At 39.0% G+C, this 144,179-nt stretch overlaps 1 protein-coding gene across 3 annotated transcripts; it reads right to left on the bottom strand.

Annotated features, from left to right (window-relative positions):
• Nucleotides 1-36,016: 36,016 nt before the first annotated feature.
• LOC135474816 (sal-like protein 1) lies at nucleotides 36,017-100,388 on the bottom strand. 3 transcript variants are annotated; one of them, XM_064754414.1, is made up of 5 exons: nucleotides 100,100-100,388; nucleotides 67,846-68,913; nucleotides 49,096-49,251; nucleotides 47,195-47,254; nucleotides 36,017-39,601 (listed from the first exon to the last, which is right to left on the bottom strand). In XM_064754414.1, the coding sequence occupies exons 1-5, from the start codon at nucleotides 100,143-100,145 to the stop codon at nucleotides 36,450-36,452; spliced, it is 4,482 nt and encodes a 1,493-aa protein (XP_064610484.1). In that variant the 5' UTR covers nucleotides 100,146-100,388; the 3' UTR covers nucleotides 36,017-36,449. The 3 variants fall into 3 exon arrangements, with proteins under 3 accessions (XP_064610484.1, XP_064610483.1, XP_064610485.1); XM_064754413.1 differs by lacking the exon at nucleotides 100,100-100,388 and adding an exon at nucleotides 90,609-91,238; XM_064754415.1 differs by lacking the exons at nucleotides 47,195-47,254; nucleotides 100,100-100,388 and adding an exon at nucleotides 90,609-91,238.
• Nucleotides 100,389-144,179: the final 43,791 nt, after the last annotated feature.

Raw genomic sequence — 144,179 nt, 5'->3', positions numbered from 1 at the left:
CTTATCTTCCTCGTTACTGATACGCTATCTCCGCTACTTTGTCTATCCGGCGCTACGCAAAGCTTTCGCCACTGCAGACATAATAAAAATATCAATAGTACACATTTAGACAAAGGGACTTACACAAATCACGTACAGCCCGAGATCTCGAGTAAACAAACAATGGCAGTGGCAAAAGGGTTGTTAGTAAGGTGGATAACAGCTGGGTATACAGTCCAATTTCGGCGTTCAGCTGTTAGATAACAATTACCTGATTTACCCCATTTTACTAGCTAATAACTGATCTAAAGCACAAGTCTCCAGGAGGACTGTGTATATCAGGTTATGCATGCTCACACATAATCCATAGCCTCGGATACAAACATAACGTTGCAAACTTCAAAGCGGACAAATAGTAATGGCGACTCGAATTCAAGCTAAAGTATCCGTTGTTCTCTTCCAGTGCTTGAATAATGCGTCACCAGCTCTGCCCGCAAAACGCCATCGCGAAGACGGGAATGAATACTAGACAGATTAATTTGGTCCGCATTGCTTAAAGCAGAAGGCTTACTTTGGACTTCCTTTAGACTGCTACAAGTATACCTGCACCATAATAGGTATGCTTTCTAGTGTTTCCAACAATAAAGCATACTATCCATTATTTGCAATTTACAACTGGACAACAAGTGGGTATCCCCCCCCCCCCCATCCCCACCCACCCCAAACTTTCTCCTCCATGTTCAAAATTAGTATAAAGTCGTCAATACTTCTTTGTTTACTTCTGGCATTGAAGATTTCATAAGGCGTCGTTATGGTGGTAGGGTTTGAAGAAACACCGTAGGACCTCAAGTCACCATATATCTTACCAATATCCTCAAACAAAACTCAATCAGCCAGATGAACCGCATTTACACGCTGCAATTGTCGAGTCAACACGTCGAATTCGCTTAGTCAGAACAAAATAGGATATGTGCTATTTCATACGATTTTTGCATTCGACAAATCACAACGTATTGAGCGTGACCTATGACACAGACATGTCCTAGTTTCATTCCACCTGTTTATCTCGATACGAAAAGTCGCGTCGTATGCTTGCAGTTAGAGATCATTATTCGCGACATAGGCATCTTCTAGCCCTTCTGACTACATGTCACTGAAGGCTTTCTTCGTGAATACAAATGAGAACCCTTGTAAATAGGTCTACGCATGGCGGAATCAAATCGCGCATGTATCAGAAAAATAAACTACTTCTTTGATTCATTGAGAGAAATAGATTAAAACTGACTTTGCATGATTTACCATTTTGTTTTTAAATACGCGGAACGGGTTCAACCCCCATTTTTCGGCAGGCGTTTGTGACTTCCCCAACTCTAAAGCCCCGTCCAGACTATCCAACATCACTCAACTTTTGTTGACTCAACTTAAAGTTGAGTGAACAAGTTGAGACGTGTTGAGTAGTCTAGACGGCTTCCTCAACTTCGTTCAACAACACTCAACACTGTCCAACACGGTTGAATCGGAAATGTGCATGTGTATTCTTTGTCAACAAGTTGAGTGAAGTTGAGTGAAACTAGCCAATCAGCGGTAGAAATTAGGTGACCGTCTTAATACATGTGACCTGGGCAAAATACCAGCGGCACCAAAGGCGAAAGAAAGAAACTGATCTCACAATGAGACAATTTCGTTGATACAGCAGTATGCAAAAATATACTTGCCCGTACAAAACTCTCTTTAAAGATTACAAAGACGGGGACAAAACAAAATCATTGTGTCCCATGCACTGAAGAGAAAGATGGAAATTTCCGTCAAATTTATCGAAAGTTTGGTGAAAAAAACACAGCTCTACACACGACAACAGTGTTGGACAATGTTGACCTATATGATTTTTAGTGTGGACACTCAACTTACCTAAACAGCATTCACCTTGCTGTTTGGTCAACAAATGTTGAATAATGTTGGATAGTCTGGATGGGGCTTAACTGTTCGTGGGGCCTTGTGGACATTAAGAAATCGACTGCGCTGGAGTGGCCGTTTGAGAAGCCTAGTCGTCACTTACCCTCCGTAGTCCAGATTCCTCCATGGTGTAAATTCCTCAGTAGGGCATTAAACCAAAATAAAATTAAAAAAATTAAATATATTTGTTTTAATAGAGCCCTAAATATATATATTGAAATTAAATGAAAGTTCGTCAGTACTTTACCAAAGGTCAATGGTTTATCCCCGCTTTAGTGAATAATTCTGGAATATAGCTTCAAATACATAAGTGATAAATTTGTTTTTAAAAGCGCAAAGCATATATGATATGGAATTGTAGCCAAGCGGTCTCCTTCATCCAGCGGGGCTGTAGAAACTCTATGTAAGTAAGGAAAGTTCGCTCAATCATTGTCACATGCACCAGCAGTGTAATGCAACCTCGGTTATAAAATGTGAGAGGAAACACTAAATAAAAACAGTTTTAAAGCTACAGTAAATTATGAAAATGAATAACATGTGGGCTATATAATTTGGTGTTCACACAAAAAAAAACAGAAAACTTTTAGGAAACTATACATATAACTTTACTAAACTTTTGCCATAAAAATAAAATGAAAAAAATCCACTGATTTAATATACTCCTAAATGGGCATAGGTTATGGCAGGGATGTATTATCATTTAATATGTCGTATATAACAGCTATTTGCTCGATGTGAATGATAAATTTTATGAAATAAGAGGAAATAGCCGACGTGTTTTTTGACAGCTTACTTTTTGAAAAACGTCGCCTTAGCCTAGAACAGGTCACGTTTTAAACCGGATGTTTTTTATCAAGGGAACCAATTTCTCGAGCCGCGGGACTTATTAACGGCCAGCTGTGAGGCGCCCCTGACCTTTGCCGCGGAGGAATAGGACAGCTCCTAAATTAATGAGAGCCTGGTAAACGGCAATCACAAAATGATCTTTATCTCTTATGATTAGAACGGAGGTGATAATTTAAATTTATGGGCCAGAAACTGTGTACATGACATGATCAGAGCGTCAAAGTCATGGGCAAGCACGTGCACTTGCTGGGGAAAGTTTGTACCGGTGAAGGAGTTCGCGTAGTACCAATTCCTTCAACAGGTTCAGTTTCCAAAAAAATCGCCTGAGGTGTCGGGAAGTGGGTTTAAGTCTCGCCTAGTCTCGATTTTTGGCGTTAAGAGGGCGGGGCCTTTTCACACGTGACCTGTGACTGACATGCCACTTTGGACACCGCATCTTCGGTGAAAATGTAGCGCTTTGATTGGAGTTATATTGTCGCTTATGTCATCAATAATCGATGAATTGGCGGTCCTCAAATATTAACCCACTGTGAAATTAATGAAATCGCTGATAATGGACTGGAATTGTAAGAGCAGCTAAAACCCGTCACTGCTCAGAAAGTTTTGAAAACACAAACATTTTGAAAAGTTCTATTCAACGTTCACTTTTTTTGTGCATTACGTATTTTGTAAGGCGGTTATAGAGAGGTTGTACTGTATATCAGGTTTACCATATAGGTGGTAATCCGCGGGCATTATCAGCGTAATATGCATGTGTGTCACACAAGTGTGTGATTTATTCACACAGCGCACCCTGGAGGGATGAACTGTGATCTCTGCCATGATTCCTTCCATGAGTTATTTTCCTTTGGTCAGCTCAGAAACCCAGACAACTCGGTTTTATTGCCGAATTACGAACAATGTATGGACAGTGGTCAAGAACCGTTCAGTCGGGTTTAATGATTTTGTCCGAATATTCCACAGGACGAGCAATCTAATTACTGAAGGGCAGACGATACTGTCTGACATGACCTCGGAGATCCACCCGTACAAATGAGAACTTGATATTCATCCACTTCAGAATGGAGGCGAGATAAGTAGTGCGTAAACCAGCATTGGTACACCTGTATATATATATATATATATATATATATATATATATATATACGCTTTTCATCTGAAAGAATCTTGTAATATGTGTAAATGTCGTAACTGTTGTTGGTCATGAACAAACAGAGAAAGTCTTTTGTCTGATTTAGGTGGGTCTATGTACAAACAGCGCTGACACTGAATCTGCTTATATGACATAGTCATTGTAAAGGCTGTGTGATAAGTTTGTCAGATTTAGGCGGTTTCATGTGAAAACTGCGATGAAATTATGTCTACTTACATGACACGATCATTGTAAAGACTGTCATATAACAGATGTAACGGCTGTTTGCATGGATGCTTCCGTTTGCTTGTGTTATTCCATTGAAAAGGCTGAGCTTTTTTCTGTTTGTCGTTGCTCCACCATGTAAAGATTCCTTGGGTTTTTTGCCTGATTAAGCTGGTGTAGGTGTGACTCAGTCACCATTTCCCTCTCATTTTCCTTTTCACAAACAATCTCTGATGTTAAAATTATTTCACTCAATAAACTATCTTAAAGCTCAGCCAATAACAAAGTGGTATTTTAGTGATTCAGTTTGTCACCAGATCTATTCACAGACTTCACTTATGATCAAATTACAGCCTCCAATGGACTGTCTTTTGTCATTTAAATTATCAAGAAAAAATTCGCGTTTTATTACATTTGTAAATCACCTGATTTAAAACCCAGGTAAGTGTAAAATACACGATAAATTTTGCAAGTCATGCATCATGTACAAGAGAGACACCTGAATAGCTGTCGGATGACAAAAATACAAGGAAATATATATTTTCACCTGTTCTCCATAGCGTGTGTGTGAATTATGATTTATACAAGCGCATACTCTGCGTTAATGTCACACATGCATTAGTCTTCAAGGGCGTGCTATTAAAAGTTGGCCACGTGTCTGGTTTATTTAGGCGTCGCTCTTTGCTCAGCTCATGCTGTTATATCACTGTATTAAGTCTGAGAAAGGTTGAAAGCGCTTCTCGTCTGGGTGAAGTTAGTAATTAATATGAGTAGTTCTCAATTAAGCATTACACTGTTATCGGATAATAGGCAGTCAAGCGAAACAACCACTAAAAAATGTAGATACATATTTGTTCAGACAAACTGCATCCTTTGAAACTGGCGATCACTGGCATGTAAGGCCACGCTTTCGTCCCGCGTATTTATTCACACAAACAATGGAGCAAAATGTGTATACATTTAACTTTTTACATTAACTTGTCTCCACGCTCGTCGTTGAGCAAGAAATGATTTCAATAAAGGGACATCTGTTAATCGCACAGTATGAACGTCTAGGCTCGTATGTGCACAGCCTTTTGTAACGTAAGGAATGTGGAAAGACGCAGTCGCAAAAATGTCAACAGACGACCGAGATGATTTTGTTAAATATAGAAAATTGACGCTATAATAAAAGACGTGTGTGTGCGAGCTTAAGATGTCAGTCATCAGGCAGGTTTTACTGGCCGTGCTAAAATATGTAGAACGGAGAAAGGCGTTCAAATATCTCACCACATAAAGCCAGAAGGATTATTTCGTCTCGTTGTCTTGCAGCCGGAGCACAAACGCTAGCAGAATTTTATTTCATCTCGGAACGTGACAATCGTCCCGCAGGGGGCTCACTGTGACGAAAATCCGGACTACTTTTATATGATATAGGCAAATGTTCATATCCGTTTTCTATTGATTCAAACCGAGCTTGACCCAGGCAACAACAGACGCGCGTGCCTACTTTCAAACTTTAATATTTGATAAAATGTTGCCTTAAACAGAGTCGAGAGAAAAGCGCAATATTGATCGCTTATTGTCAAATTTGCATTTCCACGTGTGAGAGTTAATTTGGTTAACCCCGTTCCTATAGTTTACCAGTGGTCAAGCATGATGACGATTGTCTGCATAACAGTGCCAGATTTGGGCGTCCTGTAAGGTTACAGCAAATATACAAAAGTGATAAGACACCGAGTCCTACAATCAGAAATGTAAGATAAGACAGATCAAATACTGGACGGGATCCTATACAACTTTAGGCTTTGAAAGACAGAGTATAGAGAACAGTTGTGATGGTTCCGGAGTTTTCATTCTCACTATAGGCCTGAAGAAAAACCTTAAAACAGGGATTTCATGTTAGCTATATATCTTTTATCACCATAACAAAGAAGTCATGTGTTTGAGATGCCGCTCCCGTTTATTTATTGCGACATGCATTATGTCCAACATGCATGGTGCGTCATGTAGAGGTAGTGATGACATCAAACATGAAATACAACAATAAGGTACAGGAGACTATCTCACAAATCAGTCAACCAACCAGTTAAACAACGAGTCAATCAACCAGTCAACCAGTCAGCTAATCAATCAACCGACCAGTTAAGCACCCAGTCTATTAATCAATCAGTGAACTAGCCACTCAGTGAATCAACAAACCATTAACCAATCAACCAACAAGTCAACTAACCAAGCACTCAATGAACCAACGAGTCAACCAACCAGTAAATCATTCAATCTTTGTCCTTCAACCATACTTGTCCACGCATGTTCCAAGATTATATCCAAGGAAATTAAAACCATGTGCACGTCAGTCTGCACTTCACAGTGAAAACGCACTTTTACGCAATCAACATGCACTTTAACGGACTCGCTAATACACGTGTAATTACACCTCCATATAAATGAACCACATTGAACTATAATCGATCCAAATCATCTGAGCTAAGACGCGTTTTGTACTGTTTCTCCGTTCAGCCACAAAATCTTAATACGAGGTGTTAACCGTTTGTATTGTGATAAATGCATGTATGTATTTTTAAATATATTTTTTTCTTGACTGAAAACCCGGCCAAATCGTTCTGTCACGTTCTAGAACGTATGACAAGTTGACGTGTTCTACAGCCGACATTTTGGCAGGTAGGCATGTATTGTGCCTGTACTGACGTGAAGAGCTCTCAACCACCCAACCAAAAATGACAACAACGGCGTTTTCTGTTTATCCTCTAATTGTGAACATACCGCCGAGTGAAAAAAAAAGCACCTTGTATAATAGATTCTTTATTTTCGTAGCTATTTTTTTTGTTAACGGTAAAGATGTCATTGTATTTATGGTTATGAATGTTCCATGAGACACGCTGTTATAGCTTACACAAATATATTAGACCATGTTGTACAGGTTTGTTCACGGTTGATTCCATAGGTATTAAGAACGTAACAAAAGATATTTTTCAATTGTTGTATAGTTTTTTCTATAGCGACTGTTTGCTGTCATCACTAGTGCATGTAAGGAATGGTCGAATGATGAATGAGTGGGCTTTTACGCCACTTAGGCAGTATTTCATACTAAGTTTACGTATACACAGGCTTGCATTTACTTAATAAAAGCGTTTGTACATTAACTACGTTCAAAATTCTCGCTTATAGAAACTATATACATAATTTTAAAAACACAAGCTTTCAACTATTTGGGTGGAGAGTGGAATAACCGTACCTGAACATGTACATGTTTACTAACTGTTACTATCGCAATGGAAAAAATTACTATTTCGAGTAAAAATATCTTAGTTCATCTGTTAAATGTGGAATGTTTACTGTAAAAGTGAACATTTACGCAATATGTTTAAAACATATAAAATAACTGCTGAACGTTTACTTGGAATTCTAACAGTGTATTAGGGTCGTCCAAACCCAAAATAGGCTATTAGGATTACACCGGCCTAATCTATTAGGGTCGCACAGACCGAATCTATTAGGATTGACCCGACCCAAACTTTTAGGGTCGCAGAGACCAAATCCATTCAGTGTCGCTCCAAAAATTAGTGTTGGGCAAAACCAGATATATGGAGTATATGGCATATGGCTACACATACACTAAAAAGTTTAGCACAGGGCTACATTGCTGGAACAGTATAATTTTGGGCTACGCTGAAAGGTATCGGGTAGGGCTATGCTGAAGGAATAGTAGCGTAGGACAGTAAAATATCTTATAGGCTACACAGGAGTAGTATATTACTATAAGAAATAAAGCCCTCGATTAAACTGATTTACTTCGAGCAAAAATATACAGCCGATTGTTTAAGAAAACTTTGTACCCCAACGAGTTTTAAATAGTTAAAAGTAATGACGAACTCGTTGTGTGAAAGGCTCAGTACCCAGATGGCATATGTCTACGAAAAAAATGGTAACAAAATGTTTTATAATTTTTTTCTTTTGGAAATGTACGAAATTTAATAGAAGCTTCTGTTTATTAGCTTTACAGTCTGTTGAACACCTTGCTGAACCGCGAGTCATTGCCCACAAAGCGCTAACTGTGCATTTTTAACGTTTATTTCTCCTATAATGTGAAGAAGATATGTAACAATTTATGTAGCGTCAGAAGTCGAAGAACGAATTAGTTTGAATAAGTATTATTCTACAGTATGCATCTGAAAGGTTTGGAGCGATTTTTCGACTTACCTTGGTAATGTTTCACATAACGACTTGTTTTGACTTACTTTTTGATGATCTAATCTGCAGAAGAAGCGGGTCCTTTACATATAGCAATCGCTTAAGAACATGTGTCGTACGAAGTCATGTATATACTAACAGATACTTTGTTAAATACATAACACAATAATCATCAAGCACAGCACGGGCAACACAAACAATCTTTTGGCGTTTGGCGTTCAAGCCCAGCTCATGCTGGCTTCCTCTCCGGCCATAGGTGCATTGGAAGGTCTGACAGCAACATGCGGATTGTCATGGGTTTCCCGTCGGGATCTGTCCGGTTTCCCACCACAATGCAGGCGGCCGTTGTACAAGTGAAATATTATTAAGTACAGCTTAAAAAACGAATCAAATAAATAAATAAATATTGGTTTGGGAAAATGTCTTAAAAGCCTGCATACAGATTTTGCGACAAATTGAAGACAAACATTTTTGTTTCTACTCTTCCTGTGTGTCAATAAGGGTATGACATATGATACAATACTCCTATATATAACTCCACCTGTCCTTTAACTTCGTTGTAACACAACAGAAACATCAGACAATATTTTAATTGTTTTATAAATAATTAAAAAGTAATTACATCGTTGAATGTTATTAACTTTCTTTATTTCCGTGGAAATGTATAATGCCAATCTATGTAAGGAACGCTGGCGCATAGGGTACAATACCTTGTACATGAGACTTAGATAGATAATACTAAAATGTTTAGCTTTGTGTGTTCTCTACGCGCACAATTGCGGGGCACTAAGTAACAGTTTGTTTATGATCATCTCTGTGTCATTCCTTTATACGTTTATATAACATTACAGACTGTGTAACTTTGAATATCACGCTATAGTAAACCATTTGTGAAAAACACCTCTTTCATCCAATGTTGAGAATATTTTTGCTTTTTCATCGCTGCTAGATACGGTGATTGTAATGATAGGGTTCTTGTTTCGGCCGTTAGATTTCATTTTTAATCCATCAGCGTATACATTCAAGAGCATATACGAGTTGATCTAAACCCTGAGAAGCCCCAATCCTTCTCAAGTAACTGACAAACTTCGTGATGTAAAACTGCGGCAAAAATCAGCAAGAGTGGGATTTGAACATATGACCACAGCAGTAAAGAACTTTGGGTCACCTACGCATCACCTGTGACCTTCTTTCCAGACGATAAGAGGTGAGCTTAAACTTGGATGTTCAAGGTAATTCTGACAATCTTTTTCTTATAACAAATCAGCGTCAAATCTACATAATGTTCCAACACAGGTATTGTTTCAAATTTTACGTCCTCAGTGAATTAATTTTGTCTCGTTAATTACAGGCATCTGTGCTACTATAATTAATAAACAGAGAGAATTAGTCAAAGTAATTAAGGATGATAGTGATCTAATTTAGTTGGAACAGTATAGTTACTCATTAACGGTGAACATATGCTTGACATGGCGTCAGTTTGGCGGTTTTATTTTGATTCATTGCAAACGTTGTCATGTAATCTCACCAAGAGTTATACCCAGTACCCACTCCCCATATCGACTTGGTTTTAACTATACCTAAAGAAACAGTTTTAACCACCTTGTCCGCAGGCTTTTCTTTAGTTAGAAAGGTTACAGTATAGTGACAATCAGAAATGTCGTTCCAGTACACCAAAAAAATGACAGAACCGAGTGACTTAATATCCAATCTTCCCGGCATCATTGAAAACTGATGACCGCTTCTCTCTTGTGTGTTACCGGCTTTATTTCCTATTTGTATAATTTCTTACATACATTTGTCTTTGGGAGCTGGTGTTAAACGTTGTTTTGGAAATGGATCTTGCGATTATCGACTTAGAACGCCCTTTACGGACTATGAATAGTATACGAATGTCGGACATGACGCTTATATTTCCAAAGTACGGAAGCCTGAATTCTAAAAACACTATATAGTCTACCATTGCTATTCACTAGACCATAACTTTGGTCCTCCCGATCTCAGAAACCACACCCGTAACTTGTAATCTACATCTGAGTGTGTTTTTACACGAAACACAACCACGGTAACATGCTTTTCTAAAGCCTCTGACACAATAAGTTTTCTCAACACTGTATTCGTGGTGATCCCAAGACAAATATAAACGTTAGCCGCCTAGACGATACCTGAGACGTTTTCCTGGCCGCATCAAAGATTTCTACTAAAACCATAATTTCCCCGTGGTTTCTCTAAGACCATACATGTTTATTTCTTTATCACCCACTCCTCGCGTACTTAGAAATTTCCCCTATAGTAGCGTGGCCTCAAACACTTTCCGAAGTCATATCCGCGATAGAAGCCCATGTATATATCCTTCTCTCCTCTCAGACAAACACCTGGTAATTTCTACCAAACCAGACTGACAAATGTCTCTACCGATGGATTCTCCAAAAATCATATTCTAACGTTTTCTTTTACCATACCCACATTTTCTTCAAGGCCATTGTCTTTGCTTTCATGCTGACCTTCCCCCTTGCATATCCCAAATCATATTCTATCGTTTTGCTATTACCATGCCCATAGTTTCTTCAAAACCATGCAGTGCTTTTCTCTAAGACTTTTCTCGTGGTTTCGCCAAGGTCATGTGCTTTTATCCAAACCTTTCCCATTCCTTCAAAAATTCCCTCATATATTCCATATCCTTGATTTCTCCTTATCTACCCTCAAAAAATATCTGTTCAGTTTAATAGAAAGTCTGTTGTCTGTGTGATGCTAGAATGTATTCTGTTATCACAGCAGATTATTCTGTTAAATATAACACAAACATTCTACTAATGCAACGTAAAAATTCTGTCAGGCTAACAGAATATATTCTACTGAATATAACACAGTATTATGTTATAATAACAGAATACATTCTAGCATAACTCACCCAACAGACTTTCTGTTAAAATTAACTGATTAATTTTTGGAGAGTGAAAACCACATACCCTTTTCGCCAGTTTGGGTTCATGCCCTTGGGTGCGTTTGTCACATAACATGTGCTTGACAAAATGCCGTGAGAATAATGCACATGTATATTTCGATGTACTCAAAATATTAATAAAATCGCCCATCGCAGAAAATTAACACTTTGCCGATTGCTGCTATAATATTCATAATTCACGGTCAATTTTAGGGCTGGAGCCTTTACTATAGCTCCCATTTCGCTCACTCCATGCACAGTGCATCAAACAAAACCCATTACGTCAAGTGACAAACACAGTTTTGAAGCATGACCGGCATGACTACAAGTGTTGAAGTCAAGTGCCTATTCTGACAAGTCATAACAGATCATGCCCACACTGGGGGCGTTAAAACTGCCGTACAGCATGACCCAGAGGCTGGAACAAAGTGTACCATAAAACTGCAACAGTTCCATCTTATCTATACAAACAGCATTCTGTCAGATGAATTTTGTTTACACTCTTTTCAGAGTTCAAACAAAAACGTCCTGTGCCATGCAGAGGTGCACTTCTTTTTGACGAATTATATAAAATCAGATGTTTATATGTACAAAATATATATCCAATAAGGTTAAGCTGTAAACTTTAAGATAAACCTTTGCCGTCAAATTAGTGAATCATGAGGCATGAATATTGTGTATACCGAATATCCAGTGTTATAGAAGTCAGATATAACCGTTAATGCTTTTCTTTTATCTTTCTCGATAACAACATTTACGGTAATTAAACAAAACTATATATCATTTATATCAACAGTGATCGTATACGTGGGAAGGTCTCCCAGGAACCTGCCGATAGTCGTGAGTTCTCCCCTAACAAGTCATAGTTTCCTTCCACCATAAAGCTGGCCGCCATTCAATGAAATATTCTCAAGCTTATACAACATCAAATAAAGAAATATGTAAATAATAAATAAATCAATAAAAACATAAATGTGTGAGTGGACGGCAAATTTTTAGAAGGGTATAAAAAATCGTGGAAACAAAAGTACCTTCAATATTTCGCCACGAGTAATTTCAATCGTCATTCCTCATGTTTACCCGGGGTCAGGGTCGCTGGCTCTAAATCCCGCCCATTAGACAATGTAAAGTCGTGAGGGAGATTAGTCAAACAAGCCTCAACAAACAGATTTACAGTCACGTCCCACTTTTTTTCTCTCTCTAACTCGGCACCGGAAGAAGAACTCGTCGCGAAGGACAAACTAAAATGTCTGTGATCTGACTGGTCAATAAAAATGCATTTTCTATTCATGCTTTTTAAGGATTGACAATTAACGGAAATGTATGCAGGTGTGTTTGTTTCTAACTACACAATCACGTCAAAGACCCCAGGTGCACTCTAGTCTTTTTTCTGTCTTCATGCTGATTTTTTTTCCTGAAAACTTTTGCATTGCTGTGTTTTCCTAAAAATGTCATGAGGAGGTTTTCTTCTGTCCGTTTACTCTTTTCATCCACCTGACGCTCACGTTCATTAGAGCTCGGGCTTGTCACGCGGCCACGAAGAACACTCGTCATTTCCAGTAGATTAAAATTCCGCAGCGGAAAACAAACGAAACAAACCGAGGTTCCAGGCTCTAGGCGCGCTGTAGTGTTTACCGAGATGAGATGAGACAGACTAATGAAGTCGCGGACACTAACAGCTACATAACCACAGATTAAGACACTCTTGCAATTTCCATTGTGAATTTTTATTTCGCATTAATTCAAAATTCACAACTCGCATTTGCATATACCCTCGGTACACAGTGGGCTAAGACACGGCCAGTCGCCTGTCAAAACACGGCTTAGGTGTCGTCACGGTGACTCACCAATTTCCCCTCCCTCGTGGACAATAGGGCAAGGCGCCGGCTGGTTGTTTTAATATGCCACTAATACTTCTAGTTCTTTCCAGAAGAATTCTATAACAGAGTCTTACAATAGAACACAGAGTCTGTTATAGCCTTTAATGCGGACGGATTACCAGGTACAATTGGCGTCCGTCTTTTGGGCAGCAAATTTATAAAAGAGAATATACGTGTATATCGTAATTGACAAAAAGTGAACAAATACATATATAATTTGTCACGAGAGATCCGTGTGTTTCATTTTTTTCATTATTTGTCACGGAAGTGCACCTGGTAGTCCTCTCCTAACCACATCACCGTGTACAAACAGCACGGTCGCTACCAGACTTGCACCAGACGACCTCTTCAAATCGACCCACGAAATCCCCAGTATATAACATGCATTCGAACACTGAGTATATATTGTAAACCCACAAATAAAGGCGAGCCTAGAATAAACAACGGTTATTGTGGTCTGCTTGGAGCAATTAAAATAGGATATATGTGGGCATGCAAGAACCAGCACGTTAATGGACAGACGTCAGGACTTATTTAAAAAAGACAAATGCAAAGACACCGTTATTCATACCTGTATATTCATTTTATATTTTTGAGCTGAAGATAGATATGTGACGTTCGAACATCGATTTCAGAAAAAAAAATCCTAGTACCCAGGTGTTACATCACACTGCTTTCACTAAAATACAGGATACTAAGAACACGATAGATAACAAAATAATAGTGGTATTAGTGATAGGTTATAATATTAAAAATCGATGAATTAAAAACGCTTACAACACAAGCGTGCGTATTCTCAAAATATTTTTTTCCACGTGTACAAAAAAAAAATACTAAGGGATCCTATATCTTGCTGCAAAAGTGTGCATAACAAAATACTTCAGTATAGATTCATCCCTTATTTCACCTCTGTATAACAACAGAGTATACTGAGGGATCGTATATCTTGTTTCATCACTTTGCAAACAGGATAGTTATGGATGCTATATCATATTTCACAACTACACAACATAATACTTATGGGTCCTATGTCACATTTCACAGCAGTACACAAAAGAATACTTATGGATCCTATATCATATTTCCCAGCTGTACACAACAGAATACTTATGGGTTCTGTATCATATATCACAGCTGAACACAACAGAATAATTATGGGTCCAATATCATATTTCCCAGCTGTACACAACAGAATACTTATGGGTTCTGTATCATATTTCACAGCTGTACACAACAGAATAATTAGGGGTCCAATATCATATTTCCCAGCTGTACACAACAGAATAGTTATGGGTCCAATATCATATTTGACAACTGTACACAACATAATACTTATGTATCCTATATCACATTTCACAACTGTACACAACAGAATACTTACAGGTCCGATGACTTACAGCACCATTGTAACAGCACCACTGTAACAGCACCGTTGTAACAGCACCATTGTAACACTACCCAGGGTTGCTTTAATGTACTCCATGTATCTTTTCACACACGTATATACAATAAAGAAATCCTTATAACTACGTTCTCATCTTTACACAACAGAATCCTTTTCACTCCTACGACAATTTCTTGAAGCAAAATATCTTATTTTCAAACGAAAGTGTTTTTCATATTTGTCAAATTTAGTTCAAACCATGATGCTACATAATGTGTTCGTTGCTAAAATTCAAACACAGTCTCCAGAAAACTTATATATATATTCGGTGAAAGATTATGTCGGGCTGTCTGAAGACAGTTTTTATAAAATTGCTATGGCTAAGTTAGTTAAACTACTTTGCCTGATGATTTGTTTGTGGTGATAGAGGCTGTCTCTGTTTTCGTAGCCAGTACACTGCAGATGACTCAATGTCTCTGTATGCACATATCGTCACAAGTAAGATTTCTGTACAGATGATAACATAGATCAAATCTCACAATCTATATCCGCAATATCCATACAATACAAAATAACTCATATAATAAAATACCCCACACAGACACGGCTGTCCGTCTTGCTTAATTTTACTTCGGGCAAAACGTTTACAGAGGTAAAGGATGTTAAGCCCGCCCTTCAGCGCAAATACAGACTGAATGACAACGTGGCTGATGATAATGATGCGTATTTAAATGTACAGTAACATGCAGACATAATGTTGATCAGTGAATGGCTTATGATAATCATTAATACCTTAGAAAAATTATAAAATTGAAATGTAAAGATACAAGCATAAATTGGTTACAGAAATATAAGTTTAATCTTGGTTATAAAAGAAAACATACAGCCCAGTCTGTAGATTTTTGTGTTGTTTGTAAGCTCTAAAAACTCTGAGATGTCTATTTTATAATCGTGTTGCTGATGGCGATTAAACAAACTCGGATTACCCTTGGCGGAAGTCACATGACCGTGAATTTGTTGAGAAACTGGCAAAAAATGTCGTTGACTGGACATGAATTTTATGCATTTCTTCACCAGTTTCCGAAGTTCACCTGCGTCGAGTTTACGAGAGCGCCAATTATGCCGTGTTTGATGTTAAGGTATAGCAAAGGCGTTGTCAGCTTTTTCGCGCGGAATTTTAATTAAAAATCTGCGAAGACAGACGCTGAGAGACTTCTAGCTTACTGGTAAAAATGTCAGATTTTGCTTCTCGGCGTGTCGCCTTCACGCGCATGCGCACGGCGCTGAGGTTGGTCGTACCAGGCATGCGTGATAAAACGTGTGTAAACGAAAATGTGGAACGGTCGTTTCGGGCGTGCGACCAGGCACTTACTGGCATTTTATTCTATTATGACATATTCGGACTTTCAATTCACGGTCAAATAAGAGAAATTGCCCCCTCGGCAGGTGGCATGATAATGTCGGTTGAGGATTTAAAGTGGCATGTCTGCCCTTACCACCCACTGTGAATCTCATCGGGCTGTTTGCACAAATTATATGACAAATTTCACGGCCACTCGTGAGCCGGCAGATTTGACAGTCTTCGTCACTAATTCTAAAGACGCTGAACAAATGTCCAGATTAGGATTCCGCCGAAATCATCAATGCCTAATAAGGCGACAATGTCTGTGTGTGTGACTTACAAGTTAGACAGGCTGTATTGGCGAATTTCGAGTTTCTTCCAATATACCAAATTGTTCGGGTTTACTTGTTCTAATACAGTTGGCATAAAAGGTTGAAGGAAGTATATCGAAGTATACATTGTCATTAAAATAAAATAAAATAAAAAAATAAATAAATAAATAAATAAATAAATAAATAAATAAATAAATAACCGCCACAAGAAAGAAGCAACTGGTTAGTCTCAGTGTTGAACCCATTCCTGCAATGGCTGTGGCTTAAAGTGAGTAGCCAGACGTACATATAATGTTATGACTCTTTGTAATATTTGTTGAATTAACATATTTAAATAATATTTTAAAGAAATTATTAAGTGAAATAATTAAGTTTTCACTACATTTATGATATAAATATTGTTAACGACAAATTTTAATAGAACGAAATAATATTTGGACCATATAGTTTCTTTAATAAATAAAAAAAAAATGCTAACCGACTTGTTGCATGGCTCCTTCGACATTTACTGGCAAATTTTTGGTAATGCCATAATTCAGTTGTATGCATACGATGAAAGTTTGAAAAACCAATTTTTTTTTCTGAAATACAAAGAACTGTAATTTCGGCAATGATTTGTGTGTTTATTAACAAGCTATTTCAATAAAAATGTTTTCGCTCTGCTGAAAACATATATTATCATAGTGAGTCGTTTTTGTAACAGGTATTATTTCGCTGAGTAATTTATGATTTTGTTAAAATAGTTTTAAAATCTCAAAAGTGCTAAATCACGCCAAGCGGAATTTTCTAATATATCAATTTATTTAATTGATTGGTGTTTTACGCCGTACTCAAGAATATTTCACTTTAACCACAACATTATGGCCGGCGGAAACCGGACACAGCCCGGGGAAAACCCACGATCATCCGCAGGTTGCTGGAAGGCCTTCCATCGCATCTAATATGAGATAAATTAATAAAAATCATAGGCATTTTATGATGTGTGTGGCTGCATGTGGGCTCTTCCTTAAATTGTACATACAAATGAACTTTTATTATATTTGTAGTTTATTGTATAAATTAACAGTTATGATTCTTCCGGCCAGATTACAGATATTAGATAACAACATATCAGTGGGACCTATCACGTGGTTTTACTGCGATGATGATTCACCAGGAATTGTAGAAGTACAAATGTAAGAACAGTGTTTTCAGAAGACACACCAAAGTTCTGCTTTGGACGTTTTTAATCATACATTTTATATTTCTTAATGAGAGTAAAGCAATTAAAATTACTAATGAATTCACAAAATTGTGTAAGCATTGCCATATTTTGACACTAAACTGCTGTTAGAAATTACTATTTACTGGGTTAATAATAATAAATAATTTTTCACTTATACGACGGCGTTTGTGTTATGAGTTGAGGAAACTAAAGTGCCACGAAAAAAAACACCACTCTTTGACAAATAACCTTTTAAAGGAACTAATCCACATGCATCTATACATTTACTGCAAACAACGATCAGTAAACGAGGCCATTTATATATCTCCTGTTACGATGATATACAACTCCTATACATTGTTAAATTCATATATAATGTATTTTTCTTAAACAATGAACTGTTTTAAATTTTATTTTTAAACATTTTACTACGGTTAAAGAGCCCAGTAAAATATCGATCATTGTAATTCATCTATACTGTAACAATAACAGAATAGGATAATATATAAGCAAGATATAACTGTGTTTATACACGGATTAATCAGCTATGCATCAAAAACAAATACACAGTTGCCTGGCCATCTAAACGCACAGCACGCTCTCTCTATATGTATTTATCTTAGCCAACTGAAAATCATGTGTACATGCAGTTTTATTCTTTAACCACATCTTACTGCTCGACTATACGTTCTTCACATCAATGTAGTGAGCCAGTAATATCCATTAAAATTTATTGCTGTGTTATTGAATGCCTGGAGTTTTATTTGGCGTCATTTGCAACACTTTATATTAAAAAAAAACAACATTCTCCCATTGCCTCTCTCTTCATTGAAATAGTTATCTACAGTTTGCATAGCACAAGGCAAATGTGGTATCAATAACGCATATTACACGTGTGTATAATGTTTGGAGAGAAGCTGCATGTATCTATTGCATGCAAGACGGATTTTCCCAAGCGACTTTTAACCTTTTCAAGCACTGTATGACTAGCCCTGTCGTTTTTTTTTTTTAATATCAAGAGACTCGCATCGTTTAATTAGACGACAGCATTGTTTGTTTGTCTATGGAAGTTACCGCTTACACTGCTCCCCACCGACGGAGGAACATTTCCTAGTTTTGTCACGAAATGACAAATTTAGGTAGCTTGCTAAATAAACGGAAAAACGGCGAATCTCGGCCGTTCACATTGACTTACATATACACGCGAAAGGCGAGCATTCATCTGAGAGATAACGACACCATAATGTAGGTATCTACGTGTATTCCTAAGCATGCTCGCTTTAAATTCCCGTGAAACAGCGATCACGTACTGTCACTCCGTGACCGGATTTCAAAACTGCTACAATTTTAAGACGAGCCAATATTTTCGCCGCTTTGAGACAAAAAAAGAGGTTTTCCAGACAACCAATAGGGTTAAATGATGAGCAGGTCAGTAGATAGGGACGAGCCAATCAGCTGTCTCTAATCCGCTTGTTTGTTAAAGGGGAAGTCGGAATTCAGCTGTTTAGGCCGTGTTCAGTGAAACAGAGAATAAATCATGTGAAAAACATGCAAACTCGAAAACCTATGTAGAGAGACGCACTCACTGTTACATGATTTGGACAGCTGCGTGGGAAAAGCGAAATGAAACGAAGTCGGCCAAAAAAGGGAAAACAAAAGACATGAATTTTTTTGTCTCTAAATATATGCACATGGCTAAAATCTTACACCAGAATTAACGTATTTTCTATATGGAAAGAGGAAAGGTCTTTTTTTTCATTCTGTCAAAATGTGCATGGTTGATTACGATACTTGATGTGGTTTGAAGCGCATATTTTATCACATTTATTTTCGTATTTCCATCTTGTATGGTCTTTTCTATATATAATAAATATCTTAAAAGCCTCGAATTTTAATGAGGTATACCATACGGTAAAAAGACGTGTAAATTGCATGAACAATGTACTCTACAGTCAGCATTGAAATGCCATTCAGAAAACTTTTATACACAGTCATGAAAACCTATAGTTTATATCACACTAGCAAGGTTTTCTAATATGAGTTCATTGCTGTGCGATGCTTTTCATGTCAGAAATTAATTCATTTGGTTAGAACATGTTTGTATGTTTCACTATATACATAAATGACATTTTCTAAATTACTGACTAATACACGTTGCAAAAGCGGAAATTAGAGACAAGCATATAATACCATGCTTACATATGCAAATACAGCGTGACACCATAAAATGTATACATACATATTGAAGTTAATGATGTCAGAACTGTAAATATATACTCAAAGTAAAGGATTTCAGAGTAAACATTGAATGTCGTTTAAAACATGGCATTAATACATATAGTATATATGTTATATATAGTTGCCCTAAAGAATTATTCAACTTGTTATTAAACACAAACGGTTTATTTGATACGCATTTAACATATACACGCGGACATAACAAAAAGAAATGACATTTCTTCCCGGAACTGCAGGAATTATATGCAAAGTTAAATATACATATATTATATACACATTGATGAAGATATTATATATATAGATATTTAATACATTGAGGAGTGTTGTTCAAGTATAATAGAGGAAACAGTATAAATATTGCTGTAACTTTTTACTTTGATACGTGGATATATTTTTACACAACTCTGAACAATATGTTCTAAACAACTGAAGATATTTGAATTAAGTCTATGTCATAAGAAACAATGTTAATATAAATCAGTCTATATTGAAGAAATGTTTGTGTTTTATCAGGCTCATATTTTTCTGTGACATGGAGAAACAACTGGGATATTCCATCCATTTTACACACGCTTATACACGCGGCGAAAATAAACTTTTATATATACATATTATAATTAATCATATATTAACTGCAGAACAAATATCAGTTGTTTAACGCATCAATTTACCTTATGTCATTTAAAATATATCGTCTTGTGATATACCTAATTTCATATGGAAAATTATAAAGGATTTTGAGCGGTGATTAGATAAATATTTTACCTTATGCGGAATCACCAACTTAAGAAACAAAACAAAAGAAAGAAATACTAGCAATATCATTGTAATTCAGCAAGTGTAAGAAGAGGTTGAGCAATGAATGGGGAGCAATACAGGGTTATGACCAAAATAACAGTAATCGGTACAATTTTTAGGTATATAGGGGAATATAGCGTTAACATTATCCAAAACATCGAAATATTTTATAGTTCATCATGCGCAGATGAAGACTTAGGTTAATAATATCCTCGGCTATAGAATGCATCGATAATTGAGCAAAAAAACATGTCTTTAAAGTAAACCAACCTATATATATGCGTTTGTTTTTAAATTGCACATATGCCTATAAAATCACAGCTTCAAAAATATTCACGTGTAATTATAAATGTGCTAAACTGGTATGTGAAAAAGTCTTCCAGCAGCCCGCGAGTGGCCGTGGGTTTCGACCAGGCTCTGCCCGGATTCTTCCCATGCACCATAATTATTATAGATGAAATATTCTTGAGTGCAGCGTAAAACACGAATCAAGACAAATAAGTGTGCCTATACTTAAATATATAATCCAAATTTCAATCCTATATCTTTATAATAACACGAGGAAGCTGACTGATTCTACGAAGAGCAATTCTCGTTATAATTCGTGCCACACCCTGCATGCTATTTAATATACGCAATGCACCCAACTGCCATGAACGCGTTTAAAGATTAACTTAAACATTTCATCGGCGCCCAGCTAATATTTTGCAATTTCGTCTATTTTAGAAATGTATAAGTCCCTACTCGAGACGCCCTCAAAGATTAACACATTGTTGACTCAACTACATGCTAAGACTGTTGGGCAGAGCTGAGGCAGCCATGTTGGGCTTTCAGCCGGCTTTACGCGCGTGCGCAAGTTTATACACTGACGCCGTCAGTTTTTGGAAGCATTTTTCAAAGTATGCTCTCCAATGTCTGGTAAATAGATTTAACTTGTCGGTTTGTGGACAATTGCAACCCTTCATCCTTTCTTCCAACAGATAAGAGAAATTATGTGGTCGACGAGTTCAAAATATTTCCGCGCGGCTCTAAAGAAGTCGACGACATGAGGATTCCGCGAGAGACATCAGCTTTGCATAAGAGACTCATTTCACCATTGTAAAAGGATTTCCAAGTATGCCTCGGACTGCAAGACAATATTTATGTAATTTTTCCAGTCTCTTGTAATTTAAGTTTTTGTGTGAGGGAAAGGACTTGATTTTGCCGAGACCATGTAGAATGTATGGACAGTACAAATAGTTCCGCGGCGGAGTTATTTGGCGGGACTTGGCACTACCTCGAGATCGGGCATGTAAAACAAACAAGGAGGATCAGCCTCGTCTTCAAATTAAACACAACCAAAGGTGACGGGGCATTTATAAGTAAATTATTAATTCGTCCTGTGTTTGGGGAATTAAAAATTGTTGACATTTCGCATTTCCCAGCATCACGGTCCCTGGCAAGTCGGCTTTGAGAAGATCAACACGTCGCGGGACCGAAAGGATGCGACAGAGAGCGTACTGGCAGAACTGTAATGCGCAAGGCATATCATAAAATCCTGTTATACAGATATCCACGCCATTTCCAACAGACGCGTGCCAAGAGCGGCAACACGTTCATATATTTCCGAGTCACATTTTTGAATTAAACTTTTATTTTGACGTAAATTTCTGTCATGAAAGCTTATGACGTTAAATCTTAAATCTTACTGAAATCTCGCTGTATAAGCGAGATGAGAGCGTGCCTAGAAAATTCCTAAGCCTCTCAGGAAGACATTCCAGCCGCGCGCCATTGCTGCTAGCGCCACCTTGTGGAGCGATATGGCGGCTTATCACCTTCTATATGGTAAATATTATTTGAAATCTCTCCTCCTTAAGCCCACCCTACACGCGCTGCTAAATATTTGCTCAGCGGCCAGATCGGGGAAATCATTTTTGAACTGACCACAACTCGCGCGAATCATCCTGTGTTCGCAACTGTTCGCTAGACTTCACTCTTCCGTTAAAATGACCAGATTCCGACGGCCGGCGTGCAAAGACAAAATGTCACGTGAAACAAAAGCTAAATTCCAGCCTAATCAAATTTCACATGAACGCTCGAAACACCGGGATAATCCGTGACCAACGAAAGCCGGGTTAAAGGTCAAGAAGGGCAGGGCCGATGTGTAAAAGATGAGTATGGCGTTAACTGGATATAGAAACGCTGAGCCCGGTTCCACAAAGTGAGTTCAGATTTAAGTAAGTCTTAAAACTTCCTTGCAATGTTTTTCATTTTCTTTTTCGGGGGAGGTGGCCTGGGGGGGGGGGGGGGTGCTGATACGCGAGATAACTTTGATAACATAACGTTTAACAGGTTTCACAATTTCAATTTGTAAGTGAAAACTCTTTTCAATGGAACCTATCAAAGGTCTTTTCCACTTAACCCAAAACACCACTATAGAGGACTAAACTCCCCCAAACACCATCTACTAGTACACTGGACATCTAATTAAATATGACCGTCTAGGCCTACTTACAGATTAAACAACCACGTATTTACGTATTGACCAGTAACAACAGCCCCTCATATTAGCCGATTGAACACTCCATATACGGCCATCTATTTGCACATGCATGGTGCCCCTTTACAACTTTCATTTATCACCTAATAGGAGACTTAACACCTCCATAATATCACCTACTAGCACAGGAGAAATCACTTATTAGCCGATTGAGCATCCCCATAACACCACCTATGCTAACAGACTGCATATCCCCATAACCTCACCTACTACCAGACTGGATACCCACAACACCACCTACTAACTCACTGAACACGTCATGACACCACCTGCTAGCTGATTAAACAATCTGTAACAACAGCTACTACCAGACTGGATACCCACAACACCACCTGTTAAGACAGTGAACACCTCATAACACCACCTGCTAGCTGATTAAACAATCTGTAACAACAGCTACTACCAGACTGGATAACCACAACACCACCTGTTAAGACAGTGAACCCCTCATAACACCACCTGCTAGCTGATTAAACAATCTGTGACACCGCCTTCTACCAGGCTGGATACCCACAACACCACCTACTAACTCACTGAACACCTCATAACACCACCTGCTGGCTGATTAAACAATCTGTAACAACAGCTACTACCAGACTGGATACCCACAACACCACCTGTTAAGACAGTGAACACCTCATAACACCACCTGCTAGCTGATTAAACAATCTGTGACACCACCTTCTACCAGGCCGGATACCCACAACAACACCTGTTAAGACAGTGAACACCTCATAACACCACCTGCTAGCTGATTAAACAATCTGCAACAACAGCTACTACCAGACTGGATACCCACAACACCACCTGTTAAGACAGTGAACACCTCATAACACCAACTGCTAGCTGATTAAACAATCTGTGACACCACCTTCTACCAGGCCGGATACCCACAACACTACCTACTAACTCACTGAACACGTCATAACACCACCTGCTGGCAGATTAAACTATCTGTAATACCACCTACTGCCAGGCTGGATACCAACAACACCACCTGCTAACAGAATGATCACCCGTAACACTACTTAGTAACACCTGATAAAACCACCTAACACACTGAACACCTTATAACACAACCTTCGAGTAAATTGAACATCCCGCAACGCCTCTTACTAGTGTTATAAACATCCCACAACCCAAGCTATACCTCCATAACACGACCTACTAGCAGATTAAACACCTCATAACACGACCTACTAGCAGATTAAACACCCCATAACACCACCTACTAGCAGATTAAACACCCATAACACCACCTACTAGAAGAGTAAACACTCCATAACACCACCTAATAGCAGATTAAACACCCCATAACACCACTTACTAGCAGATTAAACACCCCATAACACCACCTACTAGCAGATTAAACACCCCATAACACCACCTACTAGCAGATTAAACACCCCATAACACCACCTACTAGCAGATTAAACACTCCATAACACCACCTAATAGCAGATTAAACACCCCATAAAACAGCATCTACTAGTAGAGAACGCCTTCAAAACAGGCCACCTGCTAAAAGAATGATTCCCCATAACACCTACTAACACCCACAGCACTACTTTCTAACAGACATAACACTCCATAACATAATCTACAAAATGATTGAACGCTCCATAACACAACCTTTTAGGAGCTGGAAAAACACCTGCTAGCAGATTTAACACCCATAGCACCCATTTACTAGCGGATTTAATACCCCATAACACCACCTTCAAGCAGGTTTAACTCTCCATAACACTGCCTTCTACTGTATCTCCCCATAACACCACCTACTAGCAGATTTAACTCCCCATAACACCACCTTCTGGCATATTTAACTCTCCATAACGCCATCTTCTAGCAGATTTAACTCCCCCATAACACCGCCAGATTTAGAATCTAGCAGATTTATTTATTTATTTATTTATTTATTTGATTAGTGTTTTACGCCGTACTCAAGAATATTTCACTTATACGACGCCGGCCAGCATTATGGTGGGAGGAAACCGGGCGGAGCCGGGGAGAAAACCACGACCATCCACAGGTTGCTGACAGGCCTTTCTACGTACGGCCTGAGAGGAAGCCAGCATGAACTGGACTTGAACTCACAGCGACCGCATTGGTGAGAGACTCCTGGGTCATTACGCTGCGCTAGCGCTCTAACCGACTGAGCCACGGAGGCCCCTCTTGCAGATTTAACGACCCATAACACCACATTCTAGTGGATTTAACACCCCATAACACCACCTTCTAGCAGATTTGACTCCCATGACACCACAGATTGAACACCCTATAACAGCACCTTCTAGTGGATTTAACACTCCATAACACCACCTTCTATCAGATTTAACACCTATAACACCACCTTCTAGCTGATTTAACACCCCATAACACTATCTTCTAGCAGATTTAACACCCCATATCACCACATCCTATAGGACGCGACGAAAAAGGAAAAACGTCCTCTTGTGTAGATGAGACAGAGGGTATCTCTGACTTACCAAAACGTTTCACCGCTCTTAAAGTCACACGCAAGAAAAGGATTCAAGTTTTGTTGTCATTTTTGTTGTTGACGTGATATATTTTGTCATTACGTACATTTATCTAGATCATGCTTGTATTACACTTATTACGTATCCATGCATGTAAACAAACAAACTATACTGTAATTTTTCCAAACGAAAAGTAAATTAACTTGAAAAATAAAGTCATTGTTATCATTATTACCGAATTTAATACCACATGCTTCGATTAAATGAATGCACAGTACCAGGGCGACTGTAACAGGCTGTAATCAGGTAAACTGTAACAGGCTGTAATATCAGGGAAACTGTAACAGGCTGTAATCATGTAAACTGAAACAGTCTGTGATCCTGTAAAATGTAACAGACTGTAATCATGCAAACTGAAAGAGGCTGTAATCATGTAAAGTGAAACAGACTGGAATCAAGTTAACTGAGACAAAGAATGGCTTGAAACAGATTACACTAAAATACATTTAAAAAAGATCCTTTAAGAGGTTACAAATTTCTCTAGCTTAGGGCATGTAAAGGATTCTGTGTTTAAGTAGGACCAATAGGTTTATTGAAGGCAAGAATGATCTCCAGATTAAGGAATTAGAGAGAAAAGAAAACCAATTTTTTTTTAATAGAATGATATGCTTTATAGGAATAATTCTGTCCGTATCTCTAAACTTCTGTTTACATTCTGACTTCGTAGTGCATGAATTCAACATTTTCAAACAAAGGTTTTATTATGAGCACATAGCATGCCTATATCTGTCTTTAACATTTTACAAAAAAGCATTTTGTCTCTTCTTTTGTGGTTATTTTTCTGTAGTGTTAATACAATGCATTGACACTGAGTTTTCCCTCTGCTCCTTATACAGTGCAATGACTTTGATTGATTGATTTATTTATTTATTTGATTGGTGTTTTACGCCGAATATTTCACTTATACGACGGCGTCCAGCATTATGGTGGGAGGAAACTGGGGCATTGACATTGAGTTTTCCCTCTGCTCCTTAAATCACTTACCATCCATACGATCATGCATTTTCTGAAAGAAGTGAACTGATATTTTGTTGACTCATACATGAGGTGGGGTGGGGGAAGTGGAGAGGGTACTTTTCTTGCATTCATTGGAGTCTTTTTGCCCTCCTTTGACAAAACTTTTATCGAGTTGAGAAAATCTGATACCTATGTCAGATGAGATCATCATCTTTCCGGTGTGACTTCTTTGTCAACTTTAGTCGATGTCAGCTTTGACACACATATGTCTCTGTCAGAATGATGTAAACTTATCCCGAAACTATTCACTGTATACCAGTTTGGCACTCTCTATCTACCACTTACATCAGAAGTAATTTGTTCACTTATTTGGAGATGCATACCCATGCTCGGTAAAAATTCTCTCGTAAAAAAACTGCCTTACCCCATAATTCGCTGTCCGCGGAAAGATAACTCTTAAATAAACATAATTATACAATTTAAGCCTTGGCTCCTATATTTTGTCGACGAGATCCTATTATTTTGCGTAAGCTGAACTGTACGGCGTTATTACCTGGCGGAAACACTTGCTCGCTGTGTGTGTCCGCGTGCTCGTCCAGGTGTGTCCAGCCACAGTCAACATTTGTCGATAATTCTATGCCATTCTATACGCACATCAACATCACGTACTTATTTTTCATCGAAAAGTTTATATTTCGAGCATTAATCACCGCCACGACTCTCCTCCCTGCATACCGGCGCTAATTGAGGTGCTATTCACTATCCGGTTATGTAGCAAAGAAAAAGTACAGCCATTATAACCCCAGCCAAATATAAATCAAACGTCACGCGTGATTTCGTGCGAGTCAATGTAAATGTTCGAGATCTAATTGGCCCCTTCGTTATATTTCATTTTTCTACTCCGGTAATTTATTGGGCGATAGGGCACAAGAAAATTAGAGGCCGGATCCTTCAGCGAAATAAGCCTTAGGATTAACGACTATAACTACATCGTTGTAACAAACCTTTAAAGAAAAATGAGAAAATAAGCCATATTTCGTAACAATGTGATCGTCTCTCATAACAGCTTATTACGTATTACCTTACAACTAAAAGCAATTCGATCTGGTTCGTACGAGCCATGGAATGGAGGAATAAGGGTTGCAGGTCCCGTGCCCCATGGCTGTGGTACAGACCTGGAGGGTAGGGAGTTTTAGTACATGGGTGCACCTAACAGGTGAAACACGTGGCACAAATCGACACTTAGAGTTTAAACGGAATAACTGCACAGCACACTTCAAAACTTCCATGGGAATAATTTTAACAAGTTGGTGGCAAATAAAAGATCAAATCTTTTCCAGTGCGTTTAAAGTGGAAATATACTGCTAAAAATTTAAAATTAGTATGCACATAATTAATGTTTGGAGAACGTAAGTAGAAAGGTTTTTTCAGTCAACAAAAGTTGACTGAATTAAGTTGATAAACCCCCAAAAGCATTAATCATTAACTGCAAATGGAAATTTAAAACTTATTTTTTGTAATGCACACCATCCAGTATTGTGAAGAATTCGTCAGGTTTTTATTGGTTTAATGTACATGGCCTGGGTCCTATGAGCCTTCAGCAATACCCGTTGATATTAGTTGGGATGGATTTGTTCAAGTCTCAATGACAGCATTATTGATACCGGGGACTTATCACTGTTATTAATTTTCGGAGAAAGTGGCTGAATTTGCCCCATCTTGTCTAATTCACTGGGCAGATTCCCGTCGAAATAAGACCTTAGGGAACTTACACTGGCTGCCATAAAAATGAGGCATGGCCAAGACATGGCCGGAGCGAAGCCTTCTCAGATGGCAACAAATCTTCAAGGATATAAACACTTTTTATTGCCGGACCCAACTTCCACATTAAAGTCAATATTTCAATCTTGCCAATATTTCAACTTATTTTTATAATATGAAATCGTCATTGCCGCCATAGACCATTCCCAAGACAAATCCAGCTATAATCACAATTTTCATTTTATCGCCGTTGGAACTCTGGTGCAATGTTTCCCCTGTGATAGCCAAATCAAATAAACCTTTCCAACGACGCGACAAAATGATGAATTAGTTTTACTAACATCGCCAAGATGGCGCACTTGCATTTTGCCCAGAGTTTTAATCATTGGCAAATGGTCTTCTCTAGTTGCTCCTGTATTATGTATGCGCAATGGTTAGAAAGCTTAGAGTTTAATTATGCATCTAAGACTAGAAAATGCTTAAATATTTATCAACATGCAGCATTTGCTACCTTTATCATAAATATGACTTTGAAGTCCAGGCAATGCAGGGATATATCCATGTGTAACGCAAAATAAAGCTCAGTTCTGTAAATTTCCAAATCAGAAGTACAAAACTTGGTGGAATCACCCATAAAAGTTATACGGCTATGAAAGTGATGGTTGCTTTGTAATAACTGGCCAAAAATACACTCACGATCAAAAACGCCAATATTTCGTTCAAACGAGGGACTGCGTCTTTAATTTACAGTATGAAGGTCCACCATAAACAGAAAATATCTTTACTGAAAGTTTCACTGGTGCATTTCTACGTGCTGTCTAAGTTTCATTTTGGTTAACGTTTTTCTTCATATGTATAAAATAAACTTTATAATGTGATCATTTTTGTCATATTTTGGCAAGTTTAAAGTATTTGTGCCATAATCTGTCAGGCTTCCTTCGTAGTACAGTGAACTAACCAAGTAACTATGGATGACACGTTTCACCTCGTGAGAGCGTTCGAAACTCGGCGGGTTTTTACCTTTAGCAACATACTTTTTGTGTGAATAAAGATATACACTGTCTTGAATTAAATAAGTGATATCATGAATCAAAGTGGATAATTATTAAGCCTTAGTATTACGTAGCGTGTGGCAACTATAGCGAAACCATACAGGAATCCGGGTTGAGAGCATACGTGGTTCTCGAGATATCATTAACATGTTATGTGTAGAAGTACAAGGCTGAACGTTTATATATATATTTAATTGATGTATTAATATTTAACTGCGTGTTCAAAAATTCTGCAGTAAGTTACGTATGTGGTGCAGTGATTTTTTCCACTCTACAGTGTCTAATGCGGAAACCAAAAAAGATATTTCAGTCTGACCGGAGCAGGCTACCATTTTTCGACTTTATAACCTATATATTGCTTGAATGCATGCTTACCATATTCAAGGACTGGAAAAGTAAAACAGAACTGTAAAGAGAAATAGCCGTACGAGTGTGTCAGAAGTTATAGTCAGTTTCGTTTCTTGAGGTGAACAGTCACTTGAACTAGGGCAGATTTCCCGCCTTACCATACCAGGTTCTTTCATGATCAAAGCATTTCTAAGGATGAGTTGATTCGTTAACTTTGCCTGCTTATTAAGGATAATGTATTTGGTAAGAAATTCTTAACAAGTAGGTAGGTTTTTGCTTTACTTGTCATTAAAAATTGTCTGACCTAGTGTCGTCTTGTAAGGATCTGATTTCGTGATGTCTTGTAGGGATCTGACCTAGTTGTGTCCTGTAAGGATCTGATCTCATGTTGTCTTGCATACATCTGATCTTGTGTTTCTTGTAAGGGTCTTACCCCGTGTTGTCTTGTAAGGATCTGATCTAGTACTGTCTTGTAAGCATTTTACCTCGTGTTGTCTGGTAAAGATCTTTCCTCGTGCTGCCACCCAAGGATCTGACCTAGTGTTGTCATCTGAGGATCTGTCCTCATGTTGTCTTGCAAGATCGTCCCTCGTGTCGTCTTGCAAGATCTGACTTGGAGTTATGTTGTAAACGGGATATGACCTCGTGTTGTATTATAGGTATCTGATATCGTATTGTCTTGTTAAGATCTGATCAGTAAGAACAGTATTGTGTAGATTTATTACCATGTATATCTGCTGCATGTAATGTAGACATGAACTATACCCTGTTGACATATATTGTTACAGTACATACAGAGGTCAAAGGTCAACTTGTGATATGCTTCTTCCAGAGCTGAAGACGGGGGCCTATTGCGTAGACACCCTACATAGAGTTTCAGTTCAAAAGTGCACATTCGTTAAAACTCTACCTCCGTTTATGACGGTATAGGCTTAGTCGTCTTCTGAAAGACCAGTGGTCGGGTGACGACATGCTGTCATCTGTCGATGCGTGGTCTTACTAGTTGTTGATTACAAATGAATGGTTGTACCTTGTAAGTGACTCCAACTGAAATCAAGGAAGCATGATTTGTATTGTGAGAGTCGGCTGTGCTATAAATGCAGTGGTTTAGTTACAGTTAAGTCTTACGGTCTGTTATATTGCAAGCGTAAATTGCTGTAAACTACCTTTAAAGAACTAGGCCTCTAAAAATCGAAGTAGGCATCACTAAATAGGGCCATTTAAAACTATACATAAAAATATTTTAATTTATTATTTTTTTTGTAGGTTTTGGCGAAAAGAGCTAGGGGCGCTCAAATATTTGAATTCTAAGGTGGGCTGTATGGACCATGCTATCAGAGGTTGGGAACGCTGAAGCCACAGGAAGTTTTTTCAACTCTGTCACGACACTGAATGTTGGAATAAATGTTTTTGCCCATGTATGAAACATTAATGAAATAATGTTCCCAACAAGTCCTTCCTTCTGGTGAACATCAGGAAGAAAAGGTGATGTGACGTCAGCGTTCCTGGATTATGAGAGTATGGCTCATAAAGTTTTGAAATATTTGAATGCCTTTCCACGCTCTTAAAAAAATCTAAAAAATAAATTTAAGTATTTTTACACATAGTAGTTAGTTTTCTTTATGATGAATCTTACTTCATACTTAAGCTTTCTTTTACTTTAAGTACTAGAGCGGTCGATTCCACAAAACCGTTTCTGATTCAAATCAAGATTAGAAGTACTATTTCATAGCTTTTTTATTGTGGGCGGGGGTGGGGGTTAAAATTTTGACCACCTCATCAAAGTTATCTTCACACCAAATCTTCACAAAATATCATTAATAAAATATGAAAATTCTAGTCCCAAGAATTAAGCCTTGCGACGAGTTTTTAAGTCTCAGTTTAAGTCAAAAATGTAGGATAGCTACAATTTGACTGGTTGACAACGGTTTTCTAGCAACGAGTGTAAGGATGAATTGCCTTCTAAGGGTTAGTTGTGTTGTAAGGGGTCAGTGGTCTCATTGGTTGGAATCTGGTGTATAACGATCCGAGGCATCTTGACGTACGTCGTCGCGTGCATATTAAATATTCATCAGAGGCACGTTAGTAGAAATTGATCACAAGGTTGTCTGACCTGAGGTAAAATATCAGGCGTACTTTTCACCTTAATGTGCGTGTGGCTGGACTAAAATTCCACATTGTAGGCGCTTTGGTAAAAGTCACTGTGATTTGGCATTAAATAATGTAGGGGGATGACATTATCTTTTCCATACAGGGCTGCCAGTGGCGGGTAACCATAGTCATCCAGACACCGTTCCAGTGTGATTGTGTGTATTGGTCATGTATCAGAAAGCAGTGACATCTCAGGCCGCACATCACAACGGTGTATCAGGAATGGACCTCAAAGTCTTATTTCACCGACTCGAAGAATATATATTTCGTAACAAAGGAAACTTCTTTTCATACGATTGTTGTAAGTACAAAACAGATAGTATTTAGAGTATTTGATTTCTGAAGTTTCATTTTTTATTTTTTTTATTTTTCTTTTAAGAATTTTGAGTACAACGGTCACTGCTGTTTACAATTTTCACATACACGCTGACAAAAAGACACCGTTTAGCGATAGGTAACCCTTGAGTGACGTTCTGTTGTCTGATCTATGCTGTCCCACAACCTTACCTGAGATGCATGCAAGGCTATAACATGAGAGTGCTGACCTTGACAAGGCTATGACATGAGTACTGACCTTGACCAGGCTATAACATGAGTGCTGACCTTGACAAGGCTATGACATGAGAGTGCTGACCTTGACCAGGCTATGACATGACAGTGCTGACCTTGACTTAGAGGTTAATATATAAGGCTCTCAAGAAGAACAAATGACATTTATTATAAACATTTATTATTATTTTACATTTATTAGAAACATGTGTAGGCTGTTTCAGTTGTGGCTATCGTGACGAGTAGGGTCAACCTATTGTATCTCCTAAAGTAGAGGATAAACTTTCAAACGTAACGGTGTATCCAAAACAATAGCTGCATTCAAACAACTACCCTCGATGGTCAACCTGGTAGTTTATCAAGGCGTGCACATTGCAAGGAATTGCGTGCACATTGCACTGCCTCCTCGATTCTTGACCATAGTGACCTTCACACATAACAATGTAGGATTTATCATATTTGTTATACGATATACATTGATGCTTTAAGCCGTGTGCAAGAATGCTTAACTTTTGACCGAATTGGAGGCTTATGGGTGGAGAAAAGCTGGCAAAGTCCGGAGAAGACCTGGCAAAGCCCAGAGAAAACCTGAGGAAAACCTGACAAAGCCCGGAAAACCGGAAGGAAACCTGACAAAGCCCCGAGAAGACCTAACAAAGCCCGGAAAAAAACTGACAAAACCCGGGGGAAACCTGGCAAAAACACAGAGGAAACCTGACAAAGCCCGGAGAAAACGTGATTTAAAGCCGCATCAGTACATACAGTCGTATTAATCAAGGGCTAATCGTCCTCAAGAAACCTCATTTAATGGCTTAGCCAGAGTCTGTATGTGGCAAGACAACCAGAAACTTGCCATCCCAGGTTACTGATGGCAGAATCAAAAAGAGAGTACAAAAGCAATTTTTTTTTATGTTTTTGGAACAGTGTTTATTCCACAGCTTTAGTCAAAATATACCACTAAGTGTGTCACCCCATAATGTGACCAGAAAGGGTAGACAAGAGTGGCCGGGATATTTCCCCACTTTTCACCAAAACCAGACTGTTTGACGTACAGAGCTGTGCTAGTCGCCATTTTGTCCACAATGTCCAACATGTCGAATATAAAAAATAGCCACATCTTCCAAAACACAATTTCCTATTTTGTTTTGGTACAGTTCCTACAACTAAACCTTGGAGAAACAATCAGTTTCATTTAAAGCTACGAACTTCATAAGTGTTCGTAAACAATAGATAATCTACCTGAAACTATTTACAACAAAAAGAAACAAGTACAGATGTAAAACGATGTGAGAAGAAATCACAAAAACTACTCCCAACTGATTAAAGCTCTTTTTCATTAATAAAGACATAACTTCATAAAAAAATGTTAAACCAAAGGTAAACATGATATGACTTGAGACATGAAGCAAATTTCAAATCAGATACGTGAACAACAAAACGCTTTCATACCCTACAATTATATGTAAACAAGCTTAAGTAAGAACACTGTTTTGGATAGAGTTGCTTCGAGCTCACGGACCAACTATTTATTTATTTATTTCATTGGTGTTTTACGCCGTACTCAAGAATATTTCACTTATACGACGGCGGCCAGCATTAAGGTGGGTGGAAACCGGGCAGAGCTCGTTGGGAAACCCACGACCATCCGCAGGTTGCTGGCAGACCCGGCCTAACTACATGTCATCATCAGGCAAACGTTCGCTGTGTCCTTAACTAGAACTGACGGTTTTATATATCAATTTCTTTGATCAATTTCTTTATTGAAGGCAGATAAGAGGTGAGGGTATAGGGGGTCGTGATATCATCAGACCCAAAACATCTGCCAGATAAAAACGATGGCGGTACAATGCCACAGAACTGAAATATTAACTGATTTATTTCAAATGAAAACATGAGAGAAAAAAAAAACAAATTTAAAATGTGACCGTAGTTAAATGTAATATCGCTTTGACAAGATAAACAAAAATCCGTAATAAAATGCAATAAAAAAGATTTTCTTAATATCAAAAAATGCGCTGTGTGTAATCTTTTCCTAGGATGTTTCCCGTTCGTCCTATTGCGTATAGCTAATGTGACTTGCGTTTCATATTGCAGTAAACACTAAACTCACGACAAACGAGACATACAAAAATGAGTACGAGTGTACACGAGACAACCAGTCAACACAAAGTTGAATGCGAGACGTTGTCAGTCTGGTATAAACGAGACAACTATTAAGTATGGCATCCTTCAAGACCGATAGCCCACGTCCCGTGACAACAGGCCACGCCCCGTGACAACAGGCCACGCCCCCTGCCACGAGACGTGGTAATGGAAGACTAATGCACACTATATCCACCTAATATTTAACGGTGACTACAAGTCTGAAGGAAGGGTGGGAACGTCAGCACCAATTCGACTTTAAATAAATGGGTGGAAAGCATATACATCTAACTGGCAAAAATTATGGCAAGATTTTCATAGCTTAATGACCCTTCCAATAGTTTACCCGAACAGGAAGGTAATTTCAACTCCTCTTGACTTAGATGAGAAACATAACAAAAAATATGGCAAGATATGGTATGACGATACCATTAAATGAACGGTCAAGTTTATCTTTGGCAAACCTATATTGCATAGACCTTTCGAAGAGGTGGGTACAGTGTTCAAATGGTTCACGCTACGCAAAGGGCAATCCTCAAAATCTTTGAAATACAATGTAGATGACATTCGGTAGTACTATAAGGGAAATCGAGATGACAGCTTTACTGGGACAAAGTGTTTCTACCACTGATTTCATTTAATAACCTTGAAGGAAAACAGTTCGACAATAGTCAAACTGGCACCAGAAGCATACTAGTGAACAAAAATCCTAACAATTGAACAAAATAATCCCATAACAGAAAAACATAAGAAAATAAGGATAATAAGAACAACAATTTTTGAATTGATGCTTGGTGTGGCCGTATTGTGTTAGTAGATGTGTTCTGACAAACATACCACTTTTTAAGGGAGGAGTAAGTGTCATATTTTCACGATGTAGAAGTATATTACTGAAAGACAAATTTCGCACAGGGACTACTCATATCATAAGGAGCATTATGTACAGTATTGGGGAAAATCATAAAGTGAGTTCAGTTAACAGTAAATTCTAGCTATATTTCCTCTAGCCTAAATGCTGCAGGTTAGTGTATAGACTTGATATGCATTATACAATGGTTGATTGCTGTCGACGAGGACAGAGACAGTGAATTTCACAGAGGTCCAGTCATTCACACCGAACTCGGATGTAAACTAACAATGTGATATAGATATATGTATATTTAAATGTATATACAAACACTCCACGAGACTATATTTAAGTATCAAAGACCAGAGCAGTCCATATATGAGGTGTAAAACTTGTCACTAACCATCAACTATATCAATACTTTTTTTTCATATTTCATCGGTTTTGATTTATCAGTATTCGACTCACTTCAACCGCCAGTATGTGCCGGCCAACATCTTTTGATTTGCAAGGTACATTAACAGTTCAGCAACAAGTTATTGTAAATCCAGTACATTGAACAAGACATGCATGATATATACGTGTATACATATATATATATATATATGTGTGTGTGTATATATATATATATATATATATATATATATATATATATATATATATACACAGATACAGTTCGTAACAAATCCACAAATTACAGGGTTGTCTACAACCTCGGGACTATTTTAGTTCGTATTCCACGTCGCACCAATTGAGATCAAGGTCATTTTTCTATTCCCTCCTGTTATTTTGCACTACATAACAGAGCTTTCTGATATAATAATTAAAGCTTTGAAGTACAACACAGTGTTTCATTCCTTTGTCCCACAGCACAGGTGTGTTATATATTCTCATTGTCTAACATAAACAGTGGGCTAGTCCAGACAAAACGAACAACACTATAGACACCACAAACAACGTCCTGAAGGGGTTCCTGGTGCATGGAATGCCTTAGGTAGAATGCAGTGTAAAATCAAGTGTCGGATCATGAGGTCCCACAGTAAAAGTTTTCTCTTCACAACAATGAAATTGTGTACTGTCTCCTACACAGATATGCTAGTTACCCTCACGTTAGGTCACGCTACCATCTTGGCAGGTGCCTCCTCACGGAAATGTTGGGATCTGATATGATGGTCGAGCGCCGTAGGAGAGGAACAGACAAAGCTGCAGATGTGACATGTGCTTTTCCACAGCCATGGAGACATGTCCGAATGAGCCCGGGACTCATGCACGTCTTCCCTCGCTGGGGAAGCGCTGGTGGGCGGTGGCGACACCGACGAGGTACCGGAGGAATTGGAGGATTTCATGCTGAGATCGAGTTCACCAGAACTAGAGACTCTCACATTCTCATCGCCTTCGCTGGATTCTTCTTGGCGTTTCTCACCAGAATGTTGGCGTTCTCTGTTGGTCGTGCGAGCATCGTTGTGGTTCTCTTCTTTCGAGACTGGCGAGGTCATCGGAGAGACGAATGGAATCGGCCCGGCGTGACCCAAACCTCCGTTTAGACTCTGAATCACGGATATTTCGTTTAGTTTGGGAGACATGCCATTAAGAAATGGTGGTGGGTACTGGAAGAAGAAATCTGGAGACCTGTGCGGGAATGCTCCAGCAGCAGCGGCGGCCAAAAAAGGATTTTCTTTCGGGCTAAACATGAATGGTGGCTCGATTGACATCCTGCGACCGCGTCGGGATGGACTATTGTTCCACATGTGGGTGCCCATATGAACTTTCAGATTACCTTTCGTGGTAAACGCCTTTCCACAAACGGTGCATTTGAAAGGTTTGTCACCAGTGTGAGTGCGGATATGTATCTGCAGGGCGCTGGCGCTGGAGAAATGCTTCATGCAGACTTGGCACTGGTGTTTGGGGGCACCTCGCCTTACAAACGGGGAGGGGGTTTCGCTTGAACAGGATGATGCGGACGATGGGCGATGGTTGGCTGGCGTTTCCGGATTACTGCTCACGCTAGTCTGGTCTTCTTGTTTTACTTCCGTAGGTTCTGCTTCTCCATTCTGCTCCGCAAAAGCTTCAGACGGCAGGTCTCTAATCTTATGCGTTAGCATATGTTGTTTCATGTTGCCTTTAGTTGAAAAGCAGCGGTCGCAGACTTCACATTTGAAGGGCCTTTCTTTGGTGTGACTTCTGTAGTGTATTTCCAAAGCGCTTCTGCAAGCGAACGTTTTCAGGCAGATGTTGCAAGTTGTGTTGGGTTTTCCGTCTGCATTTTGCCGGTTGAGATTCATCATTGTTCCACCCGGGCTCAATATCGGGAAGTATATATTTGACCCTTCATCAGAACAGATGGATCCAGCGTAGGACTTAGAAGACTTGGCTCCGTCATCCTTGCTTCCAACTGACCCAGCCTCGGACGGCGCACGGCCAACTGGCGACGTAGTGAGCGATCTGTCAAACCGACCCTCAGAATGGGAGCTTGGAGACGCTGGACGGTTGTCATTATGGTCCGATTTCGCGAGCTCTGCTTCTTGTAGCCTTTCCATAGGTTTGAAGGCTGTTACAGAATTGATAGCACGTACTTTCTCCTCAAGGGCGGCTAGAGAGGTGGAATACATTGAACTGTACCCACTTAAAGACAATGTTGACGTGTAGGGTGCGTAGGGTGACTCGTAGTTTCTTGGACTTGGAGATTTCATGGATTCAGATTCACTTGACATGGCGGATCCAGGTCTATCTTCAACCTTCTGCTTCTTTTCGTCTTCCACATCTTCTTGATGTCCGCTCATCTGACTGATTTCATCGTCAGACTGTGGCAATCTCTCCTTATTGTCCGTGGAAGTATTCAACTCACCGTTGCGGTCTTCATCTTTGGATTCAGATTTGATGGCCTCTTTTTCACAATTGTCTGTCTCCATTTTTTCCTTGCTTGGGCGTTTGCTCAAATCCAATTCCATTAACTGTTCTGGGTCTCGTTTCGGCGGATGAAACGGTGGAAATGGAGACGTCTTGCTCAAATCAAGTTCGCCTGATCTGGGTAAACCGTAAGGGTTGTCGTGGAACGGTGGCCTTGGAGTCCATTCCAGAGCCCGGAATGGGTTTTCCTGGGGCATATGATGTTCAGATCCAGTTCCGATTGTATGCATTCGAATATGCTGCTGAAGAACAAGCAGGTTGGTGAATTGCTTGTGGCATACAGGACACTGGTGCATCATTCTCATCGGAGGTTTGGCGCGATGAACTCCCATATGAGTTTTGAGGTTGCCCTTCGTTGTGAAACTCCTCCCGCATATTTTGCATCGAAATGGTCTTTCTCCAGTGTGAATTCTGTAATGCATCTGGAGTGCACTTTTACAGCTGAGAACGCGATGGCAGATGACACACTGATTGGGATCGGTTAACTTCTGCTCGATGTTCTGCACCAGAGCTTCCAGTTTGGAAGTTTCTGACTTGGAAATCTCCATGTACTCCTCAAGATTTTCGCCAGACTCGATTGTTTTCGTGGGCATGATTACTCCGTTTTCGTCTCTTACTTCTGGGACGTCGCTACTTGGCCGCGGTGGAACAAATGGTAGCTCCATGGGTGGTGGTAGCATTGGGTTGAAGTGTGGCATGGCGGTCATGATGGTTGGTGACATCATGGCAAGAGACATTGGCAGGGTTGAGGTAGGCCCAGCCATTATCATGTTGTTCATGCTAGCAATGCTGCTGCTGAGGGAGGAGATGATGGGAGAGGTGAGTTTAGAGGCTGACACTGAAGGCGATGTGATCGGGTCTCTGTGGAAATTCGCCTGAGAGGTGGTTGAGGTGTTAGCACTTTCCTTCACGTCAGGAGAGGTGCGCGGTGGAGCTTCACTGCCCACGCCAGTAGGACTAGAATCGGAGCGTGGTGTGTGATGGCTTGCCACGACCGGACTAGAGCTTGATTCTCCCAGAAGCTGTATTTTACTGGGCAAGCTGGAATGGGATGAGGAACTGGTCATCTCTGAGGAACGTGGTGCCATATGAGGTGGAGGTGGTGGTGGTGGTGGTGCTGGGTGATGGTGGCGGTGGCTTGTCGACGGTGGGCGGTGAGAGCTCGATGGAATAGAGCTGCCGACTGAGTGGGACCGGTGCTGTTTTGGCAGATTCGGCAGATGGTCCAGGTGCTCCGGGACTGGATGAGGATTCATTGGAACATGAGGGTACTTGGCCTTATGTCTGGAAAAATGGACCTTCAGGTTACCTCTTGTCGAAAACCGGTTCCCGCAAATGTTACACTTGAACGGCCGTTCACCTACAACACAATAAAAAAGTCCGCGTTAAATACAACGACATTCGTACCAAAAATAAAGTTCAAAACGACTAAGTACAAAGGCATTCCATCTATGACACTCTCTCACTGCTTATAATACAACATTTCCGTGTAAATTAACGAATGACTCTTCTTCTTCACATCAAAGGTTGGGCTTAGGAAATGTTTAGTTCTGAGTTACATCGTTTAGGACGTCTTTAACTCCCCAGATTATAACCTCCAGTGCAATGGACACAATCCAGTGACAGAATAAGCATATATGTGGTTTTATCTCCAAACATATGCTGCTGGACATGAAAGCAGCGCAGGAGGAGGTCCCTGTCTTCTCTGTTAATATTTCTACACTACAGCTCAAGTATGAAAGAGCCTAGTCCAAAACAGCACACTTCTTAATCGATCAACATACGAGGGAAAGGTACAATTGTATATCGTTAGCAGAACATTTATGAACAATGTGCTTATCATCTGTCCCTTTCCCTGTTTATAAACAACGCATTGGTTTAGGTGTTACCGCCAAAGGAAGCTAGAATTTTGGTCTAGATGCAGAACGGACATATGCGGAATAAAACATAGAGAGAATGCAACAGAAAACACAGGCCCGTCGAGAGTGACCCAAGACATTTCGTATTGGTGTTACAGAGTATGTTTTGTTGTAGCCATGCAGGCTAGGTGCTTACCGGCAAATGTTAGGAAGGCCAGAGTGGGAGTAAGAAAGCACACAATGGTATGTCTCACGAAAATGTTTGCACCTAAAAATACCTAGATATAAGCAACTAATGTATCTCTGGTAGAAAAGCCCCCGCATGTATACAGGGATCTTTGAAAAACTCCACAACCGACCCGGGAAATAGCATATTGTTTACGTACAACCAGAAAATATATGCCAGCAAATGTGTACATGTTCTACATTCCAATGGCGAGCAGACAACGCGTTCCATGAACCGAGATAATCAACTCACGAGTTCTGTTGAGGACAATCATAGTTCCCTTGACCAGAAACAATGTGATTAGCTACTGTACCATGAGAGGAGAAAGCCTTCCATTAAGAATTAAATGGCACATCTGGTTTCTTAGAAACACCTCAGACAATGGTCAAGATTGACAGGACACTCGAGCCAAACTTCAAAACAAAAAAGGAATTTCAGGTCTGATATTTCGACATTCAAACACAAATCTACAACGGGAATGCAAAACAGGTCGCGAATTACCTGTTTCCCTCCCATACAACCCCTGGCTTAGCAGAGGAAGGTACAAAACGGGAGAAAAATTTGGATAAAGCACGTGCCTAATCCGGTCGTATCGGTAACATCCCGGGCGATTTGGTGTCACTAAAGACACGAAATGCGCTTGGCAAGATGTCACCGAAAGCCATAGGTCAACAATGGCCGTGTCTGTTGAGACACGTTGGAGATGACCGGCCCACGACGACCGTGTGTTAGAACCTTTACAACGGCGCACGTTATGAAATTCCACAACGGGCCTCAATTTCACTTCCACGTGCTGAACAGGCCATTCAAGCATCGCAGCATCAGTCAGTTTTGCCGACACTTACTCCGTCCGTTATTCAACACAGCAGGAAGAAATGTTTTCCTGCGGCAACTTTTATCTCGGGTCTATCGGAGATTATGAACAGGTGATTAACTGCTTGTGTGTTATTTTATCGCACGCTCGTTTATACCCCTTCCACTACTTCGCTGTCTTGGCAATTGTGCTTTGTGAACAAAAGGCAGAACAAAATCCGTCCATGGCTAGAGTGCCCCACGATTACAGTGTTTACTTATAACCGTTAGTATTGGTGTAGACGGAATAATAACGAACCAGAGCAAAGGGAGGGAAAATCAAACTTTTTCGTGTAGAGTTTCTTCTATACAGAAGGAATTGTCACTGTGTTCAGGATTTGTCAGTATCTCCTATAATGCTGAATTTCCAGTTTTTTATAGGTTAGACAGAATCGATACATATTAAGTAACGCATTCTTTTACGAAATGGACAAATGATATTGTCCTATCTAGTCTACACAACATCAAATCTTTATTTGCGTAAGGCTGTACAATTTACACCACTCTATGCCAGGTGACAGTGTTGTACAAATCGTTAGTAGGACATAGTATACATCAGAAAGAACACATGACAAAGAATGCTTGGCAGTCAGCATTCTGACGAATTGAAACTCAGGGAGAGAATCGGGCTCCATCCTCACGGCTGCAGCGGTCTGGCGGACAGATGTGGGGTATGTTCATCGCCACCGGGGTCCTCCGCTGTTCAACATCCGCCCCCAACGGGCAAAATGATATATCAAATAATGGCCCAGGTATGGCCGAAGAGATATTCAACTCATTTGTGCATAGCTCAGCTAGCTTTGAGAAAAAATGCCACGTATGTATGGATGCGGGGCACATGGTAGCGCTATGGTTTTAATAAGGTGTCGTTTGCAATGATATTTCAGTAAGCAGACAAAACCGACGTGGGAATACAGGAGGATAAAGAGAAGTGATTTGGGCCAAATGTGCCAGGTGTCCCTGCTTCAAGCATCCCATTGATAGCGGTCTGGGGAGAACAAACACGCGTCATCGATAGGAAAGCTATCCGAGGCACCCTGTGGAAATGGTTAGTTTTCACTGAAGGAATGACACGGATATTTCTTGCTCCCCTTCGCTTTCCGTCCCATCACCGCCTGTTGTGAAAGCACTAAATACGGGCGACACATTTACGGGTGTCCAATTACCATAACATCCTAGTAAATGAAAACAAGGACATCCGTACACGGTATGCTGAGAGGGAACCCACCTCTTGTCACATTCAAAGTAAATATCAAAAGGTTTAACCGCCTCCCTTCAAAATTTTCTTTTTATCGGCTCAATCTTAGACTCTGATTTGGTGTGGGAACAAATATTTCTTAACAAAACAGAACGGCAGATCATACTAGTAGAAACATCTATGCCCGTCTGTTAGGAAATGGTTTTGTTTTCACATGAAAGTGAACAAAGTCTGGTGAGCGAGATACTGACCATCCGGTGAAGCGCGCGGGGCGTCGCCATGGGCAACCAGCAATTACGATGATATCAAATAGCGAGTAACTGCGTTTCTTACAAGCTAAGTGATTCGAAATGGTGTCAAATTGTCTATGCAGAAGATTCCCTCCCCGTTACTCCTGAAGGAAGCGGATTCTGTTTCTACTTAATCTCGGGGTCTATTTGTGTTTCTTCGCGCTAAAACTGGCTGCTCAGACGTCGGCAGGAACAGCGGGCAGACACAGGTGGATACAATACTCACTAGTTTAAACGATCGCGATAACGGACACAGACTCAAAGGGCATCCGTTCCCCCTTCACTATCGCCAAACATTTTAACAATCGTCTTTTTGGCCTGAGTTGGTCCGCAAACTGTCGAGAGACGAGTCAGTTATTAGCTGAATTCCTGCAGAATCACAATTATTCCCAATCCTTCAACTGGGCTGAGGTGTGCACCGTTTTGTTTAGCTCTATGTCGAGGGTTCCCCTCGTGATAATCAACGCCAGATTCGCCAGATCATTTGGGAAATACCATTGGCCATAGATATATCTTGCTGATTATTTGGACTTGATTTTATTTATGTACACAAGATGGAATCTGACAAGCACAGGTATAGGGTTAACTCGTGAACTGGTGATCTCCGAAGGGAGCTACTATGACAACACCACTTGAACCAAGGCGCTCTTAGGCCGCAGGGGGGTCGGGCGAATATGCCACGACCCCCGGGCGTGAATGCCTCTATATTGGCGCACTTGATCCGTCCCCACACCCTGTTGGACGCAGCCGTTCGCCGCCCCCTCCTATTCATAAGGCTTTATTTGAAGGTTACACTATCACTTTCTACAGACATCCGTCGACGAACCATGGTTTCATACATATGCTTTCCAGCTGATGAAAACAACATCACTCCAGAATACATTATGATGATGCAAAAATAACCTTTCACTGGAATGTCAATGCGCTGATAAGCGATCTTGGGAAATCCTTCCTCAAAGGGCGATATTAAAAACGCCACATTTTCTTATTTTTTCTGGCTACACAAATATCCAGAAAACAGGAATGTTCCCCAGTCACACCCCATCCCTTCGACACTCCTCAAGAGATATTCTATTTCAGATTTCGGCCAAACTGATATTGCTATGGTGTTATTTAAACAGAGCCCGTGTCTGGCGGATCCTATACACACCTCAACAAATGGTCGCTCATGCAGCGGTTAACAATCGCCAACCATCGTTTTGTTTCGCGAACTTTCACCCCGTGAATCAGAAGAGCGGAAAATACGTATCGTATTTGGGTGGAATATGCGACAGAGAAAAAAAAAGTTTCAAAAACAGTAATTTCATACGTCGCCAGCCGCTTTGTGGGAAAATTCTCAATCTTTCTAAACAAAGGCCAGAAAAACTTGATGGCGCTGTGACAAAAAGAACAAACCCAGTTTGTCCCCAGTACTCCACATTTGTAACTGAAGAAACGTTCACATTATGAAAGTAAGGGTTCAGTTTCACTGCGTTAATTCTCCGTCAAGGGTAAAGCTCACAGGATCAAAGCTTGTAATACATTTTACAATCCACTAATTTAAAGCTTAAATCCCAGCCACGTCAAATACCGATTTCTTCTGTTACGGCGATGAATTCAATAAAACTGCCACATGAAAACATACCACAAATAACAGGCCAATTAAAATTATTTGCAGAAACACATGGTCTATATACGCCAGGTACATGTACACAATTAATTTGCCCACAGAAGTAAAACTTCATAACAGGCCCGAGGTTTTTTGATGGATCACACATGTCGAGAGACAGGAAGGACATAAAATTTGGAAATCCAGAATTCCCCTCTAGTCTTGATATGACGTGTGCAAGTATTTCCACGATATACGACCGTTTTATGAAAATAATCTTTTTACGTCGCCGCCAAACCGCTAGCAAGTTATCTTTATGCTTGGATTCCAGATAGCTCATAAAGCGCCCTTTGTTATTAGCCCTGGCCGTCCAAAGGTCCAACACTTAAGACCCAACCCTTCTGACAGATCTACACAAGCTTGGGTGGTCGCTTCTACCAAACACAGAGTATTGGTTCTTCAATTTAAACACTCGCTGCTCTTATATGGCAACGGGTGATTGGTAATCAGTACGTACATGTATATTTTACTGGAGGGCGCAGGCCTTTTTATCATGGGCGGCAGTTATGGCCAAGAGAAATAACGTAAGACATGCTTGGCATACCAAGGACATTAACAATAACTTTCATGATGCTTATGACGTGGTGTTACCCCCTGAACATAAAGACGAACCGTCTCCCAGGGAATATCATTCGTGCCAAACGTCTTCAGCCGTTCAAGCCAAAAGAAGAGCTTAAATAGTCCTGTGAGGTGTTTTCAGCTTTTGCATTCTCCAGTCCTTAAATAGCCTGCAAAAGGATCGGTTTTCGCGTGAAGAAAACAAGCTTCAGCCCTTCGGAATTGACCATTCATAGGTTTTGTATTGGCGTCGATCAGCCTGTGCGATTACCACTGATCAACCTTCTCCGAGAACGCCACTTTCTGTGAGAAAACAGTGTCGAGATAGAAGAAGTTCCTTGCATAATGCATTCGATGTCTGCAAATGTGTCAAATTGGGGGTGTCCCACCGAATTGAGCACTGCTGGAGTAATTCCAGTCACAGACGATTTACAAATTGAGTGTCTGGAACCGGCCAGACCGCACGTCGATTGGGTATTTTCAACTAGGCACTGCAGTTCAAAATCCCATTCCTCCTACCCCTGTCTCTTTTCTCGAAAGAGTATTTGCTCTATTTTTTCACACATAAAATTTAGTCCCAAAACAAGTAATATCAATAAATGTAAGAGAAGAACGCCAGAAACAAACCCATATTAACATATATACTTATTTTCTGCCAACCAAGACAGTGTGATTAAAACTGATAAATTACCTGAAACTGCAGGATTTTCATATCTTTGTACACTTTTGCTATGCCAAGATAATCTTGAATTATACTTGCGGATCTATAGCAATTTAAATACAATTATGTACCGGGTTGATAGATATACAGCTGCTGATTATTCTCAATGTTCAGTCAAACTTTGAGAATTACAAAAAATGGATGTTCCGTTCAATAAAATCTTTCACATGCAAAACTCGTAAAAAAAGTACCATTACTTTAACTTGAAAAAGGTGGGTTAAAGATATAAATAAGAAATATAAATGACTAAATAGTGTTTTTTTCTTCTACATCTTCAAAACACAAAAAAAAAAAACTAAGCCATCGTCGGCATCCTGATCTATTGTTTCTCGAACTACAGGTCTGTTGGGCAGGCTTGAGGGAGCCTGGGAAAATAACTGTGTATTTTTGTAAAGTATGACTAGGGGAAATAAAACAAGTGGGTGTTTTAGCTGGGAGGTTGAGCGACAGATAATCCCTATTGATTGTGCTTGTTTTTAGTGGGCCCTTGTTTCTCCAACCAGACCTCCAGTTAAATAATTGCATGCATACACAAGATAACCCGAGTTAAGTATTCACAGATTAAGGACGTTTGTGTTGCAGACCTGTTCCAGAGCCCCATGCCACACTACAGCTTTCTACGAACTTCCACCCACCTAGCTACTTCCTTTCCCCTCATCCCTAGGGCAGGGCAAACTAACCCATCGACAAACATCTACGCTTGACTAAGGCCAAGCAACTGCCAAAAACGTTTTCAGCTATTCTTTATATTTGAATCCTAGTGCAACAAGAGCGGTAAGAAAATCTTAAAATATTCAGTTGAGGAGTTATTTTAAATATTCTGGAAAGAAGTAATTCAGGAAGCAGATTTTTTTTTCTGCACGCTGGTTCGATATTTCATGTCTTACTATAAATACTTTGATTGAAGAAAATGTAAAAATGTAAAAATGTAAATCAAGCATAAGATTAAGCTTTTATTTAGACACTCAGGACGATAAATAACACAGGAAAACTTCACATAAGCCAGATTTATCAAATAAAACGGTCTTTGCTATAAAATAAAATTAGTTTAAATGCTATCTGTTTGTATAAAACAAATGCTATCTGTTTGTAATCATATTTCTTGCAGGTATGAAATAGTGATTTTTAATGTGTCTTCACATTTGTTGGAAAATATACCTTGGGTATGTTTTAATGCACACGCTGAATGCAGGTGAGACAAAGCCATCTAACCCAATTAGTTTCAAGCAAGCAAATATTCAAATTCACCAAAACAGATGTTGATGGAAACTTTTTCTTTTGGTGCTGAACTAGAAGCAACAAAGGCCAGAAATGTTTTTGCTACTAGCAACAGCATGGGTCAATGGACATCTTTGATTTAACTTACTAATACCTTTCTGCTAAACCTTGTTCTGGTTTTGTTAATGGTAATTTGAAATGTTAAATTCAAAGCAAAACTACAACTAGCCTCTACACCTGGTAAAAATTTATTTCCAGGCGAAACTTTCAAAAGCTTCAGTTCTGTTAGGGTTGTTCAGACAGCCAAGATTTTCAGGCAAGTCATGGAAGTTTTCTACGCAATTTAGTCATAAATTCTCGCTAAGAAAATGTAGATTTCTCACCGAGTCGATAGGAATGGAGCCTCCGGAAAGCCTTGCTCGACCAGGAGGGCCAGGAGAAGTCTGAATCGAGAAGTTTTACAGTTTTAGTTTCTCGCGTTTTTTTTACGAGTTTTTGTACCCCTATATTTAAGCCGCTAAAAATATAGTCATACAATTTCTACTGTTCAAAGCCAAAGGGAAAAGGCAAGTCTATTCTAACCATATGCAGCTTTGTTTTGAAGATCAGATAAATGCATATAAATATAAAATAAATGCACATACAAATAGAATGATTACTGGTGAATTTGTGAGGCCCAAAGTTTGCTTATGAGAGCAGTATTTGCACTCAGAATTGTATTATAATCACCCATGTATTACTTTAGTACTACATCCCACAGATGAAAGAGAAAACACCTAAAAACAACTTGAAATCAATGTTTTGGCTTTACCAAAAAATACATGGACCAAATATTTGCATTTTATGAGAATGTGAATTTGCCTCCAAAACACAAGTCTACAAGTCACTCATCTGACACACACTGTGGAACTGAATCAACGACCAGAAATATCTTACATTAAAATTCCAAACAATCTCAACAAAGTCTCTTCCTGGACAGATCAATGAATTTAATTTGTGCCCATAAACAAGACAGCTTCAGATGAAGGTGGGAACAGGCCATTTACTTAGAGGTTTTCCCTTGTGGACAGACCAAACTGAAGAACAAGGGATTGGGAACTATGTGTTGTTGGCTTTTTCTACATGTTGAGGACATTCCTCCAATGTTGTCTATCAGGTGTGTACACCTTTGTGACAACTGTGACTGCCTTCTGCCACCCCATCAACACAGTCTACAGCACAACAGCTTACCAGGTCAACAGCAAATGCCCACAAAAAAATCCCCATTTCAAATGCAGGGTTACAGGGAGCTACGAGCCATCTGTGATAACTGAAACATTGCCAAGTTGTGGGGAGAGAAAAAAAAAACATGGTGAGGGGGGGTGGGGGTGGGGGGGGCGGGGGAGAAGGGTAACACGGAGGTATATGCATATACTGGGCGACTTTGCCAAAAATGGGGGCCATCTAAACAGAAGGTGTTGCAGACAATTCACAGCTATATTCATGTCCTTCTTGGGAAAGCCTACAGATTTGGAGTGTCTTAAAATCCTGCTTCTCCACTGCAATTGATCCGCCTTATTTCCTGTCATGTTAACTAAGGCATTGTTCTAAGCACAGCCCAGTTTTGGACCACAGCCATGCATGCTTATCTCCCCCTTACAACGGAATTATTTCGCTTTGCTGAGGATGCTATTAAAAAGTAACAAAAAAAAAAACTGAGGATGCTATTAAAAAGTAACAAAAAAAAGCAACCTAAAATTTGTTTCTTCTGTCTGTACTGATCCGCCATATTTTGAATACAACAAATAGATTGTTTATGTAAAAATGTTTATCATGCAGCTTTACTTTTTCAGGTACTATATTGCTTCTAGTCTAACAATACTGACATATATATATATATATATATGCCATGAATTGGCAAGTGTTGTTTTCTTTTCTCTTTTCCCAGCAGATCTGATTTGACTTATACATTTATACATGTGCACTAACCTTTTAACTATCAACATGCTCTCAAACCTGTTTACAGAAAGTTATCATGAGAAACCTGTGAGCCCCTGTGCATATAAAAAGCTACATGTGCTATTTGTTTGGAACAAGGATTTTAGAAGAAGACACCATGGAAGTTCAAATGATGCTATACATGTAGTTTCCCCAAATTATCTGAACAGGTTAACGTCTGTTAGTTATGAAAGCACTGAATTCGGGTTGACCCTACATGTATACCTTGATTTGCTCTCGCAGGTAACATCAATGGGTACAGTTTCCGATAATACCAGTGACAACAGGTTAACAAATGTAGACTTACCTGTATGAGATCGAATGTGGATCTGTAAGGCGCTGTCACTTCCAAACACCTTATGACACATTCTACATTTGTGCTTGAAGAAAGGGTCATCGCTTACAAACTGTGACTTGTCTATGGCTGGGGAGGTTGGATTGGGGGATCTGGCTGAGGAAGCACCTGTAACACAAAACTATCTGTTAGAGTTGGGACAAATACAATGTGGATCAAAAACCATTCCAGGGTGTTAAGGATACATGTAAATATACACAGAAAAGATGGACATAAAACTTTTTAATATACTATACTATTTATATACATATATGTAAGTAAATGTAGATATAAAATGAGAGATCAACTGAACACATATGCCAAAAAGTTAATAAAAACAAATTGGTACACTGGATGTGCGTTTAAAACCAATCAAGATATGAAAGAACAAAGAATGCCCACAGCAGTTTTGGTCTATTTCAATTTGTTCCTACTCTACTGTAATCTTCCAAACGATCATTCAACACTCCACCCAAAGACTGGTCGTTAGCACAGGCATGGCAGGGGGGAGGGGGGTGGGGGGTGGTTGCTTGTGTACATGATCACTAACATGGGCTGGGTCACTTCATGCCAACCAAATTAAATATATTACAAGAGAAGTTTTTGCCTCATAAACTTGCCATTAGCAAACGTTCCATATCAAGAGTTGATAGTTTCTAGATATTGGACTGGGCCCTGCAATACACATGATGTAGTAAAGTAAACAGCCTGTAGCTTGGCAACCACTTTTCTGGCCGAGATGACTTATCATTGCATCGTGACAGCAAATGTTGGAGAGGCTGGAAACCCTCACGGAGAAAACAGCAGCACCCAAGATTCATTTTCAACCTCTTCACCCCAGGAAAAGCTTGTGCTGCTACCTAAGCCTATACAAAATATAATTTTTCTGCTCTTTTTACTGATATTTACACTAAAACTTGGGTGGCGGCAGCAGGCACTGTAAGCAAATACAGCCCAGGCCCCAAGTACTTTTGCAAATTCTAATCCCACCCAGGACCTCTAAATTTCCAGTTCAGTGTGGCATAATTGTCAGCTTAAATCATAACACAGCCTTTAAGTTAAAGGTGTTTCCTCAACACAAAATAAATCGAACTAATATCACTTGACATCTACACACTTGATGTGTCCAGTACTCTGCGTGGTAGTACTAACCTAGATACTAAGAACTTTATAGGAAACTGATTACACAAAATAACAGACTTCTCAGCCCAAAAGTCCCAAAATTCTGCCTTTGTGTGGTATGTAAATGATTACCATTCGCTCAAACACATCAGATTGAAATAAGAAACGTAAAAATGCCAGTCACTCTAAAAATTGTAATTCACAAAAAACATGAACAAAAAAAGATGAAAGAGGTTTACCCAATTTGTATATATATCTGCTTTCAGATAATAAATGGGTATCTATTCAAATTGAACAAATGTTTCTCAACGTAACATGTAAAACAATGTAACTATTGTAACAATGTAACAATGTGTTACAGCTAATACAACAGGTATCATCACTCAGGCCTATGACACATTCAGGGTTTTTTCTATATATGTCAATGATTCAGTCCTCATTCACACATTTTACCTGGCTAAGTGTTATTTATATGCACAGGTACCAGACATGATTTCTTCACGCAACACCAGAGGCTTGTCTCTGAATGGTGTATCATGTTTGATGGTCTTACTTATGTCCCTACACGGCCCTGTCACAACCAATTCTGGCTACACGCAGAGAATGGAGTGTATTCGCCAGCAGACATATAAGACAATCTGATCAGACATATAAGACAATCTGATCAGACATATAAGACAATCTGATCAAGGCTGAGCCCATCCCTGATTTACTGTGTGCAGTTACACTACAATCAAATCTTACTTACAATAACACAACTCGAAAGTTTTACAACTCTTAAAGAATTTGTAATAGTTATTGGAATGTAAAAACATGGCCGTCAAGCACAGCAATCCCATTCCTTGGTAGATTAATTTATATTAGGCCTTTTCAAAGAAGTGCTTCTCACCACTAACACTCTTAATATCTTTGCACAAATGTGTTTAATATGATCCAAGAATTTTCCATGTTATGTTTGTTTTGCTATATTTCTTCTTGTTTCAGAAAACTTACTTCTTCCCTTAGCATAAATCTTTCATAATCTATTACCTTTTACATTTTATCATACACATAGAATCTACATTAAAATAAACCCTTTTATTGTATAAGCTGCGGTAAGTGTAACGGTTCTTTCATCCAGTATTAAAAAGGTGAGTCCCTTCTACTGTTTGTATACAGATTTGACATGTTTTAATTACCAATATTAAATTATATTTATGATGTGAAAGCAGGTGATGTATAATGCTTAAAAAAGGTCAAATGAAACAAACAGTTTAATTTTATATGAAAAAGTGAAATATATATAAACGTAACAAGTAAATAAAAACTTGGAAATTTACAAATGAATAACTGTGTGTAAGCTTTAGATACTTGCTGCTTACTAATGAAGTCTATCATTATTTAAGGTTGTCATGTATATTAAAATTCATTTCCTTATAAAATAGTTATATTAGTTACACATGAAATATCAAATAATTTTCTGGCATAGTGATGCATGTGTAAGCGGAACTGCCTGTCACCTGAATAGCATGCACAAGATGAATGACTTAAAAGCAGTTGTTAGAAGCATGACTTAGTTCTAAAGAAAAGACATGGTATTTATCACAGAAATGTCAAAGCGGCAACTTCAGATCCTGCGTAAATTTCCACCTTGTCTTAAGTACTCTACTGGTAAATCATAAAATGCCTACAATACATTTACACTGTTTACACTTTTTTTACCTATAAATGAAGGAAAATGAATGTATGGCGACATGTAGTATCAATAGACTGAATCTATACAACTAAAAAATTAAAACTGAAAATTGCTTGCACCTAGTGACAGCAGACTCTAACTCATTTAGGTCTGGGATAAATGAACATCAGCCTTCAGCCCTGATTGGCAATTTTAAAGTTCTTTGTTGACAGAGCTAGGATGAGCTGTTCATGACATAACCCAGGAAAAATACAAGTTGTCTGAAATTTTGTCATTCTGAGCACAACTGTCACGAGTGAATATTTTAGACGTTAAATGGGGTGATGTATAAACATGGGCAGGGCAACTTTGTTAGATGCGTCAGGATGAGTTAGCTGGTCTTCACTGTTACAATAAGGCCAACCTTGACTGGAAAAACCTCTCTTAAATCTCAGAAAATGAGAGAAGCATTATAAATGAGAGAAAGCCTATAAAGTATGTGAGTACATCTACCTGTAGAGTATTGCCCGACCCTAACGATATACTCCACGTGTATCATTCATCCATCCTACGTGAATCTTAATCAGATGTGGGGCGGATCCTACATGGATCCTACAGCCATGATGGCCGACCAATGCATGGATGTTCTGACCCCTATCCGTGCCGGATATATCGTTAGGAACGAGCAGTACTGCACCTTAGAATTAAGCTGACACCAATGTATTAAGTCCAGCCTGATCACTAATCACTGGATCCTTCCACCACCAGGCGATCCTTTCCTTTACCATACATATATAATGCAGAGTTTCACCTGATGTATTTGACCTAAAATTTCGTTAGTCATGACTAAGTTAGTCATTTTGAATTTAGTCAGGTAGAATAATATTCTACCTGAACAACACATGTTCGGCTTAAAGCTAATTTCAAAAAAAAAAAACTGCCTCTAAAAAGCGAATTTTTTTAAAGTCAAAGTAAGACATTAGTTTTACTGACTTCATGTATGCAATATTCCACCTTCAGCACCTCTTTCTTCCCAAATATGACGCGTCAGAAGAATTTCAGCGATTTTCTCTCGATATTACCAGATTGGTTTATTCCTCAGAATCCATCAACCTTGTGGGTGGGGTTTGGGAATAGTGAGGGTAAAACCAGCTGTTAGGAATTAACACCCGCTCCTTGGTCTGAACTTAAGACCACCAGGGTCATATTTTTCAGAGGCTTATCGTGACGGAGTGCCTCAAATTAATAGTGCCAAGGATTTATACCTTGCAGAGTGTAGAGTTCAAAAGTCTCCTAGCAGACATTGTCTTCCTGGAATTTATCATCGTCAATCTTGTAGGCTATGTAAACGATGGCTGGCCTCCCCTTGGTCCTGACCTCGCTATTTCCTGGGCAAAATCATCGATAGCCTAATCGCTCGCTCAAAGATTGATGCTTCCAATTTTCTATCATTTATACACGATTTTATGGGAGTAATTTTTCCTCAGAGGAGGTATGATAAAAAAAATTTATACCAGGTCAACTGACCTTTGCCTCCAAATCAATGTCGACCATTTTCCATGATGGCACCCCGAATGAAAAACACGATGATTTATCTGCTTTTAAAACACAAAATAGGAGGAATAATGGGCCAGTGACGGAAAGGATTGGGATCTCAGAATCCGAGCATTAGAGCGCGCTCTGTGCTGAAACCCTGTCATCTTCTCGTTCGATGCAGGCTCATAATTCATCTCTTTCTGTATTTCCTGCCGACAAGCCCGGATTTAACCCCCAATCTGGAGGTGTCATAAGTCAGGGCCTGAAAACCCTCCGTGCACTGGCCCTAATCAGCCCAGCACTAAACAAAAATTAGATCATGAGCAAAAAAATCACATAGAACAGATTAATCAATTACAGAAAGGTTAGATAGCCCCTTACTCCATTCCCCTAGTAATCCCTTCTTGTCAGCCAGGCCCAATTGCTCAGCTATCAACTTCCTTTGCAATCTTTCAATTAATTTGAGAAATGACACGAGGAGAAGCGATTATGATTTGGCTGCATGATGTTGGGAGAAGACAACCTCTCGCACATCATGAATCATATCACCGTGGCTATGTTCAAAAACCTGATTTTAACCTCTCTGTTTTCTTTCAGACCCCCTTAGATGGAATCTCCCTGGAGTGTCCACAGCACCGACAGCATGCTCAGTTTCCTCACGCACCATTTCACATCGTTCTGATAAAATGCTGACATCTTCTCTTATTGTCCAGGACGTTTTTCTTCCATGATATGTCCAGATTATCTCAACCTGCCTGATTACAACTGTCCTATAAGCTTATACTTCCTACAAACTTTCAATATTACGTAACTCTCCTCCAATAGGAGAAGAACCCCAATCTCAAACTTTCATTTTAAATACTATTTTTTTCATTGTACTATTATTACCTATAATTCAACTGCCACTCTATAGCTTCCACTTATGTTGCATATATCCTGAGTGGTACATCTTACAGAAAAGGGATACATTTTTTTGTTACTTTACCCTTATTTTGAATTGATTTTTTTTCAAACTACTGTCTACATTAATTATACAAGCCATATAAATGCATACATATATGTGCATGTACGGTTGTACCTGAAGCCAGAAAATCCAGTTAACTTGCCTTATGTGTTGACAAAGACCTCTGATTTGTGTTTGGGATATAAGGCTAATCAGGTCACTATCTTGTCAAAGCCTTAATCTTCTACATATTTTTCAGAGCTGATGTGGATTAAAATGGCACAGTTTGTCAGGTCGTAATTTTCCCAAGAAAGAAAATCATTTACAAACACTTGTGCCTCTGGTAATGGTCTCTAAGTGTCCCGCTGTCATCTTTAATATTATATTCCATTTAATATATGTCCAAAATATCTTCTTCACTTAGAAGATAGGTATGTCATAGGCCACAAGTTTAGCACACCTTTAGGCCTTAGTGGCATTTATAGGCTAGGACCTTCTAGCAACTAAGTTATGACCTATATATTTGCTGATACATATTGCCATATACAGCCTAATGGGATCTGGCCTTCGAATAAAACCCCTCCATAAATGTCATTTTTAATATATAACAGATATTTCCTTCCTTTGTTTTTCACCTACATGCATGTGCAAAGGAAAAAATAAATCAGAAACAAAAATTCAGGTGCTGGCTTATATCATCAGATCTAAAAAAGGACAAAATATTATTGAAATAGAATATTTATGTTCACAAATAATGCAGAAAAACTTTATTAATATTCCATTTCAAATAAAGAGGACTAACAATCAGATTTTTACTCATGTATTCAAACTAATGACATCATTATGAATACTTATGCTAAGCAAAAATTTTGTTCATTAACCACAAATTTTTGTTTATATTTTTACTATGTTTTAAATTCTGGCGACCAGAACTTAACATTTAAAGTTTGGTATTAAAGCCAGCTTGGGTGAGTTGTGTGTATGTAAAAGGTTTTGTTGTACCTATAGAGGTCAGACTAAATCAGGCCAACCTAGGTCTCATCCACAGCTACTCACAGATTCCTACAATGTTTACCTTGTAACCTAAAGTCCAAGGATAATTCTCTACCCCCAACTGGTTGAGAAAGACCCGGGCAATAAAAGGCCACAGATGGGAATATTTCTGTGGTGTGATCAAAACTCTAATGGTCCTGCACATGTTGTTTCTAGAGACCATGGAAAATATAGATACATCCACTGCCAAGCTGGCCTCAACCCTTCCACGATTTATAAACAAGATCTCAGAGATTCAAAGAGATTCTAAGATGATTCTCCAGCTGATAGCTATCACCCGGGCAATCCGCTTGTCTGATGGGATATATTGGGCCAATGAAATTCATCCGAACCCCCACCCCCACCCCTCTCACCTCTGAAGACACTGATGAGGTAGTTAAGGAGAAATCAGATTTTAAAACCAAAACTGTTAACATATATTCAGGAAAATAAAATTTAGGAAAAAACTATAAAGTGCATAATGTTTAAGATATTTAAATTGGAATATATTTTTGAAATGAAAAGAGGAAGATGGTATTTTTAAGATGCCTTTTCTAAGGAAACATTGGTAAACAAAAAATTGGTCACAATACATACACAGGCCTGCATTGCCAATGTTTTAAACCAGGTTACAAATTACAGAACGAGCAATCAATGCAAAAGACGTAATAAGCAGAAGAGGGCATCTTAAAATCATAAACCTACGAAGTCATCTGTGACACAGACAAGGGAGCTTTAATTAGCTTGATCAACAGATTATCCTCCCAAATGCTAGAGCTTGCAGTCCACTGACCTTTTCCAAAAACTATAGGCATCAAAATGTCACCAGAGCAAGACAAAGAAAAACAATAAAACCCCAGACTTCATTTTAAAATGTCAGGCAAGCCAGATATGGGAAACCATCATCCTGTTGCCTTTCTAAATGCATTTGCATGTCTGGATATTTTCCTACCTAAATTAAAATAGGCTTGCCCAGATGAAGCTGCCTCTTAAGCAGGAATTCAGCCTCATGGGACAAGTCAATTTAACTGTAAAAGGGAGTGGGGGGAAGAGGCACAAGTCCGCTCTACCTTGGTCAGCAAAAATCAACAAGCCGTGCCCTTTAACCTGTGCAGAGGTGTGTAATGAAGAGGTTGTGTACTGACTGCCCCCCATACACCACAGTCATTCACAAACACACACCTGTAGGGCATAAGGTATACAACCATCTTGTACCTGGGCCACTGTTGAAAAAAAAAACACTACACCAGGGAGAAAGAAAATCAATTTTATCTATGATACAAGTTATTAGGTGCAATTTTTATTAATGAATGTTTTTTTTTTCTTTAGGAGACTGTCTTCCTTCCTCAGGGATAGACAAAAAAAAACTGAAATTAATAGTGCTGATAAGTGCCTGTAATTTGAGCTAAACATGACAAATACGAAGACGAGCAATTTTATGTCATTTTTTTGTACTTTGTTAATAACTGTGTCCATTTTTTTTTTGCTAAAGATAGGTGAGTATGATTCAGAATTTGATGCCATTAATATTTACAGTGTCAGAGTTACATTAACAGAGGTAGCTTGTACAGTTCATTAACAAAAATACAAAAGGTGATTTAATCTGCAGGCATTTCCTTCCGTCTGTTCAGATATAGACTTCAATGAAAACTACCTTACACAGAAACTATAAATTTAATGTTTGCATGCTACAATGATTCATAATTGTTGTTAAGCAGGAATTCAGTAATTCCAATCTATTTTCTCTTACACTTTACTGGCTTTTTTTACCCACCTGGCAGATAATTGTCTCGGCTAACTCTGAAAGATCTTCAATTTTAATAGCTAAAAAATAAAAATACATTACAGCGGAAGTATGCCATTGAAATTCATCTTTAAAAGCTATATATGCATTCATTTGTGTTGCATTTTTAATTTATTCATATTTTATGCAAATTTAAAAACTACATTTTCACTTATGACTCTAGAGAAGTCATACTTCACATATTAATAAGGTGACGAGTTCCCTAGAAGAATGGACATAACTGAAAGCAAGTTGGCCGACTGAGGTACATTTACTAGCTTATGTGTCGGTAATACGTAAATCCACGAGATTATAAAGATAGGTACTGAAAAAGGTGCTCAACCGTGTCCAAATGCTTCAAGATGCTGTGATGATAAAATATAAATAATGTGGCCAAAAAAAAAAAGACAACGAAAAAGAAGCATTTTTCATAAGCCTTGACAAGCTAGATTGTAGAGGCCTTCCAAGGAGCAAGCATTCTTTGATGGTTGGCTGTAGAAGTAAAACAGTGCACCTGAACTGAACTAGCGAACATGTGAGGTTCCATTGGGGTATTATTACTCAATAACATGACGTGGATTGTTCTGAAGTCAGAGTCGTCCAGAAGAACAATGTGACTCCCTGTCAAAAAGTTGTCAGAACCTGTAGCCAGCTTTTGTAGGGAGCTGAGATATGCAGGCGTCTGCACTGACAACACATGGACCATTCTCAACATTGTTACATTATGTCGACAGAAGAAAAAAAATAACAGTAAAAAGCTAATCAGAAAAATACTTTGTTTTGATATTTCCCTATGAATCATAAACACAGGCATCCAGTCATCTCCGGCTTCCTTCATTTTCCACATGTGCCTGACAATATAACGGACTTGTGCTTATTTTTCTGGGGATTTTAACGTTCTCTATTTTTTCACAATAGAAGGCTATTATGTTGATTGCCTGAGGCAATTATGATATTGATAGTCTGACATGGGACTTCGAAAAGTAGAAAATATGTTACAGTATTCAATTTACTCCGAATACCAGAAAAACAACTTCACACAAAATTTAAAAAACAAATACCTTGTATATGTTTTTTTTTTTGCTTAACCATAAATGATATATGCAAAGTGGCAAAAACCTTAGTATTTACACAAAGCATAAAAACTTTTGCATTTTTGTACCAAAGAAAAGCCTACCTGTTTGATTTTTTTTTCGCAGAATGATTAAGCCTACAATAATTATTCAAAGTAAACTGAATCTGAAACCAGAATGCCCACAAAGATTTCCTACTTAGTGAATATCTGAAGCACCTTCTGATATTCAAAGCAAGTTTGTGAATGTCTATATGGACTGGTATGAGAGCTGGCTAAAGCATACCGTGAATTCATAGCCATGCTGATATTGAATCTTCTCAAAATTCATGCAGATTTTGAGGTACATATATACAAGCATATGGACAGAAAACATGTGAATCATGTTGGTGAAGTGAACACTGGGCTGACTTGTTCTGTTGGAGAACACAGACATTGCCAGACTCCCTCCAGTCAAACGATGCAGGTAGAATGCACACCTGGGCGCGTGCTCAGAAAAATTGGATTATTGTCTTATATTGTTTGAGCTCTGCAGAATTTTCCTTTTTGTTGACACAGAGAATTGTTTACAATCTACATTCTTTGATTTTTTTTTTTTTAAACCTGCGTTCCCTCCCTTCTGGAATTAAAAACGCGAGGCTGGGATGATGCTGGTGTTTGCAGGACATCAACGTGCGAGAGCGTAGTAAGAGCAGCGATATGGCACGTAGTATCCGTCAGGTGTCCCGTCAGATCCAAATCTCCATCTATGGAATTTCTATAGAGCTATGTAAGCCATGCTGCCCAAGTGCTGCCGCACAAGCCCTGCCTAATGCTCTAAATAGCAATAATGACAAATTTATACAAGCTGGAATAACTCAGCCTCTTACAATACAAGCCTGGGACGTCGTGTGCCAAGAGAATGACTGGGTGCCAAGCAAAGGCCTGCCTGCCTATTGACATACGCTTATAAAATAATATTTTATCATATGCCATGGAGCATTTCATCGCGTAACTAGCACTTTGAACCACTGACATCAAAGGGGGAGGACTCTGTCAAAGGTCTGCAGCCGACTATAGCACTGCTTCTGTTTGACCCATTCATAGAAGCGTTCAGCAAATGCAAGTTAACGAAAACACAAAACCCCAAAAATACAATAAAGAATGTGAAATATAAAAAAAAAAAAAAAATGAGAAACTGAAGGACAAAAAAAAGGGGAAAGTGAAGGACAAAAAAAAAAAACAACATAAAAAAGGACTTGAGGAATTTGAATTAGATCGCTTATTCTATGAAGAAATAATTAACAGATCGAGTGTCGAGAAAAGAATTCATCTGCATGGTAAGTGTAGAAAGATCCGCATGGTAAGTGTAGAAAGATCCGCAAGGAAAGTGTAGAAAGATTCGCTTGGTAAATGTAGAAAGATCTGCATGGCAAGTGTAGAAAGATCCGCCTGCAAGAACCTATCACCCTTATAGGTGTACCAATCAGCATACCAAATTTTGCTAATAAACCACCAAATACAATGACCTTTATATCACAGAACACTAGTTTTTCATTTCATTCAGATCAACAAAAACCTGTGCATAATGTATTTTATGCATAAATACGTTATCTGACAGGAGATGGTATAACATTATTTAAATTTTGCAGAAATATCTCACAACTGTAAAAACTGTATATAATAATCTGTGAAACACAAAAGGTGTAAAACAGAAACAAGGTGTGAGTGTGATTGAAGAGGATGAGAAGGCTTTAACTCGTGTTCAGCTGCAAACATGAGCTCCATTTATGAAATCATAGCAGCTCCTACAGAGCCAAGGTCTAGCTGCCAGATGTTTATTACGGCCTTAGGCCATATTGGCTTTAAGCAGGTAGACAGACCTGTTTTTTTTTTTTTCTGCACCACCCGCGAGCAACATTTCCTTTCTCAACATTAAGTGACCAGCGACACGATTTATTACATTATATGACACAGTCGGGGCTCAAAGATTCCTCACAAGTTCGGGTCAATGAAATATCACACACTCACAGTGTCTGGAAAATCTGATAAATTAATATGCCTCTGCGGGTAAAAGTTTGATTCAATAAAGGCAGAAAATCAACTGGACCTTTGATGGGAAGACAACACACTTGACCAGTACTGACCTCCGGCTGGGTAGAAACAGTGGGCAGGGAATCTTTGTAAATGTTCCAAGGTGGTAAAGGGCTAACCAACTTAATGCTGAGAAAATCTAATCAATTTTCTACAGCTGGGCCTAATTTGTAGCTGACTATAAAACCTTACAAGTAGAGGTAGCCCTAAAAAGACAGTCTACTTAACACATATTTTATTATTATTATTATTAATATTATTATTATTATTAATGATAAACATATTCTTGAGTGTGGCATAAAACACCAAGCAAATAAATCAATAAATCAACAAACATATATCATTGTGCTGGCCACTGATGTGAACATAAGGAGAAATTTGGATTCTTTACAAAAAGCAACTTTGTTCCTATACATATGTATATTTAATACTTCATCTCATTGATAACAGCCATGTACATTTTATACCAGTGTGTGACAGGCCTATGCTACCTAAGTCTTGGTAGATTTTATGAAGTAAAATATTTTCAAAAACACATACCCTAAGATTTGGGACAGATATTAGTAGTGTTGGAAGTAGATTATCCGATTTTTAGCAGCCTTCTGGAAAACTGAAGATATGAGTATCCTGTTCATTAGATGGTCTAACCATGTGAGAAAAAAGAAACTCAATATTCCTGCTAGAATTATAATATATATTCGCTAAATGAGCAGACCATGTGTCCCAAAAAATGGGAGAAATAGGGTAATTCCTTGTTACCCAAAATAAAAAAAAAAATAATTTAAACTATCGTCTCCACTTCATACATCTGGAGATAATGTTTGAATATTCAACCGTGTTAAATGAGTGATTGAAAGAAACCTATTCAACATTTCATTTCAATTACTCTTGAGGCAGTTCAAAAAGATAAATGGCCAACATAATAATGAAAGAATATTTTAAAGAATATTTATGTGAGTTAAGAGACAGCTTCACATCTTCAAAAGCATTGAATTCAATTTATGGTTTTCAAATTTGATCCTAGTTGTTTGATAAAACATTCCTATCAATGCACAAAAAAGGAGTTGAAGATTGACTATGGGAACAGACTAGAGCAAAAAGAAGGAGGGGGGTTTCTAGTGGCCAGTTCTGATAAGGGGGTAATGGATACCAAAAGATATCGTAACTCAAGATATCTGTCTAGTTGCAGGCCTAAATGGAACAAAAACACCTCTCTTAAATCAACAGAAATCTGACAGCTGAACAAAGCCATGTGATTTATGATCCAGCGTTTATGATCTCCTGCCAGACATATTAATTTTTTGACTCAATATTGATATCTCCAGTGACTAGCACTGAAATCCATGCTGGATTTGTCACTGGGATTCGGCTATAGGAGGGAGCAAGGCAGCATTTTAGATGCCCCTCAATAATAACATAATTGACAGCTTCCTGTCTTGTGGACAAGTCTTGGCCTTCGGTTCAATGTCAAAAACATCTTGAAATATGCCCAAGCTCCAGAAATCCCTGATTTTACGACTTATTACCTCGAGAAGGAGATAGAGCGACCAGCGAGGTAATGCCGTACAAAGCCGGGTCTGCGAGAACGCGAAATAATCTGATAGGAGTAATAAACCAGCCACAAGGGTGTCAAAGGCCAGATCCCAGGACAAATAATTCATATCACCGTGACGATAATAAAAAGATGACCAGGCAATTCATCGTCTCAAGAGACACAAAGGATTTAGTAAATTACACTTGTATTGTTTTAGTCGAAAGATTTATCTGGTACTTGCTACAAGTTTGTCAGGCGGAATATTTGGGCTCAATATCACAATAGAACAACCTGTATCATCTTATCCTATTAAGAGTTTATCTCGTTGAGTAGAGGCCACTTATTATTTACCACTACAAAGTGTAAAGATGACACCGGAAAATCATATGCAAATTGTATCCTTTTTAAAAAGGGAAAAACAAAAGACAAATAAATAAGTTTAAAAAAGATGGGAAAAAAACCCCAATAAAAACAAGGAATATGTTGTTGCTGTAATCATTTTAAAGTTTTAAAGTTAAGCATCTTCCATGCATTAATATATAGTCAATCATGAAAGTTAATGTACACCTCTTATACCTCTTTCATACAAGTCATTAGTTTATTTGTCCATGCAGGTATATCCTTTTCCATGCCTTTACTCATGAAAAAAAGTTTCAAAAGACAGACCAATTCAAAATAAAAACCAAAGTATAAAGTATAACAAAGTATATAATTTATGCCAGTCAGTCCTGGTAGTTTGTGAACTAAATGTTCTTGGGCTTTCCAGCCATGTTATTTCTCCTTCCACACTGTTTAGAGTAAAAACAAAAGTCTTCAACGCAACAACACCTGTGTTTCTCCAAATTCTGTGCTCTTTGACAATCTGAGAAAATGGCAATCTACAGTTTCTTTTTATAAGCATTAGACCCATTAACTCACCAAATGCAAACCTTCAACTCTGAAGGAAACACTCCATGTCAGAGGAGAAATGTGTATAATATCGACTTCAAACGAACTCTTCGTACAATTAATGTTTCCAGATTATTATAAACAACACAGGAGCAAGAATGGCTCCCAGACGAACAGTTCCGATTGGTGGGATGAAATTTCAAGATGTTACAAAGAAAGAATTTATCTAACATTATTTAGAACATCGGCGATTAACTGATAGTGATGGGAAAGGAGAATCCAAACAGAGAGATCTGGTAAAACGAACGTTAGAAAAACAATGTCCCAAAAGAAGCTAAACAATCAACTGATGAGGACATCCTCAACATAGAAAAAAACGCAGAGGCTGTCTCAGTGATCAGAGAGAGTATGCTCTACAGAAAACTGCTGAGTATTATTCAATTAAGCCTACGACACATTCATGCAAGTTTAACAACCACATGGCAACTAGACGAAGCTCAATGGGTATATATAATCAATGGCAGTAAATGGTTCAAAACACCTGCTGTTAAACACAGAGCTGTTTCAGAGAGTATATACTATCGAGATACAGAATAAGGAAAAAGCTAAGAAAAATGTGACACTAAAAGTCCAGTATACCTTCACATTACAGTACAAGAAAAATAGACCTACATCATTTAAAACAAAAAAGAAAAATGGTTCACATCAATATTATGTACTGGTTATGCTCATATCAGAAAGTAGTAAAAAAACAAAATATAAACATTAAATATAATAATATAAAGTACTGTTATTCTGTCTTTTAGTTTGATGATTTGGTTTACTTGCATTTTCATATAAATTTTTTATATTTTTTTTTGAAGTTGAAGACAAAAATATATTTACATGTGCATATATAAATCTGAGCTGGAGTGAACAATGACCATTTGTCCACTGAGTTATAATTCCCCAGAAAATAAATTGTGCCACATGCTTGCAGTGAAAAGAAACTTTGTAAAGCTGTCCATCCCTATTTTTGAAAAGACAATAGGGGTCATAAATAAAGTAAGAGAATTCTGAAATTTCACTTGCCAACGTTGTACAAGAGGTATGAATGACTTGACATATGGAGGTCAGTCAAATGGTTAGTATTACATGTTGCTATATATCAGATTATAAAACTAGCTCTGTAAAATGATTTGACAAACCATCACAAATATCCATGAACAACATTTCTAATTTCATCTATTCATCCTGCAAATATGACAAAAAGAGTTTCAAATGAATAAAAGGTGTTCAAGAATATGCTTGATTATTGATGATACAAGCATATACATTTCAGATTTCTGGAAGGGTTGTCCCCAAAATATCTCAAATCAAGGACATGGGGTTAGAATTCACCCAATGAATAAATGAACATGAATAACACAAGACTGAATGAAATGTTGACCACAGAAGCTTTGTCTTTATGAAAAATAGCCAATAAATATTCATGACCTATACCTACAAATTACATACAAAAAATGCTGATATTATGTTTTTTTGTTTGAAGGCACTTATTTCCCCTATTTTCTTTTTATCAAATATCCTTTTCTTTCTTGTTTTATAAAATAGTTGAAGATGGTTAAAAGCATATTTAGCTTTGACTTCTGATAAAAAAGGAAAAGATTAGCAACATTATTCAATTTCCTTAAAGCAGGAAACGAGTTTGCTTGATTTCAGTCAACAAATTTCATATCAGAAGAGAAAATTTTTTTTAAAAATAAAGGCACAGTTCCCATTTATTACACACAACAGATTAAACAGGTTTTGATTTCTATTCAGGACGACAAAGGAGGAAAAGATAACTATTAACATATCTGATCTGAAAATGTAGTTGCTGAAAATTACTTCCCACCCATAACAATTTCAATTTCCTAAAATAACAATGTTTAAAAAAGAAGTCTTGAAAAACATGATATGAAACTAGCATATCCATTAAAAACATCCTCAAATCATAAAAAACTTGTTTATTAGAGCTCCTTGAATACATTTCTCAAGTGAGCTTTTCACAACTCTCACATGTAATAGAAAGCCAGCATATTGTAATGAAGAACTGCTAAATTCAAATTAAGTTTAAATGCCGTTAAGAAGTTAATATTTTAAATGCTAAATGCAACAAGTCAATCAGCATAGATCAATGGAATTAAAATTAAAAATCATTCTTTCTTGAGAGACATTTTAGCGTTGCTTTTCTATTTTCCTAGGGGTTAGAAAATGAACTCTGTGTAAGAAGAAATTTGCCTATGTTCATTCAACTTAAGAGGAGTAGCACAGACGGATGAATATAAGACCCACATGGGAAAACAAATGGAGGTTTAACAGTTACGCTTCCATAATCACCGTTCATCTTAGACTGGTAGTAAAATGCAGGGGAAAAGATGGTATGTGGCAACTATGGGAGGTATGCAAGAGTTTGGAGGTTCTTTTCCCCTGGCTGGCCATCATGGCACCAGAGAAACTTCCAAATTCATTTTGAATCTGTGTGCCAGTCACAAACAGCAGGAAAGGGTCTGATGTGAAGATAGGTGCAAAAAAAAAAGGAACAAACTTGTGCTTCTACGAAACAGTGGACAAAAATAAAAGAAAACAATTTAGACAGAAGGCCCCTTATTGGGCTCGAGGCCATCTCCTGGAATCTCAGACATTCTAGGAAAATATAACAGAACATCTGATATCATGCACATAGGAAACCTGCCCGCAGGTTACATTTCTCAATCTGGACTCTGGAATTTCTAAAAACAGATAAAGTGTAACACTTGAACTGACCTAGTCCAAGTAGTCCTATATATTAGCTTAAAGACTCAAAAATCATTCAGATAATTTAACTAAAACTCCTGAAATTCATACATTACAAAACAATTCTCTTTTAAGTCTTTTGCTACAGAAAATACTATTGATAAAGTCAGAGGAAAAACAAAGCCTACAGGATTTTAAATCGAGCTAAAGATTTTATGGAATTTGTTGTGTCTTGTTTAAATAAGCTGGTTTGATGCATGTGACCTGTGTTGTTGTTTTTCTCCAATTTTCCCACACTTGCTGAGACAAGATGTATCTATATTACTGAGGTCGATTGGGACAGGGAATCCTGGGGGATGGACACCAGTGGGCAGGTAGAGGCTGCTCAAACAAAGACCCCCCTCCCTTTCCACAAAAGCCTGCACTGAAGCTTAGGCTAGAGAAAGTCCTAGAACAACAAGGTGTTTATCAAATCAACAGGGCTCGCATCAACGAAAGATACAAATTCCTAAAGACTGGTATCATCGCTCTATCCTTTACAAATATCGCAAGTCAATTTCCCATAATGGTTGTTTGCAAAGTCTTTAATTATTTCAAACAAACACATGGCTGACCGGTGTTTCTGTGGCCGAAAGTAAAGACGCACTTCAAAGTTATCAATAAAAAGGGGATGAAACAGGGACAGGCTTTTTTTTTTGCACCTGACTGGTTTTTAAACCACAGGTGCAATGAGCATCGCTAACCTCCCCTCCCCACACATAGGCGCCACCAAACGTTGAACATCATCACTGAATTGGAATATTTTCAATCCAGGAATTTTACTACAAACATTACAAACACTACTGTTGTGTATCTTATGTGAGTGATATATGTAACAAACAGGTTTCAACATTTATACAAAATTAGTAGATGGTGTACAGCGGATGGTGTCAAATGTTAAAATGGCACTTGAAGCCACTGAGATTATCTTAAAGGATGATCACGTCTCTCATCCCAAACCCAGAATCACAAACCATCATGGATGTCAAACGTAAATATTTTCCTAAATGAGACATCTTGTGGCCATTAATCCCTTTTATGTTTTTAAGAAAAGAACAAAAGGTGGGTGAAGTACACTGTAATGTTTTCCTGTCATATTACTGAGCACGCTGGTCTACTGATGTGTGCAGATCAAAGGCAGATATTTGCCAACATCTTTTATCTACATGCCTACTTTACCATGATAAAATGGTTTCCGTAAAAAAAAAGCTATAAAAAAAACAACAACATGAAGCTAAAAAACACCCCTGAAACTATGAAATCAGGTTGTATTTGATTGTGGTTTTAATTAAAACTTTGAACTACAAACGATCTGGAGGTAACTTTACGCTATGATCTAAATGACATTTCCAACAGTATAAAAGATAAAACATTTCTTTTGTTTGAACCAGAAACATACCCACTGCAAACAGCTGCAATCAATTTGAAGAGGGACATTTTTATGAAAATAAACAGCCTGAAAACACAACTTTGGCCACTTTAATCTCCTTCTCATTTATTGCCTGAGGAATGAAGTCAACTGACCTATCGATCATTCTTTTTCTAAATATTTAGTTGTGACTTAAGGGACCTCAAAAGATTCATCTGGGATTATTAAGATCAATACTGTAATTGTGAGAGAAGATCTGAAGACAAAGTGGTAACTTTGCATCCCTGAACGTGGCAAAGTATTGCCGAAGCTGACTGATAAAAAAAAAAAAACATTTCTCATAAATTACTCCGCAATTGTAGTTTTGACATTTTCTTTCATATCCTGGTTTTAATTGGTTTTTCAGAGACAAGTAATCACATGATCAAAAAAAAGGGGGTGAAATGGAATCTAAGGGTACAAACGACTTGAATGAGTATACATTTTGATATATATGTTGCTGATTACTTCCTGTTGAAACTAAACAGAAGTGATATTTAAAACCTAAATACCCAGAAGCCTTTGCCATAAAGCTGTACATGTATTTTAAAAAACCTCATGAAAAGACTGAAACAAATGTTCCAGTAATGAATTCCCAATATATCAAGTTTACACCAGAAAGTGTTTATTTTTTCTGCATCATGTATCTGCATACACACTAACATATAAAACTCAATGGCTGATCAGTGAACATGTTATATTTCACATAAAGCAGATAAACTTTTTTTACATATTCACCTACATGAAGTTTTATAACAGCAATACACACTGCTGTTTTATGACAACATGTGCCTGTAAGGTTTTTTTTCAGGAAATAACACATGAACCTGGCAGGCAATTTATCTTGTATTAGAGAGATGGAATAGCTGTGAATGTGCTTACCTGTACGGAACTGTGGGTAGCTTGTGTAAGATGGGGATGAAGAAGTGGAAAGAAGACCAGGACCTGAACTTTTGCCGTTTTCATGTGATGGCAGCTCCAGATTTTTGCTTGGTTCACCATGAGATGGCGGAAGTTTGATGGAGTTTGGTGTGGATGCCGTGGATGATGAAGATTTCTCCTTCTTGCACACATCCACCTCCATTTTCTCCTCAGGATTTCCATTGCTTCCATGGTTGGGATTGTTAGAACCACCTTCTGGTAGACCAGGTGTGGTGGCAGCGGTGGGATTGGGCGAAGCCACCGGTGGCTGCATGGGGGGAATTGGCCCTATGGACCCTGGTGTGGGTGGGGTAAGAGTGGGTGGCATAGGTGGGACATTAACACTTGCTGATGAATTGATTCCTAAGAGAAGCTGGCCTTGCAACTGCTGGATTAGTTGAAGCTGGACAAGTTGTTGTTGTTGTAAGCTGTAGAGTGCAGAATGCAACACTGCCAGGTCTGACGAGGGCAAGTTATTCTCAGCAAACTGGGCCACAGCAGCCTTTGTGGTTGACAAAGGTTCCAACATGACATTGGAATTGTCTGCTTGTAGGAAAGGGTTCAGAGGCAATGTCAGTTGAGGTAGGTTTGCCTTCAATGTACCAAGTCGGGATTTGTCCATGATAGAGTTGTACTTGTTCAACAACTTTTCTTCATCATCATCATCATCGTCGTCATCCTCTTCAGTGTGTCTCAAACCATTCACTAAGGTAGGTGGCATGTCTTCCTGGCTTTCATCGTCTGATTTCTCCGAGACAGAATCGTCCATGTCATCTTCCAGGCTGTTCCGCTCCCCTGTGCTATCAGCGTCATCATTTGGGTTGGACAAGCGTGGACGTTGCGCTGGATTTTCCATTCTCTCCTGATTTTCCTCCTCGTCAAACAGAACCACCAGTCGCTTTCTTGTGCACGTCTTTTTGTGGGCAAGAAACTCGGCTAATTCCAAAAACTCTGCTCTACAGCGTCCGCAGACATGAGCGTCATCCCTGGATGGGGAAGTCGGTGATGGAGTGTTCGTTTTTGAAGAACCTGGAAAGAATAAAACACCTTTATTAAAATGATGATGAATCTTCATTTAAAGATTACATAGATATTTAGATCTATTAAATCAAAGATTACCTTTCCACCATCAAGAATATGAAATTTTATTGCACATCAAAGGCAGCATTTCAAAAGTAATCCATACATCAATCAACAAACTAGTCATGCACAAAAGTATGTGATCTACATATATGCCTACACAGATCTTCAGAGCCATAGACGACTAATGTCATATTGGTAGTTTTGTTGAACCAATACATTGGCCGAGTATTTGATTTCTGTTTAATTCGAACTGACACTTGAGTTAGTAAATAAACACACATATGATATAAACAGACAGATCCCATTTCACAATTTAGAAGTATTGAAATCACCTGTTTAATTTGCAGAAATCTTGGGCCCAGTGCCTGTTAGTGGCCTATTTATTTGTTTAGGATTTTATGACAGGGAGTATGGGGCTATGAGCGAGCGTTATGCAACATCTCAGAAAGGGACATGTTATTCTGAATTTTCTGGGGGGAAATTTGCCACAGTGGCTGGCAAGTTGTTGATACAAGATAAAACATGATATAGCATAAAACCTTTCATCCCAGTCTACCCTGTTACTGCTCCTAGCCTCTTGAATAATCGGGGCAGCTGAAGCCATGCTGTTTTCTATCACACAGAGACAGGCTCTAATTTCTACCATATGATGTTACTAATCCCCCCTCATTCATATGAAATGCCTTCCCAGGCTCTGGTGACAGTTGCTGCCCTGAGCTAGTGCCCTCTCCATTTACAACCGGGCCTAAATGATTCTTCTTGGAGGAGCCTTAACAAGGTCAAACAAATTTACATGATTTTCTTTCCGACCCTGAAAAATCCAGCATAAGATAGGCCTCTGACTTCTGCACAACACATCTGAACACCCCCAAGTTGCTTAGACTGCTTTCTTTTAACATGGTCAATTACATTTTGCAGGCAATAGTTTTTCCTGCAAATAGCTGGGTCTTGTGGTGCTTCTCCAAGACCTTGTAAACAGGGTGAGTTGTCACTACCGGGAAGAGCGTAGCCTTTTCTACCCTCCACTTGAATTCAACACACCCCAGATTTCCAATTATCTTTGACATGTTAAGACCAAGGGTTTCCAAACTGCCAGACACCAAACTTGTGAACTGCACGGTGGGTGTCGACCTATTTAATTTGTCCAGAATTAACCAGTACCTACTGGTTAATCAACTAGTAGTCATTCTTTCACACTTTAATGGGCTATTCACTAAGTTTTTTAACATCATGAATAGCTAAGAAATACTTCATCAGAAAAACACACTTCAAACTAAAATAAAAATATGTGTGTGTGTTAAGATACAGTCTTGGTACCGGCCATATATATATTCAGTTTAAGTACATTTACCATGATAAGATGTCCAAATTAAACCAACTAAATTAATGAGCCCTCTTGTTCTTATCATTATCTTCTAGAATATAAAACATTAGTCAAGCACTGCATAATACAGAAAAGAAAATCTTACACATGACTCACATGCATACATACACATATATGTTTATGCAGGGTTTTGTAACTTTGTAGTTTTATACTTTAAAAATGGTTCATTACAAAATATATTTCAAAAGCAGATTAGAAATGTAGCAAGAAGGGATTTCCAAGCAGCTTGTACCACTCTGGCAACTCAAATAGGAGACACCCACTGTTATTTCCTCCCAGGACTGAAAAAGGGCAAACAACACAAGGAAATTTTCACATATTGTAGCTCTTCAGGGTGAAGGAGGGAAAAAAGGTCACCATGTGCTGAGGAAGGGATCATTGTCGGTGTCACGGAAACCTTAGGGTTGCCACAATTCCATGAAAGTTTGCTGGATTTTACCGGGTCATAAGGTTTCCCAGATCTGAGGGAGACAGATGCATCATATCAAACTGCTGCAACCCTCAGGCTGCTGAATATCACAACGGATGTAAACTTCCCAACAATTACAGAGATTTTTATTTTCACACGTGAGTAAACTCTACATAGTTTCAGAGTTGATATGGAATATCATACAGATAATCATCTTCATGAGTAAATGCCATTAAAAACCATTGTGCTCTTCATCTTCTTACAGTTATTAAATTAAGAAACGAAATATTATTTGATGCTTAAACATATCTGAACATGATGTATGTGCAAAGTATAATACACAAAAATATTCAGTTTATACGTATGCAAAATGAACCATTTCCATATAGATAATTACACAAAAATCAATATCACAAAGAACACAAAATGTCTGATCCACTGAAAGCTACTGTAAATAATAAACTAACATCAACCAAACTTTGTAGACCATATGGGTATTATAGTCTATACTAGAGAGTTAGTGACGAATATAGCTGACAAAATCATGGCCTCATATAATGGCACAGTCCAGCTCTCTTAGGTCGGAAATGGACAATATTGCTACCAAGCTTCCACCTTACATCAAATCTACCAGAAGTAATCCATTAATTTACAAGGAAGGATTAAGCACTTTAACTAAGGCCAATAAGAAATTTTCACTGCAAGATCAATCAACAAAGACACTCATCCTTTGGCCTATCCACTTTTCATTGGCCAGACCTCTGGGTTATGCACTCTGCAAATGGTTGGAAAAATTGGAGCGAATTTCCTTTCTACTCTGCTTTCACATGCAGACCCATTTTGATATAATATCAGACAATAAAACCCTAATTTTTCGCCTGCTTTCTTTATTGGGCATCTCCTGCCATAATGGAGAGCAACAATTTTCGATGACAATTCTGGCATTTCATCTGTCTTTGCTAGGAATTAGCCACCATATTGAAATCTACACAAATGGATCTTGTGCACGCAAAACTGCCTGTTCGAGCGCTGAAGTGAAAATTATCCACAACTCTATCAATAGAGTCAGATGACAAAGATGATGGGCTTTTAAAGAGAGATGAATTTTGACAGATGTGTTCAGCTAATGCTGAAGTCTTCAACTTTTGATGCCTCCATCAGCTTTATAAATGCTCTCAGACATTTTCGACCATTAATTTAAACAGCCACACTTGTTCTGTATTTCAATTTGCAAAAATTACTCAGCGCTAAAAAGCAATAAAACTTTCAGTCCAAAAAATAGGAAAATAATTAATTTATTACATAGTTTTCCTGCAAAAGTTTTGGGGTACATTATTTAGTGCCTTAAGTTGTATAAATTGAACATGTAGTCCACCAAATGGGCGCAGACAACAACCTATCAAGAACTTAACAATCTTAATGGTGAATCAAACTGTACCTGCTGCCTTCCTAACAATTAATATGAAGATTTTATATTATGCAAAAGTGACAAATTATGAAGTGCTTGTTTATGCTGAGATGGTAAATGGCAATTAAAAATGTAACAGATTAGAGAAATAGTGATATATATGAAGTTATTCTACTTTTTCGTTCAGTGGCTGTGTACAGTAGGCCAATGGTAAGATGTGCAGTGGCCAGGCAACAGGGTAACCTTTAAACTTCAGCAAAAAGGGAACACTGGGTGTGTTTTGGGGGGAGGGGGAGGGGGGGGGGGGGACTCTTGGGTCTGAATGAAGATCCATGTTAAGCCCTGCACTGACAAAATCCTACAACTGACCTGAGCAAAGATCTATGTAAATGTCATGGATGACGCAACTGAATGAAGCACGGCATTGCACGTCTCTTTTTGACAGACCGACGCCTCAAAGTCAAATTTGCAGCTTTTTTTCATCTTTTCTTCAAGGTCCCGCATCAGACAGAACAGTTTTCATCTTTGACATTTCTGATACTGCCTATATATGGTGGAAAAATGTGACACACATGTGCATCTGTGACGAATAAAGAAAACTGGTGTTTTTCCAGACTTTTCTACAGTACAAATTAACACCTTTATGCATATCCCCCATTGAGAAATTATCCCGCTACAGTATGTCTCACAATGAAATTGTTGCTACTCTGGATGATAATTCAACAAATTTCAAACTTAATTCTGTATATTTGTTTAGTTGAGACCGTTCATGAGTGCACCCTGAACGGATATAGGGCTGAAGAGAAACATTAAACAGGGCTATACCAGTATTACTAAAGCAATTACATAACTATACTGAGATGGTAAAAACGGTTTTCACTTTCCTGCTACATTAGCAAACAAAGTTACACGGACGTTGAGTTAAAGCAAATATTTCTCTCTGGGTGGCTGAAATTACTGAACACTTCAGACAATATCCTCTTACCTCATTTAGTGGCCAGGTAAATATGTGTTCATATACTTGTTGGTTCAGGTAAGAATAGTCTACTGCTGTGATACATAGGGCCTACAGCTGGAAGGCATTCAATTCAGACTTCACAAGACATGTACTTTTGTAGGTAATGATATCTGTGTGTAGCTATATAGCTGTTATCAAAGAGATATAAATTGTGGATGGATGAATCAGAAGGAGAGTGGTTTTCTGGGGGTGGGGAAATAAATTCAGTCCAGTCAAACTCATATCAAGGAGTGTCATCCATACCGGACATTGGTCAAGCTTTATTAATTCTGTGTATCAGCTGGATCATAAAGCTGAATAGAAGGGGGTTCTGCCTGAGTGACCAGTGGTCATTTCCAACATTCCACTGCCCACTTCTCAAGCCTCACCACACAGATGTTATGTCTTCATGCCAGGAATTCAAAGGCCTGTTTTCATATCATTTAAATAGGTGACCAGCAGAGGGTAAAATTTGATGCCCAGCATGGTGTGTGTAGAATGATGCATGATGCATGGAAAAACATAACCGTGTCCAATTGAATAACAAAACTACGGTCTGTGAAACATGAATAAACTAGATGCTCAAGCTGGGCCATGCAATCCACAATCTTATAAATTCTTTGTGTTTAAGAAAACAGTGGTGAGTGTCTGTACCAGCTTTCAAGTCAAGCTTTGTCCTTTCTGGTGTAAGCTGGACATAAACACTGACCAGATGGTGTGTACAGACTGGATAAGCTTTAGTGGCAGAAAAACCAGATCCCATTCAATTTCCTTTGCCAAATGTTTAATGGCTGAATCCAACAAATTTGTAAATGTTTGATTTTCTTAAATGTGAGCTCACTTTAAAACAGCAAATTTAAATTCAACAATTCATTAAAATATTTGCATTTTAGCCATTAAAACTGATATTGTCCAGAAAGCTGTGAATATAGTCGACTACGCTAATTCAGGATTTCTAATACTAACTAATACATATAAATCATACATCAATACATATTCATATATACCTCCAGGAGAGCATGCAGATTTAGGGTAATTAAATTAGAAATGATTAAACCACATGGCAACTGTGGCTATGTGCTGATGTCATTTGATGACATCTTAAAAACACATCAAACCTCCACTCAACAATCAGTGGGTGAAAAAGAATATACTCGCAAAGAGAAAACAATAACTCTTTATTAATTTCCAAACAGGAACAAACCATGTAAACAATATGGCCTATGTTTAGCAAAGACAAAAAACAACTGTAGGTCTAGAACGCAATATTCACACTCCTAATTCCCTACGTTTTTCAGCTGACTGGCACACCTTTATGTTGGCAAGCCGATATGAAAATAAAATACAATTTTTCTGTGGCATGCCTGATAATTAATCATAAAGGAGTCGTTAAAATGACAAACAGATCGGCGGCGATTGAGACTAAATTCCTGTGGCCCTCAAACAGCTCTTATAATAATAATAGCCTCAGGCAGATTATATATACCCACAATTTACCAGCTCCAGTTTGTTTGAAGTTTGACAACCTATGTCTGGATTTAATGCCATTCACCGGCATAATGCATACATAAGGCAGCCTTATAAACCCGCAATTTTTGTGCACTGTCACACAGGCTTTCCACAAAGAGGGACACACCAGTGATACCAATGAGTAAACAAAGGCTCTGGCTTTTGCTGTGGGGAGAGAAAAAAATGGCCTCATGTTCACCCATCCTAGAAAATTCATAACATCTCGTGTCAGTCTCCTGTTCATTATCGTGTTATCATAACGACATGACCTGTACCGTAACTGAATTCATCAGGAGAGGAAAATTAGCCAGGTTAAATGCTACGACATGATATGCCCTGGGTGTTACACCAATGCCTTGCCATGTGTAACGCTGTTTAAACAAATATTGTTTCTGCTATGGAGTGGGTATGGGCCAGAAAAATTGGCACTATAGTCACATTGAATCTCATTAGGGGAGAATGTCTGGGAACAAAACTGTACAATATGTGAGGTGTTAAAGGAAACTCTCAATGTAGAAGTAAAGAGAGGCAGTTATTTAAAATCTTATCAAAGAAATAACAAATTACAATGTTATGAGCAAAACACTGAAATAATGTATGCAAATACAGGGAGGAAAACTGGCATCTTCAATATTTAAATGTTCAGAATTTACTAAACATTGTTATATGTTAAATCTGGTATTTCAAAAGAATTTAGTGCAGGCCTGAACTGGCATCTATATTTCAACAATACAGAGGTGACTTGGCACTCTGCATGAGCTATACTTATTTTCCTAACCATCTCTCTTTTGAAGGCATCCCAAGAATAGTGCAACACTTTATCAAAACTGTTTATCTGTCAGTTACAATAACCGCTGCGATGGAGCAGAGGAAAACAAACATATGAGCTTTTAGGTGAAAAATGCATTTCTCAACATTGAGACGCCCTAAAGGTGTGGATCGGATTTTCTGTAAATGTATGCGCACTTGTGAAGCCTTTTTTTTCTGGCATATCACTCCTGAGGATGATTTAGAACAGGGTGAGCCACCACAAGATCACGAAAAAAAAACACAGCACTGCGGAAAAAGATAAAAAAAAAATATATATATATATATATACAAATAATTAATTAGTGATAGGAAACAGATAAACCCATCAAGTCAATATGAGAATATGCTTATATTTAAAGGACACATTTGTGGATGTGTTAAAATCTCTTGCTTGCCTGAGCAACTGTAGTTGTTTATGAGAAATGTAAACAGGCCTATGTAAATAAACAAAAACTTGAAAGGAAAACTTAATCAAGTTTTTAACATTCTTTCATTTCCCTTCCTCTAATTTTTTCTGAAGTCTATATAACTTAGTTCCTATTTTACAGTACCACTGATGCTCCCTGCATGAACTCTTGAACTGATACAGGTTCTCTTGTTGTTGTTGTTTTTATTTTTTCCCCTCTGGATCCACTATGACTATAACAAACGGGGCCACAGCTATCCAGTACATAGCTCAAGGCCACACTTGAATAACTTCCTCAATGCTCTGACCATAGCTTCCTTAAGACTCCCTCAACAATGGCCTGCACTGGATGACCCTTGTGGGGAGTTCTGGTCATGTGATATGGCTGAGAAGGGGATTAAGAAGTCCTCTAGCAGTGTCACTTTACCCCCCCAATGGTCCCACACACTTTGCCTCTGTGTAAGAATCCCCAAATTATCAGCTCACAGTGCTCTTGGTACATCCAACAGTGAAAGTCAACGTGAAAGCCAACTAATAATTTGTCAGAGTTTTTCAGCACTAGATTTTCTTTCACCCCACTTTTTTCCCCCCTCAAGCTTCTTAATTGAGCAGCGCGGCTTTATGCACTATAGGGCTGTGCATTAGACATTCATCAGGCTTCCCTTGTACAGCTAACTGGTATAGTGCTTAACTGAAAACACATGCACAGGCAAAATAAACCTATAAATCTAGAAGGTGGGAAAAAACATGTGGTATGAATTTGTCCCTCATTACAAAAATGTATCATAAAATGACAAAAAAAATTTAATAAGCATGACAGCTAACAGTTGGTGTTTTTCATGTTATTTCTATAACCAGCAAGCATCTAAATTAAGAGTGGCAAATCATGTGCTGCAACTTGATACATTACTTAAAGTAACCAAGGCACCTGCATAACATGTACATATATGTTTCTGTTTGGTTGAGACCATTTTTCTGAATAAGGTAAGCTAATGAGTATTCTACAGCCATAGTTGTTCCTAATTGAACTTTTAAATATTCCTTGGTCTTGAATCTGATTTGTTAATGGTAATGTGATTCTAACTAAAAGTAACAAATGGCAGTTACTTTAGGGGATATGCCATTAAAAACGATAAGATTTAAATAAAGTGTCAGTCTTAGTTTCACACCCAGGGCCTTTAATTACATGCTGCCATTTCTGCCACATCCAACTGAAATTAAGCTTTCTTGTCAGGTAATTATGACACGGTGTCAAAATCCAGCCACAGGTAACAGTATATTGTCAGTTCAGGTAAGTTGACACTCAGCTGAAACTATCTACCTGCAGATTTGATACCCATCACCATAAAGGGTATTTACAGTTACATCACCACTCAAGTGACAACAATGGCCGTTCAGAACTTGATTGCCCCACCTTTCTTAATTCCTCCACCCCACTTTGCCATCTCATGCTCCACTGCCTGCATACATACCTTCACATATCTGGTAATTAATGAGAAGATTATCAGCGAATATTCCTAAAGCTCAGAATTTGAGAAGCAAAAGTGGGTGGAGGGATTGGGATACCAGCACAAAGGGAGAATTTATGTGTGTTGACAATTGGAATTCTTTCCAATCATGCCACATAGTTGTTTCATTATGTCAAAGTGGAAAACACTGTCTAATGAATAACTAAACTATTGTTCCAAATGCCCTGAAATATCTTCAAAGTGACAGCCCAATAAAGCAGCTAAAATCACCTTGTAACAAAGACAGTGCCTTAAGTAACATCTTTTTTTTTTGTTAAGTTAAAATTTTTCTTTGACAAATTGAACTCTGGCCATCATTCCCCACTCAAAAGACTTGTAAGAGTCTTTTCCTGTGCAGAGTCGTGACAAAGCTCCGGCTGACCACTGCACAATGCACAATAAGATGCATGTCAACCCTCTCAATATGTCTCTGCCGAGATATGTTTTAAGACCAAATAAAGAAGTGTCACATAAATCTCATATTACAGCAAAATAAAGCCATAATGTAACCGAAACACCTGGCAGTAAAGAGATTAAAGGCAATGTCTGATTACAGGTAAAAATGTTAAAAGGGTTTAAATGTAAACACTAGGAGAAAATAATGCTACGTTTTCCTTTCGCCAAAAATATCAAAGTAATAAAAGCTGCTGTGGAATAACCTTATGGGTTTGTCTGTTGTAGGTTATTTTGGTCATTGTGGAAAATCTCTGCCTGACAGAGATTAACGATCGTTTTTCCTTCAGGCGCCCTGATCAGTGGCTAATACCTGGGGCAGTCAGCTGGAATAAATGCTCAACTTTTCCAAACCATATAACAAGAGATTTTCGCAAGCAATATTACTCGCTCATAAATACGATAACGGTCTAGAGAAAAACCCCAAATTGTGAAGTGATGTGAAAATGGTAAGGATGTGAATAGCTATAACTTAGTGATGTCTTCATGGCCTATCCATATACCCCTGCAGATGGTCCAGTTGTATTATCCAGGATGGCTGACAAAATTATTTCTGTAAGCTATTTAATTACAGGTAATTAAGAGAGAGAGCGCATGTTCCTTATGATATAACTCATGTACTCAGACTAGAGTGCTTAACCATGCATGAGGTAACACCCATCTTCAGTCAGCCGTTTCTACACCAATTGGTAACTATTGGCAAATCCTTCTCCAGGTCAGCTAGGGCACTTATACCTTTACAAATCCTATATCTTATCAACTGTAATAAGTACTTAGTTTTCATTCAGCACTTATCATTGGTTTGTATTTGGAGACATTCGTATGTTATATGCAGCCACAACCAGTCTGTTCATGAATCCACATTCAACCTAGGGAGGGGATCATGCTGGAATCTTTATGTGACCAAGAAATTTTGCACCACAAGAAGTGTCATCACTATCCTCAGATTAGCTTTCTAACTCAAACACTATGTTCCAATTTCAGTGGAAATTTCAGACGGTAAAGGGACAGTCAAGGCTCAAAGGGAGTTGGAAATTAAGAAATCTCATAACTAAACAGAGGTATGCCCAGCTTCACTCCTTGTCTGACACCTCTCCTTTTCCACCAATCACTAAATATTTGTGAAATTTTCCCAAAGGATTTAAATTTCATGCATTCTTCAGATCTAATGTTTCCCATACGTTTTTAAATCAGCATGCACAGATGCTTGGTTACCCTGGAAACTTTTCAACATAATATCCCTGGTGTAATTAAAAATCTCCCTTTAGTGAAAATCTGCTCCATTCTCTAAGCAATGTAGGCCAAGGTTCCTTGCTTTAAACCAAACATTCAAAAATAGTGGTACATGAAGTCATTCCACCAAACGACAAACAAAACAAAATGGTGAATATTAAACCTTAAATGTGTTCAGATATTTTGAGACTCATATTCTACACATTTATTTCCTTGGTCTAATGGTTCAATGTTACACATATTAAATACAGTCTTGGAGCAAATTTACAGTAACTGATCCCCAACATGAGAATGAGATGTTCAAATGCAAGTAAAAAAAGCAGGGTGAAGATGTTTAAGTTAAGACAGTGTTTAACAGGTTGGTGAGCTTGATTTGATTTCTTAACAAAGGCACAATTCATCCTTTAGAATTAAGAATACCGTTTAGCTTTCTTAAGTCAGTTCTTCTCATAAAAAAGAAACTTATAATAGCTATTGGGTTGAGCTAAGCCATAATGGAGAGGCAGATGTCCATTTAAAGTGGCCATACTGTGAACAGTGGAGATTTGTCCAGAAGTTAGGGCTAATGGAAGGATGGATAGCCTGTTATGTAAGGACAGAGACAGCCTTAAGCTAATGATCGCTTCATTACCCCTAGCCACCCCACATCCCTACCTCACCTTCTCATTCACACCAGATGACCTCTCAATGGGCCATTTCCGGGTTAGCTCCCATTCATCTCAGTGTCTATCATTGCCTGATTTTTGGACCATTCCAGAAACAACTATCCATTAAGAAAGTGTAGGATCCCGGCTAAAGTTAAAAACATTTAATTTACCAGATCTCCTGAGTTCTGATCAGGGTTTATATGGTTGTCTTAATCCAGATGAGGTTCAAAAGCTCTTCTATAACTGATGAAAAAAATCTCTTTATCTCTGAAGTGATTTGGGATAAAACTGAATGTTCTGGGTCATATCTTATGACTACTACGTTTACAACATATTTCATGTCAAATTTTATACCTACTTTTTATCGTTCAAGTAGACAAGCTTACAACAGAAGAAAATGTGAAAAACACACTCAGGCTTGGTGTTGATGGTTTATTTTCATGGTGTGAATCACTCTTAATTTGTAATTTCTTCAGAGGTTATTAATGTACCTGGACAGGTGTTCCATGCTACCTGTTCACAATTCACATATCCAAAAAAGGATATATAACACTTCCATTTGCCTCCCATAAAAGACCAGGTAGGTCTTTGTTGATCAACGTCCCTGCATTAGTCAACATGGTCTAGTATTATAGTTGAAAGTACTTGATTGCATAATATTCTTTCTTCCCCTAAGGCAAAGGCTTTCAGCTGTTCAAGTTTCCATGGTAACCATTTAGCAACACCTATGTCAAAAATCATTTTGGCTAGACAATAAATGTGTGCCTTGGACAAAGGCTTTAGTTTACATGAATGAGCCCTACCTACACCACAAACGGCTGGGCATTTTATACAAAACCATCAAAACCCATCTAGGCTCACAAAAGAATTTACAATCATGTGTGGCCTTGACATAGCCACCATTGTTCCAGGATGAATTATATGGGGTGGTCAATGGGAGATGACCAGGGAGCAAGTGGACAGCCAGATCTCCTATTCAGATTAAATAGAATTCCAAGATGACCAGTTTCCTTAATAAAAAGCTTTATGATTGATCATGGCGCCTTTGTCCACCCAGTTTGCCATCCCACTGTGACTCTGTTTGACAACAGGAAATCTGTGGTTCACAATATTAACTATAAGGGGAAATAATAGCACTGGTTGGTGGGAGAGCAGGGTAACACCCTCACCCCCACCCCCACCTCCACCCCCTTCTCTCACACACACACAACCTTCCTCCTTTGGGCATTTTGAAGAGTTATGCAATGGGCATGAGAGGCTAAGAACATTATCACAGCAGGTGACATCAAATCTGATAAATTTGAACCTTTCTGTAAGAGGTAGGTTTTCTGATTCTGAAGATATTCAAAAGTCTGGCCATTAATTACATGGTGTGCCACTGCATTGCTTACACCATATCCCCACTCCACTCACCACACCACCCACCCTCTTCTGGGCACACTACCCGCCCCTGCTCACCCCACACCCTTTTCCCACATCCTCTACTTCTACAACGGTTACATGCCATGTAAGTAATGGCTGACTACATACACTTTATACTCTTTGTGAAAAATGTAGTTCACATGACTGAATATAAACAAAGCAAAATATTAGTTTTTGAGCCTGTGCTCCACACTAATTTCAGCAAAACCCCCTCTTGTTCATCACACTTAAAGTTGGAAAACAATCTACAATGATACATGCCAAGTGAAAACATTGCAGCATGCTGGTCGAAGTTTGGTGCAAATAATTAAAACACAGAGTAGACTTTTCTCAGAATACTTTCAAAGGCCCTGAAACACAGAGGTCTGTCTTTCCTCCAAAACATTCATCAAAGTGGGGACATAAGACCTGTCGCAACCGAACTGAACTGTGTCTATTTTCAAAGACACTTGCATCCTTTGCTTAACAACGAGCATCAACACAAGAGGCGTCAAACAAACTCTGCTCGCTGTATGGAAATTCAAAAAGACACACAGTTAGCGGGTGATATTTAATGAGGAACGACAAAGAACAACAAGGGCTCATTCTCGCCGAGTGTGGCCATTCCAATTACTGTGCCACAATGTGTCGCAGTTCTGAATTTCCGCGTAAATATGCTTTGGGCCCTCAGACATGGCGTTGGCATGTGCTCATGAGCGAGTCTATGGTTAAACCATCATAGCCGAGGTGTCTCAGCCTTACTGCAGTGTTTGACCAAAAACCAGAGGTTATGTACACCCAACATAACGGCCGCTTGCTTTGACACTTTCCTGAAACTGTCATCAAGGAACACTTCAGGCGAAAATGCAAGATGCCGAGCTATTTAAGGAATTTTGTGACAATCGTCTTCGATTCAAAGTCAATGTCACACATGAGGTCACACCTCATTACAAAACAACAAAATATAAAACTAAAAAAAGGCACAGCAGCATGAGAGATTTCAAGAAAGAAGCACAGCATTTGGAACCAAGTTAAATGCTAACAGCCAACCCTTTGTCTAACTTTACTACATCACCCCCACATGAATTGGCTATCGGGACCCACATATAAAAGCAAAACTTTAAAACACCTCAACCAGATCCTGACTGGGAGGTGGATGGGAAGGGGCATTCAGCTTGGCAGGGGGTAAAAGCTTATTCAACAATAAAAGAGACCATGAATAACTTTTAGCATGACTGTATAACATCCATGCACAATATTACATAATCTAAAAAAAACTGTTTCAGCGTTAGGGGAACACAGGGGTTGGACACATAAAGGACAGGAAATCAAATTTAATACCTTGCGAAGTAATGGGTGTTTATAATGCGTAATGTCACATAATTCTTTGATTAAAATGGCATAAGACAATTTCTGAAAAGCACAAGTTTACCAGCTCCTCAACAGAGTGCATGAGAATGTCACTAAGTGGGTACTACTGCCATTGTGAAGACCAATTAGTCAATGGAAACCAATCACTAAAGATCCAGAAAAATTACCTGCCAGCAAAGCATACATTATTTTCGATGAAAGCTAGTTTTACCTATAAAAAATGGACAGCTGACAGAAGTGACTGACTTCTACATGTAAATTGTCACATGCAGTCTTCCATAGATTACAACATCTGTATGGCCTTATTACTGCCCTACAACACTATCACACAGCAAAGTGACTCTAGTGACAGAAAAACTTCAGACCCTACATCAAATGTTTTATAGCGTCTGTCAGTCAGGTTTCAATCCTTTGTTTGCGTGTGTTTGGCAATTACAAAACTACTCGCTCACAAAATAATATTGAAACTTACTGGTATGATAAACCTAGCTACCAGACAGTAATGAATTAGGGTATCAAAATTCAAAATGCTCCCTAAAACCTACCCATAACTTATCTGCCTATTCAGCTAAGTCCTCTGTCCTGCTTGTGTTTCCATGCAAAACCAAACACTTTAAGCCATTAAGTTGTCATGAAATCATATTAAGTGCAAAATAAATGATAAGGACAAATATTTCATAAAGAACACATATTCAATTTAAGCCTGGCTCTGAATACCGTTTTCTCGTTCTGTCAAACAACTTGGCAACTGCTTCAACACGGAACTAGGCTGTAAGTGAGAATGAAATTTGCAAACATTAATTTCACAAATGATGAATACTAAAATAAAAATTTCATTACACACATCTATTCTGTGTTACTGTCAACACTTAAGAGTGAAGCTGTCACCTAATGAGCTACCTCAGGGCAATTTATAGGTTGCACCATCCATTTGTAATGAGTTGCTAAATCACTAATAACATGTTGGTTTGATTTGATACAAGGTTTATGGACTGCAATAGTACACAGCATTTAGATTAGAGCTATTTTAAGAAAAGGCCACAAAGATAAAATCATAAATATTTCCATGTCTACTCTGATTTCTCAGATTAGTGAGGTATTAAATACAGCTCTTGACAGACACTACAATTTAATTCAATTCAAGGTTACCTATTGCCCAATTTCTATCTACATAAAATTGACACTGTTGTTAACTCTACCCGTCATACTACACATTTATGTAATTTTGGAAATGTTGGTGAAGTTGGAAATTTGTCTCTAAAATCTTCACCTTTAAGCATTGTTTGAGTATATATAAAACATGTCTTTTAACCACAGCCAAAACAAACTGTACCTGTAAAAGCGAACTCTGTTATAAGTATTACAAAAGGTGTTATCAAAGTATTAACTAATTATCAATCCATGCTGTTTAGTTTTCATCAGCAGTGAACGTTTCCCATCGCTGAAAATATGATGTGTTAGAGGATGATTTGAATTTTAATTTAGCCAAAATTAAAAATGTTTGTGTTATAATATGGGGTAAACACTTAAATTCGTAATCGGTAATCATGAATTTTCACTATATGGTTACTGTTTTCTGTATACATGTGCTAATTATTGAATGTAATAAGTATGTTCGAAAATGTAACAGAAGCCCAAATGTATAAAACAATGGGTAATGATAAGGCCAGATTACTGGGGCCCTTGTTGTCCAGAAGGTATGGAATTTTACAGAGGGGGGTGTAGGGAGGTGGGGTGGGGCAAGAGGGTAGTAAGCCAGATGGTACCCTCTGTTGATACAGTCTAGATAGAGACAAGAGGAAAGGATTAAGAATCAAAGGGGAAATCTAAGAGAGACAAGCTGGGTACAAGCTACAGATGAAGAGGGGAGTGTGAGTGAGGTAAATAAAAATAGCCACAACACAAAGGAATGAAAACAAGAACACAGAAAGCTGCAACATTTCAGATAATTGGAAAAATCGCCATAGTGTAACAAAAGAAGGCGACAACCGAAAAAATGAAAACTATGCAGGATGAAGTACTCCAATGAAAAGAAAAAGCCAGCATGCTGAGCAATTGCCATATACTTGATATTTAGTTAGATTCCATCGGAGAGACAAAACAAGTATGATATAAAAGACCACAGCATACAGAACTCGACACTTCTTGTGAGACTATCTGTAAAACATGTTTGTATAATACCTATAAGTATACATAGATACTAATATTTCCATATTGTAAAACTTTTTCACAAATGGATGACCACAAATTGAGTCACTGTACACTGCTGCAACAAATGTACTTACATAATATCTGCACATATGACTTTCCTTCTTACCCATAATAATTTCGAGAACAGATAAAGCCTAAATATAAAATCATTTTAAATATTATATGGGTACATTAAAGAGACCAGATGCACTCATATATATATATATATATATATATATATATATATATATATAACGATACTGTTTCTTACAAGTTTATAATGTAACAATTTACATTCATTCGTTTTTAAATTTGTTTTTAAATGCACAGAATAGATGTCTAGTGGATTAATGACATACAGCCTCAAATTTTTGACCAAGTCCTAGGTATTTGGGAGCATGGGTGGCAGGCTAAGGGAAATCCGTAGGAATAAGCCAGCACCCAGAGCTCCACAGGAGAAGGCTTATGATTTATATCTCTTCAAAAATCTGTTTATCTTTTCGGCTCACTCTCTGGAGATGATGACTTGTTTATAAGGCATGGGGAATTTAGCTGATGTCTTTCACAGACCTCCCAAAACTGTCACAAATTCGTGCCAGCAAAACCCATATTTATTACCTACATCTCCATCAATGTGTTAAAGATATGCACTGAAGAATTGCCAGTCAAAAAATCACAGGCCGTGACCACAGATTTCTGAGGCTAAAACGACCGAAATGAACTTAAAAAATATGATCATTAACACTGCATTAGATTTTTCTGGGGTTTTTTCTTTTGGTTTTTGCTAAAAGTACATCTTCTCCTTTCATATATGATAATACTATATACTAATATATAGATGTATAGATAAACACTGGAAAACACCAACCCATATAAAACCTCAGTTCTTACACTAACACTGTTTGGCACCCTACCCATAGTAGGTTCAAATTTGTCAGGATAAAAAGGTGAAACAGCTTTCAATTGAAGGCTGTCTTACTCGCAAACAAGCAGCACTTAACACATTCAGGCACTTCTATGTCCCCCACTATTGCTGACTACACAAGAAAAACATCACAGCTGTACTGGGATTCCCTTTGCACCACTCAACCCACAGGGCTAGCTGAAGAGGCGAGAAAATACATTGTGCCCTGGCATACAGCATGATTGACCAAACCGCACTGTGACGTATATACATGTACATACTTACAGACTTTTTATCATCATTCACAATTTTATCATCATTCACAAATTAACACCATCATCAACATCATTGTCTTCCTGCTAATGAAAAATGCTAATAGGTTTAGTTTTTCTTTTCTCACACAAATGAAATACAACAAGCTACCAATCATCATTAAATTACAGAATAATTATACGAAGAGTACTTTATATTAAGCTATTATATATTTATTCTACAAAATATCTAACATGTTTACTCATAAAGATACAGGTATGGATTCCAACAAAAACTTCTCTGTCAGCCAAAAAGAAACTTGACTGCCAATTATTTCTTTGATGTGATTAGATACATTAGTTTCATTGTGGTAAATTTCTGTGCTACAAATCTATAGGTAAATTATGTAAGAATGCGATGATAAAAAAAAAAACAAAGCACGAGTCTCCAGTACATATCTATGATGATGCAATTACATCCTGGTATGATCTAATTAATTCTAACATATGCTATTGAAGTATCGACCTAATTAGGTGATTAATGTAATGAATTAGTCGCGGTGTACAGCCGATATTGATAAATAAAGCACTTCAATTGGCAGCGACATCAGCTTGTATCGGCCCCCAAGACAATGGCACCCAATGGCTGCAGTCGACAAAAGGAGCTTGTGTTTGGCAATAGTTGTACATAGCTGTACTCCGGAAGAGAATTAGTTAGCCCTAAGTGTTTTAATTGGGACCATACGCCGAAGGTTTACTTCAGCCCTTCCTTTAGAACGCGATGAACTCGCTAAAAATTACCATATGTTGTTATTTATTGCCCTTGCTAAGCCGCCGGGTCATTCGGCCTTTTGATGGCGACCGCATCCCGTTTTGTTCCGAAAAACCGGAGAACAGATGCGAAAATAGACAACGCACGTGGTCAGTTTTCGAGGGGAAACGAGACCCATATGCGATGTGAAAAGACTGTCATATTTATATGTCTTAAAACTTTGCCATAACCCAGTCTGAGTTTCAAAGATTTCCTCTCAAATCAAAGCTCCCGTCCATTTTGCGGCTGAATTCATGGAGCCTGGTAGACGAGACAGACCCGCCATATGTCGGTATAAAGTGCCATGTCGTAAACCTATCAAATTCGTTCAGACCTCACTATTTCCTTAAGTCTAAATTCTTTACTTGTTTCCTTTTTGCCACTGACACGCATAAATATTTTTCATATTTCTTGACTTTCCCTGGAAGATTTTTTTTCTTCTGTACTCCACCTACTGACTTGCAGACGTCTCAGGAGTTAAAATATCGGCCAGGCGTCTGCCTGGAGCTACCGTTACAAAACTGGCCGCACTACCAGTTGCTCCCTTTTACTAAAACGAGACCTGTCAAAATTTTTCAAATTTTCTCCTCGGTCCGTTTTGTACATTAACTTCTCAAACTCTCTGCCTGTCGTCTGCGGGAAGTCAGTTCATCTATCAATCATATCGCCTGTTTCATCTCGGAAATATTTATCTATCGGAAGGCTTTTCCCTTGAGTCCGCGAGTCTGAGGCTACCGCGCAATCCACGCATTTACGCCATACGCTTTGTCATAATTGAGCTGAAAATCGGAGCACAAATGACAGCAGCGTGCGGGGTGAAGTTTGTGCGTGCCTACCCGACGAAGAACGGGAAGATTCCAGAACTGGAGAAGAAACAAGCCCATGACAAACTGGGGTGGTGCTCGAAATAAACCCCCCTAAAATATGCCTGTATTTTTTGTTAAAAAAAAAAACAAAAGAGAAAAAAAAACAAAAAAAAAACAGCCCTGCCTTTCAGTTTAGCTGCATGATAAATGGCAAGATTTTAGGATCACTACTGCACAACACCTTGATAACTGCTGCCTAATTACCCTAGGTGATAAAACACACGGTTCATTTGGCTCAAAAACACTTTACCATACCAGAATAGGTTTAAAAATTCATATTTTCCCTTAGCAAAGAATCAATTAAACATCACTTTACAATTTACGCACCTCAGCGTCAATTCGAAGTTAGACCTCGGCGATGAAACTTCCCACAAACGCAGCAAAAGGTTTACAATGCATTTTTTTTTTTTTATCTTTTTGTCTTTTGGGGGGTTTAAGGTGAAACAACTTTTGGTCAAGGATGCGCCAATTCTGTTGTCTTAATTACACTTTAATTAAAGCTCATTCGTGCAAAAATTAAGCTTATCTCTGCAATTTGAGGCGCGATTTAGGATAAACGAATCTGTGCAGAAATAACGATAAATATAAATTGTGCTAGTAATGAATGATCAGTCATTCAATATATTCAACGAGTCAAAATATCTAATTACTTCGTATATCTTACCGTACAATTTCGTCAATTTAAACACACACTTATATCCATAATATTAGACAATTTGTTTGTCTTCAATTTAGATTCGTAGTTTCCATGGCTGAGTTATATATACAGCGCAACGGACATAATAACCACAGAATTACGTCTGCACACGTGGCTCTGGTCATTACGTCCAACAAAAGCTTGACAAGCATGGACATAAAGATGGAATATTCTCACGCCGGGTGTCAAATTATTTTAGGGAGAATGTCCACAAAGAAAAATCCCGACCGGCAAGTATCGCCGACCTATGTGATATGTGACGTGACAATGGAAGCAAAGTTGTGTTGTTAGCCTTTTTTCTGTACGGGGCGAGTCTTCTTTCAACTGGGAATATTTTACGACGCCTCGGGTGCTGGTCAAGAATAGAATTCGCTTTTGTCAGATAGACTGGTTCTCAGAATTTTCCCTTTTATTCTGCAGGTAATTTCATCGACTGAGACATACCCCTGTCCAGTTTAAACGCAACAGATTTGAACACTATCGGCGCCTGAAGCAAAATGAATGATCTGTACACGCTCATGCATGCATGTTCTGTGAATATGTGGGCGGTAATCAAAATCACAGCGCAAGATTACAGTCGTAATTTCTTACAGTCTCAAACATTGAGGACACAAAATAAACCCATATCTGTCCATGATCTTAACTATATATGGTATAATAAAATTCAAGTTAAATTGACAAAAAACAAATAAGATATGAAATCTGTGTGTTTGCACAATTTTGCCACGCGTGTATCTCGCGGTTAGACCCTGTCGTGTTATCAGAGAAATTATCTACTCAAATATGTATGTTATTTTTACCTCTTCAATCTCATTTTCAACACTCGAGATACAGAAATTAAAATTCTTGATCCTTAATCCGATAAATAGCGCGCTTGTAAAGACTGAAATATTCCAATTTAAATATTTCAAGATAACAAAGAAAGGATGTCGCCTTGTTGAACAAGTTGATATACAAACTACATACACTTCGACCCAAAGTTTAAAAAAAAAATGAACTACTTCTGGGTGAGATAACATCCTTTTGTTTTCATGCCTTTGTATGTTACTTACAGGCAACAGAACTTGTTAGGACTCTAGAACACAGAGCCTCTTTTTTGCGAATATGGCAATGGGTAGACATATACGCCTTCAAGAAATATTTTATTAAAACTATTAGCTCTGGGCTGCCACGATTTGGTTGAATTCATATTTGATTTTCCTTTTATTCTGTCAGAAGCAGATTTGCTGACCATTGAGCAGTTAAGAGAAGAATATGTATGCATTGATTCTAGAGCCATATAAGTATGTACATATCTATGTCGTCAGACTATGGTCTACAGCATGGAACACTAGTATTTCACGATTTGACAATCTATTTTTATGATTATCTGAACATCATTCTATACTAGGACGTTGTGTCGTCATGAATTTAGTGTTTAAAGAACTGATATACATCCACTGGAAATCTCTCAAGACTTAATATCAGAAATGTTTAACACCACTGACTGGTTGGCAACTATCTTTTAATGAATACGAAAAAAGTGAATACAGTTTTATAAAAATTGTTTGACTTAAAATTAGTCTCATCTACTCATTTACAAGTTTTTTTTTACTCTGATCTACTGCAGGAGGGGAAGGGCGACAAGAGTTCTAACTGATATCGCCAGGATTATACTTCAACGGTATCCTTGCTCGAGAAAGGGAACAGCGTGTAGGGCGCGCGAGAGCAAGCGTCCGGGGCGCCCGAAGCTTTCAAGCCGGCGCAAAGCAAGCACTTCTCTAACAGATTCGCCCCGATAACCTGCCCTTCGATTGAGTTGGAATTAGCCACCGTGCAACGTGAATAGCGAACTATCACGGCGAAGTAGAAATTTACTACGACTCTAGATCAAAAAAGCTCCAATTACCATAGCCTCTCTGACAAAATAAGTCTCCAACTCGGTGTAGAAAAAAAACTGAACTCGAGACGACTTTAAAACAGCCTGGTTTTGGCCGTACCGAAGGCAAATAACTGAGGCAAACCAGTGTACGGTTAACAACCCTGACCGAGACACAACAATACCACATTTTCTTTACCTCCTTGAACATTAGCAGACAACTACCCTGTAAACTCAACTCAAACCTAGAGCAAGCAGAAAAAAACTGTTTCCTTCCAAGTACTTTTACGAGGGAAAGAAAAAAAAAACACAACAAAGCCCGAAGACATCAATGACGGCTGATCTAAACAATCTACTGAGTGTGCAATAAAACTAATTTTTAAACTAACTGAACATCTTAATCGGCTCCTACAAACTTTCCTAATACCACCACAAGTAACATGGCCCAGGTATAAGACCGCATACTGATGTTGTGGTCTAGTTAGCAAAGTACGACAGAGGTGGTCAAAAGTAACCAGTACGACTTACCGGGTTCCAGAATGGCAGCTAACTCCAGTTCCGACTCGAGATGTCTTGGATGAGGCTGCTTTCGACGCGACATGATCCACTAACCCAGCCGGCAGAATGACAAAACTTGCCCAGTTACAATATTCTGATTTATATACAAGATGCAGCAGTGCGCATGTCCGAATTATGATTATTGTCAATAATGCCTCGTGATTATCATAATCAAATTGTAACAAGACTTTTGATTGGTTTGATGGGCCGGCGACAATTAGGCCGGGCGAAGATCGCTGTCAGTGCTCAGTCCAAGTGTAAATGCAATCGCCGAGTGAAGTTTGGGGGCCGGCGTTCATTCACGTGTGATGTGCTCGAATAATAATCCTCAAGCTAACATATTTTATGCGGGGCCCCCGAGAAGCTATAGCGCCGGCCTCTACGCTCCTACAGAGTCGGCCGCCCGTGGCAAAACTTTAGACACCAGTTATATAACCCGTCAACTCCACGAAGAGACGGTGGGTCAGCTGTAGAGTAGTTTTTCCAAACTGTCCTTTTCTCCGATATCTTCTTGACTACGTAGAGTGGCAATCGGCTATTTCCGTGTGAGTCATCGCATTGTATATGATCCCTGTGTCTTGAGGATATGGAGGGTGCGCAACTACGAACGTGTTCTAAATAGACCGAGCCGCGACTGACTGGCGAACACTAATGCTCCATAACAATTTATTACAGTCATAGTATGCAAATAAGAATCTCTCAGCAGCCCCCCCCCCCACCCCCACTCACCCTTCATACCTCTCCCACTGGCTTCCCAGCTACCCGCCTCCCCCACCAAGCGGCGAAAGTATTTTACTGTCATAACATCTATAATCCCACTTCATCATCCACCGGCTCCCCCATGTACCCCACACGGTTTTATTTAAATGTTTCACAGTTTTAATCTGGTCGTTTGTAGAAGCAACGACGCTCTATAATTTCAAGTTGTTTGTTCTTGAGGCCGAAGCAATCAAGTGTTGTTTATTTTGTGAGCTTATGTCCCTTGCTTTCACTTCGCACTTTTAAAGCATACTCGTAACATTACGTAACTTACTGCCATTTAATTATTCCATAAATCCTACCACGCCATATACGGCCTTCTTTCAATTGATTTTTTTGTACCCCGTGGAAATTATTATGGACCGACCCGTCATTAACCCCTCCCCTTTTCTTCTCGTGCATGCATATTAAATATCCATTGTCCAGGTCCCTCCTAGAGGCCGCTCCATCCGCTCTCACACCTCTAAGCGTTATCCAAGGGGCTCTCGTAGGGAGAATTGATGCCGACGTCAGCTATTGAAGGTTAACGGACGAAGTCTATAAGAAAGCCCACGACCACACAACACCTAAAGGAAAAACAATTACCTTCTGCAAGTGACAAGATGAAAGCGATTTTGTACAGGATTTTAAAGACTTTTTAACATGGGCAAATGTTAATGAGAAAATACATTTATACAGGTAAAGAGAAAACCCCCTGAAATGGCTATTGCCAACAAACAAGAGACAATTTCCACTTGTTTCAATCCGCACTGCTCTCCCATCTCGAGACACAAAACACACCGCATGTTGATGTTGTTTGTGTTGATTTTTCCCGCTCCGTTGTTTAATTCTACCTGCTTACTTAGACAAATGAGTCGTTAGAGTTTTCGGTGTAAAGATTCCGTTGTAAATATGGACAAAAGCCAGTGTGGGATGCATAACCCCGCAAGCCTGGTCTTTCGAAACGTTCTCCAGTAGTCAATTTTCATGTCAAAAATATATTTTCAACATATATTCAGTTTCATTTAACAGAGCACCAGATTTCACATCTGTATTATTATGTACCTATTTTAAACACAATAATATTGAATATTAATATGTTGCTTTCACATAGTTTCACCATCTCATATTCTGTATATTTATATACGCCGCGCTTCAAAAACACTGCATTGTTTCTATTTTACATGTATTTGTCGTTTTCGATTCAGTTCATTTGCAATGCTCTCGGATATATATATATATATATATAATGACAAGTATACATGGTTCCCATTATAGTCTATGTGTACTATAGGCTGTATCGAAGATTAGCACGTATAAATGTGAATAGATAAAGACCATATCGCATGTTAAATAATCATAAAATTTACTCCTTCGGTAATCGCATAGAATCTAAAAGAGTTTTAAAACATTTTTATTTATTATTTTATTGCCATGATTGTTCTTTGTTAATGTTCTGTGCTTAAGAAGGTGTTCAATTCTTTATAAGGTGTTACAGCACCTACAGGTGCAGACGGATTCGGACAGGTGAGCTATATGATGACAGCATGCAGATATATGTGATAATATCGTCCGGAGAGGGAAGGGGGAGTATCACGTCATCATTTCGGTCCATTTTGACACTCTTTTCTCGACTTGTTATGTCTTGGAAGCGAGTTGCATTTGAGAGATAGGGCAATATGAGGCGAAACTTAAAGCCCCCAACCGAAAAGATCCTGCCAGTCTCTTTTACTCACAGGTCAACATCGGCCCGACCTCGGTAACATAGCTGCCTTTAAGGATGAAATAAGTCAATTCCGCTGGGTCAGGATTTATAAATATTTGCCGTGTGTCGGATGACACCTTGGTGGTAAAATCCCACCGTCCCAAGGTACCCGAAGGAGAAACAGAGCTTGGCGAATGATGACACCCCCTACCCCCGGGTCTGGGTCGTTGAGGTGCGAATCGAGGGGTATATGCAGTTTGTCGTCAGGGTGTGACATATAATGACACCGGGAAAGAGTCTGGTTAACAGGCTGCCATGTTACGGACATTAGATGAATGATAAAACCTGCATATTATTCGCAAAGATGATTCACAGCTGTTTATGTACAAATTACCACACATAGGTTAACGGGGAGGTGAAAACATCATTTGCCACCTGTAAGTCGTCCCCGCCCTGAACTACCCCCACCCACCACACGACGTCCCCACCCATCAGCTAAGTTCCCACCCACCTGTAAAAAGCTGCTAGTTTTGATATACATTTCTATGCACATTTCACCACCTGAAGGGAAAGGTGTGGTTTTCTTTTTTAACTCACCATTACATAACACTTGGACTTTATCAGTGACCCAACGGGTATATACATTCAATACATGTCTCTTTAAACTTCATGGGGGATTTCGGAAAATTTGGATTAAATTTACCGACAATAACTGCCCCATTGTTCATTTTAGTCCATGCAGAACGAAAAGAGATGGCTTGACGTGGACAAAGCAACTCGAGGATAACACCACAGAAATATTTATAACGACTTTGTAGTGTTCAGAGCCCAAGCCTAAATGGGACGCCGACAAAAGATATTCTTACTCTAAATTTAAGAGGCTGACATGAAAGACTCTATTGTCTTCGTGTTTTATTGGGGAATTACAGCTTACAACATCATTATCTGTCTGCGACAACGAAGAGGTTATTCTCGTCTATATTAATCAGGCTATATATGTAAAAGTGAACAGGTAACACGAATGATAATGGCATCGTCCACATCTTCTGCACATCTTCAGTTTTCGGATTAATAAATCACGACAACGTTATAGCGTATGCATTTTACATCAAAGTTATACGACTTTTAAGGATTTTATATTTAAAAAAAAACTGGTGTACACATGAAATACATTGTCAGTCGAAATTACAAACAAGCCCACTAATGCTGTACAGACGATGCGATTTACGTTAAAGAGTTATATGAACGTTTTATCAAAACAATACTTGCCTACATTACAAACACCGTAAATTTATTGGTGATATATGTAGGGCAAGGTATGGACCACAAATGAGATTATCATAACATCCGCATGTCTGATACAGATCGTATGCAACTTATTTTTCGACGTGTGGGCTACAATACCATTTTCCTCTAATAGGGTTTTCGTCATCGCCATCGTCATCGAAAAACTGTTGAGTACGACGTTAAACCACAATCACTCACTCACTCGAAAAGGGTTTATGTACAGTTTTCATTTCTTCAGTGGAAATAATGGCTGTGTTATTTGTCATCCGTACAATTAATGGTGCATCTATCTATTTTGTAGGATTGCACACAGGCATCGCACAAAAGCACAGACTTTACCCCCAAAGGAGCCCCAGGTCGCAGGGTTAGAGGTCTTACTGTACTATAAGGGGCTATGCCAGGAACAACTGGGATGCCAAAAGGGAGGGGAAATGCATGTCAACATAGCGGTACCTTTGTGTAAATTTAGGATCTTTCCTTCAAATCGCCCTCTTGGAAATTTTTGATCTTGGCGGCTATTTGGCAAAAAGGAAACACCAGAGGAAAATAAAACAAGACATCGTGTACTTGTTAAGGAGAAAAGGCGAGAAAATCGGCGTAGGTATCTCTGGGGAAAATCGGTGATGTAACCTATTCCTACCGGACGCCGCCATAAAACGTAATTGGTGTTTGTCTGTTGTCTTCAAAAGGCTACCCTTCACTATGTGCACAATTTTAACGATATTTGTTGTATCGTCAACACTTCGTGACAACACTAAGAAAGTGAGAGGCCTACAGACTCGACATTTTAATCCCCGAGCCTCTCAAAGAACAAAAGAGCCAAGGTATGGTGGCTAAAGAGAGTGATGACTGCCTCTGAGGGCAGGGGGACTAGAAGTCGCTGTCCCCAGATGTGTGATGTCATTGAGTTTTTAAAACAACCACCAAACACATTTAGTAAACATCATAGATGTATACACACAAGCCGTCGCTTGTTTCAAAGGCAGCAAAGCGAAGAACTTTCAAACAGGATTAAAATCCAGAAGGATTTTATTGGCGGCGAATTAATTGCTGCCGCGTTTGGATTTCTTGACCCGCCATTATGCCGCTGTAACAGGATCCTGGCGTCACGTGACCAGTTATAAAATGAAATGAGGAATACGACCGACCCCCAGCAACTAAGTAATTAACTACCTCGATTACAATCAATAAAACTTCGTCAATTTAAAACGGTTTTTATAACAGGATATAGCATTTTACACCTTTTGACTCGGCGTTTGTTAGTGCACAACACGGAACGTGGGAAATGAACACGCGGAAAAAACAAAATACCATATATTATAAAGATACTTTACACATGTACTTTGGTAAAAAACATTACATACCGCACGAGGAAGTTGAATGTGTGGGCTGATTCGAATTGCATCACATTGTAAACAAATAGTGAAATATGTATGTTTAATATGGACACTAAAAATAAAAATAAAATCCTGACAATGCCAGCGAGGTTGTCTTGGTTTAGTTACTTGTTCCTTCGTTTCGCAGAAATGCTAGCAAGACGTGAAGGCTACAACTTTAAGAGTGTTTTCGTACATATGTTGTGTACAGGAGGGAAGTAACAAATACATCGCTGTAAACCAGGCTTATATAAAATACTTTTTGGAAATAGTAACAGTATACCCGCACTTGTCTTCATACTTTTCGCTTCCCGTTCATTTGTTGTGGTTGTACTTGTGAAGTGACAATGTTCAGTTAAGACAATTCCAAGATAACGGTTTCTGGGGGTGTATGCATACATCTAAGCTATACGTCTATCCTGGGCCGAGCGAACATGTAGACTTACTTCTTCGTCTCGCACAGTGTTGTAGCTATCAATATCGTACGTAGAAATCTGATCTAATCTATATACTTGATTGCTTACGAAAACTAAATTTAAAACTTTTTATATATATTTTTTTAACTTCCTGTTTTGGTGTTATTAATATAATACCTATTTCACGCACCGTGCGTTTGAAAAATTACAGTCGTCTTGTATATGTATATATAGAGGTCACAAATTTGATATTGCAATTTTATGCAAGTCTACATTACATACGATCTCTTACTGAGGATAATTTCTTTTGATATCTGCATTCTGTATAAATTTTTACTCCCCAAGATAGCAACGGAGCCCGAGGGTGGCTTGTTCGAGGGGTCCCTGAAAGGGGGCGACGGGAACAAAGGGTCACGTGGATCCAGTGTTATTAAGGATTAGCATCGTCTCCGTTAATGAGCTAATTTACCATGTTAACGACAGTAGAAGCATCTGGCTGACTTTGGGTAAGGGCTGTGGAAGAAACAAGAGATAGGGAGTGGGGGATTCAAAGACGCCACAGCCAGCAGCATGTGGAGAAAGATGCACGTAATAATAACACACGCCATCTTTGCGTTATCATGCTCAAATAGATGGCGATGTGTATGAAGTGATATGAAGGCAGAGGTCATATCAACAAGAAGCCAGGTCACAAAATACATGTTCGGATTATTAGAGGCTATGTATGCTTCGCTGCTCAAAACTGAAGTATTTAACTGGAGTTAAAATTGAAGAAGCATTGCCATGCAGAGTTGTGTGCACAGTGCAGCAGTAACGTTCAAACAGAGCGCAGAAGAATAGCTATACGTGTGTACAGATGTATGATTTCATGAGATGTCGACGAACAGTTCGCTCCTAATGCTCACAACTGTTTACACCCCATATCAATTTTTGTCTCCCAACTCCTCAGCACACGTTTAGACCATGTTCGTTTTGTTGACAATTTAGCCCGGACAAAGAAGAAGAAAAGAAAAAGAAAACACACACACAAGGCCTCTTGAAATATTTTGAAAGGTGTTTATGCGGTCGATGATGATATAGATTGTCTTGTGGTCCCTTCTTCAGCATATATGTTTACAGTCCGCAAAACATCACCTAGTGCTATAAATACCACTACATACAGGCCTTACAAACAGCCGCCTCGGTGATTTTTGATAGAAAATAAATAATTTAGAAACGAATTATTCTGAAATAGGATTAAGGAAATGCCCCCCCCCCCTCCCCTCAGAATAACACATAGGTTTGTATCAAACGATGGCATCGCCTCAGTGACTTTAGTCGGTATACGAGGCTGTTTAAGAGAGATGGCCGTTCATGTAGATATATCTGAAGTTATGTGTTAAATACCTACTAAGGGAAACAATGGATGTGAGGATATAACGATTAATATTACAAAAGGTGTTCCCTTACACTCAAGCCAATCATATTATGTATATGACAATATAATAATATAAAATATTGAATAATTCTTTCAAACTGAACACAGGCTTTCGATGAGTATAAGCAGTACAAAGATCCGAAGTGCATGGCAAGTATATACTTTGTTTGATCACTTCACAAGAAAACCGTCCCGAATGCGAAACGCAATTCACGATCCTGTTTCATCTATTATTTTTATTACGTCACAAGACTCATCGTTAAAGGAAAACTTTCATCGTTTCATGCCTTCGTGTATTCAATGGATAACCATATATTATGTATAATGAATCTTACTTATGGCCACCTTAATACGATCAGGGGCAAATTGTGTGTGTGTGTATCTCTCTGAAAACATGCAAATGATTAACGTTGTGGATCTACGCTGTTTTCAGGAACTGATTAGGGCATGAATGTACACAAATGGCCTTTTTTTTTTCGTGCACGAAGTAAGGCAAACACGGATCGATGAAGCTTTTATACATGTAATGTTGATAGGATTCACACAGAAAATGAATTGTTTGTTTCGTGAACTTATCATCACAGAAAGTTTTACCTATAAGTCATAAAGACTTTTTTAAAAAGGAAAAGAAAGATGAATGGGTTTAGCATTCTGCAGTAATAAATTGAACGTAAAATTATATTCTGTACAAGAAGTACGGCTGATGCAGTGTTACCAACGTTCATTGATTCACGTGCACATGGGATAAAACCATAGACAAATTTGCATCATTCAAATTCTTAAAATTTGTCAATCTAGTTCTTAAGTTTAAGTTGTCATTTTTTTTTAAATACACAAGCTTAACTACGTATATTCACCAGTCACGTGAAAACCCGATTCCTACAGTATGATCAGTAATAAGTTAATGAGCCTTCAATCGTTACGCATAGGGTTTTAAGCTCCAATTCTTTTTTCCATATGTACGGAAATAATTCTACTTGCGAAAAGCATATCAGGTCTACGACAGAAACTCACTCAACAGTATTTGATATGTATGTATATGAGCGGGTGTCATTCGTTATCATAATATAGATACTCCAGCCCAAGGCTATATAATTACAGAAAATTATTTGCTCACCTTATGTTAAGTCATTTATTTTTTTTAAATATATATACTCAACGTACATAAAATTGATCAAACGATGAAATAGTATAAATGAAAACGCCCAAGAAAAGCATTCACTGATGAATGGTCAAAATATACTTTATGCGGGTGCGTGCGCACAAGGCTTGGCCGTATTCATCTATGTTCAGCCAGCATATCTGTGGGATGGTTTGATTATGTGACAGGTGCCTTAAGGCTCAAGTTATTTACCTCTATATGTCATATTTGATTAATAAATTGCACAGAAAATATTTGTATTCAAAATGACGCATCGCATTTAATATTAGTATAGTCACGTTCAAATATATAAGTACGAAGTATTTCCTCAATGGGATATCACATACATAAAATGTTGCTGACATCACCTCTTATACAAGTCCATGTCTATATATAAAACAGATATGTACACGTACATGTGTGCATTATATGTCACAATGGGGCCAGCATATATAAAGATAGGACTTAATTGCAAGAGCCGTTGTATATACGCAGGCCTGCCTAACATTTTCTTTATCATTTCAAATGAACAGTAAATGCGAAAGCTCGTTGTTTTATTATTTGATTAATATGTACAATTCTTGTCGCTGTGAAGGGAATTCTGGATTTGATACGCTTTGATAAAAACTTTCACTTATTAATATATGAAGTTTGACATGTTAGAGCTAATAGAGCCTGAGGCAGTTGTTGACACAAATACCGTTTGACTGGACCCTTTTAAAACAAAACCTATATCAGATCTAAGAGAACAACGTCCGTTTCAGATACATATGTATGTGCTCAGAATGGCACGGATGTTCTAGGACTTGCTTTCACTATTTATGCCCTGTAAAACCACCATGCACCACTCAGGGAGGCATATCCGATTTTATAAACATGAGAAATTGAGATGTTTTATGTATTCGTAATCATTACACAAGACTTTTTAATAAACTGAAAAGTTATCTATCTAAGAAAAGATTCGAAGTCAGAACTTGCACGTGTAATGCCTCGCTTCATACAGCCGTATAAACGCTTTATATATGAAACAACGTGGCTCAATGACATCCCCGCTTTGAAACCCCTCACAGGGCCTCTTTCATATAGGCCTATGATATCCTGCGCTATAACGCCTCGCGGTTCTCTCGCCGGATGTTGATGATGATAACGGCGGGAGCGAGGGCCACGTGGTATTTTACCGTTATAATAGGAAGAAGTTTGAGAGATCATTAACTATAGATCAGCCTGAGATGTAGCAGCATGATCTGCGCTTATGATGCGCATACTCAGACTGAACAGATTTTACACACACGACAATATTTTATCTCTGCATTTTCTCCTACTATTGTATGTATGGCTAGCTGTTATATAGAGGTTTGAAAATGACGGAAAATCTGCTCACCGTGCTTCCTGAACTGCCGTGTCGTTGACTCGTGGAAAACATGCATACGTGACGGTACCCAAAGTCATAGGCTATACGACCAGTTTGATAAACCCGAGTTGACCAGCGAGAAAATACTGAAATCCAGGCGTATGCGGCCCTCGTGAAAGTCTAACTGATGGAGAACGGGCTACGGAGAGTGGAGAGGAAGGATGGTGGGGCCTGCTCGTCAGCCCGTGTTCAACCCGCAGTCACAACCCGCTTTCCACTCAGTAACATCGAAGTTTAAAGCGTAATTAGTTTCGCGAACGAACCCTGTAGGAGAGAGGGATGCCAAAAAGGCTGATCGTTCGACGCGCATTGGAAATCTCCACAAAACACAAGCCAGTAGTTGACGGTGGATAGAAAAAAAAAACACGCTAAGAGAAACGGGAGTGAAAAAAAAAAGACGACGAAAAGCGACTGAAACAATCTGATCGGTGAGACGTGAGATCATTTGTAACGTACAACAGACGGAAAGCACGTGCTATTCGATACATTAATACGGCTATAATTGATAATAAAGCTTTATAGGCGAGAGTATATACGCCTGATTCGTATTACGTTTCCAAAGGAGATGAAATGACATCCTAGCCTTTTGATCAAATTTAAATATAAATGAACATTCCAAGAGAGTAACTAACACCTCTTACATCGAGAACCCTGAGTTAAAATGACAGGTGTTGAATATCATTAAAAATGTTTATGTTGTGTTTTAAAAAGCATTAGATTTTGGTGTATAATTAGCTACGTGTGCGCCATTTTGAGACGTTTCGGTCGATTATACCTGGCATTGTAAACATATTGCCGTTCCGAGGCTCTGTACGAATCGTTCCGCGACACAAGATGTTGGCAGTCAAGGTCTATTGTGTGCACAAGAATGGCTGTCCAGCCATATGGCGAAAGCAGCTTTTTTGTCATCTCGGATGGCCAAAGAAATCTGTTCTGCTGTGAGTTACCCAGCTCCGCAGCTTTCGCCTTGTATTGAGGCAGAAAACAGAATTCCCTCAGAGCCTTACACCCAGTCTCAAGTATGGTATCCCACCATAAGATGTTTACATTTCATTTTTGATATTCGAGAAAGGCAACGTACATTTTTAGGTATCGATTTCATTGCGTGCCAAATGTCGCTATAATTCTGGTGTTGATTTCAAATTGCATGCCAGTCGGTCTGCAGGTGTTAACCGGTGTTCATTACATCGTGCCGACCAGCATTTACAATTCCGCACAAGCTGGAATGATTAATTTAAGCAAAATCTTTCTCACACTTTTATTGCGCTTTCTTCAACTTGTGTCCTAGATTAGGTCCGGTTGTTGCCCTGAGCACCCCGACTACCAACGCGGACCAAGTTCATGCAGCACAACCGGCATTTATTGCGGGAGGAAAAGTAATCTCTCTAGCGCCAAGGTTTCAAGTACATTCCAAGTACTAAGAAAGCACTGACTCTGACTGAGTATCCCCATTTAATGCATCAAAAATGAATGAATGAAGGATTACGGCTTAACGTCACACTGGCAATATTGCAGCCATATTGTAAGACGAATATGAAAAAAAAAGATAATAGATAAAAGATTTGTTGGTGAACATATAACACTAAAAAAATAATAACCTATTAATCTTAGAAAGCTAATTGTCCGAGTAATGCTAGAATGTATTCTGTTATTATAAAATAATATTGTGTCATATTCAACATAATATCCTTTAATCTTTCACAATATTTGTGTTAAATGAATAGGTGTGCTGTTTAACAGAATAATCTGCTGCAATAACAGAATACATTCTAGCATCACTCAAACAGCAGACTTTCTGTTGAATACAACATATTATTCATTTGAGAGCATATGAATGCATACAAGATGTAATATAACATCTTTCGGTATTTAGTTGTTGTTGTTGTTTTTTATTACATATAAAATGGACCATTTTTTCCTTTGATAATTATCATTTCGTTTGGAAATAGCATTTCGTGAGCGAAATTCTGCCTGTAACTTATAGATTGTATACAAATGATTCTTCAGTTACAACCATGAATAAAAATTTGATATCGATGTAAATGACTGCGTAACGAATTACTGTCAATTTATATAAAAAAAAGTATATTTGTTACGCTCGTCAAGGTGGTCAGTTAGATACACACGGCATCAAATGTAGTGGACAAAACAATGTATGGAATAGGCAAATACTTGAATGTCACCCAATACGGACACAAAGCATGGATTGGATTGGTTATATAATAACGAGTTTTAGGGATGAGCTTATCAACAGAAAACAGTGCCCATAGCATTTACTTTATTAACTGGAATAAATAAAAGAGGTATTGTAAATACGATGTTAATGTTATTAATGTCATTAGTCTTCATTAACGTAACCGTCCTCAGCTATATGTGTATATACAACAAGTCACGTGGTCGTCACATATCGCGCGATCTATGACGAGATTTCAGATATGAATCTATGACGCGCACTATTTATTACAAAAAACAATACCGTAAAAATTGGTCGTTGAGGTATTTAAATGACAATTGGACTATTAATTTACAGTTGTGTCAGAGACCATGCATCAATATGGATTCGGTGAAGCGTGTTGGAGGGGTGTATGGGGCGAGAGAATCGGGTATGAGGAGGAACGATGACCCACAGTTTCTGGCTGGCTGCAGATACACACGGCCTAACAGCATATATCGAGTACATGGGTCGACCGAACAGCGTCCTCAGCGACAAGATGGTAGTCGTGCGAGCAAGATGTCGGGTAATCAGGCAGAATCTTCGGAAGACGTTTTCCCGATTTTAAACATGACACAGGCAGTCGAGGGAAAATATGAAATACGTCCTCAAGGGCGGAAAACCGGGCGTAAAGGTCTATAAAGCCTGCGATGATAGAATAATAATGCGGATGAATTGCAATGCTGATAAAGCGGTTGTTGAACGGCTTCTCACAACGTCTTAAAACCCGATCATCCGCACGGAGAAAATAGGCTGTAAAATCCATAATAAATCAGAACAAACGGCTTGCCCCGGGATATGTAGTAGTACACTTTCTGCTTCCATTAGACACTCAATTTGGTACTAAAAAGGTTTAGTCGACAAAGCTATTTGAAACGAAGCTTTAAAACCGTGGAAGGATATCGGCTCAAGATGCTATAATCAAACAGATGGAAGTAGCCAGACATTGGGCGCATGCGCGATGGTAGCTGTTTATGGTATTTTTTTTGTCACCACGAATGTTTTTCTCGATCCCTTTTCCAGTTTACATTATTAGAAATTATATACATGACTAGAAGGATAGTTTTCTTACAAAACAGCATAGAAATAATTATAATTAATTCGTTCTGAGACATGTCGTAAAGTTTGATGAACAGTTCGTGAAATTGGTATAAATGAATATAGAAGTATGAACGTAGACACCGTATGAATAGTTCGGATGACATTATTCTATATTTTCAACATAAAATCAGTCTTCGAATCTTGCCACTATTTGTGGCAAGATGTGTAGGATGTTATAAAAATATACACATAACACCAATATGCCCTTAATAAGTCAAATATGTAAAGAAAAAAAATTTATATAATGAATACTCGACTGCAACAGAAATAGTATAGTTATATGTAACTTTAATAATGCTGAATCCCACATTTTGTCAGTGTTGGAGGACGGATAGCATCTATAACGTTATAACGTTGATAATTCAACACTTTACAAAATGATTAGAAAATGTGATAATATTTTACACCATTAAAATATTGGCATTTTAACATTTGTGTTTGAAAACAGTATACAACAAGTTAAGAAATAATAGGTAAGGCCTTATTTATGTTTATTTTTTTTAATTAGTAGACCCATCAGCCAAATAAATTAGAACCTATTCCTGTACATGTAACACTCTTGGAAATGTAAGTAGATCTGACTGTATTCACTTCGGTATAAATAGCGGGGTATATAATGACGGTATATACTCAGAGACAAGATGTGCCTGTTTTTGTGTAATAAGGTTGTTGACCATTAATACATACATGTATGTTTTAATTTCCAATTTTAAAGTATCTTTTGTTTACCATATTTATACAGCTAATCTTGACAAAATTTTGTCCTGGCATTTCATGGTATTGTATTTGTAAACAAGTGAATAAATCTAAATGCTTTCAAAAAAAACCCAAAAAACAAAAAAAAAAAAACGGATGTCGATAGCAAGTTTATATATCTGACCACAGACATATCGATCCATCATTCTCGCGCAGGTGACTTGCATATGATGAAGGTTTCGAATTATCCACCCGATTCAGATGCATTTACTAAGCTTCTTATGTTAACGCTCCATATCATACACACATAATACGCATCAGGGACAAAAGAAAAGAGTTAAATTCTTGTAATGTAACATGTGTCAAGTACACGCAAACTAAGTTAAAAACATAATACATGTATATCTTTACAAAGAGATGAAAGAATTGCAACATAATGCGACTTCTTTCCCACTGATGAAAGAAGGACATACGGGGTGAATAGTTCAATAAAAGATCATGAAAGCGGATAAAGTCAAGCCTGTTTGAGCTACATCTGCTTGTCAACAGACACGAATTTTATGGGCGTTTGGCACTGCACGAGAACTAAGAAAGAAGCACAAGATCGCAATAGCTGCAACATGTCATAGTCCGCGTCGTCTTACACTAAGGTTTGATGTTGAATGGTTGAATATATACAGTAGAAAAATGTGTTACAGCCAGAAACTGGTGAGCTTTTATCTATCTTATCGTAAATATGACATGCAGCTATATAGACTGCACATTAACTACGTTGCATGGCACTATACTTGCTCAGCAAAGAACTTTTTCGCGAAAGTAAATCGGATTTTACATGTACCTGAGACGATTTACTCATGCATCATGCCATGACGTTTTACACATGCATCATGCGATGACGTTTTACACATGCATCATGCGATGACGTTTTACACATGCATCATGCGATGACGTTTTACACATGCATCATGCGATGACGTTTTACACATGCATGATTTGCCAGAGAGCGATGGTGAATTCAGCTTGGAACCGAATCGCCATTTCGCGGGAAATGTTAGCCCATTCCTGCAGAAAATGCATTAGGCTATAGGAGGTTTTGAGGCTTTCAGATATATTTCAGTAATATTGTGAACGATTATGATATGGTTATGTTATTATTCACTGCTCCAAATTGGATAAAAACCTGCAAGGGAGAGAATGTACTTGTCTATATATAAGAATTTTTATTCAGAGTCGATCAGAAACAACTTTATTGTCAACACCATAAGAATTAGCACATTTCTTAATGATTAATGCATACAACTTAAATAATAATTTAAGGATTATTCTCAGACGTAAATCTTTTTGATGTAAGAGGTATTACGAAATAATCCAGATATACATGCAATCGTAAATGGAAGCAATATTCACAAAAGGCACCAACAACAACAACAACAAAGCATGCAATTCAGAATTACGTGGATCCATGATGTAAGAATATGCGTGGATACAGATGATTTACCACAGAAACACTGGCTACACTGTGTGTTCGAGGAAAGTGGGCAATGGACGTGTTTGCCTACGGTCATGCTGACCGGAAGGGAAACGAGTGCGACACGGCAGACGGCCAAATGGCTGAGGAAGATAGCTCTGGTGTCATACATCATCGTGGCACACAGAAAGTCTCTCATTGACACGGTTATGAAAAACATAAGCCCTCTTAAGTCGAGTGCTTTTTTGTTAAGAAAAAAGATATCCGCTAGCACGTGCGCATTATTGTCGGGAAGATTTGTATCATAGAGAGGATTTATTGGCAGAAGCGAGCGTGGAAGGAGGCGGATTAGTGGGCTGATAAGAGGGGATTTGTCTGTCTTCAGTACCGGTTCAAGGTTTCCACTCCTCGAATAGAGAGCCGACAGCCCAAGATAATGAAATATGAGTGGTTTGGATCAAAATATTACTCTGCGCGTTACTCCCTATCCACGGTCTGTTTCAATCAATATTAACGCACTCAGATCTTTATTAATTTTTTATCCTGATTTTCCTGTTTTTGAAAGAAAAAGAAATCATAAGCCGCTATCATTCTAACAAAGATTGACACAGGGGATAAAAAGCTAACATGAGAGCCCATAATGGGACTGCGGAGCAGAGCTCCACGAGTACTTTTACTGCAAGGTCGTCATAACGATCACGCACGCGAAGCGACCGGAAGTTGACCCGGGCCAGGCGGAAGATTCGGATATTTATTGCAGAAAATATTGGCTTCACCTTGTGTTCATAATTTGCCAAATCCCTACCTGAAGACTAATCAGAATCCCACGGAAGCAGCATTGCTAACTGTATTTGCGACAAAAACTTTTCTGCTTTAATGAATATAATTATCAGTACAATTGTTGTGTTGCTGACCCAGATTATATGGTATACAGTGCAAATTCTGAAACTTTTATTGTTCTTATTTTAAAGCGTCATTGTCATGAATGTCCTTCAGTGATTGATATTCGACTACGACATTGAAAATAATTTGCATTCAACATTACACCTTGACGCTGATGTTCATTACGTGTGTAAAAGTGTACTTTCGTCATAAATTAACAATATACTTGCATATATATATGCATGTTTTAAAAGTAATGGTTATGAAATACAAGATTACCTAAACTCGAGGTAAATGTATTGTATCTGCAGTTCTTGTAAACCGAATGTTTATTCACCTAATGCATACATGAAACTTTAAAATAATTAACTGTCACGCGACACGACTTTCCGATTTGAAATTTTCATGTTATTTTTTAATTAGCGACATTTTGATTATATAAACTTAATTCTTTCATGGCTTTAGTCCATGCTGTTTGTATCATCGCTCACACAGTGTTATGAAGCTTGACTTTGTTCGCTTTGTTCGACAACAAAAACAATACCATATACATGTAAAAGCCTAGAGTCTGAATGAACCAGTGAGTTAACTCTTTTGTCCAACACTGACCCCAGCACTCAATATTAAGCCGATATTTCACAAGGTAAATATTTTTTTTCTCAACTCAATCGATTGAAGCACGAACCAGTTTGAATTTCGGAACAGGACTTCGGCGTAAAATACACAAGACATAATAAAGAAATAGAGGCGCGTGACTAAAATATATTTATATTTCGTTCAAACAGAATAAGGCAAATTAGCTAAAGGCTGGCTGGAGCAGTGGTCAAGCTTGTCCGAAGGCCGGGTCATCTGAATGGTCAGCGTTTTGTGGTCAGGCCAGAATTTGACGTTAAAAATATGTTACATATTTGAACAGCTTTGTGAAATAAGCTTGAATAAAGGTTGCATTAAAGTCACCCACACATTTACAGTTATGTGGTGCGCGCGTGCACATTGACCAACCTTTGAAGTGTCAAAAAGGTCATTTTTTTAATCACACGAGGTGTAAGCAAATCACAAAACCCCAAACCCAACAAAAAATTCCATGTTTGTGTATATAAGTAGAAAGACTATTTATGCCTGGGTGTTTTGTTCTCACATGAACGTCGCAGGTCGTTGTTACATCTAACGCAATCTGGCGTTAATTTCTAAAGTAATTGCCTAATCAGAAATAAACACATAATCGATGATCGGGTAAAAAAAATCAAGTGATTAGTAAATAGACTGTCAAACATGCGATTGTTTAATAAGCTATCAGGCCGATTGATTCCCAGCATTGATTAAGCTCACATCCAATCGCCTATCTAGGACGTGTGGACAGCGCTCGATTGCCAGATTTGTCACGTGACAGTTCTTTCAAATAGATCTATATCGCGCATGTATGAAGAAAAAAAATGGCGTTTGATATTTTATACTCATTCATGAATTCATCATATCTAAGCAGCATTTTACCCTTCATGAAATTAGCACATTATGCGCCATGCAGACTACGTTCTTGCTATAGTCTCTGTTGCTCAGGGACTAATTGTTTAAACTACAATAAGGGAGAGGCGAATTTGAAATCTTAATCGTATTCTCAATCTAATGCTAAATTCACTCCAGACAAATGTAGGTGCATTTAGGAAACCGAAAGATGCCAGTAATGTTTAATCTCTAATCCCTAATCTCAGAAATTCCCGAAAGCAAAGATATAGTATGTGAAATCCCCAACCACAGAGATGTAATATATCAAATCCCTGGTTTCATCAATGTATACGCAGCCATACATATCAAATCCCCAATGTCAGTAAATACAGTAACATGTCAAATCCCCAGGTACAGCAAATGAAGCATGTCAAATTCCCAGTATCAGTACTCAGTGTGTTTGTGTAGCTTGCGATATAAGTAAAAATATGTGTATATACACACTTAAAGTGTACATGTATGTAGACACACAAAAATGTGTATTCAACGTACACATTAACGTGCTTCTGCAAAGTTGATTTAGTGAATATGAATATATGTGGCACACGTACACATCTTGTGTATATTTTGTACAAGCAGTTGCTTTTAACAAAATAGTTCGAGCTCAAGCTATTTGGGCCTTAACTGATTTTGTCACATCAATCACCATCAACTACTCCAGTAATCCAACTAAACATGCATAAGTGATTTAGCATCCAAAATTCCTTTGAAAGTCAGCTTATAAAACTTTTAGCTTAGCAACATATCGTATGCATTTGTCATCAGCGTTGGAATATTTCAACTCAATTTTCACTCTGTAGACATGCCGGCTTGACTAGTACCCAGTGCCGGTGTCTATAGTTTGCGCATGATATGGAAATTCAATTGTTCCAGTTCTCCAGGAGTGGATGTACTCATATATTGAAATTTTTGCGTTCAGATATAATTTTTACACCTGAAGATCCCACATAAAAACGCCACATTGCGTTTTGTGATTTGATACACGTGCAGATTTATGGCATAATTATCTGTACGTGATGCGTGATATCGAAACGCCTGTACTCGATATTGTTTAAGTGTCGGATAATACATTAGGATTTCCGACCCCCAAGTACCAGTGTGTATTTGATGTATGTAAGAATACAGGAGTCGTCGGTGTCAGGTGTTTAAGGCTTGGCGGAGAATCTGTGCGAATTTCACACATCCAACGATACAGGGCGGAATGCTGGGTTTCGCAATCCTCCAACATCTTGAAGCCACGTGGTTCTTTTTCGCCTGTTATTGGATAAATATGTGACACATATGTGTTAGTTTAATGAACAGGGCGATATCAACCTTTTTTCTCGCAAGTCCCTGATCAGACAACGAATAAATGTCACCTTGTTCGTTCCGTATCTATAGCACAGCGCAAGCCGGAAAATTAGGGCATATATCATATTCACTGGCATTTTATATACCTCCACCTATTCGATAACAACATTAGACGCCATACTGAATTTCTCTCGCTTTTGCCGCGTTCTTTTATCGAGGGTGAAGCGTTCACATTTGATGTTCCCGTGTTTTTCACGTCTTTATCTATAACATGATCGTTGCCTGGGTTTTTATGAGCAATCGGAAATTTGACAGTTACGACAGGTATCACCCTATGTATGATTAAGGGCAGACAGTGTTGTGTATCGTAGCCTGTGTGGATAACGCTCAAAGCCCAGTGTTGTGTTTCAACTCACCTAAACAGTATATTATTCCAACATAAATCACCATGCAGACGCCAGGAAAACATGTCAGGCTCATATCACATTCATACGTTACATTTGACGACGGCTTTGTCATTTATCTGTACTGCGCGAAGTTGATAATCAAAATATTCCATATATTTGCTTTTTATCTCCGCATCACTGGTGTTAGAGATAATACAGGTCTCTTGCATCCAAACGCATCGAGCGCTGGAAACTTTATGCTGTAACAGATAGCACAAACCAAGTAAACTGTTACAGTTTTTATTAACAACCATTTTGTGCTGTTTGTTGACACTTTGACAAGTCCATGTAACAGACTGATCGATTGATTAATTGAATTAATATTCGTTTTTGCCCTTTCATTTTTAATTCTTAGGATTGGCTAACATTCATCGGTACTATATTGTGCAAATTGAAACATTCTGACAAGCTGAAAAGAAAATAAGCGTGGTTCGTATCTCTGCAGTACCTTAACAAAACGTACAGAAATGGAGAAACTTCTTTAATAACTGGATGGCGCATGTCAGAAAAACTGTTTCACGGGACAACTCCAACTTTCCCACCGGCCTTTATGCAGGCGTTGGAGGGGGAGGGGATATAGGTCTGAATCTGCCAACAAGATGTTGGTTACAAACACATATGCGACTCTATCATGCCTTAATATTGTTCCGTTATTGTCAAAGCAACAGTGTTTATTTCTTCTACAGGCTCATATATCGAGACATGTCACCGTTGTATTATTTTTGTAGGGATTCCATCATCAGTGCTGAAATGTACACTTACAGCAGTGAGGACCGACCGCACCTGGCCTGCATTACAATGGATTTCTCGCCGCGGGATTTGCCATATCTCATTTCCACTTCACAACACGTTTTCTCATTCGACATGGGTCGCTTTTGGAATCACAGAAACCGACATTTCCTTGTGACGTCATGTCCGGAACGCAATTACCGTCGCGTATTTTCATTGGCGGAGAGAATTGCCATCACTGCACCGAGTCGTTGTATGGGCCAAAGAAAAGGTACACTCTGTGCCACATCTTACATATGTATGTGTACTTGAGGTTTACGGCCTTACTTAAGAATTGTTCAGTAATATGAGCCATTAAGTGTGTACATAAAATGTGTCTTCTTGTGGCATTGCGAGTCCATGCCGAAGAAATACTGCCGCCACTGAAGTATCAGACCGAAGACACCAGGCCACACAGTCACATTACGCTGACACCGGGCCAAACAGTCCGGTTTCCTTGCTCAAACCTCTCAGTGCTGAGCGCCAAGCGAGGGAGCAACAAGTGCCTTTTTTAATGTCTTTGGTATGCAACCGACCCGGGTTTGCCCCAGGGTCTCTCGACTTCGAAGGTACGCTCTGACCATTGAATTTGCATATAAGGTTCGGGCGTTATTCTACATCTAAAGTATATGAAGAGTATGTAATAGACATGCACGATGTAATGCTATGTGGAACACGCACTGAAAGGTTATATATGTCGAAATTAATAAATGTATTAAGCTTCGTGGTAATTTCGTGAGTTTAAATGCAGAAAACAAAACAAACAAAAAATGAAGCAGTGCGTAGAGTTTGACTCGCGTTATTAAATTATTAAATTATAATACCACACTTGCTCTTTATTTTTTCTATTTATTAGACCGGTGTACATATTACGTAACATTTCGATTTTAAGTTTGCATGTTTTGAAGAACACAGAGAGAGTTTGAGAGATCGAATCCAGCACACGGCAGTGTGCGGTTTGTTTCTGAACTACTTGCTGTAAATCAACTATATTCTGTATAAAATCTAAATAAAAGGCATGTCTATTCTCCACAAGTTTAAAGAAATAGGTGACCCGATCTGCCTCAAAGTACTGGAGCGAATTTAAAATTACGTAAATAAACGAATACTGTCACAATACAGAAAATGTATTTGTCTGTAATTATACGATGCTTAAATGGCCGGAGGCAAACATGATATCGATGTGAAATTTCACCTATTGCCGTGCGTCAGTGGTTAGTTCAATCTATTGCTGTCTTTGAGTCGGTAAAAGCGTGTCATCTAATCCGACAAAACCAGTGGACTGTGACGCGAACACAAAAAACAGGTCTCATATATAACACACTGCAGATATTTGTTTGCAAATCATAAACAATATAGCGATAGAAGATGTCTAGGGAATCAGAAGAACTATACAAAGACCACACACGAATTAAGAAAAGAGCATGGATATTATGGTGAAGCCCAATTATGGGAGACAGCCCGCAAAATTATATAGTATCTGCCCAGATTCTTCAACAAACTAATTTTCCCTATCATATTACCTGACCAAAAGCACAGAAGTCAAAGGGCTAGACGTCAGAACGGGCTGATTTTGTGTTGTATCATTGGAACACGTGAAGCAATGTGGAGCAATCAATCTTAAATCCATATAAAGCCTTAATGTATTCTTGTAAAGAATTTTGTTTGTTCAGTCTGTGGGTTTGTCACTGAAACTGTTAGTCATGTAACTACCTGATCCACATCAGTTATAGTATCTAATTCATAGTCAGAGAATTCATAGTTCATAGTAGAGATAGTCAGCTACCCAATGACAGAACCAAACGGAGTGTAAAACGTATAGCCAATAAAGTAGGTATTTTAGTATCCTTCCAGCCAACCAACCAACAAAACATCTACTTAACCAGCAAATCCCGGCGTTAGACCAGAATCTAGCATAGCAGGTAACCCAAAGATGTCTGCAAAATCAGCAGTCAAACTGTCCAGCCACATGGTCGACAAGTGTGTATGAGCCATTCAGTCATCCAGCTGGTAGGATATCCAGACCAATGTATCCCAGCCTTCAAACCATGCAGCAGTCAAATTACCCAACCATTAGACCAATCAGTGTATTCCAGTCTTCAAACCACTCAACAATCAAATTACCCAGCCATTAGACCAATAAGTGTATTCCAGCCTTCAGATCACCCAACAGTCGAACTGCCCAGCCACTAGACCAGCTAGTGTATTACAGCCTTCAAATCACCCAACAGTCAAACTATCCAGCCATTAGACCAACAAGTGTATTCCAGCCTTCAAATCACTCAACACTCGAACTACCCAGCCATTAGACCAACAAGTGTATTTCAGCCTTCAAATCACTCAACACTCGAACTACCCAGCCATTAGACCAACAAGTGTATTTCAGCCTTCAAATCACCGAACACTCGAACTACCCAGCCATTAGACCAACAAGTGTATTTCAGCCTTCAAATCACTCAACACTCGAACTACCCAGCCATTAGACCAACAAGTGTATTTCAGCCTTCAAATCACCGAACACTCGAACTACCCAGCCATTAGACCAACAAGTGTATTTCAGCCTTCAAATCACCGAACACTCGAACTACCCAGCCATTAGACCAACAAGTGTATTTCAGCCTTCAAATCACCAAACAGTCAAACTACCCAGCCATTAGACCAACAAGTGTATTTCAGCCTTCAAATCACTCAACACTCGAACTACCCAGCCATTAGACCAACAAGTGTATTTCAACCTTCAAATCACCAAACAGTCAAACTACCCAGCCATTAGACCAACAAGTGTATTTCAGCCTTCAAATCACTCAACACTCGAACTACCCAGCCATTAGACCAACAAATGTATTTCAGCCTTCAAATCACCAAACAGTCAAACTACCCAGCCATTAGACCAACAAGTGTATTTCAGCCTTCAAATCACCGAACACTCGAACTACCCAGCCATTAGACCAACAAGTGTATTTCAGCCTTTAAATCACCAAACAGTCAAACTACCCAGCCATTAGACCAACAAGTGTATTTCAGCCTTCAAATCACCAAACAGTCAAACTACCCAGCCATTAGACCAACAAGTGTATTTCAGCCTTCAAATCACTCAACACTCGAACTACCCAGCCATTAGACCAACAAGTGTATTTCAGCCTTCAAATCACCGAACACTCGAACTACCCAGCCATTAGACCAACAAGTGTATTTCAGCCTTCAAATCACCAAACAGTCAAACTACCCAGCCATTAGACCAACAAGTGTATTTCAGCCTTCAAATCACCAAACAGTCAAACTACCCAGCCATTAGACCAACAAGTGAATTTCAACCTTCAAATCACCCAACAAACTACCCCACCAACAGGCCAACCAGTGTATTCCAGCTATCAAACCATCCAGCTGTCAAACTACGCAGCCATTAGACCAACCAGTGTATTCCAGCTATCAAACCATCCAGCTGTCAAACTAGCCAGCCATTAGACCAACCAGTCTATATCACCAATCAAACTATCCAACCGTCAAAATGCCAAGCCACAAGGCCAACTTGTGCATACCAGCAAACTAATCACCGACTCGACAAACTATGCAGGCTTGGGGGGGTCAAACAACTATCAAATCAAACTAATCCTATACACCAGAATAGAAGTCGACCGCCAAAAACATACGTACTATGAATATGATATTTTTTCCTTAGTCAGATAAAGGAGTGGTGAGACTCAAATCCCTTAATACGGTGACCTCTAGTCCTCACACTAATTCTTCCGGCAGAAGTTACGTCAGCCAGTTTGTAAGCTCTGGATTCCTGACACCCTTTATTCTCGGCTGAGATCGTCAATGAAATGTGGGGAGCACGTGTGGGTTTTGGGAGAAGTTTTGTATTTGCTCTGTCTTTAGGATTCTGTACGGCTCGGTATGTAGGATTAATTAAAACATAAAGGTGAAATGAACGGTACTATTTGATCTGTCCAGGTGTCGCTAGGCGCGGCTCGACTATTCCGCTTTATACGCCACGAGCGCAGGTGCGCCTTCCCGTTTACCACCTCGCTGTTAGGATTAAGTCACTCGCGCGAGAGAAAAAAGGGGTAAAAACGCATGTTTTCTTGATACCGTCTATTAGTCTGAAATAGTACAGTAGTTTTTGCTGTAGCTAATATCTCCGAGGTGGCAGGCAAAATATGAAATCATATTGTACAATATGCAGTGGAGCGTTTTTTTTTTTTGTTTTTTTTGTTTTAGATTTATGGGGTGGATGTACTGGATAGAGCTGGCGGATTTGGTGGCAAGGCGGATTGAGTGAATTGGGTAACAAAGGTATAGGTGAATAGGATTTGGTGATAATACTGGTTTGATAACCGGACAGGTGGGATGGAATTAGCGTCAGGATAGATGGGATGGAACTGGCGTTAGGATAGATGGAATGGAATTATCGACAGGGTAGACCGTATGGATTTGGTGGACAGATCAGTTAAGTGGACACACAAGATCGGAATATTGTACAATAGCTAGTAAGCACGGAAAAGATCACTTTCGAGCCAGTTTGATCTCATGGGCACTCAGATAAGAAAGAATGATTGGCGTTAGCTATAACTTTCACTGCACCTGGTTTGTATCAACATTTAACACCGCTTCCTCAAATATGAACTAATTTAAAATTCATTATTTTAGTAAATTATAAAATTATAACTAATGTATAATATACATTAGTAAATATACATTACTTTTAAATTACGTTTAACCACAAATTTCACGAATTAGACCTGATTAGTGGACTTGATGCCTCCAGTTCTGTAAGGTAACTATCTGCACGAAGTCTTTAAAAATCTCACGAATTTCTACGCAAACCAGGCGAGACTCCCGGGCCGTGGCCATCGACACGAAAAATGGTGTCGCACACGTCACGCACCACGAGACGAGATGTCCTTATCGGCCTTCCATAAATTCCCATGTGTTGTGTGGTTTTAACTCTTCCACGTGATTGAGGATGTCATATGCTACTATGAAAAAGCCTTTTCAAATGAAATCATGAGTCGCAGATTAATTCTTGTAATGGACACTTCACGTTCCTCTATTGTAACGTTTCACCGACTTGTAAATTTAATTGTATACATTCTGTTGTACTCATGCGTAACTTATGCAATTCGAGTTGTTTCAAACAAACAAGTGCTCTAGTGTCACAAAAGAGTCAGCTAAAATGAAAAGACTGATCTCAGCCTTTGTTTCAAGAAGAAGGCACTTTGATAGGTAAGTTTATATCTACATATGTGTTTATCATCAACATTTGCATATGAGCTCGTATTAGAGAATAGCCACAGGAATTAAACCACAGTTACAGTGAATGTTGTAACCCCTCTACATAAACTGTCCAGGAAATACTCTTTCCAAGTCAAAGTGCAGAGGTACTCAAAAAGAGACTAAAACCACGTGTCATGTTTCAACAGTGGCTTCATGCACGTGTCGATAACCTGTCTTCAAGAAATGGAGATGAGGGTTGGGTGGACAGCGATCTGCCTAGGAGATGGACAACTGTGTTCACACATACGTAAGATGGTGTCTATCGATGTGTTACACACGTCAGTAACTTGTTAGGTGTACAGTATACAGTATGTTGTACGCCATATGCACATACTGTGCCTTGTAAGGCATGCGCATATACTGCTGGATGAGTATACGTATACCCACACACTGTAAGGTGACTCATACGCACATACTGTACCATAAAACGCATACCCACACACTACACGGTGACTCGTACGCACATACTGTACCATAAAACACATACCCACACACTACACGGTGACTCGTACGCACATACTGTACCATAAAACGCATAGCCACACACTGCACGGTGACTCATAGGAGCATGCCGTACCATAAAACGCATACCCACATAGTGTACGGTGACTCATATGCTGTGCGGTGAGACTCATTGGCACATACTGTACTATAAAACGCATACCCACAGACTAAGGTTAAACGTATATCCATATAACGGACGGTGAAATACATGTACATATTCTGTATGTTGTTACATGTACATACTCACGTACTCTGCGGCGTAACACGTATGTGTCTACACAGATGTCCTGTTTCAGCTTGATGTAAGCGGTGTTTATACATCAATACCCTTTGGAGTTACCTGTGCCCATATTCACATTCTCACGTGCGTTATTACCGTAATAATTTACACGACATGCGGATTTGTAATCAGCTAGCTTATGTGGATGATAAACGGCTGGTGTGTACATGTAACTGAGTGTATATATTACAAGGTTAAAAACGTACACACTTATTTGTACGCATACAGAAATAAAAAAAAAATATTATTGATCAGCTTTGAATCCCTTTGATTTAGAAAATATAACAAATTACAACGTGTCAAGGAAGAAGCCTCATCATAGGATATCGTTTAGAAGCCAGGTTCTCACGAGTCAGTTAGGTCACATCTTGAGGGGGACGAACCAGAAGTGAATTTGTAAACGGCTCGTCTTACATGATAGTACAGAGCACGAAAAAATATCTGAAACTTCAATGGCTTAAAAATAACCCGGATTTACTGCTCCATAAATTTACATCAGTTTAAGGCAAGGTAATTTTATCGTTCTCTTTTAGGATGCTCATAATGGGAGAATTATTTACTTGAGAGCGATGTCACGTCAACCCAAACAAAAGCAGAGGACATCTTTCGCATAAATATCCCGGCCTCGGTTAATGGCTGTTGGTTATATAGACACACCAGGGTTCATTTTTCTCTTAAGACTTCTTTTTTTTATCCTAACCTATATATAATTTTTTTTTTTGCTTCGGACAAAGCTTAGACTGGATATTATGGAGTATGATTCTTAAATTGCCTGATATTTAGCCACAACAAAGGCGTCTGAAATTCCAGCCGAAAATAATCCGTGTGCCTTTTGAAACTGGCTGCAATGATCCCTCTAAAGCCCTCATAACACGTATAATGTTAGTCGACTTCAGTACTTCTCGGTCTATGATTAATAGGGTAACCATGTAAACACAAGCAGACTCATGTCAAAAAAAAAACCAAAAAAAAAAAACAACCATTAAAATACGGTTTTATATTCCGACAGCTGTAAATCATCCAGCTTTAGTTGCTTTCTCATAGCTATATTCATCTTTTTTTCATATATTTATATAAAGAACTTTTCTAAATAGGGACATAATCGAGTCCATGAATTATACACTTGAGAAAATTTAAGTATATACTAGGTTTTCCGAACATCATGAAATAAAAAATTTATTCGTCTCAGTATATAAATCACAACTGATTTGATGTTAACTGTTCATATTTGAAATCATAGTGAGATGTCGACAAAGAAAGCAAGTAAGCAACCAAGAAATGCACCAGTTAACCACACATTCAAATATAGCAAACAACTATGTAAACCCGTAAGTAACCAAAAAGTCAGAGTTTCAATGAATCAACCAACCAACAAAGCAATCGATCAGTCAAATACATTAATCGATTAACTAAAGAATTCATGAATCGGTCAATAAATAAATAAATCATTCCAAATAATCATTCTGATCTCTGTATTAATATGGATTTCGAAGAGCTTGTATATTTTGCTTTTTCAGAGTGTATACATGATATACAGTCAGATATACTAAACTAAGTCTACCCTGAGTAATGCATAGAAATATCAAAACAAATTAAGAACATGCCTTTGAAGCAGACAAAAATTTTTAACAGGGTGAATTTTTCATTTGACGTGTTTTTGGGCTCCTGACAAATGGAATACCTTTCAGTGTAAAGGTCATCGACCATTCACAATGTCTTCACTGAGAAACAAAACACTATAGCGTTTAAGTGAAAAATACGTCTTTAAAAAGACACACAGTTTTACAGCTGGTTAATACTAATATAGAAATTTCTTTTTCTTTACGATTTTTTCAATAAATAAAGCCCATGTTGTAAGCCTATAAGTGAAACATAGGGGAAAGGATTCTGCTTCAAGATATGCAAGTGTATGGGTATATAAATAGTATGAGGTGAAGGAAAGCCCATAGGGCCTACATAAGTGGATAAGTCACGAAAATCCTGGTAATGAGGGTTACATGACGGTGCAGCCTATTAGCAAGGAATAAACGACACTTTGTGCTCATCTGTTTGGGCAATGTGATGGAATTCACGGATAAAGCCGAGCATTCACGGATCAGAACGATTATTGACGGATTAACCCGAGCCGCCCCCAGCAGTCTTTGTCGTCAGTGGTTTATGACAGGAAGGGATAGTTCCATATGAGCTGCTCTTATCTCGTTCAAATATCCATATGCTGCAGCGGTTAAGTGAGATTTCACTTTTATGCACGGGCTCCAGTTCGGCACGTTTATGACAAATATTTGCAGATTATGTTGTACTTTCAAAAATAAAAGAATGTGTTATGGGGGAAGTTTCGAGGGCATCTCCTGACTGGCTCTCGCACTAGGACGACAACACGATGGGTTTCACGGCAGCGGCAAGCCTTCAAGAACAACGAACTGTGGAAAGCGTGCATGCGTGAGATAGTCTTTTTCTATTTAATAACGAGAGTTATGTGACGTATTATATATCATTTGCTGAGAGCGGCAATTCAGAGTCAACATTAGCTGTAACATGTGGAATGTTATATAGGTGTTGCGGTATTGACATAAGGCAAAGCATAAAAGCGATACGCCTGAAGATTCTAGAATCGTCCCATTGTACACAGGTTATTAAACAAACATACTAAGCAAACTCAACCAAAAGGAAATGTCCCATCCTCTATGTATATATATATGTATACCACATCTATCTTTAGCCATGTAAACATATCTATATCATGTATATTACATCTGTGATCAGTTTAATGGGAAAAGATCACTATACCAGGAAATTTAGCGCCTTAATGCAACAAGCATATTTACTGGAATCCAAACAGTCAAATTTAGTATAATTTGGCGCAGCGATCGGTTTCCATTTTTTGTTTGGCTTTGATATATAATGTTGTATATTATTTATATACAGTATAGCCTGTAGTTGGAAGAACTGCAACATTGTAATGGTATAATCGTGTATATATAGTTATATATTTCTTAATCTCCAGCATAGAGTATTGCATGAGTGCTTAGTATGAATTGACTATGTTGCGAATGATACAGGCCTATACAACCCAGGGTAATTTTCAAACATTTGATGCCGTTGACACTCCTTGATCCGTAAATATAACACCCATATACGCATATTTCCTTACAGCCAATTATATTTAAGAAAGGGACAAGTTCAAATATTCTGTAATTTTACCACCGCTGAACACGACGCCTGGTCACGTGGTTAGGGATGGATATCAAGGGGCTCTTTGTCATCGGCATTCTTTAGATCACGCACCTGACAATGGCACATATAATTGTGATTCCATCGCTAGGAATTTGTCATAAGTTTAACAACTGAGATTTCTCCGCATAGTTAATCTATTTATGTCAACAATATACTACAAAGTAAAAGTTATATCTTAGCATCGGCAAGAGAAGCTGGCTAAAGGACCGAGCGGCGTGTCTGATCTCTATGTGAGCGACCGCGTGCCCTTTTAGTATTTGACAGCTTTTAATGGCGGGGCGCGCATTCGCGAATAAAGATTCACTTATCGTACTTAGACGTTATTATTTTTGTCTTTTATGTCCATTCGATGGCCTCCTTTTTACGCTATCTTGTGTAAGTATATATCATGTGTGGTAAAATAATTCGGCATAAAACATGGAAGTTTTTCGTTTGAAGTCCAGATGTATATAACTTCACCATTAGTGAAACGCTATAAAAAGGCTATCTGCTTTGCATACCCAATCCATCCCGTGTTAGCCTTAGTCTTCTATTCTTAAGCAATTTCAAGGGTTAACACATTCAATAAAGTAGACATTTTTTTGCATTTATAGCAAAGTAAATAAATTCATTTTTTTTAGAACATATATATTCCAAACCAAAAAACTGCAAAAATATTTACCGAGCAACACATAGGCCTATTAAAAGGCTTATTAGATTACTATAGGGTTTTGTGTTCTCTATAAGTCACAATTGTAAATAATCAGAGAAAGACTACGTCAAACTTATCAGACAAGTAATAGACGTCTTTTCAAACATGGAAGACAAAATAATAGTAAAGGGAATAAAGCAAACAATATACAAATACTTAGGGAATAAATTAATCTTGAGCAAACTGTATCATTACCCTCGAAACGCCAGGAAAGAGAAACTCACCCGTTAGTTGCATTAATATTATAACAAATAATATTTGATAATATATTTATATGTATATTTTATAAAAGTAACAGTCTACATCCGAGACCAATAGACTTACGGATAGACCGTCAGAGTCGCAGAATGGTTGACCAACAGACAAGCACACTTGAGTACAGTCCCGCAGATACACAGTCGGCGTATCGGCAGGCTGGCAGACTAGCAGGCCAATGGACTGACAGACCAGTAGACCGACAGATTCGCATACCGACAGACCGATGGACCGACAGGCTAGGAGACCAATGGATCGGCACACTGGCAGACCAGCAGACAAATGGACCGGCAGACTCACAGACCAGTATACCGATGGATTGGCAGATTCACAGACCAGCAGACAAATGGACCGACAGACTCACACACCAGCAGTCAAATGGACCGACAGACTCACACACCAGCAGACCGATGGACTGGCAGACTCACACACCAGCAGACCGATGGGCGGGCAGACTCACACACCAGCCGACAAATGGACCGACAGAGTCACACACCAGCAGTCAAATGGACCGGCAGACTCATAGACCAGCAGACCGATGGACTAGCAGACTCACACACCAGCAGACTGATGGACTGGCATGTATGTATTAAAAAGCCTGTTGTCACATTGATAGAGCAAATAAACTGTCAAAATCTGTTTTATACTGAGGTGAAAATCACTTATCTGCATGTATTCTGTTTCCGTTTGATATGTGACAAACGTCATGGCATAAAACCTTAGCCATCTGGACGAGAGCTTGCCACGAAATTGCGATTCTACTCGATGTTCTTAATCAAAACACATTGTAGGGTTATATTATACATGGACTTGTATAGTGTTGAAAAAAATAAGACTGTGTTAACAGCTCGATCCAGGTGAATTCAGTATGTGTTTGCTATTTTTGTTTAATTTCAGTAATTCCTAATTCACACACAAATTTAATCGTCAAAGAGAAAATCCGAGGACTCGACAACCAATTAACAGTAACTCAGATTTAATGGATCGGTAAGCAGCAGTCCCTGTGACGGCCAAACCTCTCCCAAACTGTCCTGTTAGGTCTTAATCCCAACCGCTATGCCTCCAAGATGGTCGGCTATTGAGAATTCATTTCTTCTTAAGAGGAGCATCTTATTTACATCAAACATGGTGGAAAAAATCAGTCAGCCGAAAAGCACACGAATGAGGGGATTTAGTCTTTTCGGAAAATTATAAATCCCGGATAAAGCTACACCAATTATTATCCCATTATACAATACGACATCGGACTGAGGGACAAAAATGGGATCTCATGATTTTCTGTGATCACTTGAATTTGCCATCCACCTCACAAAAGATGTATTTAATCTGAGATCAGAGACAAAAATTGGAAGACGATCGAAATTCAGGACTTAAACAAAGCCCTATTATCATCAAGAACTCACTATTAAACGCACATTTATCACGTCTTTATCTCTTTTAATCTTTGTTGTTAAAATTCTTTCCCGTCTTCAACGAGAAAATGCATTTAGTGAGTCTTAATTTCACGTAAAAAAGGCATAGATTTAATGATGATTGTTTAGGAAAGGCGCATGCGTACAATAATATTATTAAGTACAATCAGAGGAATAATGGTAATTTTTTTGTGTTTTTTAATTAAGCACTTGTATTGTGTATTCGAAATATTTCCGACAACAGAATATACAGAGATTTAAAGAAAAAAATTACAATCCAAAATACTGTAATTAACGACGAGTTGTTGGATTCATTTTGATTTGACTCTCTAATCTAATCTGTCAGTCCTCTGTCTTATCTGTATCAATTTGTCAGTATAAGTATATATGATGTGGAGGAATTGTTTCATGTAATGGGTAGGCCTCGTTTGAAGTCAGCCATGCTTTTTTGTGATCTACGGATGCGTCTCAGCCTAAAGGCAAATCACAAATATTCGACTGTTTTAAGTCCTGTCCGAGAATTTCTTACCAGCGGTGAAAAAGACCTGTGGATTCTACACCGTTGTTATGCTTTACGATATATTTCAAAGGCAGTTTAATTGACATAAAAGAATATTCTGATTTTCCTTTGATACATATACATATATACCTGTACAAGTCTGACAAAGTTCATATTCCTAAGAGCGTCGGAAATAGAAAGAAAATTTTCGCCTGAGTATAATTTCGTGTAAGTTGTCATCACGTGACATGTTCTTGTCAACAGAGATTCATTTCGACAGATTAAAGGCCAGACAATGGAACGCAGATATTCTTTGTTTAAATTACTTCGCTCCATACATCATCACATCAGGCCTGTATTTGACACGTTATGCGCATCATGGGAAATAACGGGTTTTTAAAACAGGGGATACCTGTGTTGACTCGTACATTTCCTCAGATAGCCGTCCCCATTATGACTTGATGTCTCATTTAGCCACTGACTTGATCTTCAAACAGCTATTCTGTATTACAGCGAGATGATCTAGCAAATGTTTACGTCGGACAGGCAATGGTTACGACACCACACACGCCTGTGATATTAAATTGACAGGAAATGATTTTGATGCGTTCATACCTGTTAACAATATTTTTAAAAAATATGTAAAGGTAATACCAATAACGAAGTAAGCAAAGCAACGAAAACAAGTTCATAAATATTCATACTGTCTGCATGTATTATGCAAGTTTTAAGTGACACCCCCTACTTGGTTGAAGATGTTCACATACTAAGTTCTGCTATAATTCTACATTAAGCAAAGAGGTGTATTAAAACAAGTCGGGGCCTCCGTGGCTCAGTTGTTTAGCGCGCTAGAGCAGCGTAATGAACTAGGAGCCCCCTCACCAATGCGGTCGCTGTGAGTTCAAGTCCAGCTCATGCTGGATTCCTCTGGCCGTACGTGGGAAGGTCCCGCAGCAACCTGCGGATGGTCGTAGGTTTCCTCCGGGCTCTGTCCGGTTTCTTCCCACAATAATGCTGGCCACCGTCGTATAAGTGAAATATTCTTGAGTACGGCGTAAAACACCAATGAAACAAATAAATAAATAGATAAATAAAACAAGTCCATACACATTCACATTGGCCAGGCTCCGGGATCACGAATCGATCTAAGACTTAAGTCAAAACTTCAGTCATTAAACTTGGTAAATTCCTTTCCCTTACTTTATCTGAAATTTTTATACAATGATCTACCCAGAATTTACGTTTTCAAGCAATATTTTGACCTTGTAATGTAAGAAACAACGATTTCAAGTGATTTGTAATTTTGACTTAAGTCTAAGATTGCAGCCTCGTAAGAATTCTGGCTGAACCTCTGAGATCTAAACGGGCAGAATTGTGAGAATCATGTCTAAACCTCTGTAGGACCAATGAATTCAGTCCTATGGGAATTCTGGTAAAACCTCTGGAAGCTATGCACACGACCTCTTGAGAGCTCTGGTTAATCTGAACGCATAGCCTAGTGAGAATTGGGGCTAAACCTCTGGAACCAGTGCGCACATCCTTGTCCGAGGGTCATGGTTAAACCTCTGTCATCAATATACACAGCCTTGTTAAAGTTCTGGCTAACCCTCTAGTACATGTGCACACGGCCATGTGAAAATTCTGGTTAAAGTTTTGGAACCTGTGCGCACAGCCATGTGAGAATTCTGGTTAAAGTTTGAAACCTGTGCTACAATCCTTGTTTACGAGCCTTACGAAAAGACTGTCTAAACCTTTGAACATAGGTTACTGGACCTGGCTGGTTGAACGTTTGAATTTGCAAGTGTAGCCGATGTATTGCCGATATCTTACCGTGGATGTTTGGTCGCATATGGTGCTGTCTGCTTTCTGTAATGGAGGTGGCAGTGGTATTTATATCCGGTGCACAAGGGTGGTTTTCTTCGTTTTGGAAGGAGGTATAATTGTTACTCGCATCACAAAATCCGAAAAGCATACTATTATGTTTTTAAAAAAGTGTCAGTGTTTATACAATCCTTAGCCACTGGCTATGAGGAATTAGATAGATATACTTACAAAGAAGAGTGCCATAGATCTTCCACGCTTTGACTGTTAATTTTAAACAATGGTGGTTATATTTTGTGCAAAACATTAAATGGAGGCGCTTGATGGTAAAACCTTGACTTTGACGTTTCAACAGAGATGTTGTATGACGTGGATTGAAATTAATTGCTTGTGCAGGCCCAGACATACGTACAATTAGTCGAGATACATGTACATTATTCGTACACGTATATGTACGCAGGGATATGGGATATTGCCATCAACAGCTTTAGGCGCAGGTGTTAGTGCGATAGGATTGTGCTGATCAGATCCTGTCACCCACCACACCTTGTCGTTTTTCGCTCGGCGCGCAAAATCAGAAGTATTAAATATGCGGAATATTTCAATAGTGCCACTTGTGTAAAAAAAAATATCCCCGGCAAATTTTCGGGATATTTTCACGCCAGCAACAAAACGTCGTGTTTTGAATCAGACAGGACGGAAAAGAAACAAACACGTGCGTGCATTAGGCAATTTTTTACTTAAGAACTATCAGAAATAAAACTGTGCCTTTCATTTATGATGTACCAAAACCAAACATGTGATCAAATGAAAAACTGAAAAAAAACACTAAGCGGGTTGGATCCTTCCACATGATTTTTTTCATGTAAGTCGTTGTTCAGTGTCAACGTTGAGAATATCTCTTCGCTACTGAATAACCAATACTGAACCGATCACTTTCCAATAGTACCCATACAGATGTATAATCACCACAACGGGGTTTTTCGATTGTAATGTTCCAAAAGGTTAGTAATTTGTCTTATTCCATACGCCACCGAACGTGAAATTTTTGTGGAGACTGTGCGGAGAAATTCGCTGGAATTGCCATTAAATAGTTCCATGGGATTAGTATAATAATGATCCAAGAGCTTGAACGTATTTGTCCCGTGGACTAAACACGTACTTGCGTTAAATATAGCACCGCAGACTAATATCCACGTGTTTGAATTAGCCGGCTATCTTTATGTATTTTCATTAGATAAAATGTGGAAGCAAGATTATGTGGGCACATTAATTTGGCGTCCGTTCGTTAACTCCCTGTCCCTGCTACAATAAGTCGGCTATCAGACTAACTGACGTTGACCTAGCCTATGGTGGACAAAGCGCGCAAGTTCTGACGCGCCACAACATGATTGAGGGGAAATATTCACCCATTGTATGAGCGCTTGTACTAATAGTGTCGGGTATTAGGAGCTAACAAATCGCCATGGACGCGTTTATAGCGAGGTCCTAGCAAAGCCTTAACCCGGCTGCTGTTGAGGATTTGATATGACAGCCATAAGCAATGTGCCACTTCCCCTTGTGGCCAATCCGTCACAATAGTTAGTGTAATATCAAATATTGAGAGCTATATTCATGGCGGGCCGGCTCTTTGAGCCTTGAGACCTCGTCAGACTGTTATTCAATCTCGCGAGACAGCCTCTTTGAGAACGATTCCATACACAAATGGCCCAGCGCTGGATTTATGGCAATTTTAGGAAGGGTTTCGATTTTGACGGGCGAGCACTTGTCGGTTTAGCCCACAGACTGCAGTCAATATAACCCATCTGATAGGATCTTATATACGACACTATGCTCTGTAAAATCCATATTTCTTATAAAGGACAAGCGTGTAGAGATCGTCCAGCGAACATTAACTAAAGAGAATCGCTTGTCAGAGTCTCGGAAGTAGGGCTTGTCTCGCGGCGTCTCGCAGGCATTCGAGACCATCTTGATCGTCATTTCAGATGGATGGTTTCTTCATGTTTCTTGAGTTATTGTCTGGATTCGGTCTGAGGGAACATTTATTTTGGCCGGACATTGATAAACCACGGTAAACTTTACACCGACTTTACTTTTATGAGACAAACAGACAGCCAGTCGCAAAACTAATGGTGTGGAACCAAAAGGCTATTCTCATGTTACGTTCAAACTGTCACAGAAACGGCCTGGCTTATGAAAAGTTATCCCTGTAGTGTTCCACCTAACTACTTCTCCTTCTCAATACACCATCTCCATCATAGCGATTAATCGGCAAAACAAATCTCTTTAGTTTGTTTCTCTTTTTAAAGACAAAAATTCATTGCACGCGTACCTTTATAGGCGAATGCACTTTGGTTAGGCATTTACATACACGGTTTTATATAATTCTATAGCATTTTTCTATTGGTATTTGTGTGCTTTGAAGATCAAGCTATATTTCTTAAAGTTGACGACCACTCATACATAAGTCTAAAAATTTCAAGGTGCATCGTTCGAGGTTGAACTTCAACTTTTTATCAATTTAAATGCAAAGGTACCAGAATCTGGGCCTGTGTGTTAAGATGGTCCCTGATTATACATTGTACCTTATTGTATCAATTTTCTTCACTTCATCACTCTTCATGGGTTATTGCACACCATTCTTTGTGCTTTCCGATTTATTCATCACTTTCACATTAAATACCCTCAGCAGTATGGCAGTTTTTATACCGCTTGATACGATTAATGTGACTGGTTCATCTGCCCTGAAACATGCAAAGCCATTATAAGATTACCTCTCGTAATACACTCTTTACCGTAGAACAGTCGGTGGACAAGTTCGGTAGGCGCTCGGCCATTCTTTGGTACAATACAGAACATGATTTGGATTCTATTCGACTGCTATTTGCTCAGAGATTGAACGTTATACCCGTCAGACAACGGGCTCTGGGGGACAATTATTTACGAACGGTCATGCGGGATCGGTAACTGGACGTCTCCGGGTGTAGTCAGCGAAAGAATTGGCGATTGACCCTCCTGTTAGTGATGATATTAGACGAATATTCGTGCTGGAGGGAACCGACTGCGATATGGAACTGAATTAAATCCTCCATGGCAAATGCGCCTGAATAAATCTGGGGATATTTTCTTTCGGTACAATTAGCGGGTATGGGAGCGGACCGAAAATCTCGGCGTACCAATTATCGAGGTAATAAGCATATCTGAGGAGTAGGCCAGCGGCAATCAGCACCAAGGGAGAAATATTAGGAATTATGACAGGTCAGATCTTCAGGGAGCACATCTCTAATTCAGCGCACGATTTATGAGCAGAAATATCTCGCTTCGCCTCGCGTGATGACATAGGAAAACGAGAAAACGCACGCAATGATAACGATTTGCGGGTCAGCACGGTGTTTTCCGGGGTCTGCGTCAGTGCCCGCCTCTTCGTAAATGAGGCTCCATGGCGCACCCAGTCATACTTAATATCACTTAATAACTTTTCTCAATCAGCAAATATTATTCCCCGCCACACACGAACTTCAATCTCCATGGGTCCCTTAAGCCATTTTAGTCTTCGACTCCACTCAAATCAGAATGAGATTCCTTTCGGGGAATTTTTATATTTAGCAGATTGTCTGATGCCTTGACGTTCCCAAAGCGACAGGAGTCAGAATTATGTATTTCTCGCCTCGCATAACGATCGCTTCCCTGAAGATACGGCTTCGTTTTAATCCTCACATACCGAGTCTTTCTTTGAGTGTCCCGCGTGACGTGTTACAGGCGTATTGGAAATGAAACGTCCTCCAACAAAATGACCATTTCCCAGTGGAAGGAACTTTGACCTTCCAAAACGGCCGGGGTCAAAACGTTTAGATTCTCTTCCGGATATGTGATTGGCCAATTACCGACTACTCTTTATGCTGCGAAAACATGCTCCTTGATCATTTCATACAGTTTAGTAAAACAGGCTCTTTCCCGCGTGTAAGCTGTTAATTGTTGCCCAGTCTTGCTTGGATTTAAATGTGAACATAGAGACTTGACAAGTCATTGTAGTTTTCTTTCACCTTTCTGTCAAGAATAACAAAGAGAAACGTATCATTTTGTAAGGTGGGCAGTTTAATATTATATTTCACAATATTTTATCAAAATATATCCGGCATCCACCAAATTACATAATGGGTTATAGATGGATAGAAATACCAAAAAATTTGATCAGTGCCTTTAAAAACATGTTTTACGGGCGCAATGACCCAGGAATCTCCCAAATGCTGTCATTGTGAGTTCATTGCGAGTTCATTTTCATCTCATGCTGGCTTCCTCTCCGGTCTTACGTGGGATGGTAGGTCAGCAGCAACCTGCGGATGGTCGTGGGATTCCTCCCAAACATTAGACGTATGGGAAGAACGTCTTTATGAATGGTGCAGTGGTTGCAAACCGCAAATACAGGTATAGAGTGAGCCATTGCCTAAACAATAAAATTTCGCGAAACTGTCTGATCGATATATACGAAATAATATGTTTTACTATTCATTCCTATTTTCATGGTGACTATTTTTTGCTCAAACTGTTAACGCGCTCTCTTCTCTCTCTCTCTCTTTCCTCTCTCTCTCTCTCTCTCTCTCTCTCTCTTCTCTCTCTCTCTCTCTCTCTCTCTATCTCTCTCTCTCTCTCTCTCTCTCTCTCTCTCTCTCTCTCTCTCTCTCCTCTCTCTCTCTCTCTCTCTCTCTCTCTCTCTCACAAAATAAATGCCTAAGTCTTAGGTCGTTGACACAAAGACAAATGGTACTGCATGTGTAAGACCAGGTCGTTGACACAAAGACAAATGGTACTGCATATGTAAGACCAGGTCGTTGACACAAGGACAAATAGTACTGCATGTGTAAGTCCAAGTCATTGACACAAGGACTAATGGTACTGCATATGTAAGTCCAGGTCGTTGACACAAGGACAAATGGTACTGCATGTGTAAGACCAGGTCGTTGACACAAGGACAAATGGTAATGCATGTTGAGGTCCAGGTCATTGACACAAGGACAAATGGTACTGCATGTGTAAGACCAGGTCGTTGACACAAGGACAAATGGTAATGCATGTTGAGGTCCAGGTCCATTGACACAAGGACAAATGGTAATGCATATGTAAGTCCAGGTCGTTGACACAAGGACAAATGGTACTGCATGTGTAAGACCAGGTCGTTGACACAAGGACAAATGGTAATGCATGTTGAGGTCCAGGTCATTGACACAAGGACAAATGGTACTGCATGTTGTAAGACCAGGTCGTTGACACAAGGACAAATGGTAATGCATGTTGAGGTCCAGGTCATTGACACAAGGACAAATGGTAATGCATATGTAAGTCCAGGTCGTTGACATTAATTACAAATGGTACTGCATGTTGAGGTCCAGGTCGTTAACACAAGTACAAATGATACTATTTAGGACGATACATAACTTAGGCTTCCAGTCGAAGCAGTGTGAGAAAGTTCATCCGCGGTCAAGCACGAATGTCTTCGTTAACGTGGGCAACAAAGCCACCCTCAACGAGGAAACCTTACGAAGCCTCGTGGGGGAACAATGGAAACCTTTTCAACAATCCGTTTTTTGAAAAGATCAGCGAGCCAGTTATATATGGCTCATTACCAAAAATAAAAAGATGATATTTATGCAGACATGTCAACATAATGTGGTCCTTCTGCATGTGTTGCTTGTGCATAGGCTGTTTAACCTAGGTTCGATCAAGCCAATTCGTTGTATACTGTTTCATTTAATCACGTTGCTTTGTAAGTTTCACTCGGATCAGTTCTAGACACGATCTAAAGTTTATTAAACGTTTACACACTGAAGTCAAACAGCCATGACATCTGTTACACGAAACCAGACAAGCTACCTATTTTTTAAAATGTGCGTGAGTTGCACTTTGTGACTAAACGGTCATTCTTTCTTTATTAATTTATCAATTGCTGTTTAATGTATACTTGACACACGACTTCCACATCACCTCATGATGTAACCTAACTGGCGACAGCTGGATTCGAACCTTCGACCTAATTGCTAAGAGGCAGATCGACTTCGAGGAGAACAACTCTTAAGGCGACTGAGGCATTCAGGGTATTTTTATATATTAAATACATTTCCTACTAACCTCCGATCCATTTACACGTTCCTAAACATTTTTGAATTTCATTTAAATTATACCAATGTAGGGCAAAAACTAAACGCGAGAATGCATTGGAGATATTATTATAACGGAAAAATAAACCTTGTGCAAAGTGATCGTGTGCAAAGTTATCACTATAAGATATAACGGACCAGTGAACGATGTTGGCCCCTCATCTATCTTCATGTCCCTAAGGCGGGAAATGTGTCATTCTTCAAAACTCATGTAGCTCCGACATATCAAATGAGTAATTGAAGTCGGTTGGTAAATTATTGGAGAGAAGGGTACTAATTTGGGTGGTTTTTGCTTGCTGTGGTCTCCCACCGAGGGAGCAGGCCACACTAATCGATAAGAGGTAAACACCGTGCCCTAAAGGCGGACCCACTGTTTTTCCATACCATACACGGAGAAGGTGGTCTTTGATTGATCGGCATACCGGACCCCAAACTCCTCTATAATTCCAACTTTTTTTTTCGCCATCATCAGGCGGCCAGGAGATCACAATGCCGGTGTCTTTGGCGAAGACCTCTGGCTCATCATGTGTAGTGGGGGGACAAAAGTGGGACGCGCCTCTTGCCCGTCCTCGGACAAAGGCGGAGGGGAAACGTTTGTTTGGAAACTTGGCATGGATTGACCCCCACGGGAAACCCCCATAAATATTTGGTGGCGAACACGGGTTGCTGGCCCCGCTTCTCCAATTTGATCGGGCTAAAGTGCTTAGCGCAATGTAGCTCACCAGTGACATCTGCCCCGCGCTCAATTCAACGTCATATTATTGCTTTCTATTAGATCGTCTTATGATTTGCCAAGTGGCCCCGAAATATAACAGAGCGTGACCTATGCACTGGGCAAAGAAGTAATGGCGGGCCCCGTGTGCTAATGTGGATGTATCAATCACGAAATACCGTGACAAAGCCATGCGGGCCGGACCTATAGAACATCGATTGGCATCATGGCGAGGGTACCCAACACCACCATATTAACTGCGACCTGCTCAGCTCAATGATTCCAAACCTCGACCCCAAGTGACAAGGGATTTCAAGGGGATCTCGCTACGCTATCATTTCATACAAATTTCAAACCATTTTCTAAACGCTGCGTCTATAAGAGAAAAAAAGACACAAGAAAGACACACGATCTTAGCTATCAACCCCTTACATCATTTTAATACAAGCGAGAACGTTTCTCGGGTCAGAGATTTAACTAAGATAGCTTGAGGTTGCCACTCAAATCCGGGAAACGGTTTTCAAAATTCACAGCAGAGGGAAACATAATCACTGGCGCATTGTTGGCGACTGTTATATGAGAGTTCGGGCAATTACACGCCTATCCCGGTTGCCCGATTTCCTTTGGCAGCTGATAGACCTGGCGAATGAGGAGACATCGCTAACGACAGCGGGCAGGGAAATAAAAATAGGAAGGCACGGCTATCATATAAAGATATTGATAGAAGTTCATCTGAAGACTCTTGGACGCGTACAAGACCAGCTCATCAAGGTCGACAGATTTGATCTGGAAACTGTCATTAAAATCCAGACCACATAACACCAGGACGTATCGTATAGAACGCTATCCCTTGATACCATACCACTTCGAAGCTCATTTTTGTCCACTGAAAACGAAAATAAAACTTAACTGCAGGATGCAGTGCAATTTCAGTTGTCGCTTTCCATGAAACCGATTCTCGTCTCGAGATCCTTGCACAGCAGTAGATTCGAAAATTGAGATAAAATAAAAATATTGGCCGTTTAGAAAAACCGAAGAGCGGCAAAGAATTAGGCGGAAATTGGGAAGAAACAAAAGAAGGCGGAAAAGAGACACAAAAGAAAAAAAAAACATTTCTTAGGTATATCAAGTCTGAAAGAAGCTTAGATTCCGGATGATTACTGTACATTTAATCAAGATATTTGACAAATCGATAATTGTAAATTGCTTCTTGGCAAAGTAAATTTGTATGCTAATGACATTTTGTTTTAACGACAACTTGTATGATCAAGAAAACCAAGATAATTTAAAGATACAAATGCAAGAAATCGTATCCTTGATGGCTGGATTTTATGTCGAAAACGATCAGTAAAGAATCCAAAGTTTTCAAATGTAAAGATATACCGTATGCATCATTTAAACCTTCGCCTCTAGTAAAAAGGTATAGAGGAATTTGAATATGTAACCAGAGTAAGTAGTTTAATGGAAAAATTAAATTGATGTTTTAATTTCTGCTGCACAAGAGTGCACCAGTACTGACAGACAAAAAGACTGAAGAGTGAATGTTGTCAGGGTTAAACAGTCAAGATATTATCCAGTGTTGATGTTCTATTTTATAATTTAACTAGGTTTGGTGGGTTTTTATATTCAGCAAACTGATTCATCACACGATTTGTACAAGAATTCAATTATGAAAAACTTAAATAGGACGAAATATTGTTGAACATTTGCTTGACTAACATGAGAGTTGACACGCTGTAAAACATAAGTTGGTTTGGCAACATGTGCTGAGCGGCCTTCTGTCCAGGTAAAGGCCTAGGACGTGGTGTTTGTAGAACAGAGAAAAAAAGAGCTTTTATAGCGGTAAACAATAAAAGCTTTGTATGATGGAGAAAATACGTGACGAAAGTCAACAAAGTCACACAAAATATCTTATAATCAAGGGAGAAATCATTGTAAGTGTTGAGCGGTTAGGGACGATTAAGTGAGAGAGATATTGATGTAATTTATGTGTCGCTGGTGTCGCCACCAATGATTGAAAGGGATGATCACTTACAATAAAGGAAGCAAGGTGAGAAGGGAAAAGTTCTATCTTGGTTTTCCTCATTTCCTTTCTCTTAGCTTTATGTCTCCCCCAAGATTAGATCGGCCTTGTGTGAGATACCAAGCGTCATCCACGCCACCTACAGCCCATTACAGTACTCCCGAAGCCAGCGTTCCGATCTATGGTAAGTCGTTAGTGAGAGACCCGGTGGACCAATCAAATTGCGCCTTACAGCTGCACGTCAGGTGATACTCTTCTGTGATTGAAGGTAAAATAAATGAATGCCGGGATCGATCTTTCTGTGGTAACCATGCATCTGAAAAAAGGTATTGGATAAAGGTATAAAAATTCATCACATCGTACATGGAGACATGCATGTTTTAAAGTGTGAAGTCATGATGGAATGTGAACTCAGACACACTGCAACAGTCTGAATTCAAACCAGTATCATATCATCAGTTTTTAACACGGCGTGACCAGAGAATACCGTGACCAGGAAACATTCTTCACGTGTGTCATGACTGGAATGTTATCATAACTATTGAATTTAATCATCATTTAAGTTCAATAAGAACTGTTCAATAATACAAATCTATTAAAAAGCTTCATATTCATAATTTTGCACTGATAGCTGCTGTGAGCTAATCATCAGTATACTCTTTGGTCACGTGGCTGGAGTACAGGATGAGAAAACAAGGCGAATTTAACCCACGGCAGGCGAGATAGGCATTGCGTAAGATTTTACGATAAAAATGACAAATATAGCTTTTAAACACCAAATTCATTCTTGAAAAGTAATCAGAATATGCCTGGCCTTAAAATAATGATAGTTTCAGTGTCGTGTAATTCTTCAAACTTAAGGAATCTGCAAAAAATCAGCATTTCACCAATTTAACCCCTGCTCGAAACTGTGAATAGGTATTAGGCCTACATGTCTAAATTCGCACAACTTGAAAAATATTGAAAGTCATCTTGAATAAACTAGCAAGAAAGTTTAAATCCCCATAATTCAGATTACCCTTTCTTTAGGCAAGTTGCGTCTTAAGGTTGCATTAGATTAAGCGCTGTAGAATGCTGGACGCGGAATTCGATGTACAGTGAGAGTAATTGGATTCTAATCGGAACAGTTTACTACATTTTATGATTTCGTTACAAAAGGGATACCTTTAGCGTAAGTAATAAAATAATACGTTTGACACAGGCCTATACTCAAACGAATTGGAAAGATACATCTGACACCCCTTGGTCAATGGTAAATTCACTTTAGCACAGACTGAGTACGTGTATATATGTCGACTTCCGTTTGAACATGAACTGAGGCTATTATATAGAAAGACCATCTTAAAAGCAGTGTAAGAACTTGTATCAAATGACTGTCTCAAGGGAGATGGGCATTCATCCTTACATTACATGCCATTATTGGTACATTCTGGAGTTTATGCTCTCTCGGATTTGTCCAGATGTATTCTGCGGAAATTTTTAAATAGCATAAGTGTTCTGATTTCTGTTTCAGTAATATTCCATACAGAAAGCACATAAAGGGATCGAAATGTTGTGTAAAGTTCTCACCCATTAGATTAAGTCAAGGGGACTTATTACAGCAGAAGTTCAACACCCGTAATTAAATGACCTACTGATCAACATTTTTGCTGCAATGAAAAAAACGTAATAAATAATTAAACTATAGAGTTATAGTTTCATCTACCACTGACGGATGTGTAGAAAAAAGCAAGATGAGCTTAATCACACGTCCAACGGTATTACCTGTCTCTTAAGATGATATTTATCCATCACAGCAGCAGAGAGTGTTCTCTTTACCCCCTGATTACATCAGATGCACGTGTTTGGCAGTATAGAGTACATGCATATAGGCTTTTTGCCATTAAGCGAAGGCTTTCGATATAGAACTGCTTCTCTTGCGTTGTTACTCCTCTGTCGCGTGATTACACTGGGTTTTGCGAGAGTTTAACTTTGAAATTCCCTTAAACAGTATTATTTAAATGGTTTATAGTGATAGGGTTCAATATCCCCTGCATTTAAGTTTTATATACATATTATAAAATAAGCAAAAAACTCAAAACATAACAGTCAAAAGACATCACCTGGTGTGACAAAGAGCCCTCTGTATCAAATTGGGAAAAGACAATGGCACAGAAGCAAAGCGACAGTGAAGGTTTTTCTTTCACTATGTCACTTGGTCATTAAACTGCTATACCAGCCGGATCACTAATCACAAACGTCTTTGTGTTCTATACAAAAATAATGTAAAACGAGCAGGAGTAATTATGTTTGAAATTTATTCCCTATTAATCGCCTTGTACTTTTGCGTGATCTTTTTTACACGGAGCTCTCCTCAGTTCCACGTGATTGCGCGCCATGTTGTTCTCTGGGTAATTCTGATATGACACTGCTTTATGTATAATAATCAATGAACGGGTCACGATCCACTCTCCTCTCCGTATGCACTAATAGCCTTGTCTTGTTCACCGCTTTCTTTTCTCATAGAACACGATATCTCCAGAGTCTGCCCTTTTCCATCTCGCTCTCTTAATCTGCAATAGCTTCCATTTCCTGGCCGTAAAACTCAATTTTTAACCCCCGCCAAAAGTTGGGAAATAGGGTTCCATTTTTCACCGCTCCCATGTCAGTTTATTTCCTGCGAGTCAACCAAGTGTGCACGACCAATCACTCCATTAAAATTCAGCCCGCATTAGCCAGAGGTCTGGGCCCCTTATAAATCATGACCGGTCTCGGGGTTAAGGGAGAAAGAGTTATCAAGACACCCCGTCAAATGTTACAATATCAAATCCCCTAGCGCCATCTTTAAAACATTTACCTCTCCCTGTACTCGCCAGCCAATGTCGAGAAATATTTGAAAATTAGTTCAGCACTTTGAATGGATATGAGGGGGTTTTAGCCTGTCCATCTATAACGACGTTTGCAGCAGTTCATTTAGATTCGTAGCCAGTTGGTATTTGATACCGGCAAGGGTGGTCAGGACTGACCTTAATATCTACCCAGGCAGTTACATCCACAGTGATCAAACCCGTCGATATGTCACCGCATTACTACAGTCGCTTGCGCAGACAGAAAACAATCCGATCACATTTCAACCGGCCAATTTTTCGGTTCCGTTGGCCACTCTCATTTTCGTGACACGGAAACGAAATAATTTCTCGCCGAAGCCCGTTCGCTGTGAGAAATATAATAGCCACATATCGTCCTGCTAGGGGACTATATAAAACCTATCGACTTCGTATACGGTCAATTTGAAAGTTGAAAATTACCAATCAAGGTAAGCTAATGGACCTCCCGGTGAAAAGCAATCCAGTTAATCATTTTATAGCGGCTATTTTTATGGTTTATTTCGACCACTTCTTATTAGAATTAACTGAACGGTTTAATTGAAAGTAACTCCATATCACTGCTCTTTACATACACATACACAGTGCAATGAATAGAATCGGGCTCATGTTTGGACATATCCTTAAGATTAAATGTGATCGTACACAGTTTAGGTGAATATCAAGCGCAAAAAAAAAACAAACAAACAAATCGGCAAGTTTGAAAGTTGACAATATACTCCAGGCCAGAGCCAGGTATATATGTTCATGCATGGAGTTGGACGATATATACCCTCGTAATTCAGATGGCAGAAACTGCACATGTTCTTCTAGTCTGGAATCAAAATCGAACAGGGCTATCTTGGTTGACAAAAGCTCTGTATAATACAACATTGTCGGCAGGTCTGTCGAACTTATCTATATAAAACCACTTATCATTTTCGTTGGCAAAAGAATAAAGTGTCAAATGCCACTGAAATCTTTTTTACCTTTGCCGACCTGTAAACAAGGCACCCTCGCTGGCCGAGTTGTGAACAGCGTCTGATGTTTGTGAGCACAAATCCTTGTAGACTGAAGTAAGTAGGGCGGTGTTTTGCTCTCAGACTTTTCCCAAATGCGGTGTTATATCCTCAAACTTTGCTCATTTGTGGTGTTTTCCTCTCGGCCTAGCCCTGGTGGGATGTTTTCCTCTCGACTTAGTCCATGTGACTTTTCTTTCTCGACCTAGTGCGATGTTCTCCTCTCGACATTGCCCAGGCGCGGTCTTTTCTTCTCGACTTTGTTGCGGTGTTTTCCTTTCGACTTTGCCCACCGGCGGGGTTTTTCTTCCGACTTTGCCCAGGCGAGATGGTTTCCCCTCGACTTAGCCCAGGTGCGATGTTTTCCTCTTGACTTAGCCCAGGGCAATGTTCTCCTCTCGACTTTGTCCAGATGCGGTGTTTTCCCCTTGACTTTCTCAGGGGCCGTGTTTTCCTCTCGACTTTGCCCAGGTAAGAGGTTTCCCAGGTGTAGTGTTTTCCTATCGGATTTGTCCAGATGCGGTGTTTTCCCCTTGACTTTCTCAGGGGCGGTGTTTTCCTCTCGACTTTGCCCAGGTAAGAGGTTTCCCAGGTGTAGCGTTTTCCTCTCAGCTGTGTCCAGATGCGGTGTTTTCCTCTCGACTTTATCAGGGGCGGTGTTTTCCTCTCGACTTTGCCCAGGTGAGGGGTTTTCCTCTCGACTTTGCCCAGGTGCGGTGTTTTCCTCTCGACTTAGCCCAGGTGCGGTGTTTTCCTCTCGACTTAGCCCAGGTGCGGTGTTTTCCTCTCGACTTTGCCCAGGTGCGGTGTTTTCCTCTCGACTTTGCCCAGGTGCGGTGTTTTCCTCTCGACTTAGCCCAGGTGCGGTGTTTTACATACTAACTAAAGGGATGTTTGGATTATGTGTGGCATCTACAAATCACATTTCCTTTTGGATAGTAAATGTTTGTTTTCTCCAATCCATTCCAAAAAAGCACGCAGGTCTTGGAAGCTGGTTCGGTTGCGTGCGTTTGACAGGCAGTGCTTGAGTTTCATTCGTGCACAGAATCCTTGAAAACGAAATAAGCAGGAATTATATAAAATGAATAAAAATTATTGTTTTACTCTTTGTGAGTATTTTTCTGCAGGTTTTTTTTGTGGGGGGGGGGGTTGCTTTGTTTATTTTCAAACATTCTTTCGGCGATATATCACAACGGTGTGTCATGTATAGCAACAATACCAACATATTTAAGATTCGTCATGGAAAATACAAAATGACGTGTTGTCCCCTTCAGTCAGTATACCGACACCAGGCACTGAGTTAAGTACCAAGTTTACTATTTTTGAAGTATCAAACCTGACACGACTCGACCTTGTAGTCTGATCAACGTTTAACACTAACCCTCTAACCTTCTGCAACTCTCGTGCGGACTTCTGTCTGCAGGATTAGTATAGAGGCAACAAATGTATTCTTGGGCATGCCTCTATCATTCACTTACTAACACCAAACTTCTCAACCTGCATCCACCCTAAACCTTAGCACAACCCCATTCATCAACCAGGATACACCCTAAACTTTAGCGGCACAGCCCCATCCGTCGACCAGCATGCGCGCTAAACCTTAGAGGTTCAGCCCCATCCGTAGACCAGAATCCACCTTAATCCTTAGGGGCACAACCACATCCTTCGACTAGCATACACCCTAATCCTTAGAGGCACGACCCCATCCTTCGAATGGCATCCGCTCTAATCCTTAGAGACATAGCCCCATCCGTCGACCAGCATCCACCCTAAACCTTAGAGGCACAACCCCATCCGTCGACCAGCATCCACCCTAAACTTTTGAGGCACAACCCCATCCGTCGACCAGCATCCACCCTAAACCTCAGAGGCACGGCCTCATCCGTCGCCCAGCATCCACTCCAAACCTTAGAGGCACAACTTTCTTAAGAGATCTCAGAAGAGTGTTTTAAAAATGAAAATCCGCTGTGAAGTTCTTATTCCTTTATCCGTTTTCGATATTTGAATTAAGAGGAACTAATGAAAATATCCACGAAATATGGACTGAGGTAACAGAACTTGGAACTCTGATTTGAGACGTTTAGGTTCTAAGAATTTAATATTTGTGGCGTAAACTCCCAGATCTTTTATCCTTACTACCAATGACTAAGATTGGTAAAATTGACAAAAAGTCCGTTTGAAAAACGGAAGAATCCTATACAAAGAATGAACAAAGTAACGCAAAGCCCAGATGAAGGTTGTTAATTTTGGTGGCTGGTCGCAATGCTATGTTTCATTACCCAACGTGCAGCCCAAATTCTTAATCACACAGGGACGCGATCGAGCGGTAATCACGCGTGGTGCGAGATTTACTCTGCTGTAAATCATACACAAATAATGCGAAATTTTGCTTTTCAAAATGAAAAATCGCTTTTAATCTGCAATCAGCCTGAGGTTTATTCTATAAATCTGCCCTCAATTGAAATCATTTCTTCCGAGTCCAATCCCCTCGATCATCCACGGATTTCTCATGTAATACTCTTACAAAAGCGAGAGGAAAAACGGACCCGATTCCCGCTACCATTGAGAAATGTTTTAAATTAGCTTCACAAAGGCTTTCATTTTGTTTTATCCGCGGGGGAAACTGGGTCTAGCTAGAGGATTTACTTCTGTTTTCAACAACAGGTTTGCTAGGAGACATCATTCCTGGATGGGGTAATGAGTATGGTGGCCAACCATTCGGCCTTGCCTAGACTCCTGTATCGTTTCCGTGGTTAAGAGCTACTATATGACACAAGCGTTGGCCTGGGGCCATTGCTATATTTCTTCATCTCTTTGGATTCTAGCAGCTTCTTACATTCGTCTGATTAATCAATACACGACTCTCTCAAATTATTTCATTTATCATTTGATTCATAGCGAAGCGCTTTCATAACCGCTTCGTGCCTCTGTTGCCAATTGGGGTGCCATCTGCAAAACTTCGCTATAAGGACTCGGTTTTTTTTTTTGGCAGCCCTTGTGAGGGATATGAGTTTAGATTTGATTAATGCATTCTGTAACGTGCTGTAACCCGTCCCAAATGTCGGCCTTAAACATGTCCCTTTCTACGTTATTATAACACTTTCCTCTTTGCAGTATAAAATGGTCAATTTCTCATAAAGTCGCTGTCGTATAACTAACATTTCTCCCCGGCGTTGGGGCACGTCTCGGCGGGATTGGGGACAGAAGAAATATCAAAGAAACCCCGAAGGTACTTCATAATTACAACGACCCAACGCGGTATCAGCCCGGGACTGGGTTTGAAAGGCACTGCCATACAAGCAGTCTATTAACTTAAGTGAACGGAACCTTGTGGCATTCTTAATACATGAAAATTCGTGGCGCAAAATAAGGCCAAAAAAAAAAAGAAAAAAAAGTGAGGAGAAAGAAGAAAAAGAAATAGGAAAATGGCCAGAAGTGTTCTCCAAAAATAACCAATTTCGTCTGGCGAATCAATTAAGCAAGCCTTACTTCTCTTTGAAAAAATTCAAAACGCCTTGGAACGAAACGATTGAGCAACTTCGTATCAAACACCCTTGTTTTGGGCACGTGGCATATACTGTATTTATACATGCTGTGGTTTTCCTGCAAGTTGTTCCTCTATTTACTCAAACAACATTCACAAAGGCCTTGTAAAAAGAAGTGGAAATGTATACAGGTTTGGGTCTATGTTAAATATCATTTGAATATTCTAAAGTTTAATGAATGCGAGAATGACAAATTGATAGACTCTCTGATTCATTCGGTGTTGTCTGGTTTCAAAATCAGTCAGTACAATGATAAATCCGCCACGAAATGTCAACATATCAGTTAAAAACCAATCAACCAGCTGAACAACTAATTAATGAATCGAGTATTGAATCAAAAGTGAATCAAACAAACCGGCCCGGATAGCACAGTTGGTAGAGGGTCCGCTTCGGCAGCGGTAGATCCAGGGTCAATCCTGGGTCGAGTCGTACCTAAGACCTCAGAAGAGGAAGTTGTAACTCCCTCGCTGGGCGTTCATCATGAAGGGGATGGTCCAGCCGCTGGTTGACCCGTATCAGAATAATGGCTCGGGTGGGTCGGCTTGTTTGTCTTCGGTAAGGCGTCTCAGTGAAGCAGCACTAGATAAAAGTCCGTCCTGCAACACGGAGGCACATTACATGCGCTCTAACGATGACTGAAATCTTGTTAAGTACGACGTTAAACCCCAAGCACTCACTCACTGAATCAAACAATCAATAACCCAATCAAGCAGCCAGTTAACTACAGAATAAAAAGGGAATTAATTAATGAATCAACCAGTTAACCAATCAATCAAAGAATCAACCAACACAGGAACCAACATCAATCAACAAAGCAATCAATACATCCATCCATCCACCCATCCATCCATCTACCTATCCATCCATCCATCCATCTACCCATCCATCCATCCACCTGCCCATCCATTCATCCATCCATCCATCCATCCACCTACTCATCCATCATCCATCTACCATCCATCTACCCATCCATCTATCCATCCATCCACCTACTCATTCATCCATACATCCACCCATCCATCCATCTACCAATCCATCCATCCATCTACCGAGTAATTATCCTAGCAGCATTCCTCCAAAACATGGTAGTTACAAAGGCGGTTCAACTCAACAACAGCCTGCATAAAACACCGAGTATAAGCTGATTTAACTGATATTCCCGGCCACGTTGTTTACCTTCCACTTCATCTGCTAAATTGCATAACTTTAGGTTACTGAAGACCTTGACAGTTGCAAAGCATTAGCAGAAATCAGAACCAAATGGTTACCCTTAATAATTAGTAATCCGACAGGTAATATTTCCAGAAAGAATAATTGTCTTTTATTGGAGAAATAAAAAAGTGACTCAGCAATTTAATGGTTAGAAAAGTAATTCAATAAAACTTTGTTATAGTGGTGAAATGAGATGAGAGACGAAGCCGTTGAAGGGTTGACTGTATCTTAATGCCCGATTAAAACCGACGGTTCCAGTTAAGAAAAAAGTAAATTAAAATGGCAGATCTGTGTAGTAGGTAGTCAGCAGGCGTTTATAAGCGATGACATGTGCTTAACGCCTGTACAGCTGAGGTACTGCGGGGCTTGGGCCAGTGACAAGAGCGCCCCAGCGTCTTTACAGATATCTATAGAGAAATACAATATTATCCGGCCCTACGACCAACCAATCATCCCCCAATACCGGCCTCTCAAACCGATAACGCTGGAAAATAGCCAAAAGAGCACTTGCCCCATTCACCTCTTTTCTTCTTTGATTGCAGCCACGTGTAATTTCCACAGCAGTACAATAAAAACTGATATGGAGGATTTAACGTTGGTCTCAAAAGTTCTCAATGCTCGTCCTCAAATGAAATATTCAATTGGGAGTAATAGGCCAGACCTGTGGGACTGTTTATGGGAGACTTACCGGGCCTTATTGAAGCCTTGCTGGAAAATACACATTTCTATAGGATTTCCTCGGGATATTCATACTGTGAATGCAGGCGACATATGCTCTATTTCGACAGAAAATCCTCTTTATACGGCAATCTGAGCGAGGCTCCGAGTCGAAATCTTTCAATATCTCCCAAGCAATAGGACCCTTAAGGAATAAAAATGGTGAGAGAGAAAGATCCTCTCGGCGGCACAAGGGGTGACTTCGACAAGCAGCTCCTACATTCTTCATTTTCTAATGGCAATATTTTCAAACCAAATAGCTATTGTCTGAGGTACTAGTCGAGTATCTGTTACTGGCTATAGACGCCGGCCAATCGATTCCTCTAGGAGACAAACTTCTGATTCTACGTCAATAGAAATCTGACATAAGACACCAGGCAATTCCGCCTCATCTCCGCGTAGCCCACCAATTTTATAGCGCTATGAATTATTTACGGCTATATTTGCGAGCCCGTCTCTTTATTCAGATGCTCATCTCGGTTTTCGTGGAGGTAAATGCTGTCTTGACACACAGAACCACTAGAGGGCGGTGGAACAGGGGGAGGAGGGCCTCAAAAGTTAGTAAATATGCTATAGGAGGCGGGTCAATGCCAGCCGATATCTTTCTCGATCATACACCAATTGGAACAATATTGATATCTCTTGCCTTGACCGGTAACCCTGGCGGAGATGACGATTTATGTCTGCACATCCACAAACACCTTTGATGTCGGGAATTTAATAATTTTCCAAGCGAGTATTGTGGAGCGGAGTAATTTGTGTTTGCCTCCACAGTCCCGTCATCGATCCCGGGGGCTCTGGGTGATAACGGCGGAAAGTTGTACACCCCTTAACCTGCCGTCTTCTCCCCCAGCCGTACACACGGGCTAATTAAGTTGCTTTGTAGAGACATTACTATTCATGCTGGCACACTCATCCTCAGCAAGGCATTCAACAAAATTAATATTCCGAGAAAAGAAATTTCATGTGTGGATTTCAGCGAGTTTGGTCTGTCGAAGATTGCCCACGGGGAGGTGGACAAGACGCACGAGACAAAACTTGGGATTTATACACGTCAACCGAATAGGACTGATTTCTTTTATTAATATTTAATCTCTAATTTTTTAAGCAACATCAGCGTTTGGCGAGCTGAGATTACTCCCTGAAGGAAGGCACAAATATGAAATCTGCTCGTGTCACCTTAGGGCCGAACAAATAAAAGCTCCAGTAATTTGGCGAACAAATGGCTTAAATTTCATAAGTTACAGACGTGTCGGCAGCCATGACACAAGTCTCCGGGGCAAATGCATGAGCCCGAGCTTAAGCTGTTTGGAAATTGGACAACCTGAGAAAACCCGCTCCTGGCGCTTTCTTAGGAAACAATATGCTTTATATCCGTCCTACTGCCCTACGTGAAGAAGACTGGGCAAGTCCAGTAGAATTCACTGGTTGTCAAAAACTGTCATTGTGAGAGAAATTCTTATATCTACATAGATGCGTATAGTAAAA

The sequence above is a fragment of the Liolophura sinensis genome, chromosome 9 (genome assembly GCF_032854445.1).
Source record: "Liolophura sinensis isolate JHLJ2023 chromosome 9, CUHK_Ljap_v2, whole genome shotgun sequence".
NCBI lineage: Eukaryota > Metazoa > Mollusca > Polyplacophora > Chitonida > Chitonidae > Liolophura > Liolophura sinensis.
This window is presented reverse-complemented; position numbering and strand designations above follow the sequence as displayed.

Coding starts and splice junctions, on each gene's coding strand:
- LOC135474816 (XM_064754413.1), bottom strand. CDS start 90,681: ATGTCGCGTCGAAAGCAGCCTCATCCAAGACATCTCGAGTCGGAACTG. Junction 49,252..67,845: donor CTACCCACAGTTCCGTACAG/GTAAGCACATTC, acceptor TTTGTGTTACAG/GTGCTTCCTCAGCCAGATCC. Junction 39,602..47,194: donor GCTCCATTCCTATCGACTCG/GTGAGAAATCTA, acceptor ATTGTGTTGTAG/GTGAACGGCCGTTCAAGTGT.